Below are 144,179 nucleotides of genomic sequence, written 5' to 3' on the forward strand. Positions count from 1 at the left end.
AGGAGGTTTGAGATCTAAGTTTTCAGGCGCTAGGATGGACAGTGTAGTGATTATCTTGAAGTCCTATGTGGCTATGGATTTGATGCACTCTGTGAGAATGGTTGGTTCACAATGTGTGTTTTTCCATGTGTCATGCTGCGTGATAGGGCAATCTCCTGCCCTATCTTTGGGAGATCATATTGTATTAAGTTTATGAATGGTTTATGTATCATTGTGGGTCAGATGTTGCATGCACTCCATCAGGGGAGGGTGAACACAGCTCCTCCAGGAAGTGAAAACAGTAAGGGATGATTAGAGCAAATCATTCAGATGTAACACCTCCAGAGAAGTATCACCTCTCAGGGAGACTCTAATATTCTGGTTCAAACTAGATTCTCTAGAGACCAGCAGACAAGGAAAGGGTACTTGGATAAATAACCTGAGTTTAAACTGACTTGAGGCCTTTCTTGTAACCACATGGAAAACCAAGTTGATCCCTATGTTGGAATTGGGGTGGATCACTGATAAGCTTTTTAGCATGTGTGTAGGTTCTTTTATTGTTTTTATATTCTTTTTTAAAATGCTTTTACTTTAATAATAAATGTGCTTTCTTAGAAGGAGCTATGTGGTAACTTGTAACTGCTGGCAATACCCTGTTCAAAGCCCGTGGAGAGAAAGCAAAGTGCAGGTGCTGGCCTGTGGGGGATATCAGAGTGTAAATCTGAGAGCACTGCCACCTTAAAAATCTCTGTCAGAAGGGAGAGAGACATGGATCTCCATCCAGGAGGGGCAAAGACTGGGAGCCAGAAATCTTTAAAGCGGTACTAGGGGGAAATACTGGTGCAGTTGCCCTGAAATTATGACCTGCTGTACCTATAAATGTGATTTAAAACAAGATAAAATGTTTGGCTTGTCATCCCTGTCATTTTTCTTTTAAGAGGCTGTACTAATTTCTTCCTTCCCGTATTAGAAACTAACACTATCTGTTGATCTAGATATGAAAAGCAGAAGTATCTTTTAGCTGGCTTCCAGATCAGCTGATAAAATTCTGCCCTTATCACTTGTAAATGTTTTGTAACTAGTTTGTTGATTGGTTTTGCTTTTCCTTCTGGATGTTTTTAACCTGTAGCTCCCTGCTGACATTCTGCCTTCATTTTCTTCGAATCTTTTTCACATGCCTGCTACTGGAGGTTTTGGCTACATCCTTGCTTAGCTGACGCCATCACTCAGTAATCTTTCATTGTGTTTCCTTCTAGAGATCCGTGTGGAGAGAGTCCTTCATGCCACATGTTTTCTGTGAGCCCTAAGACCACAGCTGTCTGCAGTGTCATCTGAGATCTTGAGAGTCGCACGCCGTTATGGGAGATTCTCCAGCCGACACCACTGATGAAGGTGCAGACGCATGCTGCAAAGACACTCAGACTGACCTGGCAGAGAGAGTAGCAGCCATAGATGTTGCTGTTGGGCCTAATGTAGATGACCAAAATGTTCAAGAAGCAATAGAAGAAAATGACACAGTCTTTTCTGACAGTTTAGCAGACATGCAGAGGAATGGGGTCCATAGTGACATGATAACAAATGAATCTTTACCTTCACAAGACCCAGAGGATGTTCATCAGATGAATGTTCCAAAGAAAGCTCCCACTAGGCCTGTCCTATCCAGCAGAAAGTTGTCTCTTCAAGAAAGAGCTACAGGAAGCTACCTGGCTTCTACCAATCCTCCAGGCTATGGTCCTTATGCAACAGGACCTTTAACACATATCTCGCCACGTATAGTGAGGAGACCAACGATAGAGTCCAACCGGATCGCCATCTCAGATGCTGAGGTAGGTTTCTTCTCTGCTGTAATGACGATGCCAAGGTATGATGCTGTCTTTTCTGCCTGCTGATAGGAAACTTTAGCCTCTGAAGCCAATAGTTTGAGGCACTAAATTTAACTTATGCAAAAATGCCTAAAAACAATAAGAAGTTATGATTATAAGCAACTTGTAGTATAGGTTGTAACATAGGTAAGCAACTTGTATATGTCTGTGCCTTCAACACTTGAAGCAGTCTTTACTTCTATTGTAAATGGACCATCTGATCATCTAGGTCATGGCCAGATTTCCGAAGAGCTCAGCTCTAGAGCTGGTGAGGATTTTTTTCCTTGGAAAATGCTGATTCATCAAAACCAAAACTTTTGGGGGAAATTTTTTGGTTTTGACAAAGCTTTTGTCAGGAAGGTGTTTTAGATCCAGGATAAAATTTAGAGAGAGAGAGAGACCCCAGGCTAGACTAGCCTATAGCTCAGGAGCTGGGGAGACCCAGGTTCAAGTCCCTGCTCTTAATGAGTTTGCATCTGGGTCTTCCACGTCTCTGGTGAATGCCCTTTTTGAAAGGGCTTCGTTTTGTTCAGATACAGAAAAAAAACAAATTCTGAAATCTCAAATATTTTTGCAAAACAGAATTCTTGTTTTCTGGCCAGCCCTACTCAGCTCCCATTTGGTCGCTTACCTTGGTGCCTAAATGGGAGCTAAGCTTTTTTGAAAATCTATCCCTACATGTAGATGCTGAGCACTCAAGAATCTGGCTCCTTCATAATATATTTCATTCTAGCCACATGCCTGTTTCCCCTTGTTTCTCTTCTCCTTTTGCTTCCTGTTTCTACCACCCGTTCATCTTCCTCTTTCTTTCCTTCCTCCTTTCTCTACTCTGTACGGAAAGATAGCTGCCAAGCTAACACAGTTCAATGACGGGCAGTTTCACGGTGAGGTTTCATCTTTTATCATTAGATAGTAAGAATTTAGTGGCACCTCCTGGTCTTCCCCTCCATGGGAATTGGAGGTGCCTGACTGCAAAGATCAGGACTGTCCCTCTGCATATAGTAGAGTGGGGGCAGGATTTGGGGAGTGTACATGGGAGCTGAGGATCCCCAGCTCATCGCAGTATACTGCTCCTTGGAGATCCCTCTGTGGCAGGGGGAAGGGGGATGGAGTTGAAGGTGGATAGGAGTAGGTGCAAGTGGTGATGGAGTGGGGAGTCTGTGACTACACAATTTCTGATAGACTTGCCCTACATAGAGGGGTTGCTGCTCCAGCCCTGAGGTTGCAGTTAGGAGGCATAGAACATCTAGGATGGGGAATCTTTTTCCCCCTCCATCACCTGTACTGAGAACCCTCAGCACAATCTGGTCACTCAGGTGGTTGCTGGAAGAGAGAGGTTCCATGGCGGTTTCCACACCATTATTGCCGGCAAATCTCCTTTCCCTCTGGAGGCAGCAGCTAGATGGAGGAATACAGTAGCTTTTCAGGTGGGCCTCAGCTCTTCAGTCTCATAGTCTCCTCATGTATTTGCATCCCTTAGTGTGGGAGACTTTAATAGCTTGGGGGGGTTCAGTGGGGCGAGGTGCATTTTGTGGTGTCTGAATTGTTTGCTCCACTGGAAGGGTTTCACTGGTGGTCATCAGAGATGAGAGAGGCTGCATGGCCAGTCCACAGGAACGACTTGACAGTAAAGGTGAGGATGGGAAGATGAGTGACTCAGTAAAGATAGGAGGAGTCAGGGCCTGTTGGAAGGAAGAGCCAAGGCCTGCCTAAAGCGGTGGGTAATATCAAAAGGTTCAAAGAGTCAGATGAACATCTAAACTATTGGATGCTTAACTAAAGGTTTTAAGGTACTGCCCACACCTTATCCTTATGGGCTAACTCCTAACCTCTTACACCCATGCCACCCTGCTGCAGTCAGTGAGGTGTAGCTGAGGGAAGAGGATAGCTCTGTATTATGGAGGCTACATCGTTTAATAGCTAGAGCATGAGCCTGGAAGTCAGAACTCTGGGTTCTAATCCAAACTCTACCACTTAAGTTACTGAATGATCTTAGGCAAAGTCACTTAGCCTTCCTGTGGTTTAATTTTCCCCTTCTGAAGAATGGGTATAATTCTGCTTACTCCCTTTGTAAATCCCATTTTGATCCTCAGGTGAAAGATACTATAAAATCACAAATTATTATGACTTTTAAAGTATTGTTCTGTTGTACTTTTTGGGGTGGGGGACCTTTGTGAGTCACTGAGCAGCGAGAGAGGAATTCATTGCACTCTAGCACTAATAAAAGAGAATATACGAATATAACAAACTATAGGCATCTGCAGTATTCTTTAGCCCCAGTAATATGCTTTGATGGAGGTTCAGAACAAATTTCAGAAAACTTACTTGACTTCTGTATGTCAGCGCTGTAATTCTGCAGTGATTTTTACAGTGCTGGGAATGAAGTTTGTTTCAAGGTAACTGCAGTGGAATAATAATATTTATAACAAGCTCCAATCTGCAGGGAAATTCAAAACAATCAAAACCCTCATATATAAAATCAATATCTTAGTCAATAGATGTTGCTTTTGAAAAGAAGAAGCTTGGTTTGAGATGCAAATGCAGAGACCTTCATTTCTCTGCTCCAGTAGCAGTTTTTTATTGTGCGGTGCTGCATTTTGAATGGTCAGTTTAACATAGCTATTAAGAGCCCTGCTACACCATGACTGAAATACTTAACAAAGCTGTATTCTATGGAAACTATCATTCATATTACTGGAGCGTCACTGCAACAGGAAGAGGTGAAGGGATACATTGGCAGAGAGTCTAAGACAGAGGGACCTTATGCTGTTTTTAAAGACAACAATATTATGGTTCAGGTTTTAAGGGTAGCCTGGAAATCTGTAGGCCCAATCTTGCAGATTTTGATTATGGTTTTTATTATCTGTGTATTTTGCAGTACAGGCTTTCCCCCTCCAGCATTCCTCTAGAATCCTTCATTTGTTCAGTATAGCGTGTGGGTATGTGGGCCCAGAGGTTTTCATCTGTTTCTTTCTGTGTTTGTACAGTACCTAGCACAATGGGCCCCAGCTCCCCAGGCACTACCGTAATTCAAATAATGGTATCTTCCTGTTCGCTTTCCAGGCCAGTTTTGCCCTGATTTACATCCAACAGAACCCCGCTGGCTTCAGTCAATCATTTTCAAAAAGCAAGGATGAACAAAACTTTCTGAGTTGATAGTGCCACACAAGCAGGGTTCATTCTTATTTGTATACCTAGGTATTTAGTTGTACCCTGGGGAGCTGGGTGTGCCAATCTGTGTGAACTGAGAAGAGAAGGTGCCCTAGGCTCTTGGATAGGAACCTTCAGTCATTATGTGAGGGAGGGGCAGAGTTACCTTGGGGAGAAAAGTTGCTATGGGTTTGTTTGTTTTTCCACCTGAGCTTTGATTCTCATAAGCATTTAGGGGTAAATTTATAGGCAGGTTGAGGGATCATGTCCACATGCACACAGATACTTGGTTTCCTGGGAGCAAACTGTAGGTATTGGTCATGTTTGTGGAATACACATTCCTTAGTACATCAAAGTGTGTCTGTATATTTAAGGTCAGCACTGTTATCTATCCAGAAAAGACTTTTTTTTTCCCCATGGAGCCTAATCTTTTATGGCATCTGTATGAGTCGACCACTGAAATAACATCTCCTCCTAGTACTCTTCTAGGAAGTGCGCAGGATAATTGTGCTTCAGTGAGGTGTTTCTCTGTAAGACATTACAAACTGAAATGAGAGGTCATGCAGGTCAGTAGGCTCTGGGTCATATTTTGAAAGCTTGGCCTCCATTTTGGCACTAGGAATTTTAAGACACCAGGACTATACTTACACCTAAACTTTTATTTACTCATAAGGAATTTTAAAATACAACCTCACATTATTATTGTTGCTCAATTGTATTCTAGTAGCATCTAGAGGTCCCAACCAACACTGGGATGCAATTGTGTTGAGTGCTGTTTAGACAGATAGGATAGCATCTATGCCCCAAAGAGCTTACAATTTAAATAGACATGACGCACAAAGGGATGTGATGGGAAACTGAGGCACAGGGAGGTGAAGTGGCTTTCCAAAGGTCACACAGGAAGAGCCACAGCCAGGAATTGAACCCATATATCCCGAGTCCCCAACAAGTCCTTTATTATAAGACTACTGATTCAGATACAGGATAAGAGGCTGCTGCTGACTAATGGAATAACTCCTTTAGCTCACTTGGTGGAGAACGGTGCTGAAGAGTCTGGGCTCTATCTCTACTGATGAGCCATCCTGTGGGGTTGTTATACATGCTGTTTCCAACTAGGGAGATGAGCCAAAAAGAGAAATGGAGGCTGACTCAAATAGAACTCTACTGGACAGTGGTACTGAAAAGTAAGCAGTGAAGGTGGTTGCTTTTTATTACAGAAAACAGGGCTGATGACGCAGTCCTTTAAGAGATGGCAGGCAGAGGGGAAATATGGGCAATTACAGAGAATGTAGAGCAGAGGCTAATCACTTGACTAGTGAAGCTCAGAGATACATACGTTTGGTATCACAAGGAGAGGTGAGAATGAATAAATGGAGTGATGCCCTGGTATCTTTTGCACAGCTACCACCACTATGTTGTTTATCATTTGTTAAGCATGGACAGTGAGCTCAGGGCTATAGAGGACACAATACAGACAGTTCCTCTTCCAGCATACTTACAGTCAAAACAAGATAGATATGGTTGACAAAAATGTATGAGGAAGCTCTCAGGATGATAGGAATTTGTTTAAAGCTTACACTCTTATCTATTCACTTGCTTCTTGTGTGCTTCACTGCAGAAGGGAGTCATTAGGATGGATTTGAATGAAGAGAGAGTAGCGACTTGGCAGAGTGGAGTTATGGGCGGGGATGGGGGATATTCCAAGTGTCTCGGTTGACTCCACATTGAGGCTTTTATCCTGCAGGGGATGAAATGCAGGACCATAATTATGGTCATGCTGTGCTGCTTTTTATACAGATCCCTAAGGAAGCTTTGGTAAACAGTTCCTTTGTGAGCTGAGAGGCCAATAGGGCAGGCTCTCAGACTTGCCTATCCAGTAGTTGAATAACCGCCAGGTTTCAGTGCAGATGGTCTTTCACCAGTCCTTTCCAAGTGAGTCCTGTGGGACGCATTTGTACAGAAGGCGTTGGTGACCTGCGTGTGTTAAAGCACCTTTAAAACTGCTCCTTTCTCCTTGCACTGACTGTTTGGCATCGTCAGTCAATGTCTTTCTAGAGACAGTGCATCCATCATTCAGAGCTAGCAGTTATTACCCAAGGTAAATTATGGTCTTTGCAAAAATGAAGATTAAATCCATGAACATCCGTACTTTGTCAGATATGTAGAGATAGTCTACATCAATCAGAAACTAAGATGGATTGTCCAGCCACACGCTGGGATGTATCAGAATTTCCGAGCTGGTATTGGCTATGCTTTCATCAGTCATTATACCAGAAGTTGCAACAGTTCAGTGCTTTGCCACCATAGTTCCTACGTTCAAAACTAATCTCAAAAAAACACTAAAGAATGTGCTGCAGGTAGATGGATGGAATGATCTGGTAGGTCTATCTACTGTGGTTCCCTGATGTATTGTAGAAAAGCCTGTCATACACCTATAGAGATTCTGCTTGTCCTTTTGGGGTTGCTGTTCCTTGCCTAGAAAGCTGAGTGGAAATCTCCTTTCAGGAGAGGGGCTAGTTGTTCTTGGACTGTGGCCAGGGGGAACCGTTGCGTGTGTTCCTTCCCTAACTCTGTAGTACACTTACTCCGTAATTCCTTTAAGATTGATTAATATTACTAATGAGATTACTTGCTTTTCATCCATAGGTCTCAAAATGCCTTAAAAAGGGAGTAAAGTGATCTTCAACTGAAGCACAAAGCATTTTAGTACTAAGGTCCGTAACAAGTCATTGCAGAGATTAGAACACAGGTTTCCTGACACAGAGTCCAGTGTTCTGTCTACTGGACTGCACTGTCGCCTTCAGTATTAGCTGTCTGTATATACAGTTTATAGTTTCCTTTTCATTATATACAAGATGATGAGGGGATAACTATAATATACCTAGCGTACAATCCAGACTAATGAGCAGCTGTGTCTCCCCTGCCCTCTAACCTAGGGTACCCTTTACAATGCTTTGCTGCTGTCGCCTCCAGCCTAGACAGCCTCCAGCTTGCAAGTCACTCCCAGCTGTGTGTGCGCGTGCGTGGCCGGCCTCCAGCCAGCTTGGTTATACTGCAGGGTGATCCCAACACACTCTGTCTTAGATCCCCCTCCTCCCTCTCCAAAATGTGTGTCTTATATTGCCCAGCCCTCTCCTGGACAACACAAATTCGTATGAAGTCTGTATTTGTTTAATAGAAATAATACACACGCAATGTTTATTAACTACAAAGAGAGAGATTTTAAGTGAGTACAAGTAATGAAGCCTAAAAGTGAGAGATGGTTACAAGAAAAATCAAGATAAAAAGCATCTGGTGCCTAAATTAACAAACTATGTTAAATTCAAAGCAATGTTTTTCTCACCACGTGCTCTCAGCGGTTTTACTGACCAAACTTCTTAGGTCAGGACCCCTTTTCCAGTTCAATGGCTGCTTTCTTTGTCCCTTGTGGTGCAGTGAATTGATGGACACAGAGAAAGAGAAAGGATGGGTGCCTGGGGGTATTTGTCCCTCCTTTTTGTAGCTGAGCTTCTGGAGACAAAAAGTCTGTGGAGAAGGATTTCCCTAACCTGTCTGAGTTTCTTTTTCTACCCTTCCTGCTTGATGACTGTTTACTGCTTAAATGCAAATTAAGCAGAGCATACATTCCTTTGTTTGAAACAGTCCTGTTTGCCAACTTCTTTTATGGTATGGAACACGTGTTAATAGCATTATACAGAGAAATCTTATAACTTCACATACAATGCCGCTACACATACTTAATCAGGACAACATTGACTAGCAAATTATGCGTTTTCAGATGATACCTCACAAGGCACACTTGTAGAAAGATTATTATAGCAGTGTGTAGGGTGTGGACCCAAGAGTACATTCTGTCTCAATAGATTCCTCCTTTAGCTATGCTGTTAGAACTGAAATCTGGTTTATTGTCAGGATGGGACTCTGGTGCCTGTACTTACAAAATACTGGAGATGGGAGCTTGTCTCTCTGAAATATCTCATCACAGACTGACTGTGAATCTTCTCCTTATCGCCATATCTGATGTGACTTGTCTTACATAAAACGGCAGAGATATTACAAATGAAAAAGAAAATGTAAATACTCTAAAATACCATGCTGGAGTCCTGTATTTGAAAATACACCACTCATTCTCCTCCTCCTGCCAAAAAAGAAAAGAAAAAATTATAGGCAGCTTTCTCCATTTGCTAATCTGACTCTTTTTTCCCCCAACTACCTAGTATGGTTAATTGGATCACCCTTTCTTTCCCCCAGACTCTCCTGACTGATTAAATTGTCTTTTTCTCTCTTGCTCTATTTCACATTCTCACACTCACAAGCTTTCTCTCTCCTCTCCCTGGGTGTTTGAATTCCCCATCCCCAGAGCCTGCCTGTGCTATCCATCCTCTGGGATCACTGATTAAGTTGTCCCTATTTCTTTGTTGCTCAGGCAGCGTAGTCTGTATAAGTGGAAGGCCATACAGCACATGCTTAGCAAAAGCAGAGAGGGTGAGACCAGGTACGTGGCTGCTCTCTCACTTCTCAGTGCTCCTGCTGCTGCACTGAGATAGACTGAGAGAAGTCCTTAAGGATCTGCTGTCTCCTTTCCCACAGTCTGGTCCTTAAACACTGCTGTAATAAACACAATTAATAATATGCTACCTCCGTATTTACCCTGCTTAACTAATATTTAACCTATTTATTAGCTCTGAATTTTTGTTTAATAGTATTATTTTGGAGCATCCCTCCGAGAACAGAGATTAGTACCTTTTAAGGCCAGAAAGGACCATTGTTATCATTTAATCTGACCTCCTGCATAACACACAGGCTATAGAACTTCCCCGAATTAATTCCTACTTCAAGTCCCAACAACTGTATTAAACTAGAGCATGTCTTTTAGAAAAACATCCAATCTTGATTTTAAAATTTCCTGTGATGTAGAGTCCACCATGACTTTTGGTAGGTTATTCCTATAGTTAGTTACCCTCACTGATAAATTCATACTAGAAGTAAGGTGCACATTTTTCATCTTCCACCCAACCCTTTTAACACTTGAACACTGAAACAAACACGCAAAATTAAAGGACCTTCCCACCCCTTTCTTAATTTATGGACAGCTCCTGTGACTAATGCACAGAACTGGAAGTCATGAAATCTGGGTTCTGTTCCTCGTTCTGTTCTGCCACAGTCTCATTCTGCAACTTAGGCAAGTCACACAACCTATCAGTGTCCCCATCTTTTACTTGGGGATGTAATAACTGGACTTTTGGAGTTGGTCCTAGAATATGGACTTCCATATTTTGATTCTGTGGCTTTGATTTCTGATCAACACTGATCTCTGGTGCTGTTTGTTTTTTTCTTTCCTCCAAGGGGGATCCTTGCACATGATGACAAACAGAGCATCTTGTTTTAAGACAAAACAAGTACTGTACATTCAAATAGACACAGCGTTCTAATTGTCTGACAGCCTTTCAGCAAAGGGTCTTATTAATGTTATAGTTCCTGTTCTGATTTATCAGCAGTTGTGAACACAATAGCACGATGGAATCAATAGGGATCTAAAATGTTATCTTTAAAGAACACTTGTCGACTTAATGGGCTCTTAAAATCGATTTCTGTACTCCTCCCCCACGAGGGGATTAGCGCTGAAATCGACATTGCCGGGTCGAATTTGGGTTAGAGTGGACACAATTCGATGGTATTGGCCTCCGGGAACTATCCCAGAGTGCTCCATTGTGACCGCTCTGGACAGCACTTTCAACTCAGGTGCACTAGCCAGGTACACAGGAAAAGCACCGCAAACTTTTGAATTTAATTTCCTGTTTGGCCAGCATGGCTAGCTCATCAGCAGAGGTCACCATGCAGTCCCAGAATCGCAAGAGAGCTCCAGCATGGACCGAACGGGAAGTACTGGATCTGATCGCTGTATGGGGAGATGAATCCATGCTATCAGAACTCCATTCCAAAAGATGAAATGCCAAAATATTTGAAAAAATCTCCAAGGGCATGAAGGACAGAGGCTATCACAGGGACCTGCAGCAGTGCCGTGTGAAACTTAAGGAGCTGAGGCAATCCTACCAAAAAACCAAAGAGTCAAACGCCCGTTCGGGGTCAGAGCCCCAGACATGCCGCTTCTATGATGACCTGCATGCGATTCTAGGGGGTGCCCCTACAACTGCCCCACACCTGTAGGTGGACTCCTGCAAGGGAGTCTCACGCAACAGGGATGAGGATCTGGGGGACAAGGAAGATGAGGGGGAGGTTGAAGATAGCGCACACCAGGCAAGCAGAGAAACCGTTCTTCCTGACAGCCAGGAACTGTTTATCACCCTGGAGACATACCCTCCCAACCTGGGCTCCCGGACCTTGAAGGCGGAGAAGGAACCTCTGGTGGGTGTACCTTTGCAAATATAATACACAGTTTAAATGCAAGCGTGTTTAATAATTAATTTGCCCTGAAGACTTGGGATGCATTCGCAGCCAGTACAGCTACTGGAAAAGTCTGTTAATGTGTCTGGGGATGGAGCAGAAATCCTCCAGGGACATCTCAGTGAAGCTTTCCTGGAGGTACTCCCACAGCCTTTGGAAAAGGTTTCCTTATTGCGTCCTCCATGGTAGGACACTTTGCCATGCCAGGCCAGTAGCACGTAGTCTGGAATCATTGTTGGATCATATTAAAGAAGTTCTGTATTAAAATCATAAATGAGTTTGATTCCCCATAGTTTAAATTCCAGGGTATTACTAATTAAGAGGTCTCTTGGTTTTTGGTACTGTTTCTCTCCCTCTATGTGTGAAACTTGCAAGCTGCTAATTGTGTTAGTACATTCTAACACAGAGTCTGTTCTCAAAGCAATTCTTTGTAACAACAACTACTCACACAGAGAGAGACTCAAAGCAATACTCTGTAACAACAGAAACAGCACCCAGAGACTCCCCACCCTTTTGTTGTATTCATCTCGCTTTAACAATTGTGATTAAAATAGAGATAGAGGATGTATGTGGATGGATGCTTGGTGTGGATAATAACTGAATGATCAGGGAGATGCCTGCCTAAGAATCCAGTGTCCGTCGGCTGAAGAAGGCGTCAAGTGGAAATAACTAGAGGACCCCCGGAGGGCAGACTGGAATCCACCCAACAGCCTCAAGAACGGGAGAACCAAAGAACAAGATAACATCTGGCAGCACGGATCCGTCAGGAATGTGCTATCTGCTGATTGATTCAGCAACAGCATGATGAAGCAATTCCCATAGACTGGCATAGGAAGAAATTCCTATAAAAATGGACTCTAGAAAGTGAGAACTTTGGGGTCTGATTCTGCAAACCAACTTCCAGGAGCATCAGATGAACATCTGACAAGGCCCTGCTCCCTCCTCATGTCCAGGCCAGTGGCTTGGCATGAGCAACTCTAAGGCTGGTTACTATGATAACAACGTTGCAGAACCTGTGGGCGTGTGGTCCCAGTGTTTCCTGGCATTCAAGCAACATCTCTTCTTTATCTCTCTGTTATCCTCAGATATTCATGGTCACCTGGTTGAAATAGGGGAATTTTATTAAGGGGACATTCAGAGGTGGCCGTTCCTGTTGGGCTGTTTGCCTGTGGCTGAAAGTATTTCTTTTACAAATACCCTTACTGATTGCAGGCAAAACAGAGGAATTACCCCCATATTTTCCTGTGTTTGTTCTATAGGCAGGCCAGGTTTCAATGGCTTTTATCTTTTAAGGGTAATGGGGAAATTATCCCACTGTTTAGTCATTAAATCCCTGAGGTGGGGTACATCAGTTTCCCTTCTTATACAGCAGACCAAGTTTATAATGTTTTTCCTGCTGTGTTAAGCTTTAAGTTTATTTACAGGTAATAGCTGAGAAGCATCATTACCATATGACCTTAAAGGATTTTTCCAAAAATCATACACACTATACATTGTTACAGGGGTACTTATTATCATTAAATTTATTAAAATTCTCTTGTTATCCCATGCCTTTTATTTGGACAGTTTCTTTGCTGACCAGGTGTGTCCTTTATCTGCAGCTCCTTTGTGCTGCTAGTTCTTTCCTTCCTTTATCATTTAGGTCATTTGCATTTTCACAGACGGGTCCTGCTTTTGGATTTAAAGCCATCAGTAGTTCAGAGACTCGATCAACTTTCACCAGAGTTTTGATGACTTTTTTTAACTTCTGCTTCCAAACCACACAGCAATCTGAAAAAGAAAACCCAACCTACTGTGGCTCCCTTTGGAGCCCTAATAGCATTTTAATTAAGTAGCATGGTATGTTTGCATTTCTTTTGCCTCTTCTACAATATACCCTGCACATGTTCTGGAGCAAATGCACATTCCTTCCATAGTTTAACTTTTATAACATTATCCATATCAATTTTTACATAACGTGTAACTATTTCTTTTTTTGCTTACAGAGTTTTCATGTACCTTTATCAAAGTGACAGTCTGATTATTCAGAGACATTTTAAGACTCAGTGTTTCTAACATTGCTTCTTTTTGTTTTGTGCTCCTCACCCCTGCTGTTGCTTCAGAGGGGCACTGTCTTTTTTAATTTCTTACTTATTTTTTTTACTACAGCTCTCATCTGCTATTTTGTTACAGAAACAAACAAACAAAAACCAACCAACCAAACAAAAAGAACCCAGAATTTTTTCTATTCTCCTGATTTTGACTGCCCTGCTGCAGCCACAACCCAAAACTATTAGGGCACGTCTGAAAATTGAGACCCCTGTTGATTTGACTTCAGGTTCTTTGACATGAATGGAGCTACTCTGATTTGCACCAGCTGAGGATCTAGCCCATTGTGTTATTTGCCAGGCCAGCCACCTTAAACCCTCCCTTGAAGTACAATTTTCTTTCCTTTGTGTGCACTCTCTTTCTCTAATCCCGCTGAAATCAGAATGTGATCCAGAGTGTTTTCTCTTTACCTACGTCGGCCATGGTCGATTCAGAATTCATAGCTGGAATCAGAGATGATTAAAAAAAAATTGTAAATGCTAGAGATTTAGAAACCTTTCATTTTTACACACAGAATAGGCATTTTGTCCTATAATCTTAGTATGAGCAGCATGCTGGGGCCATTTGAAATTGAAAGGTACTGCAGTGATTGATAATCAGTTCTCCTTAGACATGCTGAATGCTGGGAAAATCAGCAATATCTCAGATCCCAGTTTGTGTAACTGCTGCTATACTATGGCTTTTTATTAGTGGCTACTGTACATTTGTCCAAAACATTTTCAAGCATGATTTGCATGTTTAGGTCTGATTCTCACTTACATGGGTGTAAATCAGAAGTCGCCATACTGAGGTCTATAAATGAGATCAGAAACAGGCCCTCAGAGCTAAGCCTTTATCTTAAATCCTCTTCCTCTCACCAAGTTATGAGTACTAAATAATATAAATGGAAGTGAATTACTAAAGTTTTTCTGGTCTTCATTTCAGATGCTCCATAGCCATCAGTGAGGCTGAATTCATCCCTGTGCAGAGGGTCAGCATGAGTCCTATGCACCTCTTAAGCCTTACTTTGAATATCTTATAGTGGCCCTCTCAGGGTGGATTTGATTTAAATCACTAGTCAGGAAGACTCGATTTAATCATGGATTTCTACATAAAAGTGCATTCTTGTTGGTTGTTATAACCTTAATACATATTCTTCACAACTCAGAGATAGATGTAGGTTTCATTTTTAGAAGGTATACACTGTACATTTTTAAACAGTGATTTATTTTGAAAACTTTTCAGATTAGTTTTACAGCTATATCAGAAAATGAATGATTGTTTGGTTATTTCATTTACCAAAGGTAATTGAAGCAGATATTTATGAAGTCACTGGGAGGTGAACTATCTCCAATTCAACAGGTTAATCATTAATATTTGGAGGATTTTCTTGCCATGCTGGATTAGGAGGAGAACATCACCAGACAGACATTTAAATCGTTTTATTTAATTAAAACAACAATGTTATGTATTCTGGATTTTTTCCTTCAACAGCAAACATATAATATTTTCACAAAACAAGCATATTAATTTTTGAATTTAGTTAAACATTCAAGTTTTTTTAAATCAGGTTTGTTTTTGTTAAAATTGTTTTTAATTAAAGTAGTGTGACAAAGTTCCTGCTCTACCTTGGTGGGTCTTGTGCTTATTGGCGGATTTGCTCACCTGGGAGCTTCATGGCAGCCCTCAGCTTGGCCGTTTTTCTGAATTCACAGTCCAGGTCAACTCCTCCTGTGTCTGACTGGGAGTTGGGAGGATTTGGGGGGAACCCGGGCCCACCCTCTACTCCGGGTTCCAGCCCAGGGCCCTGTGGAATGCAGCTGTCTAGAGTGCCTCCTGGAACAGCTGTGTGACAGCTACAACTCCCTGGGCTACTTCCCCATGGCCCCCTCCCAACGCCTTCTTTATCCTCACCACAGGACCTTCCTCCTGGTGTCTGGTAATGCTTGTACATCTCAGTCCTCCAACAGTCCGCGTTTTCACTCTCAGCTCCTAGTGCCTCTTGCTCCCAGCTCCTCACACACACACCACAAACTGAAGTGAGTTCCTTTTTAAAACCCAGGTGCCCTGATTAGCCTGCCTTAATTGAGTCTAGCAGCTTCTTGATTGGCTGCAGGTGTTCTAATCAGCCTGTCTTAATTGTCTCCGGAAGGTTCCTGATTGTTCTGGAACCTTCCCTGTTACCTTACCCAGGGAAAAGGGACCTACTTAGCCTGGGGCTAATATATCTGCCTTCTATTACTCTCCTGTAGCCATCTGGCCTGACCCTCTCACAGTAGTTAAATGAAATGTTTATAAAATAAAATAGACTATGTCAGCCAGGTCAACATGAAAAACTTAAAATATTGGCTTCTGCAGCTAACTTGGTCGTCTTCACCTTCATTTTCCTGCTTGTTCATAATCTGGAAAAGAAAAACAAGCTTTCCTGCTTTTTCCGGTCCCAAACAATTTCTCTTTTTGGAATGAATTAGTCCAAAGGAAGAAAATATTCTTTCTACACCACCAGAAGAAGCTACTTCTGTTAAAAGTGAGATTATCACTTCAACAGTGTCTGAATCCAAGTGCTTAAGTGACTTTTACCAGTTCATTGGTGTGACTTTCTTTAAAACATCATCAGCAAACATATATTTCTTGAATGGCTCTTATTCCCAAACTGGGTCTCTTTTACGGCCTGCTGCCATTATAGGTTTTCCCTTCTAGTGAGAGAATGGTATGGTAGATCTCAAATCAATGAAGGTTACACTTAGAAAGACCTCAAGACTTCTGGAATATGCTGCTCAAACAGTTTCACTTTTGTTTCTACTGCCTGTCCCTCCCTTCTCACCTTTATCTCCAGACTTCTTCTCCTTGTCCAGATCTATTCCACCCCAACAATCTTCTATTCATTGAACTTTTTGAAACTTTGCACTTTTAGAGAGAGGTAAGGGATTGACTCTGTGTACCCAGATTTGCAGAGGGACAATAGACTCATAGACTTTAAGGTCAGAAGGGACCATCATGATCATCTAGTCTGACCTCCTGCACAGTGCAGGCCACAGAACCTCACCCACCAACTCCTGTAATAGACCCCTCACCTCTGGCTGACTTTCTGACGTCCTCAAATCATAGTTTTAAAACTTCAAGTTACAGAGAATCCCCCATTTACACTAGTTTTAAACCTGCAAGTGACTTGTTCCCCATGCTGCAGAAAAAGGTGAAAAATCCCCAGCTCTCTGCCAGTCTGACATGGGTGGAAATTCCTTCCCAACCCCAAATTTGGTGATCAGTTAGACTCTGAGCATGTGGGGAAGACCCAGCAGCCAAACACCTGGGAAAGAATTCTCTGTAGTACTCAGAGCCCTCCCCATCTAGTGTCCTGTCAGCGGCCGTTGGAGATATTTGCTGCTGGCAGTCGCAGATCGGCCACATGCCATTGTAGGCAGTCCCATCATACTATCCCCTCCATAAATTTATCAAGGTCAGTCTTGAAGTCAGTTAGGTTTTTGCCCCAACTGCTTCCCTTGGAAGGCTGTTCAAGAACTTCACTCCTCTGATGGTTAGAAATCTTCGCCTAATTTCAAGCCAAAACTTGTTGATGGCCAGTTTAGATCCATTTGTTTTTGTGTCCACATTGGCACTTACCTTAAATAACTCCTCTCCCTCCCTGGTTCTTATCCCTCTGATGTATTTAGAGAGAGAAATCCTATCTCCCCTCAGCCATCTTTTGGTTACGCTAAACAAGCCAAGCTCTTTTGAGTCTTCTTTCCTCAGATCATCCTGCTAGCCCTTCTCTGCACCTGTTCCAGTTTTAATTCATCTTTCTTAAACATGAGAGACACAGTATTATATACGAGGTCTCACCAGTGCCTGGTATAATGGTGCTTACACCTCCCTAAAATAGGGTTGAGGTCTGTTATTTCTCACCTCTATATATTATTTATTTAAAAACAGTTTTGCTGTTAACAAGCATGTTATCTCTCGAGACACAAATCGACAGTTTGAGACCTGCAAAACTAAGCATCTCTGATGGTATCTTCTAGACTGAGTACTGAGTCCCGTTGGGTAGATAGAAAGATTAAGCTAAATAATTTATACAGAAGCCCCTGTTACCCCATGAGATTGGGTCCCTAATCCATGAACTATTGGAACTCATTTACAAAACTTTTCTTAAACATTACTTGAATATATTGTCTTATACTATAGAATTAGAATTTATAATCCCTATTCCATGATGAGATATCTTTGAGCTATAATGTATCTTAATTAAAACTGTCTTTAGATAGGTTTTTTTCTCAAAAAGCATTTTATCAAAAAATCTGATTTAAATAAAAAAAATCTGATTGTTTTGATTTTTTTAAAAAAAATCATTGATTTTTATTCACCCTGGGCCCTCTGCAAAGCTGTAGCTTTTAGATTGCCTTTTGTGAGGACTCCAGGCTTAAGTTTTCAGTAGAGTCTAGTGATTTTGGATTCTCTTCTTAAGCCACCTTTGAAGGGCCTGAGTTTTTTCCAAAGTTCTGAGCACTCAAGCCTTCTGAAAATCAGGCTCGTTTAAGGAGTTGCGGGCTGGGTGCCCAAAAATTGTGCCAGCCAAAATCACTAGTCACTTTTGAAAATGTAAGGCCTCATCAGTATTTATTCCATGTGCTTGTCCTTTTTTGCAGCAGACCACTTGCTGGCCTAAATCTTGATCCAGAAGTATTTGTGAGGCTCAGCCTCAGCTAAAGGAAAGTGTTAAATATGGAGTGGAAACTGCCACTGAGTTTGGAGAAAACATGTTTGTGTTCTGGCCACCTGTACTTCTGGTGCTGTGCTGTACATGACATCTGTGAGCACCCACTACATTAGCTGTACTTTGGCTGCTGTTGAGCAGAACTAATGGTGTCTATTTAGACAAGCATTAACCTTATTAATGTAAGCAGAATGTGATAACTATAATTATAGCAGCTAGAAGTTGTTCCAGAAATCCAATATTATCCTTGCATGGACTAACACACATCTCCTTTTGTCTTCCCTTCTGCTGTCAGATGGCCCCTCCGAGGCCCCCTGAACTGCAGAGATGTTAGTTCTTATCCACCTTTCCCTCATGTCAAACCGCTAAACCTGCCTCAAACACTTCTAGCACATGAGATACTCATATCAGTACAAACATATGAGTTTCAGCAACATTTGCACCACACTGGTAGGTACTGGAGTGTCCGTTCTCCCATAGAAGCCACTGCCTCATTTGGGTTATTAGCAGACCTGGTTCAAGCAAACCTTTTAAAAACTCAGTGGCCACCTTAACGAATGGAGTGCTTATTTTCTCTCCATTTTACCATATGGGAGGCAGTGTGGTTTAATAGAACAGGGAACTAGGAGGCAGGAGACCAGAGTTAAATTCCTGCCTCTGCCATTGACTTACGTGTCCCTGGACAAGTCACTTTATTTCTCTTGTTTCCATAGTTACCCAATCTTTAAAATGAGGATCATAATATTTACTCACATTTTGGAAAGCAGTTTCAGCTCTTCTCTTGAAAAAAAAATGCTATATTAATGCAATTATTATTGCTATTGTGTCACCATTGGAGGCTGCTGTGGCCCATTGCTGAAGAAGACTGTAATGTTTTTTTACAGGGGAGATAACTCTGTGCCAAACCAGAAGAGCAAGCCAAATGATATGTCAGAGCTTATAATATTTCACAGAAGGGGTGCCTGAAATATGAAAATGTCAGAAGCAGTAATGCCCCCAAATATGTCCATTCAGTGAGAAAAACATTTTCCCTTACTCCACCACATATAATCTACCTTTCCCCGTCAGTAGGAGGATTCCTGCCAAAATACTACAGCTCAATAAATCACCCTTATTCTCCACTTAGGGTTGCCAGCCCTCCAGGATTGTCCTGGAGTCTCCAGGAATTAAAGATTAATCTTTAATTAAAGATTATGTCATGTGATGAAGCCTCCAGGAATATGCCCAACCAAAATTGGCAACCCTATCTCCACTCCATCCTTTTTTTAAAATTAAGATGCCAGCCATGTCCCTGTATCTGCCCCATTTGTTGAACTGACACTCTCTCTCTCTCTCTCTCTCTCTCTCTCTCTCTCTCTCTCTCTCTCTCTCTCTCTCGGGTTTCAGTTTCAGGCTTTTACTTTGGTTTCATGAAAGAAGCTCCACCCCCGTTAAGATTTAAAGGCAAGAAAAAGGGAGGCAGACTACCATGAACACCAGCTCTTAGTGAGAGCAGAGAGTAATAAAGAGGTGGCAGGCAGTATCCAGTGCTAGGATGCAGTGCAACCGCAATACGTTATTGGATCCATTAAAGTTTAGTCAGCTAAAGTGCTGTGTATTAAATTCTGTTAGAATCTAGGGAGGTATAATGTATGTGGCTCACAAGTCAGTATCTAGAAGAATCTGGTTGCTGCATGCAAGCTAAGGGCTGCAATTACACTTAGCCTGCTTTGTGACAAAAGCCATTCAGTTAATAATAAACTAGTTTAGTTTATTAAAGAGTGTTACTTATTATTTTATCCAACTTGTTGTATTGACAGCCCAGATTCCCTCCCCCTCTCCCTCTTCAAGTGCTGTCCTGGAAACCAGTAAAATGAAAATTACGGTTGGATGTTCTTATTTGTTCACATTCCCTGGAGCTGAAGCAACATGGCAAATGGAAAAATATTAGGGCTGTCCATTAATCTCAGTTAACTCACGCGATTAACTCAAAAAAATTAATCGCGATTTTAAAAATTAATCATGATTAATCGCAGTTTTAATCGCACTGTTAAACAACAGAATACCAATTGAAGTTTATTAAATATTTTAGATGTTTTTCTACTTTTTCAAATATATTGATTTCAGTTACAACACAGAATACAAAGTGTACAGTGCTCACTTTATACTATTTTTATTACAAATATTTCCACTGTAAAAATTATAAAAGAAATAATATTTTTCAGTTCACCTCATACAAGTACCATAGTGCAATCTCTTTATCATGAAACTGCAACTGACAAATGTAGAATTTTTGTTGTTGCATAATTGCACTCAAAAACAGAACAATGTAAAACTTTAGAGCCTACGAGTCCACTCAGTCATACTTCTTGTGCAGCCAATCGCTAAGAGAAATAAGTATGTTTACATTTATGGGAGATAATGCTGCCCACTTCTTATTTACAATGTCACCTGGAAGTGAGAACAGATGTTCGCATGGCACTTTTGTAGCCAGCATTCCAAGGTATTTACATGCCTGATATGCTAAATATTTGTATGCCCCTTCATGCTTTGGCCACCATTCCAGATGACATGCTTCCATGCTGATGACACTCGTTAAAAAAATAATGTAACTAAATTTGTGACTGAACTCCTTGGGGGAGAATTGTATGTCTCTTGCTCTGCGTTTTACCCGTATTCTGCCATATATTTCATGTTATAGCAGTCTGGGATGATGACCCAGTATATTGTTCATTTTAAGAACACTTTTGCTGCAGATTTGACAAAACGCAAAGAAGATTCCAATGTGAGATTTCTAAAGATAGCCGAACCACTCAAGCCAAGGTTTAAGAATCTGAAGTGCCTTCTAAAATCTGAGAGGGACGGGGTGTGGAGCATGCTTTCAGAAGTCTTAAAAGAGCAACACTCTGATGCGGAAACTACAGAACCTGAACCACCAAAAAAGAAAATCAGCCTTCTGCTAGTGACATCTGACTCAGATGATGAAAATGAGCATATGTTGGTCTGCACTGCTTTGGATCGTTATCGAGCAGAATCCATCATCAGTATGGATGCATGTCCTCTGGAATAGTGGTTTGAAGCATGAAGGGATATATGAATCTTTAGTGCATCTGGCATGTAAATATCTTGCAACGCCGGCTACAACGGTGCCATGAGAACACCTTTTCTCACTTTCAGGTGACACTGTGAACAAGAAGTGGGTAGCATTATCTCTGCAAATGTAAACAAACTTGTTTGTCTGAGCGATTGGCTGAACAAGAAATAGGACTGAGTGGACTTGTAGACGCTAAAGTTTTACATTGTTTTATTTCTGCATGCGTTATTTTTTTGGACATAGCTCTACATTTGTAAGTTCAACTTTCACGATAAAGAGATTGCACTTAAGTGAATTGAAAAATACTATTTCTTTTATTTTTACAGTGCAAATATTAGTAATAAAAAATAAATATAAAGTGAACACTGTACACTTTGTATTGTGTATTGTAATTGATATCAATATATTTGAAAATGTGGAAAACATACAAAAATATTTATATAAATGGTATTCTATTATTGTTTAAGAGTGGGATTAATTGTGATTAATTTTTTTAATCTCATGATTAATTGAGATAACATTTTTTAATCACTTGACACTCCTAAAAATATGTCTTAAAGTCTAGAAGAACTTTTTGATTTGTATCTGTGAATAGTGAGGCTGATTCCCCACCCCTGCTGCCTTGCTTGGCCAGGAGTATATACTTTAATTAGATGTTATAGGTAAAATATATAGAATGGGTGCAGTTTTTTTTAAAAGGACAAATGGCACTCAGGCACCTAACTCACTGATTTTCATGGCACCTAACTCTCATTGATTTCCAATGGAATTAGGCACCTAAATCCCCCTTTGACAAATTACCCCATGTGATTTAGGAACACAAACCACATTGAAAGTCAGTGGGCCTTGTACTCCTAAATCACTTAGGCCCAGTGATTGTAATTTCTTTCTCGGCCCCCTCTCTGAGCTAGAAGAAAAGCCCCACTCGATAAAGAAAGGGGACTCTGGGTTGTAGTCATCAGTCCTTAATCAGGCAAAAGTCCTATAGACTGGTCCATAGTAATAAGGGATATTCCTGCTAACCAGAGGAAGGTAAGAAACATCCAGTATGCACAGGTTATTCCATAATTTTACGTTATGGGCTTTCTTGCACTTTCCTCTGAAGCATCTGGTGCTGGCTATCATTGTATACAGGATATTGGACTAGATGGACCACAGGTGTGATCCAGTTTGGCAGTTCCTTCTATCTGCTGCTAATAGAATTTAGGTAACACTAAGATCTGTGGCAGTGATTATACTGTGGAACTGAATTATGATACAGTAATTAGGACTGCAAATTAGCTGATTGGCTGGGGAATCAGACCTGCTGTATTGTGCACAGTCCTGGAGCATACCAAGTCATCGAGGGAAGCCTGCATGAACTGCACTTGTGCTGTGTTTGAGAGGATACACAGTGTACAAGGAAAAAGAAAAGGAGTACTTGTGGCACCTTAGAGACTAACAAATTTATTTGAGTATAAGCTTTCGTGAGCTACGGATGCAAGTGTACAAGGGCATCATTATGTCCATGACCTTGAGAATCAATGTGTGTAAGGCAGCAGGGGTTGGATGAGGGAGTACAGAATAGGAAGCTGGAAACAAAAACATCTTGGTTGGCTTGCTTCCCTGGAAAGACAGGAGAGACCAAGGACAATTGGAGCATTTATAAAATGAATGTAGCTAGGCAAGAGAGAGGGAATGAATCAGGGGGTGCAGAAATATAGACGAGCAGGCAATTACAATTAAACTGCACCTGTTTTGTTCCAGGGGGGCTATGAAATTTCTCATGGTGAAGAGCACTACAGTAAATTAAATGAATCTGCAGGTGAAGTATTTCTCTGAAATGCTTAAAGTTCCACTTGCAGGGCCAGTTAGACAGATGGAACTGAAGAGTCTTAATGCATGGATAAGACAATGGTGTTAGGAGGAAGAATTTAGATTTATTAGGAATTGGGGAATCTTTTGGGAAAGGAAGAGCCTATACAGGAAGGATGGGCTCTGCCTAAATCAAAACAGAACCAGATTGCTGGCATGTAAAATTAAAAAGATTGTAGAGGAGTTTTTAAACTAAGGGCTGAAGGAAAGCCAACAGGTGCAGAGAACCTCACGGTCCACAGTACGCATCCGATGAAGTCAGCTGTAGCTCACGAAAGCTTATGCTCAAATAAATTGGTTAGTCTCTAAGGTGCCACAAGTACTCCTTTTCTTTTTGGTCCATACAGAGACATCCCTTAAGGGAATATTAAGGGAGATACTCTATATCCTAGAAAAAAGCAGAGGATATAAGCGAATAAAGTACAGCTGGGACGTGAAGAGAAACAGTCAAATAAAAAGGAGTCCCGTTCAGTTACATCAGTGAAGGCAGACAACTAACTATAGACACATTTTATAAGTTCCTGTATACAAACGCTAGAAGACTAAAATCTAAGATTTGTGAACTTGAGTGCCTGGTATTAAATGAGGATATTGATATAATAGGCATCACAGAAGCCTAGTGGAATGATGATAATCAAAGGGACACAATAATACCAGGGTACAAAACATATAGGAATGACATGACAAAAATATATAGGTCATGCTGGTAGGGGAGTGTCACTGTATGTAAAAGAAAGTACAGAGTCAAATTTAGTAAAAATCTTGAATGAATGAAACAGTAAATAGAATCTCTATAGATTGAAATTCCATGCTTGAATAATAAGAGTATAGCAGTAGGAATATATTACTGACCACTTTACCAGCATGAAGAAAAGGAGTACTTGTGGCACCTTAGAGACAAACAAATTTATTTGAGCATAAATTTTCATGAGCTACAGCTTACTTCATCGGATGCATTCAGTGGAAAATACAGTGGGGAGATTTATATATACAGAGAACATGAAACAATGTGTGTTACCATACACACTGTAACGAGAGTGATCAGGTAAGGTGAGCTATTACCAGCAGGAGAGCAGGGGGAAAAACCTTTTGTAGTAATAATCAAGGTGGGCCATTTCCAGCAGTTGACAAGAACGTCAGGAACAGGGGCCGGGGCGGGGGGGGAATAAACATGGGGAGATAGTTTTACTTTGTGTAATGACACATCCACTCCCAGTCTTTATTCAAGCCTAAGTTAATCTTATCCAGTTTGCAAATTAATTCCAATTCAGCAGTCTCTCTTTGGAGTCTGTTTTCGAAGTTTTTTTGTTGAAGAATTGCCACTTTTAGGTCTGTAATCGAGTGACCAAAGAGATTGAAGTGTTCTCCGACTGGTTTTTGAATGTTATAATTCTTGACGTGTGATTTGTGTCCATTTATTCTTTTACGTAGAGACTGTCCAGTCTGGCCAATGTACATGGCAGAGGGGCATTGCTGGCACATGATGGCATATATCACATTGGTAGATGTGCAGGTGAATGAGCCTCTGATAGTGTGGCTGATGTGATTAGGCCCTACGATGGTGTCCCCTGAAAAGATATGTGGACACAGTTGGCAATGGGCTTTGTTGCAAGCATAGGTTCCTGGGTTAGTGGTTCTGTTGTGTGGTTGCTGGTGAGTATTTGCTTCAGGTTGTGGGGGCTGTCTGTAAGCAAGGACTGGCCTGTCTCCCAAGATCTGTGAGAGTGATGGGTCGTCCTTCAGGATAGGTTATAGATCCTTGATGATGCATTGGAGAGGTTTTAGTTGGGGGCTGAAGGTGATGGCTAGTGGCGTTCTGTTATTTTCTTTGTTGGGCCTGTCCTGTAGTAGGTAACTTCTGGGTACTTGTCTGGCTCCCTCAAGCTGTTTCTTCACTTCAGCAGGTGGGTATTGTAGTTGTAAGAACACTTGATAGAGATCTTGTAGGCGTTTGTCTGAGGGTTGGAGCAAATGCTGTTGTATCGTAGAGCTTGGCTATAAACAATGGATCGTGTGGTGTGGTCAGTGATTGTAAAATGTGTAAAATTAGAGAGGCTACAAAAACAGAAAACCCAACAATAATGGGGGATTTCAACTATCCCCATATTTTCTGGTACATACCACCTCTGAATAGGATGCAGAGATAAAATTTGTAGACCTCATTAATGACTGCTTCTTGGAGCCTCTAGTTTTGGAACCTACAAGGGAGAGGCAGTTCTTGATTTGGTCCTAAGTGGAGCACAGGATCTGCTCCAAGAGGTGAATATAGCCAGACCACTCAGTAATAGGGACTATAATGTAACTAAATTTAACATCCTTGTAGGGGGTAGAAATAGCAAAGAAACTTACTATGGAAGCATTTAACTTCAAAAAGGGAAACTACATAAAAATGAGGAGGCTAGTTAAATGGACATTAAAAGGAACAGTCACAACAGTGAAATTCCTGCAGTTTGCATGGAAACTATTTAAAAACACCATAATAGAGGCTCAAACTAAATATATACCAAAAAAATGCTACCATGGCTAAACAGCAGAGTGAAAGAGGCTGTTAGAAGCAAAAAGGCATCCTTTAAATATTGGAAGTCAAATCCTACTGAGGAAAATGGAAAGGAGCATAAACTCTGGCAAGTCAAGTTTAAAAATATAATTAGGCAGGCCAAAAGAGAAGTTGAAACGCAACTAGCAAAAGACAAAACCTAACAGCAAAAGAATTTTAAGCACATCAGAAGCAGGATACCTGCCAAACAATCAGTGGGGCCACTGTATGATCTAAGGTGCTAAAGGAGCACTCAAGGAAGACAAGGCAGTTGTTGCAGAGAAGCTAAATGAATTCTTTGCTTCAGACTTTACTGCAGGGGATCTGAGGGAAATTCCCACAGTTTAGCCATTCTTTTTAGGTGACAGATCTGAGAAGCTGTCCCAGATCAAGATGTCAGTAAAGGAAGTTTTCCATCAAATTGATAAATTAAATAGTAATAAGTCACCATGACCAGATGGTATCCACCCAAGAGCTTTGAAGGAACTCAAATACAAAATTGCAAAACTAACAACTCTGGTATGTAACCTATTGCTTAAATCAGCCTCTGTGCCAGATAACTGGAGAATAGCAAATGTAATGCCGATTTTTAAAAAAAGGCTTGAGGCAATCCTGGCAGGCCAGTAAACCAAACATCAGTTTACTGAAAGTATAGTGAAGAAGAGAATGATCAGACACATAGATGAACATGATGAACATGATACAGTATGTTGAGGAACAGTCAACACTGCTTTTGTAAAGGGAATTCATGCCTCTCCGACCTATTAGGATTCTTTGAAGGAGTTAACAAGCATGCAGACAAGGGTGATCTAGTATTTGAGCACACTAGTGTACCTGGACTTTCAGAAAGCCTTCGACATGTCCCATGCCAAAGGCTATTAAGTAAAGTAAGCTCTCATGAGATAAGAGGGGTGATCCTCTCATGGATCAGTAACTGGTTAAATGATTGGAAACAAAGGGTAGGAATAAATGGTCGGTTTTCACAATGAAGAGAGGTAAATAGCAGGGTCTTCCAAGGCTCTGTACTGGGACGTATTCTGTTCAGCGTGTTCATAAATGATCTGGAAAAGGGGAGGACCAGTGAGGTGGCAAAATTTACAGATGATATAAAATTACTCAAGATAGTTAAGCTGACTGTGAAGAGTTACAAAGGGATTTCACTAAACTGGGTGCCTGGGAAACAAAATGGAAGATGAAATTCATTATTGATAAGTGCAAAGTTATGCACGTTGGAAAACATAATCCAAACTAGCCATACAAAATGATGGGTTCTAAATTAGCTGTTACCACTCAAGAAAGAAATCTTGGAGTCATTGTGGATAGTTCTCTGAAAACATCTACTCAATTTGCAGCAAGCAGTCAAAAAAAGCTAACAGAATTATAGGAACCATTAGAAAGGATCGATAATAAGAAAGAAAATATTATAATGTCACTATAGATATACATGGTACTCCCACACCTCAAATACTGCATGCAGTTCCGGTCACTCCATATTAAAAAAAGATATATTGGAATTGGTCAACAAAAAAGGTTAGGGTTCCCTCTAAGGTGCGTGGCTGTGCAGGGACTCAGGGCTGTGGTTGGGAGAGATGCCTTTCCCCCAACACATACCTGCCGCAACAAGGAGAGGCGCTTCTTAAATGGACCTACTGCAGTGGGGAGAGGTGCTTTTTCCCATTGGCCACAGCACAGACCTGCCCCAGACTTGCGGGGGCAGAGAGAGGCACCTCTCCCCCCGCAGCTGAGGTGCTGTTGTGGGGGGAGAGAGAGCTGGGGGGAGTCCTCTCTCCCCACTGTAGTCCCTGGGCAGCTTGCACCCCAAACCCCTCATCCCTAGCCCCACCACAGAGCCCGCACCCCCAGGCAGAGCCCTCACCCCTACCCTGCATTCCAACCCTCTGCCCCAGCCCTGAGCCCTCTCCCACACGCCGAACGCCTCTGCCCCACGCCCGCCACATGAAATTTGTTATGTACACCTCTATGGAGGTTATGTGTCACACATCGCCTCCATAATGGTGCACATAACAAAATTCATTCCACACATGCATGGGAAAAATTAGAGGGAACACTGCTGGAACAGTTTTCATATGAGGAGAGACTAAAAAGACTGGCATTGTTCAGCTTAGAAAAGTGACAGCTAAGGTGGGATATGATAGAGGTCTGTAAATCATGAATGGTGTAGAAAAAGTGAATATGGAAGTGTTATTGACTTCTTCATATAACACAAAAAGCAGGGGCACCCAATGAAGTTAATAGATAGCAGATTTAAAACGGGAAAAAAAAGAAGTACTTTTTCACACAATGCACAGTCAACCTGTGGAACTCACTGCCAATGGATGTTGTAAAGGCCAAAAGAATAACTAAGTTAAAAAAAGAATTAGATACATTCATGGAGGATAGGTCCATCAAGAGCCAAGATGGTCAGGGATGCAATCCCAAGCTCTGGGTTTCCCTAAACCTCTGACTGCCAGAAGCTGGGACGGGACGACAGGGGATGGATCACTCAATAATTGCTCTGTTTGGTTAATTCCCTCTGAAGCATCTGGCATTGGCCACTGTTGGAACACAGGATACTGGGCCAGATGGACCATTGGTCTGACCCAGTATGGCCATTCTTTTGTTCTTATTTTCATAGAGATTTTGTTTTCAGTAAGCATATAACACAGCAAAATCCTATTTTGTCCATTTATATAACATCTTGCAAGGTGCTGAGCACTCTGGTCCTGATCCTGCAACGTATTTAAGCACACTAGGAGGCCCATTTAAGTAAAGATAAGTATGTGCTTAAGTGTTTTGTAGGATTGGGCCCAGAGTGTTTGTCACATTGCTGGCATTGCGAAATAGATGTAGATATATAGAGATAGATATAGATATAACATGTGTATATAATATAGGAATATGTATAATTTTAAATAAGCAAAGACAATAATATACTGAATATATTAAAACAATACTAATTGTACTAAAATTTTCCCACATTAAGATGTTTGTTTCTTCTGAATTCATTCAGAAAAATATGGTATCAGAATTGATCTGTTCCTCTTTGATTAAAAACCAATAAAACTTTCGTACTAAACATTTAAAATTTGTTGTATCTTTATGTGCAGCTTTCTGGCTTTTGCTGTTTTCCGTGTATCTTATCCACCCTTCTTCAGTACTGACTGATTGCCTCTTTCTATCTATACATTGCTGCCGACAGAGCTAATGTAATCCTGTTACTGCAGTACCTAGGGCTGGATCCTGCTCCCTGTGAGGTCAATAAAAAACTCCTATCGATGTCACTGGGAATAAGATCAGTCCCCAGGTAATTCCTTTTATTGCTGATGTACTGTTACCTGCAAATGTCAGCAGTGTTGGTTACAGCGGTATAATTTAAGTAGTAATTTCCCCTATTCCTTTAGTTATATTTCACCGTTTCTCACATAAAATGTACTGCCGTATTTTGCATATTGGTGACTACCATGGAATACTGCAGCTGTAAACTTTAACATGCTTTAAAAACATAATTTTTATACAGATACATAACTCCTTAACTATCACCTGTACATACATCTCACAATGATTAAGAGAATCAGTATGACACAGGATTTCATTAGAGACCTTACATGACACTCTTTATTGAACTAGAATGTAAATGTCACACCTAGTGGATACCTGTAACCCTTATGGACTTTGCCAGCTGGCATCAAGTGATCCTTGGGTCGCAGAGGGGGACCCAGATAAGATATGCATTGTCTGAGGAGAAAAACAAGCTATCTTTGGGAGATGAAATCTAGGTTGCCTCTGTTTATGCAACTGCCGTGTTGAAATTAACAAGCAAAAGCTGGAAATATCTAGGTTAAATGGAGTCTTGAGTGCATTAAGAGTGAAATGCATCCATGTCCAGAGACCCAGCACAAGGTCTTAGGCTCCACTTAAGGCCTAAACCACAATCTATTCTTCAACAGTTTACATGGAACTTCAGTGATGCCTATGTCTTGTGCTGGCCCCCTGCATGGAGTGAATGTCACCCTGCTTGCAGAATCTCTTAGACAATTCCTGCACACCCAAAAACTCACTGAGGAGGGATAAGGGAAGCCCTTGAACTAATTAAGCTCAAAAAACTATTGCAGTGGAAGAATTTCTACCTTAGAAGCTGGCAGTCTGTACTTTCCTGCTTGCCTGTCCCCCAAGGGCATTCTCATTAAAGAAAGCTGCTGCTGTTCTAACCACTAAAGAACCAAGTTTAGTAGCTAAATTTCTTGTGGATGTTGTGTTCAATTCTGCAATGCACTTAGTGAAAGGCTGCTATGCTGATAGGCCTTTTTCTGTTAGGGTGAAATTCACCCTTGTGCAGAGGGCCTGTGCAAAGTGGGTGCCCATCTGAAACTCTCGACATTTCATCCTTAGTGTATTTACTTTTCATTTAATCCATGGCAGGGTATAAAATGTAGAGGGGAAGAAGAGAGGAGGCTAGTAGTAGCTGCAGAAGGGAAGGGAGTAAAGCATTTTAAAGGGTTGTGACAAGGTATGCAAGCCCTTTAGTGTCTTGTGGTGGAGTTGCTGTAGCCATTACATCCCCCAGAGCTGAGTCCTCAGGGAAGGTCTCACTTAGGCAGACAATAGGGTGAAGAGGATTTGTGGGTGGTTATATCCCAGCAGGGGTCCTGGAGTGCATTTCCTTACTTCCATCTCAGAGTGCCTAAGTTTCCTGTCCCTGCAGTAAGCCTGGTTAGACACAGGGCCTGGAGTCCTGTCGTGGCTCTGGGATTGGAAAGGATTTTCAGAGTAGAAGCCAGGACTGGGAGTTTAGGAGATATAAGTTGCCCTTGTTTGTACCTCTTTGACCCTTCCTATGAAAATACCCACAGGAGGGGCCCTACAACCTCCTGACATCTGGCTGCAGTTCTCCCCTATGGCTTGGGGAAGCTGCACAGACAGTCGGGCATGTGGCCTCACAACCCTACAGAGTTCAGGAATATGCCAGTCCTGCAGATGGGCTATTCTTCTGCATAGCACGTCTGCTCCCTATTCCTTGCAGGTGCTGTACTGCCAATGGGCAGATTCCTTCCTCCCAGAGCGATGCCAGGGATTTGGCTTTCAACATCTTTGTGCCTCTCCTAGGATTCACCAAAGCCATTCATGAGGAGCCCCTGTGCCTCAGTACTGCTCTTGCCATTGCCTCCTTGCTGAATACCACCCCACAAAGCCACCTTGGCTGTGGTTGTGTTGTGAGGTGGGATGGCGATGTACATTATTTCTGATAGGGTCAGTGTTAACTGACACCAGGAATGTTCACAGGCATGTTCACAGAAATGTTCACATTTCCAGCCCTGCTTCCATGGACCCCTTTTCCACTTGCTATGGGACCTCTGCAGGATTTTGGGGAGGAGGGAGTAAATTATGGAACCTGTCCTCCCTTCTGTCCCCTTCTCACTGGCCTATATCCACTGCCAGCCTGCTCTATTCACACTAGTGATCAGCTGGGATCCTAGAAATCCGTTTGCCCCGGGAAAACGCAGAATTTGTGTTTTTACAAAGAATCTTAAGTTTTTACATTTTGTGAAAAAATGAAAACATATACAGTAGAACCCCCGTTATCCGAGCCTTCCTTATCCATTTCTCCATATTAACCAAACTGGGCCGGTGGGAATCGGGCTGACAGCCCCGGGCTCCCACTGTCAGCGCCGAGCGGTGGGGTTCCCACTGTCAGTCCAAGTCCCACCACCCAGGGCTGACAAACATAGAAGTATTTGGTACATGTAAGACATACAAATTGCAATTCTATTAATTTTATTTTATTATAATGATTGATGGCACTGGTGGACTTCCAACTTGATTAAAAATTGTAAATATATCAATAAAACGTGTTTGACTGATACCTATTTATAGGGTGGCTAGGGAAACTAAAGTTCAATGTTGCATTTTAATCACAGAAAAACATGGATTTTTATGTGTTTTATTGGAGAATTTTGATTTTTTTTTGCATGACAAATTAGGATCTCTGGTGATCAGGCCCAGAAGGGTCTCATGTCCTGTAGCAGTTATTTTCAGTGACACACAGGTGCATTGCTCCTCAACAAGCAGCATTTTGGAGCTTGTACCAGTATTCTGAAATCTGAATCCCAGGCCCCATAGGAATCATCCAAACCCTAGGAAAATCTAACGGGAAGGAAAAAAGTTCCATTGCATTTCTTCAATCTCATGTACCTTCAGTAAAGTGCACAGGATACAGAGTTGCTTTGCTTATATGCTCAAAAATACTTTTCAACAGCTACTGTCTGTACCATAAGCCACAACTGTCTGTTCAGATGTCCTATGCTGGTGTCTTATGATGTGATACCATGGGCTGACTATTGTGAATTTAGCAGCAGTCCAATGGAGGCTCATCAGTGAATGCTCTGACAGCATACTCTTCTTGCTGTAGATCATAATGGAAGTCACATGGTGTGGTTTCATTAAAACACAGACGTTTTGGCTCCAGCAGAATAAGATTTCACTTTAATTTTTGTGGAATGCTATCAGGATAATAAACACACTGCAAGATTTGTTTTCTTATTTCAGTAGGACTTATTAGACCTGAAGGAACATATCTGAACTTGGTAATTTATCCTTCCTCTTATCTTTTTATTTTCTTTTTGGTAGAAGCTGTTGATGATGCAGGATCTCGTTTTCAGAAGTGCTGAGAAACTGCAATTCCCAGTGAAGCCAGAGGAAGCTTACAGTCTCTGAAAATCAGGCCCTCAGTACCTAATCATTCTGGGACAAATTCTCTCTTTATTTACATTGCCTCACTTTGAATTTCAATGAGAATTAGGGACCTAACTCATTTAGGCACCTTTGTAAATCCCAATAGACACATATCTGCATCATTACGTGCCTAAGTGCCTTTGTAAATCTAGCCCAATGTCAATCTTGTTGTTGACTTCACTAGGACTTGGATTGGTCCCATACACACGTTGCCTTCTTTGTTTAGCATAGTTCCGAAATGAAAGTCCACCTCAGGATGTGCTATGCTCAGGGGTAGATCTGTGTCAATATTTAGTGGTGCTGCACACATTGACAATTCTCCCATGGTTGCTATGTATCCAGCATGTGTTTAATGTGGAAGATATTGCTAGAGTTCATGCTATGCATGCACATACTGCTACATGTCTTCTGCACCTGATGCACCCTGGGGAAGGTTTTAACTCATTGCATTGTATCTAATGCCCAAAACTTGAATACTCGTGAGTGTCCTGCTAATATGGAGATATTGGGCCAGATTTTGAAAGGTATTTAGGCACTTGATTTAAATGGCTGTTAGGCACCTAGGTGCATTTGAAAATAGCAGTGGTGACTGTTTTCACCTTTAGGTGCCAAAATACCTTTAACAATCTAGCCCATAGCGCTCATGTGGGCCTTTGTAGTCTGGTGATGATATCTTTGTTTAGAGCCAGAAGCATGTCTGGCTTTGTTTCTTAGGCTGCAGAATTACCTAGGTAAAATTTCACCTCAGAGAACTGACCCTTTGATGCCGGAGTTTTCAATAGGCCTCTGATCCATGTGTACTTAGCGCCCTGAAGGTGGTATAGTCCAGAGAACCTTGAAAAAAATGGCCCTTGTTTCATGATTCTCAAAGAGCCTGATCCAAATGGAGTCTTTCTATTAATTTCAATGACTTTTGGATTATAGTCCATATGTAAAAGTTACAATTGTTGGTAGTATGTTGGATGCCCTCCTTGTATTATCTGGCTGCTTCACCTAGTTATTCGGCTCTTCCATTACCCCAGATGACTGAGCTGATCTTGACTGCGTCCTCCTTAGTTGCCCATATGGTACACCAAGCTACTCCTAGAAGAGTCTCAAGAAAAGTATTGTCATTTAGGAACAAAGGGCCAGATTCTGATTTCAGTTATATTCAAAGCCCTCGATGGGATGGGTCCAGATGATCTAAGGGACATTATCATACTTCAGGACCACATCCTCCCACAAAAGTTCTGTTCTTCAGGAACAATGGAACTGTCCACTTCAAGAGTAAAACTCATATGCAGGTGATAGAGCTTTCACAGAGGCTGATCCATGACTGTGGAATTCACTGCCACTGGATCATAGAACAGCCACTAACCTTACCACCTTCAGGACAAAATGTAAAGCTCACTTCATCCACTCAGTTTTCCCACACAACAACAGATAAAAATAACCCTGCTCTTTCAGAGGGATCAAGAGAGACCCACTACCAGGCATGTCTCATCTAGTGTACTGTTTTGCATGGTGCTCACATTCCATGTTGAGGAGTGGTAATGTAAATGTGGAGTTACTTCAGATTTACACTGATGTAATGGATATCAGAATCCAGCCCCATATCTTTTTTTGTGATGTTTCAGGACAAAAGAATATAGCTGACATTCATCAGTAAAAGAAAGACAGAAAGCTGGTGTGCTTCTTGCAACTGAGCTAGCTACTTTTATGAGCTGTGATATTATCCTATTCTGTTATCAAGTGCCTTTATAAATAATTGGAATGTGATAAACAAATCCTTTGCTGTACAAAATGGAATAGAATCCTGCTCAGTGCCTCTTTGTCTTATTATTTGGGGTAATAGGCATGGAAAATGAATTAGAGCTGGCTGAAATTTTTCAAACACATTTTTTCCCCAAACTTTAGGGTTGGGAGGGAGGAGGGAGAGAAGAAAGGAAGGAAAACACAAAAATGAAAACAAATATTGTGAAAACAGTAGAGGAAACAAACATTTTTCCAAAAAGCAAAAAATAGGTGGGTCTGTTTTGAACTTTGCAAAATGAAAACCACTTTGAATTTTTTATTTGTTTTGTTTGTGAAATTTAATGTTTAATTTGAAGACCGCGCTGACACAAACATATTGTAGTCACTTAAGTCACAGATCTGACTGTGATGCAAACCAGGAGCAGATCTGATGGATAAGTAGGTTCCATAGTTATATAGTTACTTTTCAGAGTAGCAGTGCACTTTACAATACTGTGAATTTTAAGTTTCCAGTGAATTGCATCCTATCCTTAATGGAGCATTAAAAGAACACCTTTAGCTTCCTAGATGGAGCACAAAGAAAAGGAGGACTTGTGGCAACTTAGAGGCTAACCAATTTATTTGAGCATAAGCTTTCGTGAGCTTTTTGTAATTGGATGGAGCACATGACTCATAAAACAGTGCAGATCCCCATGGAGCTGCCCAGGGCATGTAGATCAAAGGTCCCATACAGGCAGCATGTTGTACTCCTGCCTTGACAGTTGTAATGAACTCAGTTGGGTGGGCTTCTGTCAAATCTGGGTTTTTTTTATTCCACCCTAATTGCAATTACAACGATCTGAACTTAGTGGAATTTCACTCCTTGCTAACTCACAAATAGAGGTTAATGCAGTTTACAGGTAATTGATTCCAGTAAATATCAGACCTATTTGAAAGTTCATTATTCTTTTTGGTAGTCTTTTAAATGAGCATGCCTGAATGCTTGTTTCTTTTAAAATGTGTATTCTGGATGTTGGAATTCTGTTCCTTTTAACTGCAGTGGGTAGATACAACCCCTCAAGTTTTAAACATAAAAGGGCCAGATTCTGCTGTGATTTATACCAATAACATTATTGAAGTGAGTGGAGTTACTTCAGATTTACGCCTGTGTAACTGAGCTCAGAATCTGACCCATAATTACTTTGTTCTATTGTCATAAAAATGCAGTAACTATAACTTAACATATAATGGCTTAAATAAGCCTTAATGCTTCTGTCTTCAGGATTTTTTCTTCTCTTGGTCCTGATTCAAGTTCACAGTAACTCCCTTTTACTAATACCCAATTTTTTTCTTTTTTTGATCTGCAGGACTGTGTGCAATTAAACCAATACAAGCTGCAAAGTGAAATTGGCAAGGTATGTTAGTGTAATTAAGGTTTCTATTACAGTAGCACCCAGCAGCCCCATTTGTGCTACACGCACACCCACATGAAGACACGATCCCTGCCCTGAAGCCCAATATAGTCCAAGACTATATTCAGCCTTCCTTTTCTTCCCTCTTATTTGTCTTATCAAGTTTTGCTCAAGATCAGCATTGAACTACTTTCTCTGAAGTCTAAATTTATTTTCCTTCCAACTGAAGGTATTGAGCTGGCTCTCTTCCAGGGTGTTTCTTGCCAAGGTAACACCAAGGTCCTTTAATGAATTAATTCAATGAGAAAAGAAAGATAAAGGCAGGCACTTGTTCTCCATCAGGACTGGTTAAATCTTTATTTCCATGTAGAAATTGCTGATTTAATTCTATTCTTTATTTAAAAGTCTCAGAATGTTTCAGAAGAGATTCACTGAAAGTTATCTAAAGGTCTGAACTGGTGAACAGTTCAGACACCTGCACATTTGGACTCATGCCATGTGTCTGCAGATGGATCAGTAAATGATCGTTCCCTAAAGGCTGTACTTGCTATTGCTATCTGTGTATTCCATTTGGAAGTGACTACACCTGCTTCAGCAGGTAGTTTCACCAAAAAGGTTATTAGCTCAAACTTCTCTAGGGCTCACAGACTCTGACCACTTCAGAGAGATTTCTTCTTACTTACAAACTGACTGTATGGGTCAGTTAAAGCGTCCAGATTAGCAAGCACCAGGTTGTAGTAGAGTAGGTGTTTCATAAGCATGCTGCGATTCTGCACTGCAGCCAGTCCCTGGGGTGGCAGTAATTACTGTGTGTATCAAAACATATGTGTGGCTCATTTCCAAGTTTTAGCACCTGTTTTCTGTGACAAGAAGCCACAGTTGCTGCCTTCTTTTTGTCCTTCATCTGCATGCAGGAATGGGGGAAAGAGCAGTGGGTGGTTTCTGTTGCGAGGCTTTGAATGTACCTGTCTAGATTAATTGTGTAAGGGTATAGTACACACAGAGAGCAGAAACAGGGAGAGGATATCGGAGACTCTTGCTAATTCTCAATTGCGCTAATCTCCAGACTTGACAATTTTCATTCACAGATATTCTCCCAGGGGTCTCAGATATCAGAGAGAGCGCTCTAAGCAGTTCTCATATCACCAAGACTTTATGACACATATGCAGTTTGCCACAGCACATTCATTAGTGGAAGTTTACCTTAAAAAATTAAAATAGAGATCGGTCCAGGCCAGGAAGTTCAGAGAGATGCAATTCTGAAGGTGTTTGGACCTGAGTCTTTGGTTTTGCCCATGGTAGAGTTAGGAACCAGCTGCAAATTCAGATCTGGCTCCAGACATTTCCATGGTTCCAGGGTGTTTGGATCTGGGAATTCTCTTTGGGCCTACATCTATCAGAATGAATTAGCAAAGCCCCATGCTTGATTTTTAAAAAATTGTATTTCTTTAATTAGGGCCATATTACAATACGCTTACTCTCCTTGTGTAGTACCTTACTCTTCCATTAGATCTATGGAGGTCAGTGAAGAATATATTATTATTCAAGGTGAGTAAATGTATCACAATCGAGCCCTTGAAGTGAAACTCACTCTTGTGCAGAGGGCCCACCAAGCCCTATGCACTCCCTAAGACCCACTTAAACCTTATTTTGGTGGCTTTAGTGGGACTTAAGTAGTGGACAGGGCTTGTGCAGGCCTTCTGCAGAGGAGTGAATTTCACCTTTACTTTCTAATCTGCCACATTAAAGAATTCACAGTGGGCCGGATCCATAGTCCAGTAAAGTCAGTGGAAAGACTTCCATTAATTCCAGTGGGTTTTGGGTCAGGCCCAAAGCTTTGCTCACCAGCCCTTCATGAGATTTACGGTCTCATTCCAACTCTTAAGTCAATGGAAATGCTCCTACTGATTTCAGTGGGAGTTGGATCACACCCTTAATATAGTTCTTATACAATTATTCAATGGGCAACTGTTGGAGGAGGAATCTAGTTATGGTTTAAAATCTTGGCCGTGTAAAATGTATGAAGTTGACAGAAAACTAGACGAAATTTCAGTGGTTTTACTTTGAGCTCCTACTGGAGCTGTCATGTTCCACATGCTCTAGTATTGACCTTTCCATAAATTGCAACTGACCAGGCAACACACACTCATTAGAACTGTGCCAATTAACATCAGCTGAAAATATGACCTGCAAAGTGTTAATTTCTTATAAATTCCCAGTGCATGGAAAGTCCTCTATGAAAATGGTGGAGGCTTCCAGTTGTGAGGGGTTGAAAGAAGGGAATTTTAAAAACTAACACAGAAACAAAAAGACTTTTAAAAAGTAAATTTTCCCCAATGTTCAACTTGTAATAAAAATATAACCTTGGCTCAGGGCGTTGCTGAGGATTAATAACTGGTTGGAGTTAATGGCCTGAGGCAGTTCCTTCGAGACAGTCATTAATCCTCAGGAAATGCTCTATGCCTCCATCATTATTGGCTAAATGAAATAGCTGCCAGGAGAGGAAGGACATTTTCCCTGGCATTGAACATAACAATGAAGAGGAGAGAAACTCCCTTTGCCCCTGTATGTGTCCTGGTCCATCTGAGTTGCATTTCGTAGGGGGATGGGAGCTGCACTGTATAATGGAATCTGGCATCACGTAGAGCTTTTGCTCAAGGCTGTTGAGGGTACTTCTTATTTTTCACTGCAAGGCCAAACACGATAAGCCTTGAGCAGTTGGCAAACAAAGCAAGGCAGCCGAACTGACTGTGTAATTTGTGTTTATTTATAGGGCTCCTATGGTGTTGTGAAATTGGCCTACAATGAGAGTGACGACAAGTATTACGTAAGTGCTTCTCTCCCCATATTACTGACTGGTGTTGATATTTCTGATTCTTTTTTCACATCCCAGAGAACTAGCTCTCTCCTGCTTTTTTTTTTTTTTTTTTCTTAAATCCTTCTGAGCCACGTGGCCTGTGAGTAGAAAATCAACCTGATGGGGCACAAGGCTACACTTTTCAGTGTGTGATGCAGAGCAGTGTAATGTGAGCAAAACCTAGTGTGAAGTGGTATGTAATGAGTGGAGATGTTGGACATATGTTTCAGAAATAGGCAGGCAAACTTATTGCTGAGCTATCTTGACATTTTCTAGATATGAAAGAGGTCACCTGAAATGAGAGATCTACCGTGCTTCTAAAAAATCTGCCTGGAAGGAACAGGCACATTTCATAACAGAATGTTGGGCCCTGTATGTGATACCCCTAGCAATACAACCCAGCACAGCACTGTGTGGTTTCTTTGTGACAGCACTGCATGTTATACTATTCAATTAGCAAGTCAATGTTTAGCTGTAGGGAGTGTTGCCTAGGGGATAGAGCACTGGGGTGGGGCTCAAGAGACCCGGATTTATTCTGAGCTCTGCCACAGGATTGCTAGGTGATCTTGAGCAAGTCACTTCCCCTTGTCAAGCCTCAGTTTCCCCATTGGTAAACTGGGGGTAATGATGCTTACATCATTGTAAAGTGCTTTGAGATCTACAGATGAAAATTGCTGTATAACAGGTAGATATTATTATAATGAAGACTATGGAAAAATCAAGATATTATGGTGAAGGGCTCTGTAGCAAGGCCTGCAAATAAGTAAAAATCAATCAGTCCGTTGTATAGCTAATTGTAGGGTTTGGGCTTATAGACTCAAAAATGCTTCCTTAGTTCGGGACACATATAAGCACATACTTAAGTCCTTTCCTGAATTGAAGCCATAGGTTTAAGACTTCTGCATCTAAATAGCTGTTAAATCAAAAAAGCCCAATACCTGTCACGTCAAACCCACAGACAGGGTAAGCCTGGAATCTCTAATCTGAACCCCTTCAAAATTTTCTAGTGAGGGGTGGATTTGACTCCATAGTCCTATACCTACCCTTGTGGTTTTTGTTCTGGATTGGATCAAAAACCACAACACCGTCCTTTTTTTTTATTTGGATGTATCTGAAATCTCGTGAGAACAGCTGATCTTGAGCGATTTCTACCACTTTGCAGGCAGAAGTCGGAATCCAAACATAAACCTTCTTTGGACACAAACCTTTGACAGGGTAACTGATTTGGTGGATAGGGGGAATGCGGTGGACATAATATACCTGGTCTTCGGCACATGACATTCTGATAAGTAATCTGGAGAAATGCAGGCTTGACAGAGCTATCATTAAGTGGACATATAATTGGTTAAACAACTGCAAACAAAAAGTCACTATTAATGGAATGATGTCAGATTGGAGGAATGTCTCAAGTGGAATTCCACAGGGATCCGTTCCGGCTCCAGTGGTGTTTAACATCTTTATTAATGACCTGGATGTAGGACTAGAGAGCACACTGATGAAGTCTGCAGATGACACAAAACTAGGGGATGTTGCCAGTGCTATGGAGGACAGAGCTGAAATTCAGAGGGTTCGTGATAAATTAAAGAACTGGGCTGTAGACAATAAAATGACATTCAACAAAGACAAACGTAAGGTGCTGCACTTAGGGAAGAAAAAACAAAGGCACAGATACAGAATGGGGGAAAACTGGCTTGGCAGAAGCACTGCTGAGAAGGATCTTGGAGTTGTGGTGTATATCAGCTTCAATGTGAGTCAGCAATGCGATGCTGTTACAAAAAAAGTAAATGCAATTTTAGGTTTAAGTCACGGGACATGATAGTACCGCTCTACTCAGTGCTGATTAGGCCTCAGCTAGTGTACTGTGTCCAGTTTTGGTCACCAACGTATAGAAAGTATGTAGAGAAACTCCAAAGGATCCAGAGGCAAGTGACAAAGATGATCAAAGGGATGGAATGCAAGCCATACAAGCAAAGGATGAAGGAACTGGTATGTTTAGGTTGGAAAAGAGAGGGTTAAGGGGGGATATATTAGTGGTATTCAGATACTTGAAAGGTTGCCACAAAAAAGAGGGAGGAAAGTTGTTCTCTTTTACCACAGAGGGGAGGACAAGAGACAATGGGTTCAAACTGTAGCATAACAGATTTAGATTAAATCTGAGGAAAAACTTCCTATCTGTAAGAGCAGTAAAATGGAACAGACTGCCTTGGGAAGTTGTGGAAGCTTCTTCACTAGAGGTTTTCAAAAGGAGACTGGATAACCATATGTCTTGGATGGTTTAGACACAACAAATCCTGCATCTTGGCAGGGGGTTAGACTAGATGACCCTTGTGGTCCCTTCTAATGATTCTAACCTCAGTCTAATTTTAGTGAGGATTGGGATCTGAACACATCCCTATCTCTCTGAAATCGAAGATCCACACTCAGCTTCTTGGCCAACATTCTGAAGCACCATACTATCGAGCAACCCCAGACAAGGCTGGCCTCCTGGTCTGAAGTTTCTTTGTCTGAGTGTGGGAAACACGCACCCCATGGAGTGGGGGAAGCTTCAAGGCTAGAGTAGCAGCCACAGAGCACCTCCACTGCTCATCGTCTGGGAAGAAGCGGTTCTTCCCCACCACTCACTCTCCATGGAGGGCCCCAAGTACTTTGGCTGTGCAGATCACTTAAGTCCCACTTAAATCCAGTTTTGAGAGCTTACGTTGTACTTAAGTGGTGCATAGGCCTCTGATGGCCTTCTGCACAAGAGTGAATTTCACCCTGAAACGAGGATTTGCCCCTTAGGGGTCAAATTGGAGAGTTCATAAATAGCAGACTGCAACTGCTATTAGTCACATTGCTTACTGCACTTCTGGAAGGCATTCCGATATTCTGGTGATGAGCATGACATAAGAATCTATCTAAAACAGAATAGCCTGTGCCAGTGCCTGGAGATACCTGGAAGTCTGACTGTCCCTACAACTGTAGTGATTTGCATTCTGTGTGTGAAACTTGCCCCCATTCAGAGAGGCAAGTCAAGGCCTATGGACCACTCAAGCCCCCAGCACAAGTAGGGTACAGGGATGAGGAATAAGCTCTCCAAATTGGTTTCTCATTTTCACGGTAATAAGAAGGAACTTACACAAATAGCCATCCTGTTGCTCAAATATTTTTTTTCCTGACTTGCAGTTTTGCTATTGAGATAACAGCTTTTTTAGCATGACTGTTAACATCATTATCCAAGATTATCCTAGCCGATCATATTTCCAGCTAGTGTGAAATTGCATAGGAAATATATTGAAATGATAGAAGGAAGAAATGATGCAAAATCTGGAAAAGACACCCTGAATCTATCCAACTGGATGGGATCGCAGTTGTTTCCATGCCATTCACTTTCCAACTGACTCAGCCCGTTAATTGAAATGTTTGCTGTTCCCGTTAGTTCCTCTTTCTGTTCTGGCCTCCTAACAAACTCTGCCCTATTGTGCTGATTTGGGTGGAAACTGCATATTGCACAAGACATTGTTCTGTATGCGGCACCGAGTGACGTGCTAATACAGTCCTTTCTGTGAATCCCCTCCTCCCCCTTCTACCTGAGGATGTCTCTGTAACATGGAGGGAAGCAAAACACTAAACATTTCAGATTCATTAATGCAGGAATTTTAATTTTATTGCCTGGGCACGACTTTATTTACTGAGTGTGCTCAGTGCTACACAGAGGGCTGGTTCAGTGGACCTGGGGGATTGTGTAGATTAGGAAAAGAGGTCAAATGTAGGTTGGGATTATCTAACCCTAATGGTATTGTGATCATTGCACTTGTGTTAGATGCACATTAACACCTTTTGTTTTGGTTTAGCTGGTGAACAGCTAATTCACGGTAAAATGTGCTAACATGTCTTCATTAGGGAAAAGGTCCGGGTGAGTGAACACATTTGCTAAACACCACTTAAACTCAATTTCTTTTTCTAAACTAGACAAACCTTCAGAGGCGAACGCATCCGATGAAGTGAGCTGTAGCTCACGAAAGCTTATGCTCAAATAAATTTGTTAGTCTCTAAGGTGCCACAAGTCCTCCTTTTCTTTTTGCGGATACAGACTAACACGGCTGCTACTCTGAAACCTGCAGCCAGAGTGTACCACCTACGGCTAGGAAGATTCCATTTCAGCCCTGATACCTCAGCAGAGACCCTCAGACACAAAACCCATTTACTCAGACTTTGTGCCAAGAAGGAGTAGAGGTCCACAATGATCCATCCTCCAAATCCCCAATAGACTTTAAGGCCAGAAGGGACCATTATGATCATCCTGTCTGATCACCTGCACATTACAGGCCACAGAACCTCTCCCACCCACTTCTTTAATAGACCCATAACCTCTGACTGAGTTACTGAAATCCTCAAATCATGATTTAAAGACTTCAAGTTACAGAGAATCCACCATTTGCACTAGTTTAGACCTGCAAATAACCCATGGTGCAGAGGAAGGCAAAAAAAAAACCCAACCCAGGGTCTCTGCCAATCTGACCCGGGGGAAATTCCTTCCTGACCCCAAATGTGGCGATTAGTTAGAACCTGAGCATTTCGGCAAGACCCAACAGCTAGACACCAGCAAAGAACTCTCTGTAGTAATTCAGAGCCCTCTCCATATAGTACCCCCTCACTGGCCACTGGGCATATTTTCTACTTGCAGTCTCACAGCAGATATCTACCATTGTAAGCAGTCTCATTATACTATCCCCTCCAAAAACTTATCAAGCTCAGCCTTGAAGCCAGTTAGGTTTTTACTTAAGAACATAAGAAGGGCCATACTGGGTCGGACCAAAGATCCATCTAGCCCAGTGTCCTGTCTTCCTACAGTGGCCAATGCCAGGTGCCCAAGAGAGAATGAACAGAACAGGTAATCACCAAGTGATCCATCCCCTGTCGCCCATTCCCAGCTTCTGGCAAACAGAAGCTAGGGACACCATCCATGCCCATCTTGGCTAATAGCCATCGATGGACCTATCCTCCATGAACTATTTTGCCCGCACTGCTCCCCTTGAAAGTCTGTTCCAGAACTGGACTCCTCTGATGGTTAGAAACCTTCATCTAATTTCAAAACTAAACTTGTTGATGGCCAGTTTATATCCATTTGTTCTTGTGTCAACATTGGCGGTTAACTTAAATAACTCCTCTCCCTCCGTGGTATTTATCCCTCTCTCGTATTTATAGAGAGAGAGCATATCTCCTCTCAGCCTTATTTTGGTTGGGCTAAACAAGCCAAGCTCTTTGAGTCTCCTCTTATAAGATAGGTTTTCCATTCCTCTGATCGTCCTAGTAGCCCTTCTCTGTACCTGTTCCAATTTGAATTAATCTTTCTTAAACATGGGAGACCAGAACTGCACACAGTGTTCCAGATGAGGTCTCACCAGTGCCTTGTATGATGGTAATAACACTTCCCTATCTCACCTGGAAATACCCCATCTGTTGCATCCTAGGACTGCCTTAGTCTTTTTCACGGCTGCATCACATTGGCGGCTCGCAGTCATCCTGTGATCCAACAGTACACCCAGGTGATGGTCTTTCTTCTCCACTGTTGCTTCCAACTGATAAGTCTCCAGCTTATAGCAAAAATTCTTATTGTTAATCTCTAAGTTTACACTTTGCACTATTAAATTTCATCCCTGCGACCAATGCTCAAATCAAAGGATACACCAAAACAGTGGCAGGGGGAGGCCTGGGTTTTTCAACGCCTCGGGCAATACCAAAAAGAAAAATATCTGACTGCATTGAATGTCTGCTATTTTACAACCCATGGTGGAGGGGTTTGCTACACAATTGACCCAACACTTTATAAGACAAGGACAGATTGCTGCAGCAGAAGAGTAATAATGCTAGATTTTTACTCCATTGCCTTCACACGTCATTCTTTTTTCTGGTGCAGCCATAAAGGAGGCATTCCCTCACTACTGTGTAAAACTCTGGAATTTTGTTGGCTGATCATCCTGTGGGCATCAGTGTCGGTATTCTGCCGTGTTACGAATTGTGATGGGGAGGCTTCCAGTTTCCCGAGGTGTTGAAATACCCTGGAATTTGACAGATTTTTTTTAAAAGCTTAAGAGAAATGATAGAGAATTGTGTAATTAGCTAATGGTTGCATTGCTCCTCACATTTCCCTGTGTGTTTGACTGACATGCAGCTTTTAATACCAAGATAAATTGCATGTTGTTTCACTTATTGCTGCTGTCTGAAACCGTGTTACAACAATACACTTTGACAAGAGTTGTCAGGCGGTCAAAGGGGAGATCTAATGCAAATGTGTAGCACCGGCAATTACCAGGAACAATTCTGATCATGGCAATTGGGAGAGTGGGCTTTTTTATTCTTTGTTTTCCAAAACCAACATTGTCAATTTCTCTTTTTTTGTCTTCATGTTGAAAAGTGACAATAAATAATTGGAGAAAATTAGCATTTGAGTGGCCTGGAATTCTATATGGTATATAGCCGAACCTCACACATTCTATTTCAGTACAAGGAAGTGTTGCCACCTAGTTTAAAGGAAACAGAGAATGATTGTGCAAAAAAAAGTATATACCTATAAACAGGATAAAACTTATTTTTAAGACTCAGTGTTTTATTCACGTTACAAAATCCTACACAGTGCAAAATCGCAGTGTATGATCCTTTACATGATAGTTGCTGAAGAACGGGACAATGTGCATTCTGTGTTGATTACTGCAGAACTTTTAAGCACCAATAACCTGACTCAATCCTTGTGAAAGTCAGTAGAAAGAATAACTATGTTAATGGATTTTGGATCAGGCCTCAAATTAGGCCTATCCCTTTTAGTAAGAAATCAGTGATCATCCCATGTGCAAGCAGGAGTTTATTTTTTTCTGATTTTGACCTTCTATTAAAGGAAAGGTAGAAAAATGGAAAGAATCCCATTGACTTTGTTGGGCTTAGCCTGCTAAAGCACAGGCCTCTACCATCTGAGTTCATCTATGCATCCGATGAAGTGAGCTGTAGCTCACGAAAGCTTATGCTCAAATAAATTGGTTAGTCTCTAAGGTGCCACAAGTCCTCCTTTTCTTTTTGCGAATACAGACTAACATGGCTGCTACTCTGAAACCTATCATCTGAGTTCAGTCCCTGCTGCTAAGCTCTGGTTGGAGCCATTACACCAGCGTTTGGAAAACTATGCCTAGGAACCCTTACAGCTGTAAATATTTCAGTGTTATAATTTGCAGTAGATGCATTAACAGTGATTAGAAAAAAGGCCAAGCACCTTAAAAGGCAAAAAATACAAAGCAGAAACAACATATGTCCCTGTGGAGGTCTAGTCTGGAGTAATTTTGCTGATGAAATTTGAGCCTGAGAAGCCTCGGGCCATGTCTTTTTCCCGTTTTTAATCTCTGAAACAGCTTGTAGCACAAAGTGATTGAGAAGGACAATTGCCATTCCACTTTTGGACAAAAATGATCCCATTCCATTTTTTTCCTGCAGCTTCTTGATGGAGATGATAACGATTGAGTTTCGTCATGAAACCTTTCCAGATGCAGCCATATATCCTCCATTAAAAATCACACCAAAAAATAGGGAGGGTTGGGTAGCAATCCAGGTTCCTGGGACATAGATGCCATCGCTCAGTCACACGTTACGCATGCAACTCGTTCAGCGATCAAGAAGGATGGAATGATCGGATGTAAACTGTTTAGATGATTATATGATAAACAGTGCTTGGGATTAGTGATGACAGATTTATTGTCAGCATCTGAATAGCATGATATGCAGGCACTAATGGCTTTCCCTTATTCAGCAAAAGAGGGTTTGTAGTCCCTTTTCATTGGGATGTCATTCTGAAACATGGGAGATAAGGGTAAAGAATAGATGGGGGGCTTATTGGAAATAGTGATTCTTTTCTGCTTTCCCAATGGGACATTTAATCCAACAATGGTATAAGATTATTGATAATAATAATGCTTTGAATGTGTATCACTTTCCATATCCAAAGTGCTGGACAAACATCAATCCAATGTATCTTCTATACAGCTGAACCTCTATAGAGTGAGCTTGGGTATACAGTAATTGAAGTCCTCAGCTGTCTCAATGCATTGCAATGTGCGGATGGCAAGTCCACTTACAAGGCCCAATGCTGCTTATTGCCCCCATCTGAAATAATGGAAATTTTGTTACTGGCTTTACTGAAAGCAGGATCTGAGCTATAGAGTTGGCATCAGATCAGATCACCAGAACTTCTGAGTTACAGAACTCCTCCTGATCTTTAACCTTTCATCTCAAAGATACCAAAATCCTCTTTTGTTGGGTTATTCCCCTAAAGCAGTTTAGCCCTTTTGATTATGCTCCTCAATACACTCGGACTGCAGTAATGCTATGAAGAAAGTAGTAGGCTTAAATATTGTACAGAGGTTTCCATTAATCAGAGAAATTGTAACATGATCCCCATGCTGCCTCCCAAGAACACATGCCATGAACCACATTCTCATGAAATCAGAAAGCGGCAGGAATTGGGTGCAGGGGCATAGATAGAGAAAACTACCTGCACCATTTGTTTTTGAAGAAGCTATTGAGGCACTTGTCAGTACTAAGGAAAAATCCACCCACAAGATTCTGAGAGAATTCTGTGTCTGAAAGGCATTGTTTGGATAATTAGCTTTGCTTGAGAGCGGAAATGGGTTGGTTGTTTCACGAATGCATTGCCTTGGTGACAGCTCTGCTTGAGCCTGGAAGGAAGAGAGACTTGCTAAATCCCCATTGTATCTCTGCTGTTATGCACAGCTAGGATTTGCCTCTCCAACTTTCACTGTAGTGAAAACTGGACTTTGATACTGTTTATTCATGCCTCTATTCTTTGTGGTAATTAAATGACTCCTGCTTGTTCCGTAAGAAACTTTGCTGTTCATCCCACATGAGGATTTAGAAAACAGTGGGATGGATTATGATCCAACCTCTTTGCACTGCTCTGATGGCACAAAGGGGCTAGAAAGCAACCGGAGTTCTGCAGCTGGGGAGTTCCCAAGGGTTGGGGAGTCACCAGTCGACAAAAAGCTGGTGTAGCCACAGCTGCAATATAGGAAGCAAGTCCGAATGCTGTCATAGGCTTCACAGGTTTCAGAGTAGCAGCCGTGTTAGTCTGTATCCGCAAAAAAAACCAACAGGAGGACTTGTGGCACCTTAGAGACTAACAAATTTATTAGAGCATAAGCTTTCATGGGCTACAGCCCACTTCATCGGATGCATTGAATGGAACATATAGTAAGAAGATATATATATACATACAGAGAAGGTGGAATTTGCCATACAAACTGTAAGAGTCTAATTAATTAAGATGAGCTATTATCAGCAGGAAAGAAAAAAACACTTTTGTAGTGATAATCAAGATGGCCCATTTAGACAGTTGACAAGAAGGTGTGAGGATACTTAACATGGGGAAATAGATTCAACATGTGTAATGAGCCAGCCACTCCCAGTCTCTATTCAAGCCCAAGTTAATGGTATCTAGTTTGCATATTAATTGAAGCTCAGCAGTTTCTCGTTGGAGTCTGTTTTTGAAGCTTTTCTGTTGCAGAATTGCCACCCTAAAGACTTTTACTGAGTGGCCAGAGAGGTTGAAGTGTTCTCCTACCAGTTTTTGAGTGTTATGATTCCTGATATCAGATTTGTGTCCTTTTATTCTTTTGCGTAGAGACTGTCTGGTTTGGCCAATGTACATGGCAGAGGGGCATTGCTGGCACATGATGGCATATATCACATTGGTAGATGTGCAGGTGAACGAGCCCCTGATGGCGTGGCTAATGTGATTAGGTCCTATGATGGTGTCACTTGAATAAAGATAATAGCTCATCTTAATTAATTAGCCTCTTACAGTTTGTATGGCAAATTCCACCTTCTTTGTATGTGTGTGTGTGTGTGTATATATATATATATGTTCTTACTATATGTTCCATTCAGTGTATCCGATGAAGTGGGCTGTAGCCCACAAAAGCTTATGCTCTAATAAATTTGTTAGTTTCTAAGGTGCCACAAGTACTCCTGTTTTGTTTTTTTATAGGCCTCATACAACCTTAACTACATTACAGTATCCATACAGTGGCCATGTAGTTCCTTTCAGGTGAGTTATGAACAGTTGAGATGACTGGGTTACTACTACTTGCTTCCCCCATTGAATGTGAGAGCACTGCTTTACTGGCATCTGCTGTATCCTTAATCCTATGACAGGGAGGAAGGATGGTACAGTGATTAGGATACTACCCTCGAACTTGGAAGACTCAGGTTTAGTTCCTTGCTCTGCCACAGACTTCGTGTATTCATGGGCAAGTCACTTAGGGCTGGATCCTTAAAGGTATTTAGGTGCCCAGTGAAATCTTCAAAAGCATCTAGGCACCTAAAACTCATTGATTTAAGATTGCTTGTCACTGTTATTTGGGTGCAGGGGGGAGAAATAAAAGTGGAGTGTGTTTATAATACACTGAGAACCCTCCTGTCCTGGGCCTTCTTTCAAAGTGCGGATTGTGGAGGTGGTTTTTGGGTTGTGGACATCAGAAACTCATTTCACACAGGTTTCAGAGTAACAGCCATGTTAGTCTGTATTCGCAAAAAGAAAAGGAGTACTTGTGGCACCTTAAGAGACTAACCAATTTATTTGAGCATAAGCTTTCGTGAAGCTGTAGCTCACGAAAGCTTATGCTCAAATAAATTGGTTAGTCTCTAAGGTGCCACAAGTACTCCTTTTCATTTCACACAGACCACAGAATAATTCAGCCAACCAGTTGGAACCAAGATTAGACAGGGCAATGTGTAGGTGAATGACTAGAACTGTCTTGTCTCCATCTCCTGATACTACTATTTTCAATGTGTGCCATTATAGTTATGAAATGGAATTGAGGGCCAGAGTCTCTGCTCAGTTACACCAGCATAAATTCAGATTTCATTGGAGTTAGTCCAGCTATCCACTGATATAAATGAGATCTGAATCTGGCCCTTAAACTGTATAAGAGACACTGAAAGGATGGATGGGGTTTCTGGTTGGTAGCTGTATCCTCACCAGCAGAGATAACTAGTATCAGGTAATGTGTAATAAAGTCTCCTTGCATTGAGCCCCTGGGTGATTATATTTCACTGGGGTTACTCCACTGTGGATTACAGATATGGAGGTTTGATTAATAGAAGTAAACTACTCATTCTGAAAAAGCCTCACTAGTGCAGGATATTTCCCTGAGCAGATGGTCATATGAGCTGGTTTCTCATGAAATATTTATCTGTGAAGTCTTCAGGGATCATTGGAGTGGCTGCGAGAAGGTTATTTAACACGGCAGTATGCATGGAGTCTCAGAGATTTGATTTATTATATTCAGGTTGTCTTTTGCCATCATGCCTAATGCCATTTGGACGGCAGAAAAATTACTCTGATGTCCACCATCTCACATCAACTACGTATTGGTTCCAAACAACTGTATGATACTGGAATATAAGAATGTAGAGGGATGGAAGAGTGTCACCAAGTGGCTAGCTTATTTAAATCTATGCTTCCTTTTGTGTTCTCTTATCCATTGTACCCTGCAATTCCTATGCTACCCCACAGATCGTTGTGCCCCTCAATCTGTGATACCACAGTGACAGGAATCCTGGAAATATCTAACCTGGAGATCTTGGGCCTGGTTCTCAGTTACACTAAGATCCCTTTATGCAACTATGGCAGCATAAAGGGGGCAGAAATGGCCTTGTGAGAATACTGCCTGTGCAAAGGGCTTCCCCAGCCAAAGGGCTCTGTGCTGTTCTTGCTCCCAGCTCCTGGCATAGGGTGAGGGCAAATATACACAGGTGTGGCCAGAGTACATCCCAGTTATTTGGTTTCCCAGAGTCAGTGGCAGCTGTAGGAAGCCAAGCGTTAGTGAAAGTACTCTAAGGTTGCTCTCACTTGCCCCAGTGGCTGAGTAGGCCCCAGAATATGGGGAGCAAAAAGGTAGCTTAAAGTCACCTTCCCTCCTCAGTCCCTGCTCAAAGCACAGGAACAGAATGTGACAGCTCTTGGGCTACCCAGGACTGTGAGCCACCTTGTTACCCCATTCATCCAGCAAGAGGGAGTTTTTCTAGTGGTAACTGGGTGTCAGCTCCCTGATACCACCAGCCCTTCAAGCACTCTCCTCTGGACTACACCTGCTCTAACTTTGCCTGGCAGTTTAATAATAGATGCACCCAGGCTCTGAGTCCCTCTGAATTGTTCCCCGGTGATATCCAGCCCCTGACATTGGCTACTCACAGGAATTCCAGATCTTTTGCCCCCAAAGGAACTGTGTACCCAGTTTTACCTGAAGCCAGCACTTCTGTAAGACACACAGAACTTATGGGCATTTATAATAAAACCAAAGTAGGGTTAATTAAGAAAGAATAAAAATTTAACTGGAAATGAGAGAGAGTGGTGGAAACAAATGGCCACAACACAAAACAAACACATAAAATATGAACCTGGTTCTCTACTTATCAAGAGTTATTGTCCAATGAATTAGATTTTTTCCCTCAAAGTTCAGTCTGTTGCAGAGTTGGCTGGAGTCAGGATCTCAAGAATCCCCACTCCACGAAGGTTTTCCTCAGTGAATGGATGCAGAGTGCTTCTTTCTCCTCTGTGCTATACTGAAAACAGCCTTTGGTGTCTATTCACATATAGGACAAACACCTGTCTTGTTATATGTTTCAGAGTAGCAGCCGTGTTGGTCTGTATTCGCAAAAAGAAGAGGAGTACTTGTGGCACCTTAGAGACTAACCAATTTATTTGTCTTGTTATAAAGTGTCTTTTTTTATCTTTAAGTAGTTCTGATTGTTTGTCATTGCCTCTGATGGTTTCCTGTGGAAAGTCGTTGTATTACACAAGGCTAAACAATTGAGCCTTGCTGGCATCACCAGCCAAACAGGGCAGGGTGACAACTCCCCTTTGCCCTAATGGGCCATCACTGAGACATATTATCTCCTGATGACTAATTTCTACTCCCAATCCATAAAGCAAACTTTCAGTTGTATCTGATGAAGTGAGCTGTAGCTCACGAAAGCTCATGCTCAAATAAATTGGTTAGTCTCTAAGGTGCTACAAGTACTCCTTTTCTTTTTGCGAATACAGACTAACACGGCTGTTACTCTGAAACCAGTATAAATACATTATTCTGTAAATATCACCTGCACATATGTCTCTCAGTGATTATGAATTGTGACAAGTTATGAGCTTTCTGTAGTTACCTTACATGTTACTTTTTAGGGATGAATATCCTACACGGCATGTGTGTTGTAGTGAGTTTCTCATGTATGAGATGAGAGATGTTTGCAAAGAGCAGGAGACTGTTTACCAAGGGGTCTCTGTGTCACACAGAGTAACTGAAAATCGGGCCCCCTTGTTACTTATCTGATTAAGATAAATTAATCAGATTTATTTTTGCTTTGTAAAAAAATGGGTAAAATTGGCCTTTTTATGTACCTAAAGGAAAATAATTCATTCTTTCTTAGATCTTAAATATTTTGAAGGTGTCTGTCACTAATTAATCTCTCTCTCCCTTGGATAAAGGTCTGAAAACTGGAGTCTCAGACCAGAAGATGAACTGAATTGCAAAGATAGAGTGATGAGTGATATTGCAAAGATAGAGTGAGTGTAACTCCCAGCTTTGCTCTGTTTTAACACTTTTTTTTTCCTTCCCTCAGGCTATGAAAGTCCTCTCCAAAAAGAAGCTACTGAAACAGTATGGATTTCCACGTAGGTGTCATGCTTTTAAAGGGTACAGACAAACCCTGCAGGCCTTACCAGCTATCCTCTCTCAGGCAAAATTTCCAGTGACTTCACTGGAATTTTGCCTGAGTAAGGCATACAGATTTCAAAGCTGCTTGGGTGGTTTGTGAGGATAGGCATACTGGATCATCTATAATAAGGACAGACACAAGCTATCATCCAAAACACAATTCCCCACCTCACTGCTCCTTTGTGCCCTCTGTCCCCAGACCGTCTTGCTCCCTGATGGTAAAACACTGGCCTCTATGCTTGTGTCTGTCCTTATTATAGATGGCATATAGAAGCCCCTTTTCTTGTTGTGCCTCTACTGTATCTTTCAGCAGATTATCTGAATACGCTTTCAGGCACAACTCTTTTGCGTGCACAAAAACAAGACACTATACTCAACCTGTAAGGAGAAGCCATTTTGAATTTGTGATGTGATCCAGAGCCACCCCTGCTTGTTTCCCAGCCATCAGGAAGTTAACTCTCCTTCTTGAGTGTCCCTCAGTGGTCCAGCACAGAATGTGGAGGTGGAGACTAAAGGCTCAGAAAGGTTCTCAAAGAGTGTGCAAGTCACCTAGGGCTAGATTTTCAAAAGCACGTGGCACCCAACGTGCTGAGCGCTTTTGAAAACCTGGCCCTGACTGTGGACACTGAGCCCTTCTGAAAATTCTAGCCTTGGGACCAGATTGTCAAGTGTTCAGTATCCATAGTTGGAGCCAGATTTTCACTAGATCTCAACACCTGTCAGTTCCGATTGTGACACCGATGGCCAGATTTTCACACAGTGTGCTGAGCACTTTTGAAACTCTGGCCTTGTGAATGGAAAAGGGTTCTGCACACTGGCCTGGGTTGTAACCCACATTGGGTTTATCTGTTTTTCTAGTTTGTTTTTCTTGCTGTAATTCAGGCAACCTAAAATCTAAGAATCAAACCTTGAGGAGAAAAACTTGCTGACTAGCGGCTTGTCCTTTCCCTGCTGGTCCATTCCACTAGCTCAAGTAGTTTCTTATAATGAGACCTTTTGCCTAACACATCAATACAAGCAGTATACTGCCTGGCTTGTCTTCTTGTTCTGGAAACTTAGGCTTTTATTCATTCCTTCATGTGAAATGACATGTTTTAAATTTAATCTTTTGAAAACGTTGGGCTTGATCCTACTATCTGCTAAGCACTCTCAATTCCTTCTATGATCAGGCTCATTGCAAAGTGCCATGTACCCTTGTGAAATTTGGTCATCAAGAACCACATTTTCCTTTTGAGTAATTTGGCAGTTTCTCTTGGAATAATTCATTCAAACTAGTGAGAGGCCTAATGATTGCATCTTAAAGCTCTTTTATTGGTGGATGGCTTCACTTGCCAGGTCTTTGTAATTGTTTTGGAAATAGAACAGGACATGGAAATTGGAACTTTCTGTAACAATAGAAAAACCAGACTATCATGAGCATTGCCTTCTGCCTAACTACTTATCTGCATCATAGCTTGTGGTATGATTTTTTTCGATGGGATCGTGATTATAATAGAATAATGCATTTATCCTGAACGATCCTAAACCTATTTACAAATGAGAGAGAGTGCAGCTGACTCTGGGGTGGAAAGCATCAACTAAGTATCACAGTAGTTGGGGGCAGATAAATTGTGGCAAATCCCTCTATGAAAACATCCCATCGTCTCCTTAATGTTCATGAAGAATTTTAGTTTTAAGGCTTCACCTGCACACAGTGAAGCACACAGAGCTCAGTTCATCTGCCTTAGAAAGATAATGGGATGACTTGACCCAGCCAAGCTTGGGACCTGCTGGATGTCCTTTCAGAGCAGAATGTAGGAACGTTGATGGGGCAGTGCCGATGCCCATGATACCTGTTCTGTGGCTGACTGATTTCCAATCCCCAGAACAGTCAATCTGACTCTTTTCACTGGCACTAAATTTCAAGTTGACTTTATACGAGAAAATAAAAGTCAGGCATTGACTCATGCGGAGAACGTTCAGTAGGTCAGTGTGTCATCTCTGTGAGGTCATTCAACCCCTGCGCTCTTACATCTGTGTCTGGCTGGTCATATATTTTTAGGTCCTGCACCCATTCAAAGCCCCCATGTTATACAGCCATTCACTGTGATGTTTCATGTGCTGCCAAGCAGGGGTAAAGCCCAGTTTTTGTTGTTGCTGTTGCAGGTCGACCTCCCCCTAGAGGATCCAGAGCAACTTCTGACGGGCAGCCAAAATCAGTGGCACCACTGGATAGAGTTTATCAAGAAATAGCCATCTTAAAGAAACTGGATCATGTCAACATTGTGAAGCTAATTGAGGTGTGTATGCCAAAGCGGGTTGGGAGGGAAGGGGTGCTATTATTCAGGTCAGACTGTGCAGATGGCTACATTAAAGTTTGGTTTTTTTAAGGGATCAGGAAGCAAAATCCCCTAGACGGCTTTGAAAATGGCAACCTATGTTTATAAATTAAGGACCTGATTCTGGCCACACTCCACACAATGGGGCTGTGTATGTGGAGGGCTTGCTTGATCAAGGTCAAAGTTGATAAATAGAAGCTCCTTAAGCAACTGTGTGTTTTAGGGCGAGAGAAAGAAAAGGTAAGCCTTGCCTACACACAAACTTGCACTGGTTTAATGAAACTAGTGCAGGCTCCTGTGTAGTCATTCTTTTATTCAGTCTAAGACTAGCTTACTTTGGTTTAGCTTAAACCTGTGCCTAATCAACATAAGCTATCCAAAATAGACCTAGTTTAAACCAAAATTAGTGTCATCTCAGCCTTTTGTTCTGGTTTAACTACATCAGTTTAACTGATGGACTGATGGATGCTGTATGTAGACAAGCCCTATGCGTGTGTGTGGCAGGGGGCCGGGGGAGAGAGAGAGTGCCTATGTGGTGATGGACCTTAGTGCCCTGTTAATCAATATTTGTCTGACATGGGCAAATAGCATCTTCATTTGTATGTACTGTCTCTAGTAGGCATAAGAGTGCATGGAATTTGTTTTCTTTAGTTCCCCAGATTTTCCAGAATAAACTAAAGAAAATTTCTCTCTATCCTTCAAAAACCTCCTCAGTGCAGTGAGTTTCTAACTGCTAGCAGTTGCTCTGTAGCACTGGAGTCTTTGAATAGGATCTCTGACCCCATAACAACTCCTGTATGCCCATTCTGATCCTGGCAATGTGGTAAGAAGGGAAATATACCAGTGAATATCAGTGCCTATTCAGTGTAAAAGATGGGCATCCACAGAGATATTTGGGTTCAAGTCAAGGTTTGGCTGCAAAGTTTGGTGAACCCTGAATCCAGTGTGATGACACTTATGCAGGGCCACTGCTTAGCTCTGTTGGTGTCAAGACATTGCAGCACATGCCCAGTGAGACCTATTCTTGCCCCTCCAGTGGCCCCGCACTGCGTTTAGAGAAGTCTGGATGCAACTCCTTTCTGAGCTAGTAAATAATGTGCGTAGGTGGACAGACGAGATTGCGACAGGGTGATAGTCCCAGCTGCTGACAGTCCAGGAGGTCAGGGGACCCAAACTGAGAAACTTCCTAGTATGCTAGCATGATATCCTTTCCTTAGTCTGTAAGGCCAGCCTGATTTTTGCATGTAGGTTACATGGAGACAGATGCATAGCAGCCTTTCTTGCATACACTTTGTCTGATAATCAGGCTTATGTGACTGTATGTCATGCATGAGCAGGGCCCTTGGTGTGTACAGTGGTTGTTCTTAACATAGTTCAAGGGTGCAAGTCTTGTTATTTTAAGTCTAGTCTGCAGAGCATCAGAAAGAGGTCAGATTGCAATGTGCAGATCTGTAGCTAAATTTCCCAGGTTTAGGGATGCTTGAGTCTGTCCCTACTAAAAACTGGTAAGAAGTGTGTGCGCGTACGCGAATGCAAGATAAAGGCAGGGGAGATAGATGTATATTTAAAGTCACGAATCGCATATTACTCCATTAAATTTCAAATCCAGGTGCCCTGCGAGTTTAACACCCTCCAGCACAATATGAAATATGGGTAATTATAGAGTATTATTGGATTAAAGATGTCTCCCTCTCTGTTTCCCTTCCCTTGCCTCTGTGATATCCATTTTAGGTACTGGATGATTCTGCAGAGGACAATCTGTACATGGGTATGTACCTCCCTGTATGTTAATAGAGCCATACTTGCTTATTCTCACTGAGGCGTTTAATGTACATTTCTAGGAGAGATCATAACTAGGAGACTTACACAGACCACAGCAGATAGAGTTGGTACCTATGAAACGTTAAAGTCTTCTAAGGGGTCAGGTTCAGGAGGCCTTGCATCTTAGGAGAGCTGCACAGAGCAAGAGCGGCTGCATCCACTGACACTGAACGGGTATCGTTTGTGCTTCCCGCACACACTCACCCTGGCTCTAATTCATCCAGCCAGAGTAGAAGGGTGGGAGAAGTGGATGGCACCTCTTCTCTCTGGGGAGTCTAGTGTGACGTGCAAAGACTGAAATCATGTCTACCTCATGCATGCGCACAAGGAGTGGGGGGAATTCCCTTCTGTCCTGTCTCCCCTAACACTCCTGTGAAGAGTCAGCCACAGTATCTACAAGGATATGCCTCATGAAATAGTAAAGGAGGCTTTTGCAGCTGCCTGGAAAGGGGGATCTGCCTAGCTCTGAATCTATTAAAAAAGTGGGCGGGGTGGGGGTGGGGAAATGAAGCTGCTTTCCTTTGAAAGGCCAGTTTCCCTTTCAAGAGCAGATTCAGCCGAAGCCCACACTGTTGGTCGAGAGACATCAAAGATGTGGCAGTTGAGGTGAAAGCACAAGTATAGCAGGGAGCCCAGCTAGTGTGGCTTTTTGGAGGCCCAGTCTCCTGGGGCTCCTGGAGGGGCCTGTGTGTTAGATTCCTTTTGGTTGCACGAAAGTCAGTGCAATTCAAAAAGCAGCAGAGGAAAAAGATGTGCTGCTGGGTCACAGTCACGGTGATAGCAGTAATGATAGTGTCAACCCCTTACTCATACTGGAGAGCAGTTACTCACATGAGTAGACCCACTGAGTCTGAGCAGTGAATGGTCATCAGCGAATGGGTGAGCAAACTAAGGGCATAACCACCTGCATAACTATTTCCAGTGTCACCCTCTCTTTAACCCCTGGAATAGCTTATGTGAGCAGTAGCTCAGTAGTGTGATCAAAGGGTTCATAGACTGGGCCAGGAGTACTCGAGTGGGACAGTAAGGGACACTTCATTGGTACTAGTAGGTACATCTGAGAACATTGTGAAAAGCAATTTTTTCATGTGCCATTAAAACCAAGCCAAGGTGTAGCAGCACCCTGCAAGGTGTGCAAGCCTTACCGTTCCGTCTGCGTGTCTCAGTGATGCTGTCTGAAGATGTAGGTCTGATCCTGAGTGGGGCTGATTTTCATCCACACACTGCTTCCTTTGTAATGCTCAGGGAACTCAGAGCAGCTACTAGGCTGCTCTAACCTGGGACAAGGGCCTGCAGAGAATCAGGGAGCTGTAACCACCCCTCTCTGCTTTACAAAGAATAAGCTTGGCAAAGCTGAGAATCTGGCTGTGTATCTGTAATTCCTGTTGAAGTCAGAGGACGTGGTAAATGCTCAACATCTCTCGAGCTCAGGCTGTCTGACATTAGGCTTTCAGCTGCATGGTGTCACCATTGATAGCAATTCCCAGCAGGATGATTAGAAATCCCAGGCAGGCTTTCCTTCTAAAATGTACTGTAGACAATCAAGTACAAAAGAAAACAAGAGAAGGTGCAGGACAGAGTGAGCTACTGAGACTTAAGCACATTGGCTTGTTTATAGTTTAGTTTAGAAGTAGGATTTCTTGCATCCATGCACACCATGCAGAGCTTGGTGCTAAGAAAGCAGGGCTAAGAAAACTGAGAAGCTGAGATAGAAGAAATGGTAGAATTATGAAATGCTGCCAAAAGCAGCTTGTTCCTAAACCTGCAAAGAAAGACGAATTGGCCTTAGTATATTGCAGCATGTTATAGTTGCACCTTGAGCTGTTTGAATATCACTGCTGTATGGTAGCAAATAGGTGTTTGCTGTAAACAGATTTAAGAGTAACAGCCGTGTTAGTCTGTCTTTGCAAAAAGAAAAGGAGTACTTGTGACACCTTAGAGACTAACCAATTTATTTGAGCATGAGCATGAGCAGTTTCCACGGTATGCATCCGATGAAGTGAGCTGTAGCTCACGAAAGCTTATGCTCAAATAAATTGGTTAGTCTCTAAGGTGCCACAAGTACTCCTTTTCTTTTTGCTGTAAACAGAGCGGTCTCACTTTACAGATAAGAGTTTGCATTGGGATTTTGCTAGTGTTGCAGTATCTTGTTTAACTACTTGTGAGGGAAAGGTCTCCTTGGTTTTGGCAGATCACTCCCTAACGGTACGGGACCCTACTGCCTAGCTGAGCCTACACATCTGACACAAGGGTGTCTAATGGTGGAATAAGAAAAGGAGTACTTGGGGCACCTTAGAGACTAACAAATTTGTTAGTCTCTAAGGTGCCCCAAGTACTCCTTTTCTTTTTGTGGATATATATTAACATGTCTGCTACTCTGAAACCTGTAATGGTGGAATTGCATTGCTGGGGAACCCTATGCTATTATGGAGCAGTGATAGCCGCTTTGGACTTTAGGCTACAACCCAATTCCCAGCCTAAGCCCTGTTTTTGCTCAGCAGACCCCAGTGAGTTGGTGTTACACCTGTTTACACCTTCATATATTGAGGCAGAGAGAGATTTAAGTGACTGACCTAAGTTCACAGAGTGAGGTAGTGGCAGAGCCATAGATAGAACACAGGAGTCCTGCTCTAATCACTATAAAATTTTTTTAAAATTTTTAAATAACTTTATCAAGTTTCACACTGACATCTTAATTTTCTGATCTGAGGTATTGGGTAACTGAGCTCCATAGAGTGGCTAAAAAGGAATGTTTCCATCAGCTTGGGGAACGAAGGCAGAGTAGTCCTGTGGACTGGGACTCAGGAGACCTGGATTCTATTCCCAGCTCTGCTGCTAGGCTGCTGGGTGAGCTTTGGCAAGTCATGTCACGTTTCTGTGCCTCCTGGGCTACAGCATTGTGATGTTTGGGGGTTCAACTCAGACCAGTACTGGGTTGTGTTACTTGCCCTGCAACTCTGGGTGTCTTAAATGCTGTGCTGCTGTTGCTCACAGCCTGACACCAACAGCCCTCTGAGAAGAAGCAGGCCACACCCTGGTTTCTATCACCCAGTTACTTTTTGCAAAGTGATTCCAAAATGCTCCCAGTCCTGAATTTCCCCAAAACCATCTACCAATGTGACAATCTGCTGAGGTTTCCAGAATTGTGAGTTACTGTGTTACCTGTTTCAACCTCAGCAAGTGAGAGTTTTGCTACTCCTAAGCTGTATGATAGCTCCCTGACATACCAGCTTGTCAGCCTTGCCAGCAAACTTTGCCAGTCCAGACTTTGCCTAAAAGGTAATAGACAGTGAATCCCAGCTTCTGAATTCCTGGGATACATCTCCCTGCAGTGTCCAGCCCTCTCATTGAAACTGAGCAAAGTTGCTAAGTTCATTGCTTCTTTAAAGAGATAGTACATGGCAGCTCATTAATTTAACTGGGGTTTGACAAACACTCTTATTTCGGGTTTCAGAGTGGTAGCCGTGTTAGTCTGTAGCAGCAAAAACAACGAGGAGTCCTTGTGGCACTTTAGAGACTAACAAATTTATTTGGGCATAAATAAAAAGCTTATGCCCAAATAAATTTGTTAGTTTCTAAGGTGCCACAAGGACTCCTCGTTGTTTTTACTCTTATTTCAATCACAGCACTGAATTGTTTTTGTTGTTCTTCGAGATGTGTTGCACATATCCATTCCACAATCTACCCTCATTCCCCTCTCTATCGGAGCCTGTCCGGTAAGAAGGAACTGAGCAGGGTCGGGGCAGATCTGCCCTCTTATACCGGCATTTTGAGTGGCTCATGGCATCAGAGGGTGCTCAAGCCACCCTGACCGGAACCAGTGAGGAGAAAAAGTTCTCTGACCACTGTGCACAAGGCGCACACACCCCTACAGTGAAATGGACATGTGCAACACAGCTTGAAGAACAGCAGTTACAGAAAGGTAGGTTAACCGTTTTTTTAATTATTCCATATTTTTTTTATTTGTATTTTATTAATTGAACCTCCAAAGATTTGGTTTTATGAAAGAAAAACAAGTACCAGATGGTACCAGGCTGTGACCCATCTATCCCTCCCCCACAGAAGGACTATCTGCTTCACTGTTCACAGGGCTGCTAGTGTTCCTTCTTCTGCACAGGGGGACAGAGCCAAGGCCCCAGTGTGCCTTCCAGTGCATCTGCAGCAGAGGAAGTAATCTGCACTAGGAATAGGGCTGAGATAAGTGACTAGGGTGTGGACAGATGGGATGGGGAGGGAGCAGACTCCTGGATCCAACGCCCCCTCCCCCATATGCCATACAGCATAAGTGCACCACTGTTTGTGGGGAGGGGGAAGTAATCTATAAGGCTGGTACAGGTTATTCCCTGTCTCTCCTCCTCACCCATATCAGGGTGGGGAACTTGGATGCAGATTGGGACTCTGAGTCACAGGCTGGTTCCCAGGCTGTTTCTGGAGCAGTGCAAGAATGTGCTGCTGCTTACTCAGCAAAGCCACGCTTTCACCCATGATAAAAAGGAGAACACTCAGAGTTGTACAAACTAGAGCATGTTTCAAACTCATACAATTGCATCCATTTTATCTGATGATAGTTACGTAGCTATCCTGCCAATTTAATACGTTAATAGTGAGGATACACATTCATACCGTATCATGTTTTGCTATTGATAATATTACAGTGGTACAAGAACCAATGCTGTTATTCAAGAAGGGAAAATCAAATCAAGAGGGTCTGGAAGCCAAGAGAATGGAAGTAGGGTTAGTAAATTGGTATCTGTTGTCTCCCAGTTGGAGCTGGCCTGGGTAGTTATATTTGTCTCTGCTAAAGTAACAAGCTCTTTTAATTTTGCATCGCCTTGTAGCCTTGTTGGGTGGGATAAATTGATTAAGATTGTTCTGGGACAGTGTTCATTTTATAGGCAAATATGCTAGAAATGTGTGTCTGCACTAAATTGGATTCCTTCCCTCTTACCCATGGTTGCTTTTTTTTCCCCTTTTCTTTCAGTGTTTGACCTTCTGCGCAAGGGGTAAGTAGCCCGCAGGGGACTTTAGGGAATAGAATGTTTAGGTGTTCGCAGTTCTCATCAGATGGAGAGCCAGCTTCTGAATGCAGGAGGACTCATTCACTAACTCCCTGGGTGAAATGCAGAGGACGATGTGTAAGATGGTGCCAGTTGTACATCACTAAGTGGGTGTGAAGGAAACAGATTCTGATTGCAGTTACACCACTGTAAATGTGCAGATACTCTATAGATTTTGTAGTCACTGCAGATTTACACTGGCATAACTGCTTTCAGAATCTGGTGAAGGGAGTCTGACTTGGTGTAACTTACGTGTCAAGTGGCCAGAAGAAGTTTTTAGATAGTGTAAGTTAAAGTAACTTCCACCTTACAGCTTCTTCTGTCATGTCTATGTATAGGGTACATTTCCTTAGACTTCCTTTCACTCGTTTATTCACCAGTGTCTAACCTTATGCCAATCATATTGAATTCTCCTTCCCCCCAGTTATTTGAGACACAACATTTTGTAAATGCAGGAGCTTTTCCACCTCCACACATTACATTATCCATATCTTTGGGAGAGATACAGTTTACAGCAGATCCTGAAGCGCGTACAATCTTAATATGCAAGACATGTCCAGGATGGGAGAAGGGAAGTCTTACTAACCATGGTTTTGAATGCCCCTGCCTCAGCGAGAGATGAAGCAGTCAAGATCAGACAGAGAATCTCTATCACAATGAGCAACTGAACACAAGTCTGTATCGTAATCCAGTGCCTTAGCCACAAGACCATCCTGCCTTACGAGCTGCTTTGCTTTGTTTCTCCTGGGTCCCAACACTCACTTTCAGTTCTTTAGATTCTGATGTGGGCTCTGCTTTTCTTTTTGCTGGGTCCTCCAACATAAGAACGTCCAGACTGGGTCAGACCAATGGTCCATCTAGCCCGGTATCCTGTCTTCCGACAGTGGCCAATGCAAGTGAGAACCTCTGCATGCTGTAGCATAGATGCAGTCTGATGTGCATGTGATGCACAATTTTCAGTGTGACATGATAGTTGTTATTGCAGCAAACAATTGATGACCATCACAGAGTAAAATGAGATCATCCTTAGAATTTACTGCTCCAAATGAGGAGAGGTAATGGCGGAAAATGCCTTCCAGAGTACCAGCTGCCAGGTAGAAACATGGGCTGGAATCTTGGCTCAACCAAAAAAACCCAACGATGCAGGGTCGCGATACAGTTTTAAAATATCATAGCATATTCATGTGTCACTGCGCCATGTGGCAGAGTGGTGGTTATTAATGTTATCGTCCTGGTGGGGTGATGGTTTTAGGCCTCATCAAGTAGAGGATGAAAAGCTGTTCACTGTCCACGCCAATTGAAGGGTAGCCTTTTCCTGAGCAGAGTCCATTGTGTTGTGTAGCATGTTGTGGTAGTTTAGGGTGTTTGGCACTGGCCTCGCTCTACTCCAATTGAAGCAACTGGTAAAACTCCCACTGACTTCAGTGGAATGAGAGTTGAGACAGTGGTAAGCACCTTTGAAAATCCCACCCTTAGCAACTACTGAAGACAATGATAGTCTTTCCAGTGGCTTCATTTGGCTTTGGATCAGGCCCTTAATTAGAGATCGGTAGAAATACCCTCATTCATTTCAGTGGGCATCGGATTGGGTCCTAAGGGTGTAATATTACAAAGTACTGAGCACCCTCAATTACCATTTATTTCAAGGCAGGATTGATCCCTAATACTCTCCAGGACCTATTACTTCTGCTTTGGAGCTAAACAGAACAAATGGTACAAGACGTGAAAGGCGGGTTTAACCTTTGAAGCTATGTGTACACTGCAAAGTGAAGGTCTGATTGTAGCACAGGTAGGCATACCCAGGTTAGCTTTAATCTAGCTAGCACGGGTAACAGTAGTTAATCAATCAGACCTTCATTTTGCAGTGTAGACAAATCCAGAAGTTCCTCTTTCCAAACTCTCCTCCCATACTTGATTTAGGGCCAGGTCCAACTCCCAAGGAAGTCACTGGGCGCCTTTCCATTGACTTTAATTGCACTTGGAATGGGCCTGTAATTCAGAATAGAAGGAAGAGGGATAAGGAGAGCTAAGTCAGCAGGGAGACTCCATGCATTTTATTTCCCTTTACCACCTTTTTTTGGGCTGCCATCTCTTGCAGGTTAATGGTGACAGGATGAGAGACAAGGAAGGTGTTACTGGTGATCAGGACAACAATTGTCCCTTGGGGAAGAGGGAAAACTCTCTTTTGAGTCTGCACAGCTCAGAAAAAGCCATTGTAATCAGCTGCTGCCACGAGGGGGGCTGTGCCACTCTTTTGAAGCAACCTTTCTACCGCTAGCAGATGGCAATTATTTTTCATTAGCAGTCCTGTCGCTCCCATTGCTTCTCTCAGGAGCCAGCAACATGAAAATGTTGCCATGTGATGGGGGAGGAAGCTGGAAATCGGTGACAAAAATGGAAACAGCATTAAGCTCATCTATTGAAGGGGGGGGCTAAAAAGCACAGAGAGTAGTTTTCTGACAGCTTCCTTGAGGTTTTGGGGGGGAGGGCACAGGGTGGTTAAAAGAGAGGGTAGCTGCCGAGAAGCTGCTGGAGACCTTTTTTGCTGACGTTCTGTTGTGCATTGATTCTCAACGAAGGCTCAACCTTGCAAGATACTGAGAACTCTGGCTCGGATCCAGCACAGCATTTAAGCACATGCCTAAGTCTCTTGAAGTCAGTGGGAATACTCGCATGCTTAAATTCTGCTTTGCTGCCTTGGTGCCAAATACCTTGCAGAATCAGGCATAATCCTGCAAGATGTTAAGCACCCCCACCTCCCATTTTCATCATTGAGAGTTGAATGTGCTCCTTACCTCTCAGAAAGTGCTAAACAGCTCATAGAGTCTAGGCCCTAATTGCCATTTACACTTGGCTCTCAGCTGGGGGCAGGGGGAGAGGAGGGTCACTTACGAGACTCTGCACATCCATTAACAATGAAGACATAAAGGGGGCCACCAGGGTAGGGAAAAGGGAGCTTTCAATCCGACTGCTGACTCTTGAGACATTTTCCCAGGCTGACCTGTACTGCACCTTGCACAGGAAAACAGGGTTTTAAGAGCAGCTAAAATGATACATCAGAAATATTTTCATGTTAATGTCAAACCCTACAAGGAAAAATATTTAGCCCTTAGTCTGGTCTCATTTAAACCTGGACGACGCTGGTTTTATTGCCCTTTGCTTCAGGAGCAAATCCTAACTCGCAGAATGTCAAATCAGAATTGGAAGACTACTTTTGATATGCAAGTCATGTGCCAACTGTATGGTGCTTGTAAAGGCCATAAGGTAATATACCACCATCAGTTTCTTTCTGTGAGATTGATAGTAATGGTTGTGACATGCTTCTTTAATAAGTGATATAATAATAAAACAATTTTGCACTTTTTATAACACTTTTCATCCATGGTTGTCAATGTTTCACCTTGAGAGGTAGGTATTATCCTGATTTTACAGAAGGGGAAACAGACAATTAGGGCCTGAATTTTAGAAGTGCTGAGTATGCCCAGTTCCCATTGCCTTCAGCTGGAGTTGTGGGTGCTCAGTCCTCTGAAAATCGAATCCTAGGGGTCAGATTTTCAAAAGAGCTCAGCTCCCTTTTAGACACCAAAGTAAATGGCCAGATTTTCCAAAGAGCTCAGCATGCTGGGTCTTTTGAAAATCTATCCCCTAAGTGTCAGAATGGGAGATGATGGAAGATGAGTACGTTTAAAAATCTGGCACTTATGTAGGTACCTGAATGGGAGCTGAGCTCTTTTGAAAATCTGGCCCCCATTGTGTTTGCTGAGCACTTCTGTAAATCTGGTCAGAAATGACTTGCCCAGGATCATGCGGAGTCATGGACAGAAATAGAACCCAAGAGCTCTGTTTACTAGCTGACTGCTCTAACTGCTAGAGCACACTCCTTCTTCAAATAAGGAATATTATTTCCCGTTAACTGGGCATTTGGTAATTTTCCCTTTTTCCTTTCAGACCTGTCATGGAGGTGCCAACTGACCAGCCATTCACTGAAGAGCAGGCTCGGCTCTACTTTAAGGACATTGTCATGGGCATAGAGTACTGTGAGTACCAAGATCAGTTGCACCTTTGCAGAGCATTGCACTGACCTACATTCTTGTTTGAAGCCAACCTTTTCATCACTTGTGAACTGTCAGGGGAGTAAAAGGATACTCTCTAATCATATATGAAGGGGTTTGCAAGATTGGCAATGACCCGCCTCAGCCTGGATTTTGTATGGGCCATATAACAGTTATTCAGTGGCAGCTGTTCTTTAAAGTGGCACTATGAAAACGATTAGCAATTTTTTTTTTTTGTTAACTCTCTTGGATAAAAATTGTAGACTTTAATTCTTACAGCTGCGCCAAGCTTGGCTGAAGCCAGGAAACAGCCTTTGCAAAGACACAGGCTAAGAAAGTCAATTAGCTTCGGTTGAAGTGAATTTGCGCTGCTTCCAGCTGAGCTGTGTGGGAAGAGCTTGCAAGTGGCTGCTGGAGGGCTTCTGTCCTTGTCTCCTCCCTTTGGAATGCATCTCAGTGATTCATCATTACTCAGGGCTGTGACATGCAGAGAACATGCCACCTCATCACCTGCCATCACAGCTGGTGGCTTGTGTATTTCACAGAATCCTCATTCAGTATTCAGCATCTGTATATTTTTAATGGGCTATTGCACAATTTAATTTAATAAATCAAATATTGTGTTTCTCCCTCTAACCTGGCAGATGGGTTCCCAAGTATTTGGGGCCAGATTCTTATCTAAGATCCAGGATTGAGTACTACAAAAGGGCCAGATTTTAACCTTAAATGGTCATCAGGGAATTTCCCTGGCATAAGGGAACTGGCATATCACTGCTGGCATAAAGATAATGGAGACAGCCCCTGTGCCAGCTGCCCCACCCCGCATGTAAGGAAATGTTGGGGGAGGAAGGGAGGGTGAGTAGTTGTGTAGGATAAGAGCAGCCTTTGACTGACTAGCTCTTACTGAGACCAATGCACACTGCCCCTCAGGAATCAGGATCAAAGATCCATTTATGGATTCCTTGATGCTACTTCCTTTTCTGCACTGAGCAGAGATCTAGCATTCCAGAGCTTGCTTGCTCTGTCTAAAAGCTATCAGTTGGGTTTTTACACCAAACTCATCACCATGGTATCTGAGTCTCTACCAGATGGTCTCCTTACTTCCTTGTGATCTGCAACCTGGAGTTCATTATCTAAGTGCAGGAGGAAATATCTTCCTTCCTTCCTTCCTTCCTGGCTGGGGTTCTCCATTTAAGGCTTCCCTTTCTTAGCATTGACAGAGCCAGACTTCCTATTATTTAAATATTGCTGAAGTTTGCTCTATCTGTGCTGTCACAGGGAATGGTGGCCCTTCAAAACATGCCAGATTTACATCAGCTCAGGACAGTTACATCAGTATCTTTCTATTCCCTTGTATTTCCCAATACTTACTGGAGGAGTACCTAGAAACTGCAGATGCTGAGGTTACCAAGCTGCAGTTTAGTTTTCTTAAGGGCTAGAACTGTACATACAAATGGCTCTCTTAGATGTCCCTTTTCAGTGACTGGAATTAAAACGATTGAACAGTCTCTCTGGCCACTGCTGTACCAAAGAGTTTTAGGCATCTAACTCACATTGACTTCAGTGGGAGTTAGGCATCTAAATAAATTGGAGAATCTGGGCCTCAGAGAGTAGGAATGAAATCCTGGCTCCATTGAAGTCAGTGGCAAAACTCTTGTTAACTTCAGTGCAAAGGCCATAAGGCCATATACCAACAGCAGTTTCTTTCCATGAGACAGATAGTAATGGCTGTAAGAAGAACAAGGAGAACTTGTGGTACCTTAGAGACTAACAAATTTATTTGGGCATAAGCTTTCATGGGCTAAAATCCACTTCATCGGATGCATGCAGTGGAAGATACAGTAGGAAGATATATATGCACAGAGAACATGAAAAAATGGGTGTTGCCATACCAGCTCTAACAAGACTAATCAATTAAGGTGGGCTATTATCAGCAGGAGAAAAAAAACTTTTGTAGTGATAATCAGGATGGCCCATTTCCAACAGTTGAGAAGCTGGTGTGAGTAACAGTAGGGGGGAAATTAGCATGGGGGAATAGATTTTAGTTTGTGTAATGACCCGCTTCTTTAGTAAGTGATATAATAATAAATAATACAGTTTTGTACATTTTATAAAACTTTTCATCCATGGTTGTCAATGTTTCACCTTGGGGTAGGTATTATCCTGATTATCCAGGATTTCACTGTAGAGGCCGCATCTTACAGCCTTTACTCAGGTCAGTAGCTTCATTGACAACTTTAGTAAAGCTGTCTATGGGCTAGGTTGTGTTACCCTCTCTCATATTGAATCATACCTTCCAATACAAGCTGTGAGTAGTAAGTGAGAGTTGAAGGATCAGACTGTAGGGAGACTTCTAGATATGTAACCTAACCTGTTTTGCTTCCATAGTCTGAAATGCAACATTTTCCACTGTTTCAACCATTAGGAAAATCGGTTCATCTTATTGAACCAGAGGGAATAATTTCTAATGCACTTCCACTGACCATGTTTTTACAAAGCAAAGACATAGCCTTGTCAGTCTAAAAGAAATGTATTATCCTGTAATACGTACTTAGAGCCTTGTCTGCCTTCAGTTAATTGGATCTCAGAAAGACACAGGGAGGTCTACTGCTCTCCCCATAGGTTAAACAAAGCTTTAGGTTTTGCTTGGCTCTTTTACAGAAGATCGGGATCTGAAAGGATAACTGGAATGTGAATAGAAGAGGAGTACTTGTGGCACCTTAGAGACTAACAAATTTATTTGAGCATAGGCTTTCGTGAGGTACAGCTCACTTCGTCCCTAATGAGCACAGCAGGCTTTGCTGAGATGAAGGAAGATCATTCACAGGGCCACATTCATATCACATGAATATGTGGAAAAGGACCTAGGGGTGACAGTGGACGAGAAGCTGGATATGAGTCAGCAGTGTGCCCTTGTTGCCAAGAAGGCCAATGGCATTTTGGGATGTATAAGTAGGGGCATAGCCAGCAGATCGAGGGACGTGATCGTTCCCCTCTATTCGACATTGGTGAGGCCTCATCTGGAGTACTGTGTCCAGTTTTGGGCCCCACACTACAAGAAGGATGTGGATAAATTGGAGAGAGTCCAGCGAAGGGCAACAAAAATGATTAGGGGTCTAGAACACATGACTTATGAGGAGAGGCTGAGGGAGCTGGGATTGTTTAGCCTGCAGAAGAGAAGAATGAGGGGGGATTTGATAGCTGCTTTCAACTACCTGAAAGGGGGTTCCAAAGAGGATGGCTCTAGACTGTTCTCAATGGTAGCAGATGGCAGAACGAGGAGTAATGGTCTCAAGTTGCAGTGGGGGAGGTTTAGATTGGATATTAGGAAAAACTTTTTCACTAAGAGGGTGGTGAAACACTGGAATGCGTTACCTAGGGAGTTGGTAGAATCTCCTTCCTTAGAGGTTTTTAAGGTCAGGCTTGACAAAGCCCTGGCTGGGATGATTTAACTGGGAATTGGTCCTGCTTCGAGCAGGGGGTTGGACTAGATGACCTTCAGGGGTCCCTTCCAACCCTGATATTCTATGATTCTATGATTCTATGACATGCTGCAATACATTAGCTCTGTCTTCCACCTGAAACTAAACGCACCATACCAGCCTCTGAAGGGAAATGAAAGAAATACTTAGTCATTGGGACTGTAGTTTGAGTTAAGGCTGCAGGGTCCAAGGCCATTTTGCCAGTAGAGTTTATGAGTTAGAAAAAATTGTAGTTTATATTCTGATAGTGCCTAGATCACTCCACAGAGATCAGGGGCCTGTTTTGCTTGGCACTGGGTGTGCACATAGTAAATGACAGCTCCTGCCCCAAAGTAGTTACAGTCTAAAAGGTTGCAGAGTAGCAGCCATGTTAGTCTGTATCCATAGAAAGAAAAGGAGGACTTGTGGCACCTTAGAGACTAACAAATTTATTTGAGCATAAGCTTTCGTGAGCTACAGCTCACTCCATCGGAGGCATACAGTGGAAAATATAGTGGGGAGATTTTTACAGTCTAAAAGATAAGCCAAAAAAAGTGGATGGGGGGAGGTGGGACGAGACTGGGTAACAAAACCAAATAAGGTGTTTTAGTAGTGATAATAGCAAAAACAATAGGATGTTTTGTTTTAGGCTTTTGGGTAACTATTTGTTTTATTAGCTGCTAAAAGTTAAGAAATGTGCTCTATTGCAATTGCTGTGTAAATGCACAGCAATTACTATGTAATTACAGAGAAAAGTGCACCATTTGTGCATACTGAAGGAAAGTGTTGCCAGGCAATCCAAAGATTGCAAGGTAATTTTAATGTAAGCATACATAATTGTTATGTTTCAGAGTAACAGCCGTGTTAGTCTGTATTCGCAAAAAGAAAAGGAGTACTTGTGGCACCTTAGAGACTAACCAATTTATTTGAGCATGAGCTTTAATTAGGCACAGGAGGGGCTAGCCCAACTCTCCTTATGGGGCCAGCCCACTCTGTGACAGGCACCAATAAGTAACTTAAGCCAATATTTCTACAACATTATACGCATCCGATGAAGTGAGCTGTAGCTCATGAAAGCTTATGCTCAAATAAATTGGTTAGTCTCTAAGGTGCCACAAGTACTCCTTTTCTTTTTGATAATTGTTATGTAATTTGCTAGACTCAATCACCATGCAGCTGTTTTAAGCTCACAATGTTCACAGCAGTAACTGCATCATTGCTAGTTGTGTCTTATTAAATTAGATATTAAAAACTGGATTCTCGTCACAAACTGGAATGTATTAATCAAGAACAATATGCTGCATGTTGCATGTAAGGAATCTTGTTTTAGATGGAAAATGACTTTATGACTGAATACAAGCCTGCCTATGACAGGCTTCCGAGTAGCGGCCGTGTTAGTCTGTATCCGCAAAAAGAACAGGAGGACTTGTGGCACCTTAGAGACTAACCAATTTATTTGAGCATAAGCTTTCGTGAACTACAGCTCACTTCATCGGATGCGTGTAATGCTGTAGAAATATTGGCTTAAGTTACTTATTGGTGCCTGTCACAGAGTGGGCTGGCCCCATAAGGAGAGTTGGGCTAGCCCCACCTGTGCCTAATTACCTGTTGCCAGTGGTTGGGTCAGGTGCCCATGTTTCACCCAATGGCAGCCAGGGGTTGGTGCTTCTTACAGAAAGGAGCCTGCTCCATTGAGAGAGAGCCACCTGTAGGGAGATTCTTACTGGGATACAGAGTTAGAGAAGACCGGGGCAGAAGTTTTCCCTACCAGCCAGAGGCAAAGGCCTGGCTGGAGCTGTGTGCAGTGACAGGCAGGAGCAAAACCCTTAGGAGAGGCAGAGCAAACTGCTGAGCGCGTGGGGTGCCCCGATTGAGACAGGGATGACCTAGCATGAGGTTGCCAGGTGTCTGCTTTTGTTTTCTTGATCTGTGTTGTTTTAGTAAACTAGATTCTGGAGTATCTCATATACACAAGAATCTGGGACATTTCCTCAGAGAACTGAGGTATTGGCAGGGTCTGATGCTAAATGAGATGAAATTCTGTTACAGTGCCCTTCCTGAATCCATGGTACAAGCCATCAGCATTTACCTTTCCTTGCCAGTGTGACAGTGATTGGCACAAGATTAGCTGGGCAGGAGTGACATTACAGTGGGTGACAAAAATGTCCGAAAACCATTGTTTTTTTAGTGTGTTTATTAATTTCATTTATTTAAATATAATTCGAGTTGCGCCTGTCTAAACTCTAGGCAGGGAGTGCATATGCATGTGGGTTTGTGCACACACAGGTAGATCCCAATTCAGCAATCTCTTAAACACATGCATAACGTTAAGCACATAAGTAATCCCATCCTTATTCAACAGGGCCCCGATCAAAGAAAGCAGCCCTATTCAGGAAAGCGCCATATCCACACGCTCAAGTGTAAAGTCATTTCCTGAACTGGGAGGGAAAGCCCTCTACCATGTGCTTAAGTAGCATTGAAGCCAATGGGAGTTAAACATCAAGTGCTTTGCTGAACAAAGATGGGGATGTTCACATTTTTAAAATTAAGCATGTGCCGCACTTAAGTGTTTTCTGAAACAGAGCCATGATGATGTATTGTGCACTTAGATAATGCATTTCAGTTGAGCAACTCAAAGAGTTTAATAAACATTATTTAAGCTTCACAACACCCCTTGAGTGAAAGCAACTGGTAAACTGAGTTGTCCAAAAGTTACCTTGACTTATGTAATGAGTCAGTAGCAGAGCTAGGAATAGAATACAGAAGTCCTGACTCCTGTTCCCCAGCCCTAATACCTGGACAACACTTCCTACCAAATATAGAGAACAAATCATTGTTTTTCTTTAATATTGGCTAACAGTGCTAGAACCCAGAATCCCTATAAATAGGAGTGGTACAACATTTCAGAGTCAGACCATCTTCCACCCTAAACATGGTTGGAAATGTTTAAAAGAACACATGAAAAATCTACAGATTTGCTGGAGTAAAAAGAAAACCCCATTTATTTGCTTAGAGTATTTTTTTTTTTTTTTTTTTTTTTGTATCTCAGGTACAGTGGGTTAGAGGTTTGACATCTTGAGTACAATTAGTAAGGTTTCTTCCAGGTTAACTTAATGCTAATTTTCTTGTCAATAACCAAGCTTTACATTGGTTTGCTGAATAAAGATGAATTGGATGTCCTGCAGATTTGCTTTGGCAGGTGAACCGTGGAAACCAGCACCAGGTAAAGTAAGTAATAGAAGGAGCATGTTTTTTCCACAACTGTCAGGCTGACATCTCTTAATGAGAAATCTCTCTCTTGCTGGGAGCTGACATTTGGTTTAACAAAAGGAGGTGGAGGCTACACTACATCTCTTTCCAAATTAGCTATGTAAGTGTGTGTGCGTGCATGCATGCATGTGCACGTCTGAGGTGAGGGTGAGAGAGAAAAGGCTTGTTATATAAAATTGCATCAAGCAATCCATTTATCAATATGGGGTTTGGCAGGCACACAGTTGGCTGAAGTACTCTTTTGAAGCCTGAATGTTCCTGAAGTCCTTATTCGGGCAAAGCCCTAGGACTTCAGGATTCAGCCGTGTCTGCGTGTGTGTGTCTGTGTATTCAATTACTGCACTCACAAGACAGACATTATAATTTAAACTAAATTCTTAGTGAGTCAGAATGCTGATTCACTCTCCAGGGACCTACTTTAATGAATGAAGCTTTCACAGTGATGTCATTGTTTGTTCAGTCTCCTTGGATTTGGAGTAGAAAGCATCATACCTTAAGGCAGTGGTCACCAACCGGTCGATCACGATCAACTGGTCAATCCTAGAGGATCCCCCAGTCGATCACAATCTCTGGTAGTGCAGCGGGGCTGCCACCAAGGTAGGATCCCTGCCTACCCTGGCCCCATGCCGCTCCCGGAAGCAGCCAGCGCAGCCCTGGGCGGGGAGGGGGGAGCCACATGCCCCACCACTGCCGCCAGGGGCCCCAGGGACGCGTTGGCTCCTTCCAAGAGCGGCGGGGGGCCATGGTAGGCAGGGAGCCTGCCTTAGCAGCAGCCACGCTGCACCACCGACCGGGAGCCGCTGAAGGTAAGCGCTGCCCGGCAGCAGGCCGCACCCCAGCCCTGAGCCCCGTCCCGGAGCCAGCACCCTGAACCCCCTCCTGTACCCCAAGCCCCTGCCCTGACCCCACCCCCTGAGCCAGTACTCTATACCCCCTCCTGCACCCCAACACTCTGCCCCAGCCTGGAGTCCTTTCCTGCACCCAAACTGCCTCCCAGAGCTTGCACCCCTCACTTTATGTCGGGGGTGGAATGGAAATTAACCCAGTGTCCTCCACACAGTGCAGTGGTTGATTGCTACGCTCATCCTACTCTCCTTCCCAGCCCCCCCAAAGTGACTGTATTTCACTGGTACCAAATGGATATAGTGTAAATGTTTGTGGCATACTTTAGGAGGATTGTATTGATGTAAAATGTTTTTGTAATTGTATTTGTTACTATTAAGTATCGTAAGAGTTAAAAATATTTTAAGAGTAAATTTTACTTAGCATGAAATTGAAAGGAGACCATTCCCTCTTACTCTATGTAAGAAAAGGTCCAGTAGAAACACTGGCATGCCATAGCAATTTATATAACATCTTCCTCATCTCACTACAGAATTAGAGATTTTGGCCTGTATGTGTTTACTATAGATGGGTTTAACTAGAACCTCAAATGTGACCCCCCTGAACCCTTCAAAATTTTAGGGTGAGGTTGGGTTCAGATACCCAGATCGGGCCCAAACTCTACGGTTTTAATTGAGGAACTTGAGTCAATTAGCTTCATTTTGTAAGGGCCTGACTCTGGAGTCTTTACACAGGCTAAAGTTCCATTGGCTGCCGTGGGAGTTATGCCATAGTAAAGATGAACTGCAGGATTTGTCCCTTTGCACTTCATCTGCAAGCATGATATTAGTTTTATCTGGATCACAAAAAGCTGGAACAGCTGCAGTTGCTGTGAGTGAAATGAAGAAAATCCATTCTTTCTGCCACTTTTGCACTAGGAAATGTAAAGTCTCTCTATTGATTGTATTAAGGAAAACCTGCTTTGCTTACTATGTGGCAGGTCTACTATCCGCTCAAGGGAACCCCTGTCATCTGTTAGTTGAACCAGTGGGTCAGAAAGAGGAACAGGAAAGGAAAATGAAGTGCAGCTAAAATCATTGGGAAGGTACTTTTCCTGCAGTACAGTCATACAAAGCAATTCTCAGTAAACTCCCCCACCAGCCTCTGGAGCGCTGCGCCATATACTAAACCCAGAACAATATGTAAATGCCTGCAGTGCTGATCGAAAGCTGGCTTTTCCAAGATAAAACGTAATCTTTCTTCTGTACTATCAATATGTGACTATAATTCCCTTTATCTTAAAAGGGGAGTTAAGTAAATATATCAACAGAAGAGTCAATTGCAGTGGATTTGTTTTAAGAGTATTCTCAGGACTGTTATCAAGTGACAGGTAAATTCAAACGCTGGTGACATGGCAAGTAAAAGCCCTGGTGTACCCATGGTCTTGTTTTGGATTTTGCAGCTGCATGTTCTGCATGACACATTTGTTGTGTGGGCTTTTGCAAATGTGGCTGTAAGCGCATAATGCACATGGAGAAAGGAGGATGGTCTTGTGGTGAAGACACTGCCATGGAACTCAGGAGATTTGGGTTCAGTTCCTGGGTCTACCACAGACTCCCTATGTGACCTTTCTACGTCACTTAATCTCTCTAGGAATCAGTTCCCATCTGTAAAATAAGGAAAATAATCCTCCTTTTCTCCCATTTCTTGTCTGTTTAATTTGAAGACCCATCTGGGCAAGGACTGTCTTTTACTATGTGTATACACAGCACCTAGCACAGTGGGGCCCTGGTTTCAACTGGGGCCTGTAGGCACTGCTGAAATATAAACAGTAAGAACATAGCCAGTACTTGTGGCACCTTAGAGACTAACCAATTTATTTGAGCATGAGCTTTCGTGAGCTACAGCTCACTTCATCGGATGCATACTGTGGATGAAGTGAGCTGTAGCCGATGAAGTGAGCTGTAGCTCACGAAAGCTCATGCTCAAATAAATTGGTTAGTCTCTAAGGTGCCACAAGTACTCCTTTTCTTTTTGCGAATGCAGACTAACACGGCTGTTACTCTGAAACATAGCCAGTGTTCGTGTGTATTGTAATAAATCTATTACGTCCTGTTTCTCCCGCCTCTCATTAAATGTTCTTCCCCGACCTTGCTAAATGCCTGTAAAATGTTGGTTTTAGTGTAGGAGATTCTGGCACTTATGCCTAATCTGTGACAACTGATTTTGCTTATTCTATGAATTCAAAGTTTCCAAAGATCTCAGCTGCCAGAAGTTCTCATTATGAAGTTTTGTGGCCATATTTTCAAAGAAGCTGAGTACCCAATATGCACTCACTGTGCTGAGCTCTGTTGAAAATCTCGCTGTGTGTCCAGGGGCTAATCCCTCCTGGAAATTCTGGCCCAGGTGACTTGCTCAAGGTCATAAAGCAATTCGGTGTTAGACTAGTGAATGGAACCCAGAAGTCCTGATTTACAATCCTCTGCACTGAACATTAGGCTAAATATAAAAGGTGTAAATGGTCACAGGAAGCAGGCTGTCTCTTAAATGTAGCCTACTGGTATGTCCACTTCCTTTGGATCATCCTTGGTGTCTGTGGAACACTGCAAACTGGCATAGCAGCCTTGCTTCAAAGAACAGCTTTTCATTTTAAGCTTTATCGGTTGCTGCTGCAGCTTCCTTGGTAGAGTGTTAAATCATTTCTCCACTACAGGGCTGATGTGAGGGTAATACTAAACAGACTCTGCAGCAGCACCATATGGATTGCTTTTGCCCTTGAACAGTAACAGGCTTCTGTTTTAATCAAATATAATTCAGCACCAGCCTTAGTAAATAGCATTATGTGCTAATATGTTGCAATTTTTTGTAATGGCGTTTTGGAGAGTTAGTAATGAAGTGCTCAGGCCCTGGGATTTCCAGCAGGGAGAGCAGAGAAGGAAGCTGTTTTAAAAGACAATGGTGAATAATCTCCCATTTCCCCCCTCCTGCGTTTTGCTGCTGGTTGGTATAGATGAACAATTCCCAAATGTCTGCTTTTGAATGACAAGCACAGCCTGTTTTAGTGTCTGAAAGTGGATGTGTTTAGAAATGAGGGGAGAGGGGGTTCTCATTTAAAAGGTGAGTTTAGTGTTTGTGAAATGTGCTGTATTATCACCCCTGAAAGATGGCATGGTGATGGGTTCTGTAAAAGGACCAGAACAGACTGATGTGCTCTTTTCATGCTTCATTAGCAATAAGGAATGCAGGAGACAGGCAGAGTAGTAGGAAAGAGATCTGGATTAAGTATGCACAGAGGGAGAAACCTGTGTTTATCAAGTAGCAGCCTGACCACCAAACTAGGTTCCTCCTGAAACCTGACCCTCTTTTTCGCACAGTCAACCTGTGGAACTCATTGCCAGGGATGTTGTGAAGGCTAAAAGTATAACTGGGTTCAAAAAAGAATTAGGTAAATTCATGGAGGATAGATCCATCAATGGCTATTAGCCAAAATGGTCAGGGATGCAACCCCATGCTCTGGGTGTCCCTAAGCCTGTGACTGCCAAATGTTGGGGCTGGATCACTCAATAATCGCCCTGTTCTGTATATTCCCTCTGAAGCATCTGGCTTTAGCCTCTGCCAGAAGACAGGATAGTGGGCTAGATGGACCATTGGTCAGACCCACTATGGCCATTCTTATGTTATTATGGTCTCCAGTCCCACTCATCATAGCACAGTGCATTCATTGGAAGAGTACCACCTACAGAGGCTTCCCTGCAGCACCATAGGTCTGTGACACAATTTTTTCAGCGTTCTACAATAATGGTGCAGCACAATGCAATTTACAGTTGTATTTCCCTTGGGAATAGGCCCACTAGTGTGGCACACAGAGTGAATGGAGTATTGTTGGATGCTGATCTGGCTGGAGCACCTACAGAGGTCTGAGGAGGATTGACAGCAAGGATTGTATTTGTGATATTTCCTACAAAGTGAGTATTCACCCACGAAAGCTTATGCTCCAATACGTCTGTTAGTCTATAAGGTGCCACAGGACTCTTTGCTGCTTTTACAGATCCAGACTAACACGGCTACCCCTCTGATACTTGATTCTTGAGAGTTTCTCATTTTGATGTCATTGAAGTAGCACTCTGACCCCAGTTCAGAAAAGTATTTAAGCATCTGCTTAACTTTAACACACATGCTTAAGTGCTGTCCTGAATATGGATGCTTTTCTTCATCAGGGCCTCAGAACACAGACATCCTGCTGATCTCCTGGACCTTTCTCAATAGGAACTCTGTGTCTGGAATGTTTGCAGGATCAGATTCTTGCTGATATGAGTCAAGAACAGCAAAATGTAGCACCAAACCCTTCCAGCATTTCTGCATTAAAGTCCCTTTGTGTCTTTTCAGGCCTATCATTCAGGAGCATAGAGACATCTGTCTTGAGGAGCTGGTGGAGTGGGCAGTGAAGGAGGTGGAGGAGGGCAAAGTTGAAACAAATAAACCAAGAGTTTTGGAGGGATGTAAGCCAACCTGGAACTGATATGGGTTAGGAAAAACTTTCCATATGGGCAGGTTGTCCCATAAGTGCCTGCTGCGTGGTTATTTGCACCTTCTTTGAAGCAGCTGATACTAGCCACTGTCAGAAAGAGTATACTGCAATAGATGAACCATTGGTCTGATCCAATATGGCAGGCCTCATGTTCTTATACTAATGAATGGTAGCCTTAGATTTTCAGCGGTTTTGTACTATATATCCATAACCATGTTTCCTCACTGCTAACATCAATTAAGTGAAAATGCATTGTTTTAAAAAAACATTGAAAGCCAAGTTTGCAAAAGTTTGGGTGATTCAATTTTATGAAGCCCACATTTAGACACCTACGACCTGATTTTCAGAGTTACTGAGCATTCAGCTGCACTGATTTCAGTTGGAGTTGTGGGTACTCAGCATCTCTGATGATCAAGCTCCAAATTAGTAGACATGCTTGAAAATTCTGTGCCTCAGCTTCCCCGTTAGTAATACTTGCCTCTCTCATAAGGGCTGTTGTGAAATTCAATTAATGGATGTTTATAAGGTGTTTAGAGATTCCTGGATGGAAGATGCTATAAGAAGGATAAGAATTATTATTAAGATCCAAATGGTGCCTGAATTGCTGCTTACTTTCTCACAGAAGTGAAGGATGACTCTAATAAAACTGAATTTACCTGAGAGCTCCAGAACCAGATTTTCCCCCAGGGGCTCTAACTGTAATACAGACAATGTTTCATTTTCATTATAAGAAAAGGAGGACTTGTGGCACCTTAGAGACTAACCAATTTATCTGAGCATAAGCTTTCGTGAGCTACAGCTCACTTCATCGGATGCATACTGTGGAAAATACAGATGTTCTTATACATACAAACCATGAAAAAATGGGTGTTTACCACTACAAAAGGTTTTCTCTCCCCCCACCCCACTCTCCTGCTGGTAATAGCTTATCTAAAGTGATCACTCTCCTTACAATGTGTATGATAATCAAAAAGGGGGAAGGGGGAGAAAACCTGGATTTGTGCTGGAAATGGCCCACCTTGATTATCATACACATTGTAAGGAGAAAGAAAGGGAGTACTTGTGGCACCTTGGAGACTAGCCAGTTTATTTGGGCGTGAGTTTTCGTGGGCTACAGCTCACTTCATCGGATCCACAGTATGCATCCGATGAGGTGAGCTGTGGCTCACGAGGGCTTGTGCTCGGGTGAATTGGTTGGTCTCTAGGCCACAAGTTGGCCACAAGTACTCCTTTTCTTTTTGCGAATACAGACTAACATGGCTGTTACTCTGAAACCTGTCATTGTAAGGAGAGTGATCACTTTAGATAAGCTATTACCAACAGGAGAGTGGGTTTGTGGGGGCGGGGGAGGGGAGAAAACCTGGATTTGTGCTGGAAATGGCCCAACTTGATTATCATACACATTGTAAGGAGAGTGATCACTTTAGATAAGCTGTTACCAGCAGGAGAGTGGGGTGGGGGGAGAGAAAACCTTTTGTAGTGGTAAACACCCATTTTTTCATGCTTTGTATGTATAAGAACATCTTCTGTATTTTCCACAGTATGCATCCGATGAAGTGAGCTGTAGCTCATGAAAGCTTATGCTCAAATAAATTGATTAGTCTCTAAGGTGCCACAAGTCCTCCTTTTCTTTTTGCGACTACAGACTAACACGGCTGCTACTCTGAAACCTGTCATTTTCATTATGAAGCAGTATTGATTTATTTTTTAAATCAGGTCCATCAGTTAACATTGAGACAGCAGCGCAACTTGTACGCAGGGAGCTTGTTGTAGTGAGCAGCCAATCTCAGCACTAAAGAGCTGAACAATTTCCAGCCAAAATGAACAGCTTAAACCATTTGTTTGAAGTCTTTGACAAATCATCTGCTCTGGGATTTTTTTACCAGGAAACTGTGTTCTCATTGGCCCAGATCTATATTGATTTACACTACTTTAGGATCAGACCTATTATCTTTATACTGGAGTAACAGTGAATGCACTATTTGGCTGTCTCTGAAACTCCCTAAAGTGGTTGTTGCACTCAGGATCTTGGATATGTAGAAGGAATGTGATCAGGTTACAGCTCTACTCACTCTACTGAGGGTAAAGATCAATCAAAAAGGTTTCTCAAAGCCAAGTGCCGTGGTATGGTCCAGAGAAAAGACCAACTGGTTTATGGCTAGTTAAGCAATGTCTTCAGCTGCTGAGATAAGAGAACAAGTGTCTCATTACAGCATTTGTCTCTACCGTAGCTGAAGATGATCTGTTAATATTGGATTCCTGTCTGCTGGACCAGGTGAACCACATCAGTTTGCAGCGTAGGACTGAAATGTTAACTGCTTCATATCAGCCTGGAAAACCAGCCTCAGTTCATACCAGTATACAGCAAGCAGTCGGATCTGTTAGGGAGAAAATCATTATTTATTCATACCAACGTGAGCAGAGGTGCTGGCCTGAAAGTGTGCTCTGACTTACTGGGTAGGGGAATGCATGTTCAGGACAAGCTCAAGATGCCCTGAACAGCTTTTATAAAGTGTGCAGTCACAAGCTGAAGTAACTTCCTACCAGTGCTGCCTACAAGAAAAATGGAGTGAATGTTGAGGCTCCTGCTGATTCCCTGGCTAGACACCTCACATATGTCTCTGGGGGGACTGGGAGAGTGCTGGTAAGGACTTCCTATAACAGGTTTAGATAAGAACTAGTATTTGTTTTTGTTAAGTTTATTTTGATGAGTGTTGATTTGTATGTTCTGTACATCTTTCTTTACAATATGTTCATGCATCTCTGCTGTCTTGTTGTTATGTATGTTTAGTTCATAGTTTTTAATACTTAGAACCAAGAAAAGCTAGTATTGTTAATTTCCCTCACCTTGTGGCTGACATTTCTGGTGATAATGAATAGTAGGCTTAACATGATTGCCTTTAATTCCAACCACTATTACTTGTGTTCACAGGGATCCAGGAGACAACCTAATCCTGAGCACTTTGTACTGATGAAATAAAGGGTTAATATGGTGCGAGTGTAAACTATGCAATTTAATTTTACTGTGTATAAATATCATCAACTCCCTTGTTGTGATCTGTCTGTGGGTCTTCAGAAGCCAACAGTGGCACAAATGTATGCTGCTTGTGCTATTGTCCTCACTATATGATAATCAGGAGCTTATCTGAAGGTTGTTCATGCTAATAAACCCTTTGTTTTCAGGGCAGTTGGGACAGGATGTTTAGCTTTTTCTCTTGAGCTTTCTCTTTATTTCTCCATACTGTGAGGAGACAACTCCAGTGTTTCCTGTCATTGCAGCAGCCTACAGCCCTGGCACTGCAGCAATTTTTTGTGCTGGAAATGCAAATCACACCAATTTGCTGAAGTTTTGCTGCAAGCAAAATGATACGCAAGAGAACTGTTATCCAGGGTCATTTTCTGTTCCAAAAAACTCCCCCTCTGCAGTCTGTTTAATCCCTAAGGATTCCAATGCATGCAATAGTCACTCTTTTAAAGGACAAAAGTCCCTTGGTCATTCTTCAGATGACCTTCCTATAAAACACAGCATGGAGCTACAAAGTAATTAACTAAACTACAGGTTTCAGAGTGGTAGCCGTGTTAGTCTGCATCAGCAAAAACAACGAGGAGTCCTTGGGGCACCTTATAGACTAACAAATTTATTTGGGCATAAGCTTTTGTGGGCTAGAACCCACTTCATCAGATTCATGAAGTGGAAAATACAGGAGCAGGTAAATACATGAAAGGAGGGGGGTGCCTTACCAAAGTGTGAGGTCAGTCTAACGAGATAAATCAATTAACAGCAGGATACCAAGGGAGGAAAAATAACTTTTGAAGTGGTATTGAGAGTGGCCCACTACAGACAGTTGACAAGAAGGTGTAAGTAACAGTAGGGAGAAAGTATTGGGGAAATTAGGTTGGTCTTCAGCATGGTTACCACCTACATCACGAGTGGTTGTTTTGGTATTCATTACTTTAAGTAAACAGGTATCTTATGTTTTGCTTTCAGCTAATCAGATGATACAGTAGATGGCTGTTGGCTCATATTATTTGTCTCCAATTTGTTTGCACTATATAGTCACATGAGTCAGCAATCCCAATCGGTTTTAGAGTTTTATTATGGTCTCTATTAAAACTGGAGATGGCCCAAGCTAAATGCTCCCGTACTTTACAGAATTTCGGACCTGAATCCAAAGTTTGCAGCTTCGTCCCCTTTCTAATTAGAATTAGCAAGTCACTTTTGTTTCATTCATGAGAGATCTCGAATTCTCTTATTTCCAAAGCTGGTTTGCTGGGAAATTATTTGAAATCTGGTGTTTCTTTATGTTGTATGGATAAATAGTTCTTGATTCTTTTCATAAGACCAGAAATCACTGGGAGTTGTTTTCACTGACTACAGTCAAGTCCATATGGAACTATATTTTATTGTTCCTTACACAGCACCATATGTACCAAATATATTTCACAATAATGTGAGACCTGGGACTAACAGCTCTCCTGTTTGCTCCATTGAGATTTCTTTGAAGAACTAGCTCCACCTCGAAATGGGTTTGCAGAGCTCTCCCTGTGTTTGAAATAATGTCGCAAACTCTTCAGGATGGAAAAACTATACATGGCCCACACTAGAACTGAGGACAGATTTCTTTGATTGTAGGCTCCCCTCTAGGTCATTTTATTACTTAATATAAGTAATTAGAGGGGGTGTTCTTCTGACTAGTAGTTCAGCACCAAATTATCCATTGTTGTAAATAAGCAACACACAACTGAAGTGAACAGAGTTCCTCCCATTTACATCAGCAGGGAATTTGGCCCGCAATATTTAGAAATGGTTCTCACTTCTTTTTCTCATCAGTATGGCTTTTACATATGTAACAGGAGGTTGTGTAGGGGAGAAGATGGGGGGAGTAGTTTAAATATCTTTGCATTAATTGGTATTATGCTGTTATTACCATAGACACTGACTCCATGAGTGCTCCAGGGCTGGAGCACCCATGGGAAAAAAACAGTGGGTATTCAGCACCCACTGGCAGCCCCGCCAGCAGCCCCATGGATCAGCTCCTTCCCCTCCCCCCAGGGCCTCCCACCTGCCGATCAGCTCCTCCCAGCTCCTCCCACCCACCGCAATCAGCTGTTCAGCGGCATGCAGGAGGCACTGGGGGAAAGAGGGAGGAGCAAGGGCAGGAAGAGGCAAGGGGAGAGGATGGGAAGAGGTGTGGTGGGGGCAGGAAGGGGCTTGAGGGAAGGGGAGGAGCAGGGGTGGGGCCTGGGCCAGAGCGGGGATCCAGCACCCCCAGGAAAATCCCAAAGTCGGTGCCTCTGGTTACTACTATTAGAGAGGCAGTGAATACGACCCTGGGTTGGTGCTCAGGAGACCTGGATTGACCAATGACAATGGGCAAGTCACTTCACCTTTCTGCTTGTTTCCCCACCTGCTTTCAATGTCTTCTCTGTTTAGATTGTAAGTCAAATTTTGACTAAGGCTCCTAAGTGTGTAAGTTCTACAAGGAAAGAACTATCTCTCACCATGTTTGTATAGTGCCTGGCACAATGGACCCTGATACCAGTTGTGTCCTCTATCTATTACTATAATACTAATAAATAAATAATACTCATTTGCAATACTTGAACATAATGGCTTGTGAACCATGTACACTTATGAGTCCTGTAGTTTAGTGAACTTGATCCCAGGTACAATTTATTATGTGTTTACTTGTAGTACTTATTATTTAACATTTTATATTGTGATTGCACCCAGAGCCTACTCAGATCAGGGCCTAATTGTGCTGAGTGCTGTACAAACATATCATCAACAACAGTTTCTACACCAAAGAGCTTGTGTTTACTATCTTTTTATTAGATTTCACAAAGGCAAGTTATATATTTTGAAATATAAATATTTATTTGACTTGGAATCACGTTTTACTTTGTTTTACGGATGAAAGAATAAAAATCCTGGACTAAATTCTCCCCTGGTGTAAAATTCTATCGATTTCCATAGGCTTTAATTCCACAGCTGAATTAATATGACCTATATTTCATGGCCTATATTTTTCTTACAAAAATGTGTTGGGAATCTGAGCCCTGCAGTCTTTTATTCTTTAAGAACCTTTTCACACCTGCATGAAAGGAAGCTAATCATTTTCTGAAGGGAAACTGCAGTCTCATTTTGTTTCTTGCATTACCATAATGAAATCATAGAATCATAGAATATCAGGGTTGGAAGGGACCTCAGGAGGTCATCTAGTCCAACCCCCTGCTCAAAGCAGGACCAATCCCCAATTAAATCATCCCAGCCAGGGCTTTGTCAAGCCTGACCTTAAAACTTCTAAGGAAGGAGATTCTACCACCTCCCTAGGTAACGCATTTCAGCTCATCAATAGGTTTGCTATGCAGCAGATGTCTGATAATAATTACTGTTGTCATAGGGTGTTTTGTGTTTACCCAGATTGTCTAGTCAGCCTCTCACAGAGTTAACTGATTCACATCACGATATAACTGCACAGCAACAGCAAATCTGGGACAGAATGACCACTGACGTTTCTTAGCACTATCCTGTGAGCATTTGTCTGGGAATTGGTCCAGTATGCATCTAGATTAGCTCTTAAAGAAGACTACTTACTAAAATAATCTGTTCACTACTCAAACAGATGCACAATGATACTGAGTAAACACGTAGTATCATACAAAGAAACCACTTAGATCATTGTATGCTATTCAAGTTCTTATATAACACTTTGCTTTAGATGACAGCGACATTTCAGATAACCTTTTCTGAAAGTTCTTGTTTAAATTGAATACTGCTGTCACGATATTGCTATACAATAAATCTGGTTTTCTTTTTATAATTTCCTTCTTCCCCTTTACTCCAGGACATAGAAATTCCTTTTCTTACCACAACAGTATTGCCTCCAGGATAAACTGCAAACCCAGTAGTGAATTTGTTGTAAGGCTATCTCTTGACCTCGTGATCTACAATGATGAGCTTTTCAACCTTATATAATTCAACTGGATCTGATATTTGGGAGTGCTATAAACCAGTTAAGACTTAAGAGTCCATTCTCACTTGCCCAGGAAGCAGTTCATTCATTCAACCTAATCATAATTGCAATCTTTCCTGTTGTAACATTTCAGAAAGGAAGTCGGTTTCAAACATGACTTTGCTATAAAAGGGTTCCTATGACAATAGCTTGTAAGGCCACATTTCTGAACATGAGAGTGATCATTATTTTCAAGGTTGGAATATTTTTTTCTTTCATTTTATTCTCTTTTAGAATAAAACATTCTGTGTCTCTTTCAAAGGTTCCTGTTTATGACACACCTAGATCATGGTGGTATTCTCCAGAGCTCTGGAATCAACAATCTGATTATCACTCACATTTAAAACAGCCTCTTTCAAACTGAAAATGTTCACTGGTTTTTTTTCTGATGTGTCAGTTCCCCTTGGCATACGGATGCTAGCTTAGCCCCCTCAATCTTCCAGTCTTCTCATGTGGGCATGTTTCTTTCTGTGTGGGGATCTAATGCTATGTAGATTAGCCAAGTAGAATTGCAATTTTGAGATAAACATCTAAAAAATGGAACCCATGGGCTGCATCTCACAAACCTTTACTCACATGAGCAGTCCTGTGGATTCATTTGGGGTTAGTAGATGGAGTAAAGCTTTTCACCGTCTGCAAGCCTTGACTAATTATTTCCTCCTTCAACAGCAAAACTCCCTCTCCCTGGGTATTAAGATCTCTGGGGCTGTGCCCACTCTCTTCGGTTAATTACCTTTATCAATTTGATTTTTCCCTTAATGTTTGTTCAGTGCTGGCAAAAAGTGCCAGATTGACAGCCCTGGCTGCATCTCAGGTGACACGCATTTGACAGTCCTACCACAGAATGCTGCGACTTGTTTGAGATGCCATGCATCTGGCCGAGCTGCTGGAAGGCTGTAGGCATTTGCCTGCAATTGCACCTTTTGGACACTAGGGCCTGCAGTGGCATCCGCTGAGCAGGCAGCCACATGCCACCAGGAAGTTGCAGTAGTGAGGTCGAAGCAGTGGCAGAAGGTGAAGGACCTGATATGGGCCCTGGGCTCCCTGTTTCTGCAGGCTGCTGCTCCAGCCACTTACGAGTTATACCACCCTCACTCATCCCCAGGCTCCCGCAGCACGCTTCAGAAGCCCCCATGAGCCTCAGCACCCTCTATTCCCCAGTGACACAACAGGCAGGCAGAGTTGTAGAAAGCAGCTCTATTAATCCTAGAGTGGTCAGTGTTACTCGATGAGGTTCTGTTGTTCACCTAGCAGCAACCCAGCCCTGGCTTACTTGTGGCACCTTAGAGACTAACCAATTTATTTGAGCATGAGCTTTCGTGAGCTACAGCTCACTTCATCGGATGCATACCGTGGAAATTGCAGTTTCCACAGTATGCATCCGATGAAGTGAGCTGTAGCTCACGAAAGCTCATGCTCAAATAAATTGGTTAGTCTCTAAGGTGCCACAAGTCCTCCTTTTCTTTTTGCGAATACAGACTAACACGGCTGTTACTCTGAAACCAGCCCTGGCTTGTATTCCTGGTCCCTTGCCAATCCCAGTCCCTCTTGAAATGTGACTGTCCTCCAGTTCCACTCACCATCCTACTCTGGGGACTAAAGTCCTCCTTTTATGCACAGAACAGTAGTCCTCTGGCAATCACTGGTCCCAGGGCCGTGCTGGTATAAGGGATGACATGTATAAATAAAAATGCTTTGACTAATTTACACCATTTAAATTAAGGTTACTGTCATTTTAAATACAACCACCCGTGTTGATTTTATGGCCATTCAAAATTTAAGAGAAAGCTTCAGAAATACTAAGCTCAGCAAGGGAAAAATATTTTTTACCTCCCCAAGGGGGTTGAACAAGGCTCACTACAAAACAATAGGAGTACTTGTGGCACCTTAGAGACTAACCAATTTATTTGAGCATAAGCTTTCGTGAGCATAGTGGGTCAACAACTATTTTAGAAAGTATGATGAAGCCCTTGGCTTTCTAAAGTCTGATGTATAGGCCTGGGCATTAGCTAGCATTTGGTTGGAGATGGAAGGGTGCTGTTCTATATTGTGGTTTCTTCCAGATGTGCTGGGTAGTTTCTGAAGAGCATGTTCCCATCTGTTTACAGTGCACTATCAGAAAATCATTCACCGGGACATCAAGCCTTCCAACCTGCTCTTGGGAGATGATGGGCATGTCAAAATAGCTGATTTTGGAGTCAGTAATCAGTTTGAAGGGAATGACGCCCAGCTTTCCAGTACTGCCGGTACACCAGCCTTCATGGCTCCAGAGGCGATTTCAGATTCTGGCAAAAGCTTTAGTGGAAAGGTAGGTCTTCAATCACCACTAATTAGTCTGAGTTTTAAGACCTGGGGAACATGAAAAGAAGGGTGGTATCCAAACCATCCTCATCGGTGTGTCTCTGTTCACAGGCCAGGTAAAATAAAGAAGAATTTTTCTTTTATTATTGAGTCAAATCCTGAGGTCCTAACTGTTTTACTCAAGAAAAAAACTCCCGTAGACTCCAATGGGAGTTTTGCCTGAGTGAGACTTCAGGTTTTGATCCATTATTGTTTGTGTAGGTCAGATTTCTGCCAGGCTTCTTCATGTTAAGTAGTGTCTTCCTCCACAAGTAGTCTGATTGAAATGAATGGGATTGTTTGTACAGTGAGAAACTACTGGATGTGATTAAGGCTGGCAGAATCTGGCCAATAGCGGTAAAAGTGTGCTAGGTGGTTTGCAGACTTCTTTGTGTGCATATAGCAATGTATCTATCTAATTACATTGTTCGGTATCTATAAAATTGGGTTCCTAATGAAAAAGAGTTTATTTTTATGTTTGAGAAAATAGCTGGCTGATCTAAAATGTATCTAGCTGATGGATCTAATTTACTAAGTGCAATTGCTTTCTTTCAGGCACTTGATGTATGGGCCATGGGAATTACTTTGTATTGCTTTGTATATGGGAAGGTAAGATGACTGTAGAACAATTGAATTTTATATAGGAGCTGTGGCTTGGTTATCATTAGACTGATTCTCCCACAAATAGGTGAAAAATAATAAACAAAAGCTTGAATCTGAAAGCTTTCATTCTCCCAAATAGTCCTAATGAAGTCAGTGGGTGAATAAGGGTGGCATCCATGTGTAAAAATTCACAGGTCTGCGCCATAGCTTACATCAGTGCCCAGATTGGCACCAGTGGCAAAAATATTGACTCCCCTCCCCCCACCCAAATATTTCCTGGATTTAGAAAACAAATCACGCAGAACATGTGGAGAGAAGCACGAGTTTGATACAAAAGCTGCTCTAAAGTGCTTTAAATGATCCAGATAGTGTGCCGTCGGTCAGCTGATAAACACGGCAGACCTGTACAGGTTATGGTAATTTGCTGCATGAGCAAAAAATTTTTATGGTTTTGTAGGATCCTCCCAAGGTCATGCAGGGCCCCACAAATCACACTGCACAGTTCCAAGGCTTTGTAGCTGATGTGGCTATAATTGACTGGGGTAAAACGTAAAGGAACAAGTAGTTTTGTTACAGTTGTGATTGGTTTAACTAATTCAGGGTATTTTATTAGTTATGATAACTGTGCACTGGGCTATTTCTAAAATAAATTATTTGCACCAAATCCTGAAGATAGTTGAAGTTGACTGTGCATCTCTCAGGATTTTGCCCCCTGGTGATATCATTTCCCCATGTGTTATGGCATGGAGAAGACTGGAAGAGGTAAGGTAAATAAAACCAATTAACTGTTCTGTTCCAAGAAACCCCCATAAAGTTTCAGTTGGCCTTGCAGTAAATACTGTGCACTCATTTCCCTTCATTTTATAACTCACCTTGGCTAGGCGGTTCAGGGGACAAGGCCAGAAAACCATCCCCTATCCCACCAGAAGCAGGTGCTCACACTACTGTCTTTGGACCAGCTGTTAGAAGCACTGCTGAATGCTCTGCCCCCTTGAGGTTTTCTGCAAGCAGAGTGGCTCAAGTAAAGGCTAGTCAGTCACAACAGCTCCGCTCCTACCCACCTGCCCATGGTGCTCAGATAGGAAGAACCAGAATTTAGGCATATATCAATCAACTGGAAAAAGTTACATTAGAAACAAATGTGCACTGAGCTCATGTATCTGAATTTAGCACAGAAAATTTAAAAAGGGATTGAAGAAGACTATTTTAGGCATCATGTAGGTGGTTAGTGCCCAAGATCTGTAAAGCTGTTCTGTGAAGCATTTTTAAGATCCTAGATCGTGAACAGTCTCCCAAGTAAATGTCATCCTTAAAACTTAATATATTTGAAAGCTGGGTCCTACTACCTGTGAAGACTTGAAGCTCAAGATTCCGTTTCACCTGCAAAAGTCAATGACTTTGCAAACAGACAATACAGTCAGGGAGAGTGTGATATGACCAGCTGTCATAGGAGGCCCCAGAACTATGAACTGACATCACAGCAGGCAACTAAAGAAGGAAGCAATTTTCCATGTATCATATAAAAATATACCCATATATTCTATTGAGTGGAGGCTCCATACAATGTCCTCCTGACCAAAAATCCCCATGGTAGCCCTGCATGGCACTGGCTGACAGAGCAACACCACATGGGGACTAGACCCCTGTGTGTGTGCTATGAATGAGGGTTTCCCAGCGGCTCCAGATAAACTGGTGTATAGGAGAGCATTGAGGGGAGAGGGAACCATTGGATCTGTGCTTACACAAATCCAGTAACTGTTGTCTAGACGTCTAAAGCAGCAGCAGGCACATTCCATAGACTGGAATAGGGGCTATGTGGTAACTCGCAGCGTTGATGCAAGTTGCATGAGTGCAGGGTGGATTAGATTCCATCCCCTGGCCTTGGGTAATTTTCTTGCTTCATCTTTGTTCTCAGACAGGTGAATCTCCACTATTCATTTTGGAGATGAATTTCTTAATTACCCTTGTATGGTAAACAATAATACCTAGCACTTATACAAAGTTTTTCATCAGTAGGTCTTAAAGTGCTTTACAAAGAAGGCCAGTATTGTTACCCCCATTTTACAGATGGGTAAACTGAAACACAGAGAGACAAAGTGACTTGCCCATGGTCACCCAGCAGGTCAGTGGCAGAGTCCGGAATAGAACCCAGATCTCTTGAGTCTCACTCTAGTGCTGCATTCGCTGGGCAACCCTGCTCTTTTAAAATCTCTGCATTTAACTTTTTAAGTAAGGCATAACTCTGCTTGTGAGAGGTGGGGAGATTTTACTAACATACCCTGCATGTATCTTCTGGGTCAAATTCAGAAGAAACATGTAACAAAAGTATATCTGAATGGCAACTGCTAAACACTTGAGATGCCTAACAGCTGGAAAATCATTGATTTGTTTTGTAGTGCCCTTTTATAGATGAATACATTCTGGCTCTCCATAACAAGATCAAGAACAAGGTGGTGGAGTTCCCAGAAGAGTAAGTAACCTTTACTGCACTATTGTAAAATAAAGTGCAGTCTGCAATGTTATTAATTGTGCAACATACATGATAACAGGTGGCTATCGTGCTGACTCTGTGTGGAGTTTTATGTGTGTATTTGTTTGTTCTGAGGTTTCCTATCTGTCTATCCTATGGCCCCCATTATTGTAGTATCTTATTGCGTATTTAATATAAATCTGTATTTGTATACATCTTTAATGTATTTATCTTCACAACACCCTTGTGAGGTAGGGAAGTGCTGTTGTCCCTATTTTATAGATGGGAAACCGAGGCCTGAGACTAGGTGTCTTGCCCAAGGTCACACGGGAAGTCTGTGGCAAAGCAGGGACTTGAATCCTGGGTTTCCAAAATCTAGCACTGTAACCACTGAACTATCTTTCCTCTCCAGCTGAGCTAGCCTCCCTCTGGAGGCTTTGGGGATGTTGTTTAAATTGTGTTGTCTCTGTTCTTTTTTTATTTTGCTTCTTCTACATGCTATTGTTTGTAAAAGTGAGAAGTTCCATCGGCCAAATTCTAGCCATAAATGAGCATATGCAGTTTTCACTGAAGTCAGCTGGAGCTGGGTGCAACATATGTGAAGATATAATTTTGGCCCTAAATGACTAACCAAGGTTTTCCAATGCTAGACCAAAACAAGATACTTAACTAAGGGTTGGTAGTGCCCGAGGTATCAGCATGGGGGGGGGAATTATTTATTTACTTGTTTGGGTTTTTACAAAGTCTAACAAAAGAATACCCCTCCAACGCTCATAGCACCCTTAATCTTAAAAAATGTACTATAAAACAAACAGACACATCAGTTACCCAAGATCAGCTCAGATAACCTAATGACAACATACATATATATAAAAAACAGAATCAAACCAACCCCAATACACTCCCCAGAGCACCAGCCCTGTCCAACACCCATCTCACAGACAAGAGAAGAAAGGTGGGCCTTGCAGCATGTCCTGAATGCAGAAAAACTCGGGCTGTTGTGAACCTTAGGAGGAAGCATATTCCAAAGGTTTGGAGTGAATGGAGAATGCTCTGGAATCTGCCCTCTCGGTTATAGACAAGGGGCTTCAGCTCAGGTGCCTCCACTAACCAGAGTGTGGCACTGTGTGCAATGTTCACAAATTTTGCTGAAGAAAGATATTTATTCTTGAAGCCAAATCCAGCAGTTCACTACCCTCATCACTTATGATAAGCTAATAGTGTTACCGTGAAGTGAGTGGTTTTAGTGAATAGCTGTAATACAGTGATGGAGGCTACCAGTACATGTGGCCATAATTTCCATAAGGATTGTGTATAGAGAAGGAAACTCTAAAAGAAATGGAGGGATAATCAGAAGGAAGCTGCTAGAAACCCATATGGCTACAATCTATCTCTGAAACCTGCTGTTGTAACAGAATTCTTCATCTCGATCCTTGTATTCTAGTGGAGCGCTGCAGGGTTAAGATATTCTACTAACTCCGCCTGCTAAAAAGGCAGGATAAATAGAGATACACAAGAGATGAAGCAGGCTCACCAATTGATTAGAAACTGCAGTCTGCCTCTTTGGCAGTGCCAAGAAAGTATCACAAGCCCTGGCATCCCTAATGGTTTTCATAGTCCCTTTTTTATCACCGCTTAAGATCTAGGACTCTGTGACCAATGAAGCTAACACTTAATGCAACTAAATAGTAGTAAGGGAAAATAAATTGACTTAAGACTATATTAAAGAAGTCAGTAATTCAAGAGGCTGGAAGAACAAAGAAACCCATGGAAGCCAAATCCAGCAGGATAATAGCATCAGTCTAGAGGAATGTTTTCCGAGATGGGAATTTCACCCTGCAATAGTGGGTGGGCAACAAATGTTCTGTCATGCCCAATAGTACAGTGAAATAGTGACATCTACAGCTGTCCTGTTGTTTGCATCCTGTAGTAATAATGAGAGTAGTTTCATGCTGTTTGTAACTATGGGGTTGGGTTTTTTCCCTCATTGATGCCCATCCAAAAATTTGCTTTACAAATGAGAGTCAGTTTAAAACTTAATAGTTAATAATATATGAGGGGGCTATCGTGGGAGCTCCTGTGAGAGTCATGTTGGTACCAGTGAGTGCAGGATGTTTGGGTATTTTGTTTCTATGGGAAGGGCAGAGGCAGCATGACCCAGAAGGCTCACAAGGATGAGTCCCAGGGGATACATGTGAAGGCTCTGTTCTCTTGACCCACAGAAATCAGTTGTTCTATTCCTGTCAGCTTGAACTAGCTGGCTGAAAAGTCTGTCTGCAGATTTATTAGACTCCTGGCTTCTATCAGTAACCCCATTATGATGTCATAAAATCAGCCAAAGCAATATTATTGTACTAGGGCATGTGTGCCAGTGATGTTTCCAGAGACAGACATGAGAAGATCCAAATGGAACATCAAATCTCAACTTCCTAGAATAAAATAAAATATCAAAACCTCTGATTCTCCCTTAGTTGAAGCAGTGCCTATCTAAGCTGCTGAGAATCTGCCGAGGGACGGAAAGTATTTATTCCCCCTTTGCGTGTACTGCAGTGTTGGAATTGAAATGATTGCCAGTTTTACCTAAGATAAATATTATTTTTATTATTATATATTATTTGTATTACTGTAGTTCCTAGTTTTGGACCAGAACCCCATTGTGCTAGGTGCTGTACAAACAGAACAAAACAATAAATGATTACTCCACTATCGGCTCTGTTGTCTTCTGCGTCTCTATATTTACTGTAGAAAATATCTTTATTACTGCAAATTGTATCAAGTTACTTATGAACCATGTTGTGAACCTCTTGTGCTCACTGGTAGTTCTTCACACAAGTACTCTGATTTGAGTCAATGGGATTACTTGTGTTAGTAACCACTCACCAGTGTAAGTTTTCCAGGGTCTGATCCTGAACCAACTCCCCACCCCCATCCCCTAAGAATCAGAATAGTAGCGCCCTCTACTAAAAGTCCTATGATAACAGAGGTGATAGAAGTCTGAGTGATATACTCTCATGACCCTGGCTTAGCTTGATGTGGGACACAGTAGAGCTGTACTACTGGATAATAATGTAACGCTACGTCCTTTGATACTTCCTGTGCGGAATATTAATTGGGAACGAGAATTGTGTTAGAGGATAACAGTTGGCCTTGCAAAGGATGAAATAAAGCTGTTGAAGGACTGGATGTATGGAAAGCTCTCTTCCTGAATATTCACCTACACTATGATGGGATTTTTTACTAGGTTGGTAACTAGGATGTAGCAAGGTTGATCCCACACATGCAACATGATAAACACATGATTCCTAACCATGTGGGTGTTCCTTATTGCAGCACTTCACTTGAATAGTGTTCTGCCTTAGTTCAAACATGAATGGGGGGGAATAACACTGTGTCTGTTACCTGTTTAACCAGTACTTCTGTCTCCCACAGGCTTGATTATTCACTGCCTTGCATCTTGCATAGTCGCATACACCTGTGCAAAGTGGGTGTAAAATGCTTTCATTCTGATATTGGTAGCATTTCACACTCACTTTACACAGGCTGTAAATGACTACACCACATGCAAGGCAGGAGAGAATCAGGCCCCACGTCTGTGCCGGAGGATATCTCAAAAGTGCAATGCACCATGTGAAAAACAACTTTAACTTTAACCCCCACCCTTGGCACCAGGATCTAAGGCTGTATGAAACAGCTGCCTGCATTTTCACAGAATGTACTGATGATGATGATAATGAATTCCCTCAACTATAAGAGTTACTGGGTAAAATTCTATGGCTTGTGCTATGCAGGAGTCAGACAGCATAATCATAGTGTTCTTTCTGGCCTTAATAATATTGATCTGTTGATCTCAGGGTTGTGCAGTGTGGCAGATGAATACAAGCCAACCAAATTAACACACAGTTGTAGTGGGAAAAATGCTGTTATGTGGTCCATGTTTTCTGTACCGCTGTCAAATGAGTCTGTCCGTCAGTCCCTGGTTCCACTTAACATGGCTCTGTCTGTCGTATAGACAGGGCTATAAAGCGTCTGTAAACATATCTGCCACTTCTCTGCATTTCACAGCTTCAGGCCTTCACTCTGGTTTTTGGATGATGATTTATTTATTTCTCCATTTGCTTTTGGATGAGGAACCCAAAGCTGCATTTTTTCCAACTCAGCCCAATATCCAGATACAGAATTTCTGACCTACTTGCATTAATTAATCCTTCATTTTAGTCAAAATCTAGAGATAAAATTACTTCAGTATTTAGAAATGTGCATGAGGACATTAAAACTCTAATGAAACATGCTCCTGGTAAAGTACCAGGGTCACACAGCCCAAATTGTAGCCAGATATTCATTATCCAGTGGCGTGAATCATTTTTGAGATGCTAAGGACCTTCTCCTCTGAGGAGCTGAGCATCCTCAAATTCCCACTTAAATCAGGAAGGGGCCAGATGAAGAGCTCAGCTCCCATTTAGGCACTCAAATAAGGTCCAGAGTATCAAAACTTCTTAGACTCCAAAGTGAGCTCCTTTGAGAATCTGCTTATTTGTCTTAAGTGCCTAATGGGGAGCTGAACTCATTTGAGAATCTTGCTCCAATTGTGGGTGCTGAGTCTTTCTGAAAATCTGGCCCTTAGGTTTGAGGGCATCAGCACATTACAGATAATCAGGCCCAAGGCATTGCAAATATGGACAGAACCCATTAAGGTAATTCATTCTGTGTTGCCATTGCTGCATGATTTTGGATGGATGTTTGTTTTAACAGAGCTGCAGCAAAAAATTGTTTACGTAGACAGTCGTGTCTCTGCTCTCTCAGGTCCCGGGCAATTTGCCCATCATATATTTGGGTTAGCAGTCAGTTTACGAGTGACTGTTCCCATCTGTCTCCACAGTAAGTTATTAACATTTAACGGGCTAACTGGGTTGCGTTAAGAAACCTTTTCTTCATGCAGCCATCTCCTTCAGGAATAACTCTTGCTGCATGATTTATTTTGACTTCTCATTGACCGATTCTCCCAGTCTAAAAAAAATCTTGCTGCTTATTAAGATGTTAAGAGATAGAAAAAGTTACTGTGTGTTGATTGCTGTCTAAACTAAATCCATTTATTTGATAAAGATGGTAACAGAGAGATGCATATTAAGCAAGAACTCACTGGACTGATTCCACCTCAGACCTCCCACAGAATTAGCACCCAGCTATATATAGGGGCATTTTACCATGGCTACAAAAGACACACATTTCTGTTTACAGAGGGTCCGTGGAAACTCAATCCCTGCTTTATGAACGATTAAAGAAAGAAATGTAACTTTCTGTGCTCCAATATTTCAGCTCCCCTTAGGCCAGAAACAGTGGGTAAATATTTTCTGTAGATATGCAGCTCTATTCATATAAATGAGGATCATGCATCTAAACTCCTGTGCATTGTGCTAGATATTTAAGAAAATGGATGTAGGTATAATTTCATCTTGGGTTATGTTACAATTGACACTAAATAAAAATTATTCAGGACTAACAGCAAATTGGTAAAGGTTTTGTGTCCAGAAATCTATTAAGAGTGCAGGAAATATTATATATGTGATTCTAATAGGGATCTAAAGTTAAGTCATTCTTTTTCTCACCTACAATGAAGGTAGCATGCAATGTTGACAATTCTCACTATTTTGTCATGAATCTCACGATACTAGGTGTTCTTCCAAGCTCCTGGGAATATTCGAGAATCTTAGTTTTCATTTAGAAAAATAAAGACATTTCCAGCTCCCTTTGTTGTGGGGAAAAAGCTGGAAAACATGAACCCTAATTGCTCCAAGTACAGAAGGCAATTAAAAAGACCCCAAAGTTATTTAAAATCTCATGGTTTTTAAGCCCATTGGTGACTATTTGAGGCCTTGTCTCAATGGTTGTGGTTAGCAATACTGCAGCATGTTTGAATTGTGAAGAAGCCCTGTGCCATGCTTTAACAATACCCCTGGCTGATTGAGAAATAGTGTTAACGAACTCCAAAGTATTGTGCAATCTTCCACTAAAAAAATTGTCAAGTACGGCATGAGTTCTTTTAAAATGGAGGAGTGCAGGGGAGAAATAGGGAGACTCCATGAGTCTCTAATGGGAGACAAACAAACACGTTTGTACACATATGTTCCAAACACATGGAAGACATTTTCCCCTTTTTGGTGCACATACTGTCCCTTTGAATTGCCCCGGAGTGTCCTGCACATCTCCTCTGACATGGTGCATAGAAGTGCTGGTGTAAGTGGTGGGCATTTTGTTTAGCATTGACATAGTGAATAGCCGGTGCAAGGCCATTTTTTCCTTCCTTCCTCTCTCTGTTATTAACTGGGTAATTCAATTAATTTCAACAGTAACGTACCCAGAACTGCATGAATTTCGCAAAGAGCTTGTCTGCAACAAAGACAGCCATGCATTTGCCCTTCCTTATGACTTTTCATTATTTCTGTGTCTGCCTAGAAGTCTTTCTGGCTTGTAGAAAAATATCAGAGTAGACCATTGTGCTGTCTTTTTTTTTTTTTTTTTAAACAAATTACATTAATACTGCTTTTGCGCTGACAGATCTTAGGCCTTTTAGAAAGCACCATCTCACCTTTATCTCAGCTACCTGCTGTGTTAGCAGCCCTGACAACTTATTTATGACCTGCTGACTACTGCTCTCTGCTCCAGTATTAGTATCTTCTATAGCTCAGATCTTTGTTATAAGAGTGTCATGGTTTTTCCCCTTCCTGCCCTCTGCCTAAAATTTCATGTGACTGGTAGTCTAGAAAATGGCAGTATTCTACTGGTCATTCCTGTCCCTCCCGTTGTCTGAGCCTGATCCTCCCTCCACCCGCCATGGCACCACTGTGGTGTTTAAAGAGTACCGCTTTATGACCCCTTTACACAGCCAGAGCAGTATTAAAGAGCTTCAGTGTAAGTGAGAATCAGGCCCTTTTGTTCTCACATTGCTAGCTATCACAGTTACAGGGCTAGCTGCACTTCTGTCCTCTTTCAGGGCTCAGACCTTTACCTCTCCTGGAGTGAAATGCCACAATTATCTTGTTCTTATACCAGGCCCTGGGATACAGTATCTGTGGATCAACTGTTCTCACCCACCTGAGGTCCAGCTGAACTAGGGTACCTGCAGTTCCTCTCAGTCTGTGATCAGTGGTGAACAGGGATAGGACAGACTTCTTGAAACAAAAGTGTTGTTTATTTTAACAGTGGCACAAAGCTTTTAAAACAAAAGCATTTTAAAACATGTCTTTCTGACCTAAAGTGTTCCCATCCACTGATGGTAACCTAGACAGGCCAGTATGTTACTGTGTCTGAGTCTGGTTCTCCCAAACAACTACTGCCCAATCTCAATGAATTCCCAGGCATTTATTCCTCTGGTCCAGACCATTCCTGTAGGCTCAGTAGGAGATCAAGCCAGAGTCCTTAGGGCCAATAGTTCTGGCATTGTCTCTTAACAACTCATAAGTGTTTTCTGAGAAGTGGCTTATCTTAAGCCATTGTGGCCCTTCCTGCTTTTGTTTTTCCCGACAGTCCCTTATTAGACTAAACCAACATATTCATACATTAAATGTCCCAATAACCAGGTCAACATACAGTGTTCATAAGTTATTACAGAGCAGCTCCAAATCCATCACACTGGTATGTCCCTTAATATGATTTGAATGTAATTTATTTGTATATGGTTGGTTTATTTCCTTTTGCTTTTGAAGAGGAGAGAGAGGGAAGCGTTATGCCTAGTTATCTCCAGCATTTTTAATCTGTCACATTCATGAGCACTGAAATGTATTCTCATGGGAGGGAAGTGTTCTCCTGGCGTGAAATTTTACATTGCCAAGTTCCAGCTTTGAGCAAATATATGCACCACTGAAAATTGTTTATGAGAGAAATGCTGACAGAGATCATCAACTAACTATCACAGTGCTAACACACACTAATGTAATTCTATTTCAGAGTATTGTCATAATAAAAATTATTTTTGTTTTTAAAAGTCCTTACCGGTGTTGTTAATACTACTGATCATACAGTCCTTTGCTTTTGACAGTAATCCATTTAAGGGAACAACTTGCATGAGCAACTACCATTTGTGTGAAGAGGGGTTTACAAGATTGGGGGCTAGATTATTAAACCCAGGAAAAACTATTTTAAAAAATCAAATGTTCTTGCTTCCGTTTGTGTTGATTGTTTACTTTTTATAAGACCCTTATCTTGGGAATTGAAACTATTTCCCTTCTTTGACCCTTTTCTGGCACAGTTCTGCAGCATTTTGGTTGCAAAAGCTTCAGACAAATGTTAAATTTGAAATCAATTTTCATAAGCATTTGTGGAAACTTTTCAATTAATACAACCTGCAAACTCAACCTGAGATTTGAATATCAAACAGGGCTATTTCTTCCCAACACATTGTTGTTAATAATAATGTTTCTGCAAGCAAAATGATGTATTTATTGTCACTTGTACAACACCGTTTAGATTGTGCCCGTCAGTTATACCTCTTTGTCTCAGATTCTGCCCTCAGAATAGCTATAAAACCCCCAATCTTTAGATATGCCTTTATTTGCTCCTGTACAACCCCTTTGTCTGTAGGCAGAATCTGGTGTACATTATCCTTATTAGCGATCATAAGGCCTAAGAAGAATTGATTTTCACTTCCCAGTCTGAATATCCTGGCAGTTGTGTGTGGGGGGGGGGAGGGAATTCTGTACTTGTAAACGGAGCAAATTAACAGAATATTACTACGAGAAGCTTTATGCATAAGATTGTCATTTGTAGTTACCTTATTAACCATATATTGGTATTTTCTTTAATCAGGCCACAGATAAGTGAAGAGCTCAAAGAAGTGATTGTAAGGATGCTGGATAAAAATCCAGAAACGAGGATAACAGTTCCTGAGATTAAGGTAAATTCATCATGAATGTTATATTTATTTGGAATTATTTCATGTAATCTCAGTTGGTTTCATATTTCTTGTATTACTTGTAATGTGACAAAACTTACCAGCATAGCTCAAAGGGTGAGTACATTCACTTGGCTCCATATTTGTATGACTTAAAATCACTCTGATGCTGCTTATTTCTGAGAATATTAATAAAAGGGGATTTTTAATTAAAATTGTTCAAAATCTGGATAAAACACTGACAGCGTTTCCCACAAACACTTTTGTAGATTGAAACCTTGTTTTTTTACTGAGATGGCTAACTCGAGTGATCAGACCTGTTCCCTAGTCTAGCAGACACAGATGTGTGTTGCAGTGACTGTGAAGCTGAATACTATACGTGTATGTACCTGTTGTTCATACCATGCTGGCTGTTGTTATACATGTAGGAATGGGATCAAGGAATGTAGCGTCCATTTCTGTCAACATTACCTTGGTCATTGTTCTGCAAAGCTCATGAATCCAGAGCAACGAACACCCCTGATGGAGAAAGATGCTCCATGCTGCTTTGTACATTTTGTTTCAGGACTGATACCATGTTCTGCTATCATTAGTCACTGAGAAGTCTCACCTATTTGAAAAGAGTCAGAGGGCTTGTCTACACTGGCGTGAAAAAAACACCCCCCTGAGCGCAGCAAGTTTCAGCGCTGTAAAGCGTCAGATAGTATAGATGAACAGATGAGGAACAGATGAGTATAGATAGTGGCCAGCGCTGGGAGCCGAGAGCTCTCTCCCAGCGCAGCGCTGCTGGTGTAGACCAGCCCAGAGAAATTGAAGTTGAATAAAGCAGGGGTGGGGGTGGATTAACTATATCTACCCTCTCCTAATTTGCATCTCGGATGTATCACTCTTGTTATTCACAGTTATTTAGGTCTAATTGTTTGGCAAACTCAGTTTGGAATTGCAGTTAACAAAAAAAAATCAAGGAAATTATATGGGGGAACATAAGGAAATTGCTGTTTCTGAATCATGTTGATGCACGAAATACACTTGTCTCCTAATTGAAATGCTCACACGACTTAGATATTCCATACTTTTAATAAAAATGATTTCATTTAGGGTTGACTGTGGTGTTTTGCTTCTGAAGAGGGTTGTTATAAGCATGAATAATCATCTTTGGAATACACAATTTAATTAAGTGCCATAAAGAAGTTCTTTGCTGAGCTCTTGAAAAGTGCTCTGGACACCTGCACTAAACTCCTTCTAAAGTTTGTAGGCAGCAAACATCAGTCTGATTGAATGCTGTGGACTAGTCCCCAGGAGGTAGGCAGGTATTTTTTAAAAGCATAGTGGATGCTGTTCTGATTAACCTCCATAGGTGCCAGCCCTTGGACAAATACACTGATATCAAAGAGCCCCACTCCAGTACTGTTTGTTTATACTTGAAACCCCTTGTATTATGTAGCACATTAGACCAAAATTATGCACAGGCCTCCCATGCCCTAAACTGATTTATATGACATTATGGGACAATGCTAATTAATTACAAGATCATCTAATAAGCCATGTGGTTACTAAACTAGAGGAGCAGGGAGCAGCACAAGAAGGTGAAGTGTTCTCTGGGGAGGGAAAGTGGGAGGCCTGCTGGAAGATGCAGGTACATCTGAGGCTCCTAAACCACATAGGAGCCACTCCTGTGGCGTTTAATTATTTGGGAAAGAAGACACATCCTCTAACAAGCTTCTTCCTGCTCCCTCACGGTCACCTGTGCCTCCTTCCACTGGCTGCGTGCTATCCAACAATCCCCTAGTTTGCAATGTAATCCACCTCCCCTGAAGACCCTCATATGTTGGGCAAACAAGCTGAACAGCCGGAAGGTGGTAGGAGGGTGGCCATGTTTTTTTTTTAGTGATGTGGTATGAACATTAGTCTGTGTGGCATCTAGGCAAAAAGGTAAGTTGTGTGGGCAATTGCATAGCCATGTAACCACATCATGTATAGGGGCCTCTCCATGACCCTGAAACATTACATTAGTGTTAGGCCAAAATGCTCAGACTTGGGTACTATATTATATGTTTACCTAGGTGGCCTGATTTCTAGAGATACTGAGCATTTGCAGCAGCATCTGAACTCACGAGTTATTGAGTGCTCAACACTTCTGAAAATCAAGCCACTTGTTTAGGTGCCTAAATTTAGGCACCCAAGTTTGAAAACACATTATGGCGCTTTTCCTGGGCCTGGGTTGTTAAAGTGTCTGTGTATGTGAGAGAGAGCTGCTGTTGATGAATGGGATTTTCATAGGTTTTGACTGAATTCAGTGGAAATTGAGTGCCTAACTCTCTTATCCCCTTTGAAAATGCCAGCCCATGACAATTAGTGCTGATGGTCTCTTAAGGTCTATAGAGACACTACACACAGTCGCTGGAGTGCAACAGAACCTCTGAGTTAGCCCTCAGCCTGTTGATTCAGCATGTGCCAACCTATGTGGAAAATGGAGCTATCCTGACTCGCAGCTTGTAATAATAATCAGCCCTATAGCCATTATTTCCCCATATTAACTAACATCTATCCACACTGTGTGAAGTACAAGGGACATACACATTTAGGATTCTCTGCAGTGGCTTGTTCACCGCTTTCTTTGTGTCCCTTTTCATGTAGTTGCATCCCTGGCTAACAAAGTTTGGGGAGGATCCACTGCCTCTAGAGGAAGAGCATTGCACTGTGGTGGAGGTGACTGAGGAGGAGGTGAAGAATTCCGTCAAGACAATCCCAAGCTTGCCAGCTGTAGTAAGTGAAAACAGGAGCTTTCTAAGCTTTTATGTTCCAGGAGATATGTCACTTTCTTTGAGCCATCAGGTGAAGCAATCTCAACGTGAGGGATAGACAAATTTCCCGTGTATAATGTGCATGATTTAGCCATTCAAGTCAGTGGGAGTTGTTCATGCCTTTGAGCTGTGCATTTACCTCAAAAGGTTTACTGGTACTCCAACACACAGGGGCCTGGTCTTGCAGCCCTTATCCATATGAGCATTGACGTCAAAGGGGCTACTCAGATAATAGGTGCAGGGCCAAGCTCCCCAGGTGGCCAGCACCAGAGGAAGCAAATGATAGAAGCAATTCAAATTTGCAAAGACTTATTACCAGACACATATGTAACTCCAATCCCAACACCACCACTACGACTGGAAAAAGGGAGAGCAGTGAGGGAGAGTAAAGGGTTGTTTGCACGGTTTGCTGTGCAGCCACCCGTGTACATAGACAAGGCAAGAAGCAGAGCTGCAAATGGCCCAGAAAATTCAGCATAGGACACGCTCTGGTAGTTGTTGAGCATATTCTCTTTGGATCAGCAGTAAGGCCTGATCAAAAGCCCATGACATCAATGGGAGTCTTTTCATTGACTTCAGCGGGCTTAGTACCAAGCTATAGGTGCCTGCAGCAACTCAGTGGGCACTAGGTACCTCTAGAGATATACACCTGAGAACTCGAATCCTATTCTTTTCCTATTTTGAAGGCAATTTAATCATATGGTATTTTCCCTCTAGAAATAAATGTGTGAAGCCTTTTCCTACAAAATCTTCTATGTGATGGAATAATAAACACACTGCAAAATATTGACCTCCAGGTTTAAAATAAATCATTAAAATTACAATGGGTAGTTAAGAACTCAGCCTTTCTGCTTTAGGCACTTAAACACTGGGCTCCAGTGTCAGGAGCTGAAAGACTTGCTTCCCTTTATGAGATGTGTCCTGGCAGGTTTAAAATTTTTTTGTTTAATGAAAGGAAAAGATGAAATTGTAATGAAAAGGGGACACTTTACTGATTGCAAATTGAGGTTATGCTTAAGTGTGCGTGTGGTGACCAGATGTCCTGAAATTGACATATGAAGTGCAGTATTCCAGACAAATATAGGTCATGGTCCTGAAGAGTCTTCCTGGCATAAAACTACATGCCTGCTTTTCAATTATTGAAACAAAATATTGTTAACATATCCTCACTTATTTAAAAAGCAAAGGGGGGTAAGCCAGGTCTAAAGCTGGTGGCTTAAGAACTTCCACATGTGGGAGGAAAATACTAATACCATCCCATAATTTGGGGGAAAATCCATAGAACAGAGCTACAGCTGGTGTAAATCAGTGTAGCTCCATTGGTTGGTTTCAATGGAACTACATCAGTTTGCATCCGCTGAGAATCCGGCCCCATGTTTCTCTACTGATTTTAGAATGCAATCACTGAAATATTGCAGAATTTGTGAGCCTACCTCATCACCATGAGCCAGTTACCCTGTGTCTTTTAGATAAGATTGAACTGTAAAACTTGTTCTAAGGTGTCTCATGGTTTTTTCCCCTAAGGCAGAGGGCTTCTCTTTTCCTAAACTATTTCTTAAATAGTTACAGTCAAAATGACAGCTTATTTGACAGCCCTGGAAACTTTGATACTCTGTTTATTCTCGTGCATCTCCACAATAGCTAAAGTCTTATACTGTGCTTATAGTGATGGTATCTGATATTCTTCAGGGAATCCTGATACCTAGAAATAGAAACAATAAGATCTGTTAGTAACCGAGATGGCCCCAAACTTAAACACCAGGCACCTAAATGGAGTTAAGGATTGGGGGAGTACAGAATCTGAACTTGAATCTAAATCTAAATTTAGTGACTAATCCCACTAGGGCAGGGTAATTGTGACAATTCCTTCACCCAGCCACTGAGGTGGTGTGGCTATTTACTTCTCCTTATTTGGGGCCTGTGATAAAACCACATTCTAACCTTTAATGACTCTCACAACTTCCCTATGAGGTAGATAAGAGAACATTATTATTTCCATTTCACAGATTGGAAAAGGTATTTAAAGTGGCCAGATCCTCAGCTGGTGTAAATCAACATAGTTACATTGAAGCAAATAAAGCTAATTCATTTACGCCAGCTGAGGATGTGGCCAAAGAGGTTTAAAATGACTTCCAAAGTCACAAAGGGAGTCATTGTCAGAGCTGGAACTAAGTCTTATGAGCTCTTGGCTCCCAGTCCTGTGCTCAGGCAACCAGCCTGTTCCCTTCCCTCTAGTCAATGGGTGTTGACAGTATTCATATAGCTATTTCTAGCAATGCTTTGCAAACAGAGATCTAACTTCAGTAGCCAATGGATCAGCATTTATACCAAACAGAAACCTAAGGGCTATTATACAGATCCCTCTAGTTCAGTTTTTACCTGTGAAACGGCATTACAATTTTATTAAATTAACGAAGTAATCATTATATTCCTCTGATCTAGTGCTTAGAGCAGCATTATAAAGATGATGAAAACTCTGTGCCACCTATCTTCTCTGATCTGTTTTTCCTTCTTCAAAGATTTTAGTGAAGGCCATGCTAAGGAAACGCTCATTTGGAAACCCATTTGAGGTTCAGGCCAGAAGGGAAGAGAGGTCCATGTCTGCTCCAGGAAACCTATTAATGTATGTATATCTGCCCCTTCTAGTGCTCTGCCTGAGCTGTATATGGCCGCTTCAAGGAACAAAGTAGTGTGGGAGGAATAATGGAAACTGTTTTCAGATAATTTCCTTAGAATTTAAAGGTGAATTTCATGTGGAAAATCAGTCAGTGGAGTTACACTAGGGATGAATAAGGCCTCTGGTGTCATTTGGGGTTGAAGTATAATGAAACATCCACATTAGAACAAAGTAAACATTTCTTTGTATGGATGCAGCCACTTTCATATTTAGGGCCACGTCCTGAGCTGATGTAAATGAATGCAGCTCAATGGACTTCAGAGGAGTTGTACCCATTTAGAGCAGCTCAGAATCTAGCTTTTTAGCCAGTTTGTTTATTATATACTGTGTGTAGTTTAAACAGTACTCAAACATCAAGCTAGCAAAGTATCCATTGATGAAATTCAACTAGGTTATTTAATTCTTATGTAAGTAGCCTCTGCTCTGCTGTCCATGAACAATAGAAGTAGGAGGTTTGGAGGAGTCCAGCTGCGTCATCTAGACATTAAAAAATAAAAAACCTGTAAAACTAGAAGCATGCTGATATATTTCAGCTCTGCTCTGGAAATCAGTGACCCATGTAATCTCTGTAAACTGGAAAATGTGCACATCCTGGACTGGGTCTGGAAGCCAGTGATGGACACCTTTGACATTACATTATTGGTATTGTGGGAACCAACAAAACGCATCATATGTGATAAACCAAGCTACAGTACATAGCGTACATCGGGGTCAGCAACCTTTCAGAAGTGGTGCGCCGAGTCTTCATTTATTCACTCTAATTTAAAGTTTCACGTTCCAGTAATACATTTTAATGTTTTTAGAAGGTCTCTTTCTATAAGTCTTTAATATATAACTAAACTATTGTTGTATGTAAAGTAAGTAAGGTTTTTAAAATGTTTAAGAAGCTTCATTTAAAATTAAATTAAAATGCAGAGCCCCCCGGCCCGGTGGCCAGGACCCAGGCAGTGAGAGTGAAAATCAGCTTGCGTACCGCAGGTTGCCTACCCCTGGCATACATGCATCATGCCTAAAACTCAGTATCTTCCATGCTAAACAAACACCGCTCTTAGCAGATTTCCAAAGATGCTGATAACTTTTCATATATATTAACTAAACTACCTAACTACATCTTTGGAAATACAAAGTATTTTCTCTCACCAGTGTGTAGGGATTTGAGTGGGTTGCTCTCGTTAAAGATGATGGGACTTTAAGGCCCAATCCTGTACTAATGAAGTCAGAAGCAATTTTGCCACTGACTTCAGTTGGAGCAGGATCAAGGTAATGTGCAAATCCTCAGCACGCAATGGAGCCTACATCAGTTAGGCCTTGTCTATGCTGCCACTTTACAGCCTGAAACTTTCTCGCTCAGGGTATGAAAAAACACGCCCCTGAGTGATGCAAGTTTCAGCGCTGTAAAGTGCAGTGTAGACAGTGCACCAGCTCTGGGAGCTACTCCCCTCATGCGGGGTGGGGGTTTTTACAGTGCTGGGAGAGCTGTATCCCAGCACTGGTGCTGAGACTACATAGCCATGTTACAGCACTGCTGTGGCAGGACTGCCATGGCAGCACTTTAACGTTGGTAGTGAAGACATACTCTCAGAGTGTTCAGACAGTGTTGTGCGATAAAGACTGATCCTCATTAGAACTTCTCATAAAGCTGTGAAGAACTGATCTAAAGGAAAAGCCATTTAACTGTAAGGATTTTTGTTTGATACTTGGGTCAGGAATATTAGCCAGGGCCTTGTCCTAATTTTAACTCACAGTTCCCTGTATGACACACAGGCCAAGTTCCAACTCCCATGTTTCCTTAATTAAATTTTGCACAACAGATGGTAACACAGGACCTGCCATACACTGTACTAGTCAGATGGCTGGCACCATCTAGCTGAGTGTCCTATAGCTCTAGCTATCTGCCCAGATCCTTACAACAGAGAGAGAGAGAATGACTACATCCAATTAGATACTTTTCTCCTTTGTATCTGCCTCCCTTCTCCCATCTACTATAGGAGACTCTTTCAGAGGTAGGAGAGTTAAAGGACCTTGATCACCATAAAGAAGCACCTTTGCTCTTTATATTTTATTGCCTTAACCTTTTCAGAACCAAAAGCCTGCTGTAAATCTACCTCATGATTAACCAACTGTGGATAATGAACTGCACTACTGATCCAGAAAGGAAAGAGTTACTGCAGTCATGTTGAACTGAACCTGGCTAACAGAAGAAGCACTTCTACCTTTATTACCTTACCTAGAACAGGTTTTAATATCTTTTTCCCTGGAACCCAATCCTATGAGGTGCTGAGTGCTTCCTTTTAGGGTTCTGAGCATGCTCAAATCCCATTGAGATTTGGCCTGTAGTGAGTGCAGAGATGTACCATGCTCTCTGATTTCTGCTGCCAGTTTTCTGAAGCTCACTGATTTTCAGAGTCTACAAACTGACAGTTTCAATCCAGGCTGGCAAGCGAGATGTCATCCAAGAGACTGCTCTATATGATGTGATTTTTAGCTTCAAGTACAGTCTCGGGTACATGTCAGAAGAACATTTCAAATGTGGATACTTCATCAGCTTAGCAGGAAGAGTTTATCTTCACTTTATATAACTCTCAGACCATCACCTTCCATTCCTATCATCCTATGACATAGCCTCACATAGTTCCTTGCCAGCGAGTCTCTTCACTCTATGATGTTGAGACTTTACTGAGTCTAAAGAAAAATACCAAATAGCTGTCAGACCCTCCAGACTATTTAACTCAGGGGAAGCAATGGGTGCTTTTTTTTCCCCCCCTTTTCTTCAAATCTTATCCTAACTGGTATATTAGGATTTTCTCTTGTTCTCATAGAAATCACTGAGATACATAGGAATAGCCATACTGGATTAGACCAGTGGTCCATCTAGTCTGTCTCTGACAGTAATCAGTGCCAAATGTTTAAGAGGAAGGTAGCATAAGAAACCCTTTAGTAAGCAATGATAGAATAAACTACCAGTAGGAGACATTTCTTCCTGACCCCTCTGTTTGTCTTATGCCCTGAAGCATGAGGGTTTATATCCCTTCTAAAAAAATCTTTATCCAATCTATCTGATTTTTTTAAATCTTATTAAGCCTTGATGACAGGTAGTATACCTCTATTGTGTCCCTTTTATTTATCTCCTCTCTAAATTGAACAATTCTAGTCTTTTCAGTCTCTTGTTGAATGGAAGCTTTTCGCGCTTCTAATCATTTTCATCCACCATGTCTAGATTTAGTTTCCTTAATAGCCTCTTGTGTGGCACTGTGTCAAAGGCTTTTTGAAATAAATTATGTCAGCTAGTTCTCGTTTATCCAGTATTGTGTTGGCTTGCTCAAGGTACTTGATTTACAATAATGAGCCAGTTCACTGATTGAATCACAGCCAATCTGTGGTTGCTCCAAAGCAAGGAAGTTTATATCTCTTCCTTAAAAAATAGTTTATCCTATCTATTGTAACCTTTGTGTGTGCAAGTGCTCAACTATGCTGTCCTCTTCACTTAATTGTACCCAATCAGCTTATGTGATATCATGCAATCAGCATTTCTGGCACCTTCCAGTAATGTTTGATTACCCTAAACTAAGACTTGCGAAAATGGACCTTATGGACCAGCATAGGAATGTTTCTAATTAAATCAAGAGACATTGACACATCAGACAGTATTTCTTACATACAGTGATATATTTAACACTGTAAACAGATAATTTAAAATAATATGAATTTTTATTTTTATGCATTGTAAAAGTTAGATTAGTGCACTTGAATGAAAGAGATTTAAGCTTTCTTTCTCTGTGTTTTGCTTCATTGCATTTAAGAAAATACAGAAAGCAAGAGGCAAAGCTATTTTATTTCTGTGAAGTCTAAGTGGGAGTGTTCATTGTACTAGGTGAATTATGTCCTGATTACATTGAGTATATTTGCAAAGAGAAATTGTGCTAGATATTAAACTCATGCTTCATGCCAACCTAACTTTCTTAATTTACAATGGATTGTTCTGTATAAAATCATCTCCAATATAAAAGTAAAATAAAATATAAATGTACATGTTATGAATGGTGCCAAGTTAATTGAAATAAATCTAGAACAAGAGTAAAGGATAACAAACTTCTAGGAACTAACCATGTTAAATCACATTGTTACAGTATAAGGGCTTGATATTGCAAAGTCTGGCCCTGATCCCACAAAGCATGTAAGTACACACAACTTTAAGCCCATGAGTAGTCCCACTGAAGTCATATATTACATATATTTGATTTGAGGTCATAGTCATACTCAATGTGCTTTAATTTAAGCATGTGCTTAAATCCTTTGCTGGGTCAGGGCCAGAGTGCTCAGCATCTTGCAGGATTAGTCCTAAGGCAATATTGTGTATGCTGCTTCAGAAGTTCACGTTCAGGGACAGTATGTGTCTTCAGAATGGTGGGATAGATTCTCAGCTGGTATAAATCAGAGTAGTTCCATTAACTTTAATGCATCTATGCCTTTGACACCAGCTGAGGATCTGGCACATTGAGTCTTTAAAGCAAGTACACATAATACACAACAGTAAGGACTAGATTGAGGAAAAGTTATACTGCAGGGTGGCTGAACTATCTGTTATATGCCCTCCACTATCTGCCACCTGTTTTCTGTACATACAACATCGGCAATGATGCAGCTCTGTTATCCAGATGGCCTGTGAGCTGCTCTATGTGTCTCATCTTAGCCAATATCCATGTGAGCATTTGGTTTATAAGAAAAACAAAACATGACACTTTCCTCTAACGTATCTAAAGTAATTTATATTCAGTCTTATGTAAGATTCATCTTAGTTATATGGGGATAGCTCTCATTTTAAGAATTTAACTGTTCAAATCCAATTAGTCTGCAGAAACATAGTCAGTAACTTTGCAGAAAGTACAAATCATTTTGGCAGCACCCACACTTGATGTTCTTGTGAAAAGTGTGATAGGATAGTAAAAGATGCAAGTGTTCAGAACTTTGGCTTTACATCTCATCAAGCAGGCAGTATCCTCAGCATCACAGTTCCCCCTACAACCATGTGTGTGTCCATTGGTGACTGAGGGGGAACAGTACCTCCTAGTGAATCACCCACATCAGTTCCTAGGAGCTCTGGATATTGCTGAGCACAGCAGCACCCACTAGACTCAATTCTGCTGTCCTCACTCAAACAAAATTCCCATGAAAGCAACATTGCAGACTTCACGATTTGGCTCATGTTCCTGAGTGGAAATTGAGAGCACTTTGCATGGTCTAATAGTGAGCTCCTGTGTGCTGAAAACACACTGGAAACTGAAGTGCAACCTGTGTCACCTTTATTATATTAAAGGTATCTCTGTTATATTAATGAAGCAAACAAATTTTTAAAAAATCCCAACAACACTGTTTTTCCACATCCCTGACTGTACTGTCTTTGAAGTGTGGTAAATCAGTGATGGTATTGTTGCATTGTGTTCCTACATAGGAAAAAAGAGAAGCAATTAGAAAAGTTTCCCAATTTCACATTCAATTTGTGTAATTAGGCTGCTTGTAAAATAGTTGGGGTTTTTCTAAGCCATATGCACTGCGTGCTGCTGAAGTCAACTTGCATCTGTGTCAGTGTCAAGAATCTTCCTGCAAGAAGCCTTTTGACAGCTGAGTTAGCTTTTCAATATCTGGTGCCTAATTAACATTTCTGAAAAGGGATCTGCCCTTTAGAAAAAGAGAGAAAGATGCCAATTTAACAGCCTACTCATTGAGTTTCTTAGGTTGGAAGCTGCCTGACTTAATTAATTTCTTCACAGTCTTTCTACTACCTGCTCACAATATGCCAAGCTCTATTCTGGGAAATGCTTAGGGAAGAAGATGCAGATCAAAGTTCTTTGCAAAAGCAGGAGACCTTTCATAGCTGTTACAGATTTTGATCCTTAAATGGCCTTGCTTTAAAAATAGTTTTTAAATTCATGGGGAGGGCTTAAATTTTTCAATTCTTGTAAGATTTTGAAAAATCCTTTCCTGTTTGTTATTTATTTCTTTACTTAAATGTCTAGAAATGTTTAAAAGTCATCTATGCTTAGGCATTTGGCAAATATTACAATTGAATGGAGCTAAAATGAAGATGGCTGTTTTTAGCAACACTATTTATATAGCTTCTGCCTCTGGCAAAAGTACCACTGTACACCTACATCACTGATTGAGCTTGGAATTGTGTTTAACTGCTGCTACAGGTCACAAAACACTGTGGGGCTGATCTCCTGGCTCTCACTTTGGTCCCTACATGCTGCTCCAGTACATAGGCAGCACAGAAAAGGCTGCCGTAAGATAGAGCAGCCCTGAAGGCTGCGCTGACTTATGCTGGGGAGTCATTTGGGTCACAGCAGCAGCTTCCTGGCATCTGAGCAGCTCAAAGGTAGTGTAAAGCCATCTGTAACTCCCCTCTGGGCTGTTCTGTCTATGCAGCGTCTCTCAGAAGATCTGCACTGAATCTGACCCTTTGTTTTTTTAGATCCTACATGCGATGGGCCAAATTCAACTTGATGTAACTAGTACTTCAGTGGAGCTACATTAGGGATGAATTTGGTCTCTTGCTTTTAAATTTCCCAGTCACTGAATACAGGTTTTTAAAAATCCCAACTGTTCAGTATTCTCAGTTAACTTCCATTTATACATCTTTATTATAGGTATGTAGATTCCCCACCTGAACCAGATTCCTCTCATTAATGCAGGCATAATTTCACTGCATTTATTACTCTTATTTATTATTGCTAATACATCTCAAATTAACTGAAAAAAATGTTTTGGCAGATCCACTATACTTGCACATTAACCATTGCTGTGCAGTTGGTAAAGTGTGGTTTTCAGCTACCATACATGGAATTATTCTTATTATTTACAGAACTTGATCCCACTGATAGATCAGATCATAAGATCCATGCCCTGAGAGCTTACAGTCTAAATAGAGAAGGCACAGACAGGGGATGAGGGCAGCAAGATACAAAGTGACCAGTGCAGCAGGGGTGCTTGAACAATTTGTATAATGGGGGTGCTGAGAGACATTGATCCAAAGAGATGCTGCCACACCCCACTTTATGCCAGGGGGTGTGGCAGCATCCCCAGCACGCATAGTTCCAGCACCTACGCAGTGAGATTTAGCAAATAGCTGTAACAATGGAGCCTTTCATCTGAGAGTCGCTGGTTCAAACACGGCCAGTTTGGCCGTGACTGACTGGTGGCTTTTTGGTCATTGGTTAGCAGTCTCGGTCTAGTTCTTGTTAACAGGTATCCATGTCACCACAAAAAGTTGTCAGGTTTGTTGACAAGTCTCAACAGAGTTCAAGGACTGAATAGGCCAGGACCTGCTCTCTCCACAGGCGGATGGTGACCCTGCTGCCCGGGAAGTCTAATCCCCAGCCCCTTCCCTTGTGCCTGAGGCCCCGCCCCTTTCTTTCTACCTCCCCCTCCCCCGCAGGAGCCCAAAGCACCCCCACTGTGACCCCCCCAGTGCCAGACTGCCGGGGGGGGCAAGGCCCCAGCCCCAGTGCACTGCAGCCTCAATGCCCCCAGCCCCTGGGCAGCACGGCCACAGCACCCCCAGCCCCAGTGCTGCAGGTGGCCAGGCAGCGCAGTCACCGCGTCCCCAGCTCTGGGGCTCTGGGTGGCAGGGCAGCGCGGTCGCTGTGCCCCCAGCCCCTGGGCTCCGGGCAGTGCGGTCACCGCACCCCCAGCCCCAGGGCTCTGGGTGGCAGGGCAGTGCGGTCGCTGTGACCCCAGCCCTGGGGCTCCGTGCGGTGCAGTCACCGCACCCACAGCTCCGGGTGGCCCCCAATCCCGGTGCTCGGCTGGCCAGCACTGGGCAGGCAGCACAGCCCAGCATCAGCGACCCTGAGTCACTGCAGGAGGCATACTGGCCTGCGGGCAGGGGCCACGGTAGGCTGTTTGGGGAGGCAAAGCCTTCCTTGCCTATAATACCTGCTGCCTATGACTCTCTCCAAAACCCAACTGAGGCCCATTGGTGGGGCAGCATGGGCAAGACTTTCCTTACCTATTGTGCTGAGAGAGGATGCCAGCCCCAGGGCTAACAGTCCAGCACCTTTTACTAAAATTACATTCACTTTTAAAACATAGCCTGTTGACACCTGTAGCCAGATTAAAGTCTTCATTGTTGATGGTATTGGCAGGAAACTGGCTGCAGAAAGGATGCAAAGTTTGACTTAACTCTTAATTTCACAAAATGTGTGTTTAAGGGGGCACATCTACACAGCAAAAAAACACTCCTGCAGTAAGTCTCAGAACCCAGGTCATGCAGTAAATCTCAGGGCCTGGGTCAATTCACTTGAGCTCATGGGGCTTGCGCTTGGGGCTAAAAATAACAGTGTAGATGTTTGAGCTCAGGCTGGAGCCTGGTCTCTGAGAATGAGGACCCAGGCTCCAGCGTGAGCCCAAACATCTACACTGCCATTTTTAGCCCTGTAACACAAACCTAAGTTAGTTGACCCTTACTGCCGCAAGGTGTTTTTTTTTTTTCCTGTGTAAATATACCCTAAGTCAGTCTCTTAACATTGCTAAAATTCTGTGGGCATCTGTATATTAGCATGCAGATTTTGACTAAATAATACATACACATTGTCAACGGAAAATCCTGTCCAAGTAAATTTCACACTAATATATTTTTCATTGCAAGGGAAGGATGTGTGCTTTTATTAAAAGCTATGGCCCATATTGTGGCAAGGGTAAGTATTATTAGAGTCTAACTAATGGTTTACAGACTAACTTCAGCACAGAATATCATAACATCTTGTTACACTAGGAGCATCACATACAGAAGCACCCATCATCTATTCAGTGGTTTGTGTCTAATTCCTGCTCAACTTGTGTCCTTTGGCAATTAATAACACTACATGTTCATAAGACTTCTACATGCTAGGGACACAGACCTGTATGCTGCTGAACACCTTCAACTCCCACTGATTTCACTAGGTGTTGATGGCACTGAACAGCTTGCTGGAAGCAATTGGCACCCTGCAGGATCAGTTGCCTTTAGCACAGGTGTATGCACAGCACTGCACTATGGGTGACAGCATTAACTGTCATGGTTTTTTATTTGGTCTTTAGCCTTAGTAAACATTGCTGACTAATATCCCATCCTCTGTTTAATTTCATACCTTTAATATTCAGAAACGTGCTCATTTGCCTTTTGCCAACATCTTCTTTAACATTTTCTTCCTTTATCTCATTGTTTGCCCTTAGGGACAGGTTCCTCTTAAGCTCATCTCTATATTTGCATCCATCTTTAAGGTAACTGTGTGTTTGTGTTTCCCCTGGATGCAGTAGAATTATAAATCCTCTCCTCAGTTGTCATGCTTTCTGTGTTATTGAGAACATAAAATTCCATCCTTCATATAGGAGCAGTTTTGTTACAGTAGTTACGTAGTTTGTTACAGTATTTATGTGTGTGTGACACTAACATTCATTCTCTAAGTTATTTGGGATTTTTCTTGGTCATTTGTTTCCTCACTCTTCTTTTTTTTCTTTTGGGAAGGATGGGAGAGGGAGACTTGGTGAGTTTTAGCAGAGAGCGGGCTCAATCCAAAACCCTAGATCCAATACCCACAAAATTTGGGAATCTGGATCTGAACTTGCAGCTCAGGCCCATCTCTAATATTTAGACCTTATGAAAGATTAATAGATGTGGCTACAACCAAATATGCAGCAGGTAATTCTATCAATACCTCTACTCTTCAAGTTTCTGGGACTCTGCTGTGATGACTGATATGGACAAAACCTCTTGGTCTACATTTCAACATGCCTCATTTCAATCAGGACTTAAGCAGACAGCATGCATATTTTGCAACACATTCCACAGATTGGTCCACAAAGTATGCCGTCCAATTTAAAACAACAACAACAAAATACTGTAGTTAATGTAAACCATTGGAGATCATTAAAAAAAAAAAGACATCTCAGTGCAAAATCCCACTTTGCACGGCCAGCTCAAAGCATAGTTAGTCTGCCTGGAATTTGACAGAGATGGTTTCAGATGAATGCTTGGAAATTAATCATGTCTCTTGAAATTCCATTTGAGCAGCTCCATTATTATGGAGACAATTGTTTGCTTAGGAGCTCATTTATCACTGTAAAATAAATAGATGAATCAAGCTAGGGACACCTCCTGCTGCAAGAATGAAGGATTTTGAAAAGATTCTCCAAAAGTACTGGCAAGGACCTGAGCAGAATAAAGGCTGATGTAGCACTTTTATTGGCATTTGGGTTGTGATGCATGGGACTGTTTTCAATTTTGAAAAAAGAGAAAATTTTAGTGTAAGTAATAGTCTTTTCCACTTGGATGTACAGTTAAAGAATTCATAGATAGGCCCACTGAAGTCAAAGGAAGTTTTGCGCCTATGTTGACTTGAAAGATCATGCTCAGAAAGTCAAGCTCAGGAGAAACCCCCTGTATCATCATCCATTAAGGCTAGAGAGATGTAATAAAATACAAAAGTTTGCCACTTGCACCATGATACTTGGTTTCAACCACAGCCTCCTGTTTAGCCCTAACAGCAGCATATGTATGGTCTCCCAGTAAGGGCATGACTGAGGCTTGTCTCCATTGGGAATTTACCCTGATTGCAGGCATCTGTGGCCAGTTGGCTCCATTGACGTGTACCCTGGTTTCAAGTGCGAGTAATCTCAATCTGTGCAAATTGAGGGTTATCTTGCCAACACTTATTTTGCACTGATACAGATATTTCAGTGGCTGGCCAGAGATTGCTAGAACTAAGACAAATTGCCAGTGCAGACAGTGCTTCAGCTTTGGAATGAATAACACAGCCTGGTGAAAATGAAACCTGTGATTGATTCCTGATGAATAGACCTCAGAGGTGCAACAAACTGTTCACAAGAGAGATGCTGCCATTGGTCTGAAGCCATTTTTCTTTAAATACATAGGACCAAATTCTCTTCTCAGATACCCAGGCACAACTCCTGGCTGCTTCATTCCCATTGACGTTCTGCCTTCATTCCCACAGAAGTCAGTGGGAGTTCCAAGTGCATAAATGAGGACAGATATTGGCCCACAGTCAAGGCATAAATGGCATTAGGGAAGAATCCTTATCAGTTAACAGGACAGAGAGTAAGCGAGCAATGACTGAACATGGGACTAGGAGTCATGACTCAAATACTATTTTGCCTCTATCCTAATTTTACTATCTGTTATGTTGTGAAGCTTGTGCCATTGATGTACAAAAATTGCTAGATGAGTGCCATGTGTTATTACGACTATTAACAATGGTCTCAACAGTGCAGCGTGTTGGATAACCACATAGAGCAAGGTTCATTAGCCTTCTATTAACAAAAGTAACGCAAATACAAAATAACACCTTAAGAAAAGCTATTTAATGGAGACTAGCATTTAGCCTCAGTCCTCTCAGCATGTAGTCACGTCTCCTATGTGGCAGCACAGACTGCAGACTACTTACTGCAAGATCACCCCAGCTGTCTGTAGAAAATAAATTTAGTTGATATTCAGTATTGTATTGAATGTTTTGGCAATTTATGCTATATTGCACCCATTCCACATCCTGTGGATCACATTGCCTTTAATGCTAAAACAAGGTGTACAGACAGGTATCAGCTATTGAGAATTACAGGGAAACATTTAATCTGATTCATCAAATTGCAGACAGTAGCAAATAGTACAAAATGACAGCAGGCTCTAAATAACCCGTGAGACACCATCTGCTGCTGAATTATGCTTGCCGTTATCCCACTGCACAGACCTGCTTGCATTATATCTGATAATGAAACCTGCTTTCCTGTTCACGGTAATAAATCATTTAAAGAGGGTGATGACAGCCCCTGAATTAACTCAGATCAGTCACTGAAGATGGATCTATTACTCAGCATGTTGAAGTCAGGCCTGAAAGTGCATTTGGAAATGGTCAGTTGTCTATATTCAAGGTCAGGTTTATCACCTGGGCTGTGATGGTGCACTTAGGAATGGAATTATGTTTAATGGCAACCATTGTTTTTTCTGTTTCACTCTTTAAAATACAGCTCAGACATAAGCGTTCTTTTGATACAGCTTCAAATTAACTGATAAGGTGTGATCTCCAAAATATTTCACCTGACCAGTTTTAAGAGTTGACTAGCCTTGCTACCTCTCCTAGGCTGTCTTTACTGCAGAGTTAACTCAAGTTACCTACACTCTAGTTACTTCCTCTCAAGTTAGTCAAGCTCGGGTGAGAGCAGACATATTGTGAAATAACAGTCGAGCCACACAGTGTGGTTGTATTAGCAGCAAAGTGATTGTGTTAGCACTTGACAAGTTGCACTAACTTAAGCTGGAGTCTTCACCACTTGACAGGCTTGCCAACTGTTCTGCCAGTATAACGTGCATCTCCAGTAGAACAATAGCTATACCAGCAAACCTTTCAAGTGGAGACAAGGCCTTGAAAGCACCACCACACTTGAGTTAAGGTTTTTGTGTGTGGATGGGACTCAAGTAGAGGCAACACTCAAGTTGACTTTGCAGTGGAGACAAGCCCATTAGTCTCTTGAATCTGCAAGAGAGGAAGCTGAAATTTAGGAGCATTCTGAAAAGGCTGAAGACTTTGTGAAGTAAGACAAATATAAGTAAGTTATCTTCATTTTGTTTTTGTGGCTAATACTGAGCAAGTTTTTTCAGACTTTTTCATTGAATTATCAGAAATTGGAGACTGAAAATTTTTGGTAAAACTTTTGAATCATCAGGAACAATTTTGAGTTTTTGTAAAAATGTTCAGCTTTTGGTGTAGTTTTCAGTAAACATTTTCAGGTTTTGGATTTCAAAAATCAAAAAAATTTTATCGAAAACCTATTTTTTTTTTCTTAAAAACATTTTAAAAACTAATATTTTCTAGTTTGGGTTTGTCTTGGAAAAGCTGAAAAAAGGGACAGTTTGGGGAAAAAGCATATAATTGGCATTTTAATCAGCTTTATGTTCTAATTCTATTAATATTAATTATAAGTTATAATTATTGCAGTACCACCCAGAGACTCAAGGAGGATCATGCCCCTGTTGTGCCAGATGCTGTATAAACACACAGGAAGATGTGATTTCCGCTTCAAAGAACTTACAGTTGCCATTGCAACGCAGCAGTTGGCTACTTTTTCATTGGCCTTGAGGGAACATAACTGCCATTTGCAGTTGAGCTTTGGAAAAAGGGTTGCAGATGTCAAACCATAAAATCAGTGAAACAAGTAGAGTTTAAAAATATAAACCAAATAAACTTATAAACATTGCTGCCTTTCTATATGTCTGTTTCTGAGAATTAAATCTCTTGTACTAGTGCAATAAAAGGGAGTTGAGAATGTATTTTGACAAACTAAGGAGCTGTAGCCTCATGATACCAAGTCTTATCATACTTGAGTGATCAGTGCACTGATGTTGATGCATTTTTCTTTATCACAGTTTAACTGTTTACATGGTATACTTTTTAAGGAAATACAGTTTTGTTTGAATGTCATTCTTCATCTAGTTATTGATGTTATTGGTTTGGCTTGCCTATTAGAGAAAACTGCGCCTGCTCTATTTTTCTAAATGCCTGTTTCTAATTATTTACTTCCCTTCATTCATTCATGTAGAAAGCAAGGGAGCAGAGAAGGAGTAAAGGACCTTGATCTCCCTGACGTCTGTGAAGATGAGGCTACTTCCTGAAGCCATGTGCATGTCCTGGATTGGTTATTTACTGCTGTTGTAACCATTGTGTTGTGTCCCACACATTCTGCTCTCATGAACCAAAGTTTGTGACCTGAAAAACAGAAATTGAAAAGAGGAAACAAGCAACAACAACTAACAGTGCGAGTTCTTTGGAAATGGTTTATTCACGGAATGTTATGTTGTATTACTCATTGGCTTCATTCAACATGTAAGATGTTTCTCTGTATTTGACATGTGCCTCATTCTCCATTTGAGCCTATGTAGTACGGTCATTATTGTCTGGTATCTTGACCAATGAATGTGTTTTTATTTATAATTCAAAGAACCAAACTTTATCTAATAGGGCACTTGCCATCAAGATGTTTTCCAGCTTTTTGCATTCTGCATTCAAAGTACCAAGAAAAAAGATATGCAGTAGCCAGGTGTCCTCTCTTAGGTTAACTTTTATTTATTACTCAAGCGCTTAAATTTACTGGGGCACAGTCTTACTTCTGCTGAAGTCAATGACAAAATTCCTGTTGACTTCTGTTGAAGTAGAATGAGATCTTCCACTGTGTAATTCTTTGTGCTTTTCATTCTTTCTTATTTTTGCATTATATAGCTCTTATTTTTGCATTATATAGGGCCACATTAGAGTCATTTTAGTACAATATTGAAAATATACGATATTCCCACCCATCTGCATTGAGATTTGGACTGTCCCTGAACTGTTAAAGGCCCTAATATTCATCTGAATATGATGGATTAGTGCACCAAGAGCATTTGCTTATAGAGTGTACTGTTCCCAGAGGGCTGGGATTTGATTCCATTTGTGTGCTAATGTGTGGACAGGAATTGTATTTACTGATCTGAAAGCATGAGACAATGGATTTTATTTGTCGTTTAAGGCAGTCTGATTCTCCTTTCCCACTCACCTCCCAGTACCCCCTCCCCCACCATAAGAGAGAGACAGTAGGTGTGTTTGATTATATCTTGAGTTTTTTACCTAACTGTTGTTTACTAGTAAATGCCCTGAAATAGGACATTTTCCTATAAGAGAGTATGTCAGTAGATGATTCTTTGATGGTAAGCAAGGACCCAGAAAAGCTACAGGACAAAAGTTGAGTTTAATTTAACTCATTTGTGTAACATTTCAATACTTTTGGTTTTATGCACTTGGTCCTCTGCTGTGGCATGCTGCTGTAACACCCCCCAATGTGGTTTTAATAATATCATGAATCTTCAGTGTTGTTGAATTAGGAGGTCAGAGATTTGAGCTTGTTTGGAATCCCAAGTCAGCAGCAATGTAGGCTGAAACCACTACAAAAATATTTATGTCATGTCCTAGGTTATGTACTGCAGCAGTTCCACAGGAGAGAGAGAGAATAGCTTCCAGTATGAGTTCTGAGATGAGATTGTCATGTTGCACAGCTATAAATTTGGAGTAATGCATCCACTTCAATGGAGTTACTTCAGATTTACATTGGGGTTTCTGTGTTTAGTCTCTCAGGCAAGTACAAAGCTGTGTGCACACCTCTATAGAATAATAGGACTGGAAGAGACCTCGAGAGATCATCTAGTCCAGTCCCCTGCACTCAAGGCAGGACTAAGTATTATCTAGACCGTTCCTGACAGGTGTTTGTCTAACCTGCTCTTAAAAATCTCCAATGATGGAGATTCCACAATCTCCGTAGGCAATTTATTCCAGTGCTTTACCACTCTGACAGTTAGGAAGTTTTTCCTAATGTCCAACCTAAACCTCCCTAGCTGCAGTTTAAGCCCATTGTTTCTTGTCCTATCCTCAGAGGTTAAGAAGAACAATTTTTCTCCCTCTTCCTTGTAACAACCTTTTATGTACTTGAAAACTGTTATCATGTCCCCTCTTAGTCTTCTCTTTTCCAGACTAAACAAACCCAATTTTTAAAATCTTCCCTCATAGGTCATGTTTTCTAGATCTTTAATCATTTTTGTTGCTCTTCTCTGGACTTCCTCCAATTTGTTCACATCTTTCCTGAAATGTGGTGCCCAGAACTGGACACAATACTCCAGTTGAGACCTAGTCATTGCAGAGTAGAGTGGAAGAATTACTTCTTGTGTCTTGCTTACAAGACTCCTGCTGATACATCCCAGAATTATGTTTGCTTTTTTTGCAACAGTGTAACACTGTTGACTCATATTTGGCTTATGGTCCACTGTGACCCCCGCATCCCTTTCCGCAGTCTTCCTTCCTAGGCAGCGATTTCCCATATTGTATGTGTGCAGCTGATTGTTCCTTCATAAGTGGAGTACTTTGCATTTGTCCTTATTGAATTTCATCCTATTTACTTCAGACCATTTCTCCAGTTTGTCCAGATCATTTTGAATTTTAATCCTATCCTCCAAAGCACTTGCAACCCCTCCCATCTTGGTATCATCTGCAGATTTTATAAGTGTACTCTCTATACCATTATCTAAATCGTTGATGAAGATATTGAACAGAACCAGACCCAGAACTGATCCCTGTAGGACCCCACTCGTTATGCCCTTCCAGCATGACTGTGAACCACTGATAACTACTCTCTGGGAATGATTTTCAAACCAGTTTTGCACCCACCTTGTAGCTCCACCTAGGTTGCATTTCCCTAGTTTCTTTATAAGAAGGTCATGTGACACAGTATCAAAAGCTTTACTAGAGTCAAGATATACCACATCTACCACTTCCCCCCCTATCCACAAGGCTTGTTACCCTGTCAGTGAAAGCTAACAGGTTGGTTTGACGCGATTTGTTCTTGACAAATCCATACTGACTGTTACGTATCACTATGTTTACCTGTGTCAACAAAAAGGGCAAATAAAGTCAAAAGGCAGGAGTATTTTCTATTATTATGCATTTAAATGCAAGTTATGGGTTTTTTCTGTGAGGAAGGCAGCTAGAATATATGTTGTTTCAGAGAGAAAAGTGGTAAATTAAGGCTGGTCGGGATTAGGAGGTAGGGTTTTTGGCCCTTTTTAGGGTGTGAATGAGATAAAGTTATAAACCCATTGTTTATATCTTATCTTCACTCCAGTTTCCTCCCCTTTTCATTTTTCATAGAATCATAAATTTTTAAGATCTGAAGGGGCAATTTTGATCATCTAGTCTGACCTCCTACAAAACAAAGGCCATAGAATGTCACCCACTTTCTTCACCACATCCCTCTTTTATTATTACATATGTTAATAGGCACCTCTGCTAGCAGCATTCTGTCAGTGTCAGGAGTTCGTTATTTTTCATCACACAGAAGTGTTGTTCTGAAAAATGTAGATTCAGTGTAGCAAAAGCTAGGCAGAGGCAGACCAGTAGCCTTTACGTGTCTGGTCTAGTTGCAGAGCACAGGACTGGGAGTGAGGAAATGGGAGTTTTCATCTGAATCATAGAATCATAGAATCATAGAATATCAGGGTTGGAAGGAACCCCTGAAGGTCATCTAGTCCAACCCCCTGCTCGAAGCAGGACCAATTCCCAGTTAAATCATCCCAGCCAGGGCTTTGTCAAGCCTGACCTTAAAAACTTCCAAGGAAGGAGATTCCACCACCTCCCTAGGCAACGCATTCCAGTGTTTCACCACCCTCTTAGTGAAAAAGTTTTTCCTAATATCCAATCTAAACCTCCCCCACTGCAACTTGAGGCCATTACTCCTCGTTCTGTCATCTGCTACCATTGAGAACAGTCTAGAGCCATCCTCTTTGGAACCCCCTTTCAGGTAGTTGAAAGCAGCTATCAAATCCCCCCTCATTCTTCTCTTCTGCAGGCTAAACAATCCCAGCTCCCTCAGCCTCTCCTCATAAGTCATGTGTTCTAGACCCCTAATCATTTTTGTTGCCCTTCGCTGGACTCTCTCCAATTTATCCACATCCTTCTTGTAGTGTGGGGCCCAAAACTGGACACAGTACTCCAGATGAGGCCTCACCAATGTCGAATAGAGGGGGACGATCACGTCCCTCGATCTGCTCGCTATGCCCCTACTTATACATCCCAAAATGCCATTGGCCTTCTTGGCAACAAGGGCACACTGCTGACTCATATCCAGCTTCTCGTCCACTGTCACCCCTAGGTCCTTTTCCGCAGAACTGCTGCCTAGCCATTCGGTCCCTAGTCTGTAGCGGTGCATTGGATTCTTCCGTCCTAAGTGCAGGACTTATCCTTATTGAACCTCATCAGATTTCTTTTGGCCCAATCCTCCAATTTGTCTAGGTCCTTCTGTATCCTATCCCTCCCCTCCAGTGTATCTACCACTCCTCCCAGTTTAGTATCGTCCGCAAATTTGCTGAGAGTGCAATCCACACCATCCTCCAGATCATTTATGAAGATATTGAACAAAACCGGCCCCAGGACTGACCCCTGGGGCACTCCACTTGACACCGGCTGCCAACTAGACATGGAGCCATTGATCACTACCCGTTGAGCCCGACAATCTAGCCAGCTTTCTACCCACCCTATAGTGCATTCATCCAGCCCATACTTCCTTAACTTGCTGACAAGAATACTGTGGGAGACCGTGTCAAAAGCTTTGCTAAAGTCAAGAAACAATACATCCACTGCTTTCCCTTCATCCACAGAACCAGTAATCTCATCATAAAAGGCGATTAGATTAGTCAGGCATGACCTTCCCTTGGTGAATCCATGCTGGCTGTTCCTGATCACTTTCCTCTCATGCAAGTACTTCAAGATTGATTCTTTGAGGACCTGCTCCATGATTTTTCCAGGGACTGAGGTGAGGCTGACTGGCCTGTAGTTCCCAGGATCCTCCTTCTTCCCTTTTTTAAAGAACTCTGACAATGACTCACAGTGTGAAGTTGGGCAAGTCACTTAACTTCTCTGTGCCTCAGTTTATCCATCTGGAAAAGGGGGATAATACTCCCCACCTCACGGGGAGGCGAATTTTAATCAAAGTTTGCATAGTGCTTCAATAGCACCTTCTATCTACGGATAACAAAATGTTGTAATCTATTATACTTATGCTACAGAGTAGTAACCATAAAAGCAGGTGTCTTAAATCATCCTAGTCTTGGAGTTATTGTTATATTTCTTTTTTTGTAAAAGGGATGGTGCTGATGGAAAACTCATTTACTCTTTTCTTCAGCTCAGGCAAGAAGTCTGACAGAGAAGAACTTGCCAATTACAATATTCTGGAGCATTATTTCTCAGCAGAGGTATTCTCCTTGAGTTCACTTGGGCTCTAGCCTTGTCTACAGTCAAAGTTGCACTGGTTTTAACTGAGGTGCGACTTTAAACCATTTAATTATATGGGTGCCAAAAACCTTAGTGGACACTCTGAATTCAATTTTATACTTAGTTTATATCAGTAAACTTGATAAGGAAGTTAAACTTTGAATATAGCACCTGACATCTATCTACACTAAGAAAATCTTTCAGTTCAGCCTCAGTGGTGTTAGCTGACTTGGGGGATGAGAATTTAGATTATTTCTTAAACCAATGGATTTATGGTTCAATAACTATCTATTTTGAAATTATGGAGGAGATTTTTCAAAGGACTCCAGTGGAGTTATGCACTCAATTTCCAGTGGGATTTGGGAGCCTAACTCCTTTAGCGTTGCTTTGAAAATCCCAGCCTCAATTAATAAAACAAATCAAAATCTTAATATTTTTGGGAGGAGTAGGCTTAATGTGCTATTTCTTTAGCTATAGGACACTGTGTTGCTTTTATAGTCTTTAAATCTCTTAAATTCTCCCCAAAATTGTTTTTAGAAAATGTTCAGTGTTCCTTTAAATAAAAACCACAGTAGACCTGTTTCTTCCAATCCAGGCAAAAGTGAATTCTACTTCAGAGACTTTGTCATCTCTGGCTTTCAGCCCAAGATTTCTTTTTCTTTAGATGACAAGAAATCATCCTAATTCTATCACACAAAGCAATCTTAAAATCTGTACACAGTTCAAAAAGGGGAAATTATGCCAGCATAAAAAGAAGTCTAATAATTTCTGTGCATGTCTAAAGGGAATGCTATAAAATGGCATTCCACTTCTGTAACCCTATCAGAGTGAAATGTACAACATGTTTGCAGCAATGTTAGTGTAGCTTGGAGCAATAGTGCCTTTCTACTATGGGACAGAAGTGGTTTAAAGGATATAAAATTTATTTTTTTAAAAAATTAGCCTTTTATCTCTGACAATTAAGCCCTATCCAGAATGGATGAAAATCATTCTCTTTACATAGATACCGGGCATTGGGATGATCTGCAGAGCAGAGGGGAGGACTGAAATAGTCAGTCTCTGATGTCTTTGTACAATCCCTACATTTTGTATTCAAAATCCTCCACCACCATTTAATATACTAAACAGCACTGTTTCTGCTGCAAGAGTATCCTGCAGAAGACAGTGCCTGAATTCATCAGAATGTGTGTACTCAAGTCCATATCTGTGAGAAACACCGCTAACAGTTTTTTGTAAAGCAAACTGTTATTTGTCACCTCTTATAATTTAGTCCAAGTTGTAACTAAGTTATGTCTAATTTGAGAAGCCTTCAAAGAAATTTCTCTTGTGGAGAAATAACACACTTTTAAATCTGCGTGAAGTACATTTTTTAAAAAATTATTAATAGATCTAAGTTCTTAGCTTGAGAGATAACACTTGGTAAAGTTTGTCAAGTCTGTTAGCAAGGGTAGCCATATTAGAGATCTTTATCATTTTGGGTGGGAGTATTTCAATAGGAACAGGACACTACAAACAAAATTCCCATTGTTTTCAGATACTTATTACATTGTAGAGTCTGAGTGAAGCATGCACAGTGACTCTCAATGTTTATAACACCATCTCACCCCAGTGTGCACGTGTACTATATCTGCTGTTGTGCCGTGGTTTCCTGGCCATTTGTCTGTGATAAAGAATAATGTGTATTTGCTGGTAATCGTGTCATATCTGCATGATTCCACCTTTGAGCAGCAAAGGTCTATAAAGACACCTAGGAAATCAGCCATGTTAGATTTTGTCAGTTGTCTTTTAGACTGCTGGAGACTTTGACAGTGCAAAGTAAAGAAACAGAAGTTTATAGTGTAGCCTTTCCAGTTTGAGTCACATAATCAGCTCCTATAATTGTTGTCTACAAGAGAATTTAGTGCACATGCAGTAGTAATCATGGTTTTAGATTTAGATTTTTCTATGGTTCTTTTTGGTGTCTTGAGGTATGTGAAATAAACAAAAATCCTCTGTTTTGTAAGTTAAAAAGATAATGAATCAGGTTCCACAAAGATCTCTGTAAGACCCACCTGTTTATTTACTATATATAATATTATTTACCTTAATATAGAACATATAAAGCATAATTTGAAAAGTGGCTAACATTAATGACATGTTCACAGATTTTCTTTGGCTTTCACTCCTTTGGTGACAACAGTTTTGTATCTTGTTTGAGTAGCTTCTGACAAGACAATCATCTGCTGGTTTTTTACTTTACTTATAATTGCCAGTGGGTTGCATTTCAGGGCAGTCTTTGAGTTTCAAAGATGTTAGGCAACTTAGAGGTCATTTTTGTTGTTGTTTTAAGAGGAAATAGGGTGCTAGCTTGATTAATTTTATTTGCAAATTGTGTACAATTTGAAACATTCTGATTAAGGTCTTATACTGCTCAAATTGAAGACAATGGAAGTTTTGCCACTGACTTAGTGGGAGTGAGATCAGGGTCATAAGTGACTAACAAGTGGCTGTGAAAATCTTGAAAAAAAGCAGCTTTTAAAATAACTAATTTTGTTCTAGAGTAGCAGCCGTGTTAGTCTGTATCCGCAAAAAGAAAAGGAGGACTTGTGGCACCTTAGAGACTAACAAATTTATTTGAGCATAAGCTTTCGTAAGTGAGCTGTAGCTTACAAAAGCTTATGCTCAAATAAATACGTTAGTCTCTAAGGTGCCACAAGTCCTCCTTTTAATTTTGTTCTGTTTGTCGTAGCTGTTATATTTGTCTTCCAAGCAGGTGTTTATAGCAAAGCATAAGCTCTGATGTAAACTCCTCTTTGGAGACAGCATAATTGAACATGGTAGCCATGAGACCCCTTGAACTGCTTACATTTCCAGAATCAAGGACAAAAAGAGAATGTGAGGATTTTTCTTGTGTTACTGTGTATGATAAACCTGTGCCATGTTGGTTGCAATGGATTTCATGAAAAGAATTTCACTGTTCCGTGGATCATGATGTCAAAGCAGTAAAACTGTAAATAAATCTACCTCCTTTGATGGGCAGTTGCAATCTTAATTGTAATATTTATTTCAGGAAAGTATGGACTGTGAGTCAAGTTAAAATTCAAGAAATTTGAAAACAAATCCCCTTATAATAAGAGTTTCTAGGCCTTTAACTGCACCAACTGAACAGAGGCTAAGTTAAGTTCAGAGATCTGTTGTCGTGTGAAATAAATTATGTTCAACAAAATAAGCATGAGGGCTATAGAGAATGTACCCCTTAAAGCCCAGACTTTGGTCTTTGTAACACTGGGTTCTTCATAACCTATCAGGCAGAGCTACCTGCTATAGCAGCTGGAGTTACTGTGTGTAAGTTCAAGTGATACTAATTTATTTTAAATGAAAATATGAGCACTACATGAAATCAACATAGATATCTTTCTATTAAAGAGTTTCTAACTTACTATGCAGTTTTACTGCATGCTTCCAATTCTAGGCTAATAAATTCTTTTGACAAGTAAATCAAATTCAGATGATAACTTGGCCTCTTTGTGAGCCCAATCTTGTAAGGTGCTGAGTGCTCACTTGTGGAAACTAAATGTGTGGTTTTTGTATACGTGAAGTGTGTCACTTTTGTATAGGCATGTATGTGAATGTGCACTGTAATTTATGGAAGAGACCATTTAAATGTACATATTAGCTTATAAAGGAGTCTATACATGGTCTACTATGAGTTTTAATATCATTTGGATGTAAGTGACATATTTCTGTTCCACAAGGACCTCCTGGGAGGTATGGTGTGCCCTCAACACCCATTGATTTCAGTGGGAGTTTAAATAACTCAGCACATTGCAGGATCTGGCGCTAGAAAAGAATTTAATGATGCAAGGGTAAATAATCCTGTATTTATCTTAGTCTAAGAGCCATACAGCATAAATAAAATGAGATCTAAATTGTATTGGGAATTCAGTAGAAAATTTTCTGACAAATGCTTTTTAAACGTGCACTCCACCTTGAAATCTCTGCAAAACAAAGAGAATGCTGTTACAACAGCATTCTTTACTTAGGCAAATTGGTACTGTAGGTGGGAAGCAAACTATCTATAGATCAGGGAATGTTCCATATAACAGAGTCTTAAAATAAGGAGAGAGAGCATGGTATAGTTCTTTCTCAGAGACAAAATACCTGTAGTGCAACTGAAAGAAAGTCCCCATAACAGATTTTACTATTCATTACTTGACCAGCCAGCTCACAGTTAAGGTTAGACATTCTGCAGTCCTTAAAAAAATCAAAACTCCCAGGGGCTTCTAATGACTACCTAAAATATTACTTTAAATTTGTTTTCTTGCATTTTGTGATAAATTGCAACGTGAGATCCTTTAAAGTCTAGGAATATATGTGTCATCTCTTCTCATGATTAGTCCAGGAGGATCAAACAAAGCTGTATTGACATTGTTCACAAATACCCATCTCTCTGTAAAAGCCGCCATTACCTCCCCCACAAAAAAAACTCCCCCCACACACCGTGACCACCTTCTTTCTCCCCATCATCAGCAAGTCAAAGATCTGTATAGAAAATGTGCAAAAAAGAGAAGGTCGTCTCAGTATAACACATAGATCTCAGGTCTCCCATGTAGAGCAGCAAGTTGTGTATGTGACAGATCATTTGTTACATGATTGCAAATTAAACTTTCAGTGTCATGGCTTTTCAAGACTTGTACAGCAAAGAATGTTACTTCTCCAATTCAACTAAGGTTCCATCCTGCAAGGTACTGAGCACTTTGTATATAGACATCAGTTGGGCTACTCACAAATTTTAAGTTAAACATGAGCTTAAGTTATTTCCAGGATCTGGGCCAGAGTCCTTCACACAGTGCAGGATCAAACCCCTAGATCCTTGCTGCATGCTGATCAGGTGTAACGCAGCAGTTCCTGATCCTTGATGCTAATGCCAAATGTTTTAGTGATTTGAGACAAGAAGGAGACAGAAGGAAAGAGAGAATAATCTCTCCATATAGAGGGCATCTAGATACTAATCTAAATGAAAAAAAGGAAAGTGGAGTTGCTAGAGCTTGTGTGCACTTTTATTGTGTTTTAATTAAAAAGATTATTAGCTCTTACAGTATTTCAGATTTTACAGCATTTCTTAGGGCTTGGAGGCATCTAGTGAATTTTTGTATAGTGCATTATGTGTTACCTAAGATTCTGCTTTTCACCTGAACCCATTTACAGAATTGTCCTGTGAACAAAAAGTGAAAGCATTTTCTTTCCTGGTCCAGAACACTATACAAAAACGCAAAAGATCTGCTTCATTCAGAACTCTGGATGTACTGGAGTGGGGGAAAGAGAGGAAGTAGCAATTTATCCCTAGCTTTTTATGCAGGAATAACCTTCATTCACTGAATCAAAGTCACTTAAGCTTAGCGTTTCCTCAAGCTGAGGCATGCGCCTTCGTTCAACATTCCTTCTCCATAAAGTGTTTCCAACACTAAAGTTTTCAAAAAGAATGATAAAAGCTAAATAAATTATAATTTTCAGGATACAATGCTACAATGATACTGTGTGCCGTAATTTTGCTGCTCTGTACCTGATTTATATGCCTGTTCTGTGTTGGTATTCACATCTGTTGTGCTATTTGGTGTGAGGTATAGCAATCTATGTATTCTACTATAACTGAAGCATGATGTATATGTGCTTTGTATTGTGATGGCACGTGGCCATTACAGTGTAAATATGTACTATTAAGAGAGAGGCTATTTTTTGCATGCTTTTATACTCTGGAACTGAAAGGAAAATGACAATAAAGTCTATAGAAACTCCTAGTGCTGATGTAGTGATTGAAGTACAAATGATTTTAAATTTGCGTATTTAAGCATTGAGGCTGAAATTCACCCCAACTCACAGAATTCATACTAAACCGTACTTTTCAATTAGGGCTTAAGCATGGAAGGTACTGAGCATTCCAGCCCATTTTTAAAAAAGAACCACACGAGCTAATTTTCTTTAATACTTTATTAAGTCATATTCATCCTATCTCCCTCCACATCTGGAAACAACGCAAGTATCAGTCAAAATTGGCTAGTATATTTATGATGGAGAGGTTACAGGGAAATTGTCATCTCCTTGCCACTGAGAACTGCAACAGCTTGTACCATGGATTTTCAGCTCTGGTGTTTCATGAGAGCATTGGATGGGAAAGAGTCAGTAAGCCCAGAGGGACAGCCACAAGACCATCTCTCTCAGCATACTCCATAAGATCATGCTGCCCCCATCACCTTCCCTTGTGGGGCAGTCACCTCTGCATTATTATAATTATGCTAAAGACACCTTTACCAACTCCTGCACAAGTATTTATCTTGTGTCCTTCACTGCTGGTTTTTTCCCCATTTTAGGTGGAGCAAAAGGTGTGCTTCGTGCTGGGATAAATCCTATCCTCAGGTCATATTCACATCACCGACCATTGCAAACATTGCTTAAATACAACCCCCTAAGATCACCCTGCCTTTGATAGTGTTTGTTTCCTAAGGAATGTGCAGTTTGCTCATAAAAAATAGCAGCTGGCTCCTAGTGAAGTATTAATATTTCCAGTGCTGTGATGGGCAATCCAGATTATAACCTGACATTTGAGCAACAATATCAGTCTGCATGGATTTTTAACTAGCATGCAAAGGATTAGAGCAGTGGGAAGATATTTAAAAGCGTGATGCTTCCAGTGCTCTCCTTGTCCTAATATCTCTTCATATGCAAAAAGGAAATTTCTCTCTTCAGTCCAAGCATTACAGTATCTAAAAACCTCAGGAGAGACTTCTGTGATGGGTTGGATCACAGAAACCCCCCTGGGAATTTCCACCTGATGTGCCAAGACTACTTCTTTTCCTGCTTTCCTGCCCTGTCATCTTAGGACTTCAGTGCCCTGCCTGGTTTGAGCCAGACCCGCTAGCCTGCTGCAAACCCAGACCCAGATCTGAACCACATCCCCTAACAGCTGTAGGCTTAACTGAAAGCAGCTCACAGAACTGTTCCTGTCTTTAACACTCAGATGCGCAACTCCCAATGGGGTCCAAAGCTTATACAGGGTAAACTCATAAATTGTTCACCCTCTATAACACTGACAGAGAGATATGCACAGCTGTTTGCGCTCCCCCCCCCCTTCCAGGTATTAATACATACTCTGGGTTAATTAATAAGTCAAAAGTGATTTTATTAAATACCGAAAGTAGGATTTAAGTAGTTCCAAGTAGTAACAGACAGAACAAAGTGAATTACCAAACAAAATAGAATAGAACACGCAAGTCTATGTCTAATCAAACTGAATATAGATAAAACCTCACCAGTTCCAGTAAGCTTTCTTTTATAGACTAATCTCCTTCTAGTCTGGATTCAGCAGTCACTCACACCCCCTGTAGTTACTGTCCTTTGTTCCAGTTTCTTTCAGGTATCCTTGGGGGCGGAGAGGCGCTCTCTTTAGCCAGCTGAAGACAAAATGGAGGGGTCTCCCAGGGTTTTAAATAGACTCTCTCTTGTGGGTGGAGACCCCCTTGTCTCTTCTATGCAAAGTCCAGCTACAAAATGGAGTTTTGGAGTCACCTGGGCAAGTCACATGTCCATGCATGACTGAGTTCCTTACCAGCGAAGCCACATTCCTGGGAAAGCCCACATGTGGACTGGCATCTCCGAGATCATTGTTGGCTTAAGGGCTTCTTGATTGGGCACTTACTGAGAATAGTCTTTTTTCAGAAAGCTGACCAACTGCTTCGCTAAAACCTACTCAGAATCAAACAAGTATGCAGCCAATATTCATAACTTTGAATACAAAAATGATACATGCATACAAATAGGATTAATAGATTCCGTAGATCATAACCTTTACAGAGATATGTTATATGGCATGTATAGCATAAAACACATTCTAGTTATGTCATATATACATTCATAACTATATTTCCATAAAGCCTTATGGGGGGCACCATCACAACTTCTCATGTGTCTTGTCATGTATGCTTTGGTCTATATGAACAAAGATTAAGTACTGTATTCGCTTCTTAAAGCTCATTTTACAACTATACCTGGGCACAAAACTTTGAACAATATTACAGGGGTTTTTTGGGTCCACAAACTGACCACACTACCTTTTGCTACCCATGTGTACAAAAAAGTAAGGGTCAGGTCCTCAGCTGATATAGATTGATGTAGTTACACTGATTTTCCCAAGGAAATGGAGGTCACCACATCATTTGAAACTAGACTACAAAATATATCACACAGTATGCTTCAGCTGAGAGTTGAAATGAGATAGCAAGACAATAAGGTAGGCTGTTCCAGAAATCCAGACCTATAAAGAATTTTGCTCAAAAAATGGTGCGACTGACTAGAATGACTAAGAGAGTAAGTCAGTCCTAGCAGAAGCAGGAAGCGATTTTATACAGTCAATTGTGTGTGTCCCCACTAAGTGCATTAAGTCGCAGAGTGCGTCCACAGTGACTCTGGGAAATGTGCAGGTCTTAGTGGATGGCTTTGCTGCAATGGGGTTCCCTAACTGTGGTGGGGCGATAGATGGAACACATATCCCTATCTTGGCACCGGAGCACCAAGGCAATGGTGCTGCAAGCACTGGTGGATCACAAGGGACGTTTCACCAACATCAATGTGGCATGGCCAGGAAAGGTACATGACGCTTGCATCTTCAGGAACTCTGGTCTGTATGAACAGCTGCAGCAAGGGACTGACTTTCTAGACCAGAAAATAACCACTGGGGATGTTGAAATGCCTATAGTTATCTTTGGGGACCCAGCCTACCCGTTAATCCCATGGCTCATGAAGCCATACACAGGCACCCTGGAGAGTAGTCAGGAGCTGTTCAACTATAGGCTGAGCAAGTGCAGAATGGTGGTAGAATGTGCATTTGGACATTTAAAAGCATGCTGGCACAGTTTACTGACTCAGCGAAACCAATATTCCCATGGTTATTACTGCTTGCTGTGTGCTCCACATTATCTGTGAGAATAAGGAGAAGCTACAACAGCAAAACATTGTGAGGCACCCAAGGTTGTAGGGCTGGGGTGACACAGCACCTCACTGGTTTGGATTGCACTCCAGAATGCCAATTTGATACTGGCATCCCACACTGTCCCATCTACCAGGGGCTATTCTGTGAGAAAGTCATTCCTGGACACAGTCTGAATTGTCTTGCAACTCAAACTTCAGGTACATATTTTCAACACTCTAAAGTACAGGAATGTTTGGATTTATGGTTTGGCTTTCCAGCAAGGCAATCAAAGACTCCTACTATCAGATTTTGTCATCAGAGGTCAAACCTTCATACTTAACAAATCTACTGTACTCCTTTGTATTATCGGACAAGTAATTTATATGATAAGATCAGGGAAAAAACATGCCCTAGATATTCTTCAGTGCCATAGCAACAGTGTTGAACTCGCTGCAAACAATGCGCCGAGAGGGGAAGTAATGGGTACAAAGCGGGAAATAGGCTAAAAAGATAGGGGGGGAAGTAGGATGGAGGTATTAAAAAATGAAATCAACAACACAAATAAATAAATAGCCACTTTAGTTGGTTTAATGAAGCTGCATACTCCAATCTGTGATAACATGCCAAAAAAGCCCCATATATTTCCAAGCATGAAATAAAATAATTGCGAGAAAAATGGCTTAAGGCACAAGGCCCACTTCTAAACCCATTTACACCAATGTAACTAAGGAGTAACTCCAATGAAATTAATAGTATTACACTGCTGTAAAACTAGTCTGTGTGCAAAGTATCAGGACCTGCTATTTCTAATATGCATTATTTTAACATTAATCAATTGGTCTTGACAGAGTTCCCTTTCAGTTAGAAATGTTGTGCAATGAAAACAGGCATTTTAAATTAAACACATTCATTGAGGAGGAAGCCAAAGAGATAGTTTCTGTCCATACTGTAGACTGATTGATTTAAATGTATTCTACATGTTTCTTATATGATTCAGAGTGTTCCAGAGACCTACAAAATTCACTCATTGCTAGGAGTTTACTGAATATCTAGGTTTGAGAAAGGATGGTGGCAGATCTTCCTGACTGTCTTCTAAATCATAGAATCATAGAAGATTAGGGTTAGAAGAGACCTCAGGAGCTCATCTAGTCTAATCCCCTCCTCAAATCAGGACCAACCCCAACTAAATCATGCCAGCCAGGGCTTTGTCAAGCTGGGCCTTAAAAACCTCTAAGGATGGAGATTCCACCAACTCCCTAGGTAACCCATTCCAGTGCTTCACTACCCTCCTAGTGAAATAGTTTTTCCTAATATCCAACCTATACCTCCCCCATTGCAACTTGAGACCATTGCTCCTTCTTCTGTCATCTGCCACCACTGAGAAAAAGCCTAGCTCCATCCTCTTTCGAACCCCCTTTCAGGGAGTTGAAGGCTGCTATCAAATCCCCCCTCACCCTTCTGTTCTGCAACTAAATAAGCCCAGTTCCCTCAGCCTCTCCTTGTAAGTCATGTGCACCAGCCCCCTAATCATTTTTGTTGCCCTTCAGTGGACTCTCTCCAATTTGTCCACATCCTTTCTATAGTGGGGGGACCAAAACTGGACACGATACTCCAGATGTGGCCTCACCGGTGCCGAAAAGAGGGGAATAATCACTTCCCTCGATCTGCTGGCAACGCTCCTTCCAATGCAGCCCAAAATGCCGTTAGCCTTGGCAACAAGGGCACACTGTTGACTCATATGCAGCTTCTTGTCCACTGTAATCCCCAGGTCCTTTTCTGCAGAACTGCTGCTTAGCCAGTCGGGCCCCAGCCTGTAGCAGTGCATGGGATTCTTCCATCCTAAGTGCGGGACTCTTCTCTTATCCTTGTTGAACCTCATCAGATTTCTTTTGGCCCAATCCTCCAAATTGTCTAGGTCACTTTGGACCCTATCCCTACCCTCTAGCATATCTACCTCTCCCCCCAGCTTAGTGTCATCCGCGAACTTGCTGAGGGTGCAATCCATCCCATCATCCAAATCATTAATGAAGATGTTGAACAAAACCGGTCTCAGAACCGGCCTCTAGGGCACTCTGCTTGATACCGGCTGTCAACTAGACATCGAGCCATTGATCACTACCCATTGAGCCCGACAATCTGGCCAGCTTTCTATCCACCTTATAGTCCATTCGTCCAATCCATACTTCTTTAACTTGCTGGCAAGGATATTTTTCATAACACTTTATGAAATCCTGTATTTGAAAATATAACATCTTAACCAACAAGCTCAGCATACAAGGTAATATTTAGTGTATTAAGGATGTTACCCCTCATGCAAACCCAGCTTCCTAAAGACATTAAGGCTTCAGGTGCTGTGGTCAACAAAAGAACTCTTAACAAACAAACCACCCTTCACTATTTGTTATTAGGAACAGGCCTGTCTATTTATCTAGGGTTTTAACACACTCTTCACTGTAGTATCTGAATGCCTCACGAGATTTTAAATATCATAGAATCATAGAATATCAGGGTTGGAAGGGACCCCTGAAGGTCATCTAGTCCAACCCCCTGCTCGAAGCAGGACCAATTCCCAGTTAAATCATCCCAGCCAGGGCTTTGTCAAGCCTGACCTTAAAAACCTCTAAGGAAGGAGATTCTACCAACTCCCTAGGTAACGCATTCCAGTGTTTCACCACCCTCTTAGTGAAAAAGTTTTTCCTAATATCCAATCTAAACCTCCCCCACTGCAACTTGAGACCATTACTCCTCGTTCTGTCATCTGCTACCATTGAGAACAGTCTAGAGACATCCTCTTTGGAACCCCCTTTCAGGTAGTTGAAAGCAGCTATCAAATCCCCCCTCATTCTTCTCTTCTGCAGGCTAAACAATCCCAGCTCCCTCAGCCTCTCCTCATAAGTCATGTGTTCTAGACCCCTAATCATTTTTGTTGCCCTTCGCTGGACTCTCTCCAATTTATCCACATCCTTCTTGTAGTGTGGGGCCCAAAACTGGACACAGTACTCCAGATGAGGCCTCACCAATGTCGAATAGAGGGGAACGATCACGTCCCTCGATCTGCTTGCTATGCCCCTACTTATACAACCCAAAATGCCATTGGCCTTCTTGGCAACAAGGGCACACTGCTGACTCATATCCAGCTTCTCGTCCACTGTCACCCCTAGGTCCTTTTCCGCAGAACTGCTGCCTAGCCATTCGGTCCCTAGTCTGTAGCGGTGCATTGGATTCTTCCATCCTAAGTGCAGGACCCTGCACTTATCCTTATTGAACCTCATCAGATTTCTTTTGGCCCAATCCTCCAATTTGTCTAGGTCCTTCTGTATCCTATCCCTCCCCTCCAGCGTATCTACCACTCCTCCCAGTTTAGTATCATCCGCAAATTTGCTGAGAGTGCAATCCACACCATCCTCCAGATCATTTATGAAGATATTGAACAAAACCGGCCCCAGGACCGACCCTTGGGGCACTCCACTTGATACCGGCTACCAACTAGACATGGAGCCATTGATCACTACCCGTTGAGCCCGACAATCTAGCCAGCTTTCTACCCACCTTATAGTGCATTCATCCAGCCCATACTTCCTTAACTTGCTGACAAGAATACTGTGGGAGACCGTGTCAAAAGCTTTGCTAAAGTCAAGAAACAATACATCCACTGCTTTCCCTTCATCCACAGAACCAGTAATCTCATCATAAAAGGCGATTAGATTAGTCAGGCATGACCTTCCCTTGGTGAATCCATGCTGGCTGTTCCTGATCACTTTCCTCTCATGCAAGTGCATCAGGATTGATTCTTTGAGGACCTGCTCCATGATTTTTCCAGGGACTGAGGTGAGACTGACTGGCCTGTAGTTCCCAGGATCCTCCTTCTTCCCTTTTTTAAAGATTGGCACTACATTAGCCTTTTTCCAGTCATCCGGGACTTCCCCGGTTCGCCACGAGTTTTCAAAGATAATGGCCAATGGCTCTGCAATCACAGCCGCCAATTCCTTCAGCACTCTCGGATGCAACTCGTCCGGCCCCATGGACTTGTGCACGTCCAGCTTTTCTAAATAGTCCCTAACCACCTCTATCTCCACAGAGGGCTGGCCATCTCTTCCCCATTTTGTGATGCCCAGCGCAGCAGTCTCGGAGCTGACCTTGTTAGTGAAAACAGAGGCAAAAAAAGCATTGAGTACATTAGCTTTTTCCACATCCTCTGTCACTAGGTTGCCTCCCTCATTCAGTAAGGGGCCCACACTTTCCTTGGCTTTCTTCTTGTTGCCAACATACCTGAAAAAACCCTTCTTGTTACTCTTGACATCTCTCGCTAGCTGCAGCTCCAGGTGCGATTTGGCCCTCCTGATTTCATTCCTACATGCCCGAGCAATATTTTTATACTCTTCCCTGGTCATATGTCCAACCTTCCACTTCTTGTAAGCTTCTTTTTTATGTTTAAGATCCGCTAGGATTTCACCATTAAGCCAAGCTGGTCGCCTGCCATATTTACTATTCTTTCGACTCATTGGGATGGTTTGTCCCTGTAACCTCAACAGGGATTCCTTGAAATACAGCCAGCTCTCCTGGACTCCTTTCCCCTTCAAGTTAGTCCCCCAGGGGATCCTGGCCATCCGTTCCCTGAGGGAGTCGAAGTCTGCTTTCCTGAAGTACAGGGTCCGTATCCTGCTGCTTACCTTTCTTCCCTGCGTCAGGATCCTGAACTCAACCAACTCATGGTCACTGCTTCCCAGATTCCCATCCACTTTTGCTTCCCCCACTAATTCTACCCAGTTTGTGAGCAAAATATATTATATATCAAAATAGCAGACACTCTTACTTCCCCCCAGGATGGGAGCTAATCCCATACTTTGCCTGTAGCAGTGTTACCAAGTCTCACGATTTAATCGCAAGCCTCACACTATTTGGTGTTTTCCTTTAAGTCTCAGCCCCTGGAGTTCTGTGATGATATGAAAATCACAGTTTTCTTAAATAAGTAAGTAAGTAAATAAATAAATAAATAAATTTCTAGCCCTCATGGTTGCTGTGACAAAGTTCCTGCTCTACCTTGGTGGGTCTTGTGCTTATTGGCGGACTTGCTCGCCTTGGAGCTTCACGGCAGCCCTCAGCGTGGCCATTTTTCTGAATTCACAGTCCAGGTCGACTCCTCCTGTGTCTGACCAGGAGTTGGGAGGATTTGGGGGGAACCCGGGCCCGGCCCCTACACTGGGTTCCAGCCCAGGGCCCTGTGGAATGCAGCTGTCTAGAATGCCTCCTGGAACTGCTGTGCGACAGCTACAACTCCCTGGGCTACTTTCCCATGGCCTCCTCCCAACACCCTCTTTATCCTCACCATAGGACCTTCCTCCTGGTGTCTGATAATGCTTGTACACCTCAGTCCTCCAACAGTCCGCGTTCTCACTCTCAGCTCCTAGTGCCTCTTGCTCCCAGCTCCTCACACGCACACCACAAACTGAAGTGAGTTCCTTTTTAAAACCCAGGTGCCCTGATTAGCCTGCCTTAATTGATTCTAGCAGCTTCTTGATTGGCTGCAGGTTGTTCTAATCAGCCTGTCTTAATTGTCTCCAGAAGGTTCCTGATTGTTCTGGAACCTTCCCTATTACCTTACCCAGGGAAAAGGGACCTCCTTAGCCTGGGGCTAATATATCTGCTTTCTATTACTCTCCTGTAGCCATCCAGCCTGACCCTGTCACATTGCAGAGAAAAGTTTACAAGTGGGACCCAAGTGCATCCTAATGGTTCAAAAGCCAGAAAGCAAAAAGGGCTCAATGTTTTAAATCTCATTATTTTTAAGCCACTTAGTGATTTTGGAAAGACCCTACTCATGATTTTTGGATGTTTGGGGTTGGCAACACTGCAAAACAGCTTGGGGATGCCAAGCCAATGAAATGAGTATTGCATTTAGTTCCTGTACTTCCCCATGTACAGGGATTGCTAGGCCCAAATCCTCAAAGATATTTAGGCTCTTGGAGACTCTGGGCCAATGAGACCCAAAGCATTTTGTTCCCAGTCTGCCCTTATGAGGCAGAAAAAGGGGTTATGCTGAGAGTTGCCTCCGAGGAGAATTTCTTGGACTATTCCATTATCCATAAAGAGAGGGGGAGAATTTTCAATAACGATCACTTAATTACAGATCATTAATTACATGATCACAGAACATTCATAAACAAAGGCTCAAATCCTACTACAATCACAGTAACAATTCACAAGGGTGAGATCTGTGCATTAAAATGAGAAAACTTGAGGTAAAATCCTGAGGGGAACTTTCCAATCTGAGGGCTGGAAGCAGATGGGTCAGCCTGCCCACCTTTGCTATCAGTGCTAGACCTGACCTCAGTAGGTACCTGTGGCCATGGCAACAAAGAGCCTGATTCTGTGAGGTGCTGAGTGCCCATAACTCCCACTGACTTCTGTGGAAGCTGCAGTCATTCTTTCAGCTGTGAGCATGAAGCTCAAGTAAATCGCATCCCCCAATGCGCAGCCACAAGCAGAATTTGGCCTATATCAAGATGCCTTTCACACATTTAAATTCTTTCTCCCTGCATAATTGTCATTCACATAGGGCCCTATTCTGCAGTCCTCATCAAGCACAAATCCTATTGGCAGTAGAATCTGGGCCCATATTAATTATGACAATGGTTTTTAAATCAAAGACAATCAGTTTGATCATAGAAGTCAGTTTTATAAGTTCCCTATGGACCAGCTAAATTTAACCACGCGGGAGATCCCTCATTGGGTATTCATTTTACATCTCCCTCATTCAAGTAGCCCACGAAAGCTTATGCTCAAATAAATTTGTTCGTCTCTAAGGTGCCAGAAGTCCTTCTGTTCTTTTAGCTGGTTCAGACTAACACGGCTGCTACTCTGAAACCTCAAGTTAAAAGGGTTTCCCTGAGTGTGTTTCAATTAGTTTTACAATTTCTCTCAGGATTTGATTTTTTTAAATCACCCTCATTCAAACTGTCCCAGCCTGAAAGCCCTGGTCTTATGGTAATTTTTTTAATGGACCAGGTTTTAAGATGAGTTTCTTGAGTAATAAATTATATTTAGGGTTGGCAGAATTTGATTTTTTTTAAATAATTTCATCAGCTACTGTGGATGTTTATTTCGAAGCATTTTTTAGATATTTATCAATTTAAATTTTCACAGTTGTGGAAAATTATGGGAGGTTGGTCAGACAGTAGATGCTGCGATTCAAAAAGTTAAAATTTTATAAACCATTAAAACACATTGTCCACATCACATTTTAAAATATACTAAGTAAACATCCTTACATCAATAAATCATACTTGTTTTTACTATTCACTAATCCATTTGTAACAATCCTAATTCAAAAATCTAAATCGAAAGCAGCATTTTTCTTACTTTGCCCAGGTATAAACGTTTATTATTATCAATGAAAATATTTTTGATTGTTATGTGTGTGGTAAAATCGATGCTCACTGACAATTACCAATAAAAATCTAAACCTTCCAAATCTAATTATAAAGTAGTATGTATGCTAATATCCGTTATCTACCATTAGTCTGTCCTAGCACTATTGGATAATACTAATTATTGGAATTATTTAGGGTGATTCAAGGATGCATGATTAGTAGTGATACGAATACTCTTACTAGTGTAAGAAAGGGACAATTTAGGCAGAATAGCAGGAAGGTTTCCTGCCAATGAAGTGTATTAAGCTGTGAAGCAGACTCCTAAGAAAGGTAGTGAAAGCCTCATTATTGAGCACATTTTAAACAAGACTGGAGAAAACACTAGAAAAGTACTGCTGAGAACACAAATCCTACCCTGGTAACAGGCTGGAGTCAGTGACCTAATAAGTTTTTCCACTTCCGCATTTCTAAGGTTCTTTCATTTGCTGAGTCTGATTCATTGATGAGGCTACTGTATCCTTTCCATGCTCACATGCAGAATGGGGCAGGAGAGAAATGTATGCAAAAAGACAACTATTACAGTAATCATTCACTGTTCTGCTCTGTTTAGGGTTCCCCATGCTCGTGGAAGGCGTAGTATTATTTGGCCCTCAATAAATAATTTACTTACTATAAAAATTGCCCAGTAACACCACTACTTAATCATTTATACTCCAGACAGCCTTCTTTAAGGGCCAGTTCCAAGCTCCTCCTCTGCAGCTGTGGAGGACCCTTTAGTGGGCAATTGGAGGGGTAGTTTGATTGGAAGATGCAGGACAAGGCAGTGCCTCCATATGGAGTCTCCTGTTCTCCACTCCTGTAGGGCGCTGTATAAGGAACTGTAAATGCAACTTCAGCCATTGGGCTGAAGCTGCTCAGGCTGGTTGCTGGGCTCTGGATTTTGTCCTTAGTAATATTAAAATAAATATTTTAGTGGACAAAAACAAGACTCAGTTCATATTAACTACAAATTGGTATTGTCCAAGCAAAGAGTGAAAGATCAGGAAGACAGCGAGAGCAATGAAAGTAGCAAAGAAAGAGAAACAGACTAAAATCCACCTGAAGTGCACGTGCGTGCTAGTTAATTCTCTCTGCACTGAGGGTGCATGAAGGGTGGCTCCTGACCTTAATTTGCTTTAATGTTAAACACAATGTCCAATATGTTCAAACTTGGATGCTGAACGCCAGGCAGCTGCAAACAAGAGGCCTGACTTTCTGATGTGCTGAGCACCCCCAGTTCCCACTGAAAGTCTTAATTTTTCTCTAATTTTTAAATTTGTATAACTGAGGGCCATATTCTGACCTCTAAGTGAAAATCTTCTTGAATGCAATGCAAGCTCCGTGTGTAACTAATGGAACTCTTCAGCTTTAGTATAATGATTAGTTATGGAGAAGGACAAAGGAGCTCAGGGTGCAATAGTAGGACTAATAAAATTTCTGTCACAGTGTGGGGGAAGGGCAATGGAGTGTTGAGGGTTGTAGTCATATGTCCCAAACAGGAGACTGAATCGAGCTCATCCATTCCTAGCTCTAAATACTGTTAAGAACTTCAAATAAATGTGATGTTACACTAACTAGGAAGACAGGGCACACCTTGCTCTAAAGGAAATCCATAGCTTCAGCCTGAGGAATGGCAAGCAACCACTCTTTGATGGCTTCAAGCTGCGATTTGCTGAGAAAGAACCTGCTGGGTTCCACTAATGTAGCAGCCAAGTGAAAAAGAAGGTAATTTCATCTGCCCTTTCCTCTGGACCTCTGCACTTTGCTATTAAAGTTCTGTAGCTCCAATGTTAACCCCACAAGGAGCTGAAGAATGTCTCTGGCGTTCTTGTGTGTAAAACCAGAGAAGCCAGACACATCATAGAACCAGCACTTTCACATGAGGGTGTCCAATCTATGCACTGTGCAAATAACCTAGCTGGAGATGGAGAATGAGAGCATTATGAGCCATGCTGAGAAGTTTCCTTTAGGATTTCCTTTCTAACTGAGGAAAGGTTATTCTGATAGCAAGATGTAAAGGAGACAGATGTCAGCATGACCTCTAGTGCAGTCATGGCTAGAGTTGTATGGTAATTTGCACTAAGACACAATGTTAAAAGTTGTCTTTCAGAAGTTTTAGAAAAACAAATATCTAACCCTTTTCTGATTTGCATTATGCTCTTGGCCTCAACGATAGCAGGTACCAATGGGTGCCAGTTATGCATTGTGTAAAATAGAGTAGTAGTTTCCTTTTTCAGTTTTAAATTTGCTAACTTTCAGTTTAATTGTGTCCCCTTATTCTTGTATTATGTGGAGAGGGTAAATAGGAGCATGTGGTTTACCTTCACTAGTCATTATTTTGTGTGTGTCTTGATCACATTCCCTCTTATTTGTGCACCACCCCACCTTCAGCCACAGAAGGTTTTGAGTGACACTGCTTGCCTGAAAAACCTGCCCTGTTCTCAGATGATGATCCTGTTGGAAAATGACAAAGAAAAATAATATTTTTAAATTAAAACACTGAAGCTCTCATTTCCTCTTTGGAGACAGGGAACATGATCAGTTAGGCCAGGAATTCTCAATCTCTTTCTTTCTGAGCAACCCCCCATGCTATAAAAACTCCACCCACCTGTGCCACAATAGCTGTTTTTCTGCAATAGATTAAAAGCTGTACTAAACTGATGGTTATACAGTTAAATACACACACATATATAATATAAAAAAGAAAAGGATTATAGGTACAAAAATAAAAAAACCTGAATATTATGTTCAAGTATTAATATGCCCAAGCTCCACCAAGCAGGGCTGAAGCTGAAACCCCACTGGCTGCTACACTAGGCATCCTGTGGCGTGGGGCGGGCAATTCCCTACTTGCTACCCCCTAACACCAGCCCTGATGAAGCCAATAGGCTTCAGCATATCATGCAGGAAAATTAACGCACTCTGTGGTAAAAAAAAATTAATAAAAAAGCAATGTGTGAGGTGAAATGGCTTTTATTTTTTGTATGCTATTTGCTGTATTTTGGCGGATCCCCTGAAACTGGCTGAGGGGCCATGGACCCCCAGCTGAGAACTGCAGTCAGGCTCCAGCCAAGTGAGAATCATGTTTGTTCTATCCAGGGATTAAAGTTAGATGGCAGTTTCTGTCTGAGCGCGTCATCCTGTTCATAAGTGTTGAGCCTTCTGGAAAATATTAACTTTATTTTTTTGACTCGCTAATGCAGCTGGATATTTAACCCACCCAGCTATAAGAGAGATGAGTGTGACTCTAAAAGACAAAAGGAGGAAAATGAGAGAAAATATCTGAGAAGGAATCAGAGTGAACAACATCAACTGGCTATTACATATTGTCTTTCACTGCACTGATAGTGTCTGAAGAGGGATTTGTTTTGTTTTCCTTGCACTCCTTATTTATTTTTTAATGTGAAAATATAAACTCTAACTCCAAATGTAAGGCATCTCACTGAAGAAGCTTTTCCCCCCAGGAATTGTGCTAGTAAACACAACACAAAATATCTCAGGCATTTCAGTTCTGATCATGCTGAGAGAGAGAGACCACTTTTATTAGACTCTTGCTTTTGTGTGGCCTTGAGTAACAAGGTATTAGGTGCCTTATAAGTACTTAAGACAGTTCTCTTTCCTATAGTAAATTATTTTGCTTCCAAGGCTACTTAGTGCTAGTGAGATGTGAATAAGTTCAGAAGGAAAGGCTGCTAATATGAGCTACAATATCAATACACCATGGAATAGAGATTTGTAAACACAGCCATGCCTATAGCAGAATGAGGCCTCTTGCTTTCACACTCCTTATACGCAGCCATTTCGTAAAGAGTAATTGCAAGCATTAATAAATCTGAAGCTGTACTTATTTCTGAGGCATTCCCAATTGATTTAGCAGAAAGAGCGATGGTGCTCCCAGAACCCACCACCACCATAAAAGGGATAGCACCAGGGTGCTAAGTAAAGTAGGGGAGTAGCAACTGCCCAATTTTTTATTTGGATTATCATAACTGGTTGTCTGTGTCAAACTTTCAGAAACACGTAGAAACAGACCTGTCCTCAAAGTGGTAGGTAGGAGTGGCAGCACACTGGTCTGTAGACCCATCCCTGGTGGGGGGATTCAGGGAGAAATACTTTGTATTCATCGCATGCGGACTTGATCACCTGATTGTTGCTAAGCGTTCTCTCCTCTCCTGCCCACACACCCCCAGCTATATCAGGGTGTGACCGGCTGAAAGAGGTCCGGACTCCAAAGAAAAGGTTAGATAGAGTAGTGCAAGTGAGATTCAAGTTCAACACAGCTACAAGCTTTGAAAGTCTGATGAAAAAATTTAGTATTATGGCTGCATTGTTGATCACGGCTGCATCAAATGATGAGATGCCTATGTTATACCAATAAAATAAAAACCAGCAGGATCTTATTAAAGGGGATAAGACAAAATGTCACATTTATTGTGAATACAAAAGAATCATAGTAGGCAGTCAGTTATAGCTATAACATTTCATTTAGTTTCACATTCATTCACAGGTTCATTCATACACACACACACAGAGGTTCTGCAAGTTTGTTATAGTTGCCAGCCTAAAGGTTGCTCATGCCAAGTTACTGGCCAGGTAATTTGGGCATGAGGTTGGAGCCGAGTCTTTGTCAGATGCGCATCCAATGCTCCTGGAGGGTGGTAACAGAACCAGACTCAAAGTTCTCAGTTTCTAGAGTCCATTTTTATAGGAATAAATTCCTATGCCAGTCTATGGGAATTGCTTCATCATGCTGTTGCTAAATCAACCAGCAGAT

At 41.7% G+C, this 144,179-nt stretch overlaps 1 protein-coding gene across 1 annotated transcript; it reads left to right on the top strand.

Moving 5' to 3' along the window:
* The first annotated feature begins 1,337 nt into the window (after positions 1 to 1,337).
* On the top strand, positions 1,338 to 117,882 carry CAMKK1 (calcium/calmodulin dependent protein kinase kinase 1). Its single transcript, XM_077836549.1, has 15 exons — positions 1,338 to 1,805; positions 35,447 to 35,494; positions 38,265 to 38,318; positions 52,008 to 52,059; positions 54,248 to 54,381; positions 56,152 to 56,188; positions 61,223 to 61,244; positions 65,247 to 65,335; positions 86,556 to 86,755; positions 87,343 to 87,396; positions 89,787 to 89,860; positions 98,660 to 98,747; positions 101,382 to 101,510; positions 104,068 to 104,171; positions 117,810 to 117,882. The coding sequence occupies exons 1-15, from the start codon at positions 1,338 to 1,340 to the stop codon at positions 117,880 to 117,882; spliced, it is 1,626 nt and encodes a 541-aa protein (XP_077692675.1).
* Positions 117,883 to 144,179: the final 26,297 nt, after the last annotated feature.

Source organism: Eretmochelys imbricata, chromosome 17 (genome assembly GCF_965152235.1).
Source record: "Eretmochelys imbricata isolate rEreImb1 chromosome 17, rEreImb1.hap1, whole genome shotgun sequence".
Classification (NCBI taxonomy): Eukaryota; Metazoa; Chordata; order Testudines; family Cheloniidae; genus Eretmochelys; species Eretmochelys imbricata.

Bases quoted from the DNA above. Each gene is read 5' to 3' on its own strand.
- CAMKK1 (XM_077836549.1), top strand. From the start codon at position 1,338: ATGGGAGATTCTCCAGCCGACACCACTGATGAAGGTGCAGACGCATGC. The intron at 65,336-86,555 runs GTGAGTACCAAG...ATCTGTTTACAG, and splicing joins TGTCATGGGCATAGAGTACT to TGCACTATCAGAAAATCATT. The intron at 87,397-89,786 runs GTAAGATGACTG...TTTGTTTTGTAG, and splicing joins ATTGCTTTGTATATGGGAAG to TGCCCTTTTATAGATGAATA.